Source organism: Sceloporus occidentalis, unplaced genomic scaffold, assembly GCF_023333645.1.
Source record: "Sceloporus occidentalis isolate IW3139 unplaced genomic scaffold, rSceOcc1.0.p SCAF_322, whole genome shotgun sequence".
NCBI classification, from domain to species: domain Eukaryota; kingdom Metazoa; phylum Chordata; class Lepidosauria; order Squamata; family Phrynosomatidae; genus Sceloporus; species Sceloporus occidentalis.
In genome coordinates this window covers 294372-437853 of record NW_028317302.1, presented here as the reverse complement: position 1 = coordinate 437853, position 143482 = coordinate 294372, and the positions used below count along the sequence as shown (strand labels likewise).

Genomic DNA, 143482 nt, shown 5'->3' with positions numbered 1-143482 from the left:
TACATGTGCCTTGCCTGAGGGCTGCCTGCCGTGTGCCTTGCCTGAGGGCTGCCTGCCGTGTGCCCTGCCTGAGGGCTGCCTTCTGTGTGCCCTGACAGCATTAGGGAAGGAATTAGGTCAACAAGGAGGGATGAGCAGGATTTGGGGGCAAAGAGGGACTGTCAGATCAAACAAGGCCACTTTGCAGGTGTACACTTCAGTGGTATTTGGAACTAGATTTCTGAAGCTGTGTGAGGATTCTGGGATCTCTGAATGGATTTAGTCCTCGTGGCCACGGTGGAGTAAAATCACGCCTGAGAACTTTCCTTGTTTTGCCATGGCGCTAAATCTCCGGGTCAGGGGAGAGGCATTAAGGCACGCCCACTGTGTGCCCACTTCCCCTCGTGCATTGGACCCGGCGCAGTGCCCGACGCAGACACGTTTCCCACGCTACTGAGGGCTAAAGGGCTTCCCGCTGCAGTGTGTGGCGTTTGATTCCCTTGTGTGATTTTTTACACCCCATGCAGTGCGAGGGGCAGCACTACGTGGACATTATATGTGCCTTGGAACTAAATGTAGTGGCCATGTGTGTGTGGCGCGTGTCACCTTCGTTTCACTGTAGATCTATGGCTGTAGGGTGGTACTGAAAATGTACCCACATCTCCATCCTATGAAAAAGAAACTTTATTCCCCTCATTCCATAGTAATGCCAAAGAACGCGTAGGGTGCGTCACCAGGGCTGGGTACGATGGGCTGGGTACGCCAGACGTCCCTCTACTGCGTGAGGTCAGCCACGTGATTGCTGACATCACAGCCTGTGTATTCCTGCTATATGTAGCCCGAGAGCTCCTGACCCTAGCCCACGTACAGACCGCATCCACTGCACCAAAAAGAGCCACATCCCTCTCTCGAGATGGAATACTTCAGGAGCTGTCCGGTTACCCAACCTGTCTTGGTGTTCGTGGAATCTGTACCTTCTTCTCACCGCCTGCTTGAACTGATTCAGCCTGCATCTTCCATGATTTGCTATTAGCCCTGACGCATTTTACTGCCGCATGCGCTTCACCATCTGTCTTTATGACTTTTAAAAGCATTGAAATGCCTTTTTCCTAGGCGCCAAACTGGAGGGGTCTTTGCCCCAGCTAAACAAGCAGTGTTTTTTTTAGACGCTCATTTAGTTGACTGGGAAAGATGGCGGGACGTCCCATGCTCAGCCATTGATGCCCAGTTCACACAAAACGGGGATTGAAGCTGCCTGTTGTTTATCCAGAACAACGGCACATCGGCTTGCTAATGTGGCTGACGAGCGGACGTGGGGCCGGTTCCTGGGCGCCTCCTCGGTGTCCCGCTGCGGGAGGTGAAGCCACTCGCTCCATGTCGGCACGCGCGTGCACACTGTGGCCCACACTACTCAGTGTGCCCGAGCCAGTGGGTTGGAGGGCATGGTGTGCACACTCCTCCCGACACGCACGTCAGGTGGGGACCAGGAGGGCACAGGTACGGATCACACTGCTGGGGCTGTGGAGACTCCTATAAAGCCCCAGAGTACCTGCAGCTCAATGCCAGGTTATTCTGCAGCCCAACTTCCAGAGACCTAGCACTTGCTTCTGCTTTCCTGTTCCTACACTCCTGTTCCCAGTTTTGGACGCCTGGCTTATTGGCCCTCGGCTTATTGTCTGGACCTCTGCTGCCTGCCCCGGACCAACTGTCTGACTACAGATTTTCTTGCTCCCTTTGGACTTGATGCTCTTGGACTTTTATTTGTTTTGTTTGTTGCTCCTTGCTATTGGGTTCCAGACCAACCTATCGGGTGAGGCTGTTTAAAGAAACCATGGGTCTTCCTTTAACTATCTAGTTCCGTGTAAGTTATTATGTTATAGGTTGGTTATTTTTTTTCTAAGTTTCAGACTGTATTTTGGCATTTAACAAAGTTTTTATTCCACAGCTGGAGGGCCACCACACATGGTCCATTAGTTTGAAATCTGTGGCAGAAATAGAATTTCTGATGGTCTCGCCTGTAAGTAATAATAATAAGTCTGCCGAATCCATCTAATGTTGGATCAGTAATGGGCGCCGAGGTGTTCCGCGGTCCGCTGCAGGATCTCCTTTTCATTGGCGTACAGCGGGATTTTACGGTCCAAGAGCTGCCACCGAAGTGAGATCTCAGAGTTTGATTCCTGGAGGTTCTAATGGAGAGAAGATTCCAGACACACTGATATTAATTGTTTGACTGTCTTGTTTTTTTTGTCCCCTGTCATGGTAACCCTTTAGGACTGATGACTCATGGGGGTTTGTTTGAGTTTGGGAGGGGGGGCACTGGTGGATTCCAAGGGGGGGAATCCTTACTTGCCTGCTCAGTCCCCTTTTATGTCTAAGTAACCCTGTGGGGGGGGCACAGGGTCAGCGGGAAACCCCGTCTGGTCTGCTGGAACCAGACTCCCATGAACTAGCTGGCTATATGGGCTCGATGCGCCTTACCGGGAACCGTGGCGATGCTCGCTGACAATTAGAACAGTGCCGCTAAAGACACCCTTTGCCCCACCACGTCGCTCTTTTGATGTTAAATTAAGCTTGTGATGGGCAACACTCAGCGGTGGTTACATTAACGGACCAGGGTTTACCCAGCTGCGGCTATGAAACTCTGGCCCGGCTACTGCGCGGACTGTTCCCGGGGAAGTTTCTGATGCTGCTACTCAGGGTCCAGATCTTGGATCATGTCGCTTTTTGGATCGTAACATCTTCGGACCCTGAGCTCTTATTATTATAAAGCCGCATCTACTATCCATACCTCTTGAAGTCTCTCCATGCTCTCTAGAGTTTCCAGGTGGACATTCACAGCTTGCGTCTCAATCCAGGAATTATCTGTATTCCTTGGGTCATCCAGATAGCCACAAAATACCTGCAGGATCTCACATTAATTATAGGAGAACACAAAGCGGACATTTACTGTATTTTTAAGGGACACTTTTAATGTGAGTCACATTAACTAACTCTGTGCCATCTCCCATATACCTGCTATGAATGCTGGTGACATGTATCACCTGCTCTATGCCTGACACAGACACGTATCAGAGCATCACCTGCCCTATGCCTGTCGGGGACACATGTCACAGCGTCACCTGCCCATGCCTGTCAGGGACACGTATGTGACGGAACCCTCCATCACTGGGGGGCCCTGGAGAGGCCTGACAGACAGCCTCCTCCCTATTGACTATGGGCCCTGAGTTTGTAGAGACTTCTGTGTCCCCCCAGCAGTATCATCTCATCACTGGCTGAGGGGATTATCTCCAGCAGACAGCCAGGATCTGCAACCAGGGAGTGACTGCCATTGTTTTAGCTTAATGTCGGACCCCCCCACCCCATGGTGCACTACTATGTTGTATAAGTCAGTCCCCCCCGATGGTGCACTACTATGTTGTATAAATGAGCCCCCCCCCATGGTGTACTAATATGTTGTATGTCAGTATCCCCCCCCCCAGTTCCTCCACTACAGACATTTACCCCGGCCAAACCTTGGGACTGATTTGGGCCAGTAATAGATAGTGGAGGTTGGGACTAGAGGATTGCATTGGGAGGCGCGACCCGCAAAAAAAAGTTGCGGGCGGTCTTGCGGGTCCCGGTAATTGCGCGCAGTCCCGCATGGCTGCCTTCTCGCTGCTCCCTTACAGTGTCTCCACTCTTGCTCCGCCCAGGAACAAAACGGAGTCACGTGATGCGACGTCACTTCCCGTGACTCCGCCTTGTTTCTGGGTGGAGCAAGAGAAGAGACGCTATGAGGGAGCAACTTGAGGGCAGCCTTGCGGGACTGCGCGGGAAATCTGCAGTTCAGGTAAGGAGGTGGGCCTGATTGGCCACAAATGTGGAGGGATTGGGGACAAATGTGGCGGGAGCGGGCAGGAGTGGAACACCCACGTTGCGGGAGCGGGCGGGATTGGGCAAAAAATCAGCGGGAGCGGGATCAAAAAAAGCAGTCCCGTGCAGGGCTCTAGTTGGGACCCTATTGTATTGTTAATCCCCTTACTGCCCCTGTTGTCTCTTGGTTTGTATCCCAATATCTTGTTTTATGTTAATGTGTGTTTTGCTGGATATATCCAGGCTTGTGTGTGAAAAATGAAGTAGTCTTCATTTTGGTTTTACCCTACACTGAGTCTCGGCTAGTGACTGGGAAACCGGGGAAAGAGTGTGTTGTCCCAGCGGAGTTAGTCGGTCCTGACCCTGGCAGAAGAGTGTAACCCTGGGGGTGGAGGTTGTGTTCCCCGTACTAACCACAGTACCCATCCCGGAGCGTCCTCTAGGTCCCTCCAGTGTCCCAGTAGAGGCCCCTCTTCCTACGTCTACACGTTTCTCAGGTTCGCCGAGTGCCCCCGGCCCGATGAGCAGGGCTCTTTTTCCCTGCAACTGCCCTGGCCTGGCAGCTGCCTCAGACCCAGTCCCTAAGTCCAAGACTAGGGAGCAGATGTCCTAGTTACCCCGGTGAGGGGTATAGCTATGGGTGTAACGGACGAATCAGCTTCCCATACTACTACCGGAGAGGATCCGCGTGCTGCCGAGCCAACAAAGATGGCCGACCGGCGTCCCGTATCCTGCAGCACCACATCAAAGATGGCAGACAAAGTAATCCACGGCCAACCGCACATGCGCGTGCCACACCAAAGATGGCCGACTGCTATGACCTGCGGCAGACTGCGCATGTGCCGCCCACAAATTAAAGGGACAGTATCCAATTTTCTACTTTTACCTGCAATTAGTAGGAGGCGGGGTTTTTCTGTTTGGGGTTATTTAAGGACCATTTAGCTGACTAGTCATTGCCTGTCAAAGAGATTATTTTCCTGTTTCTCTGGGCTCTATATGCGATTCAGTGTTTATCCAGTTCTGACTTCGTCTTGTCTCACGGTTATCCTGTCCTCTCCAATCCTTGGTCCCGGCTTCGCTTCACGGTTGTCCTGCTTGCTCCTGTTCTGACTTCGGCTTCTTCTGTGAGTTATCCAGACTTCTCCAATTCCTGACCTCGGCTACGTTTTTGGACTCTGCACCTGTGTTCTCTCGCCTGCTCTGGTTCGTGCCTAGGTTCTGCACAGTGGATCCTCAGCTTTCGTTCCTGACTGGTCCGTGCCCGTTACAATGTGCCCCTGTCTGAGCTGGGACCGTCCTCCAATTCACGGAGGACTGCTGACTATATTTTTGGGCAACCAGTGCCCCGGCCCAGCCTCTCTGGATGCTTCTGACAAAGAGGGCCCTGAACTAAGGCCTGCACCTTTGAACTTTGTCCACTCCGACAGCCTGCAGCAGACCTGTGTGGATCTGCCTGGTCGGCTGGGCCATTGGTCAAGGGGGAGAACTGTCACAGGGCCAGGTTAACTGTGCCAGGAGTTGTCTGGGTTGTCTGAGGGCAATTTAGGCAAAATATTTTGCTATGTGAAAATCTTTTGGAACTCTTTATTGAAGATTCATGTTAAAGGTAGCCGGGTCATTGAGCACTTTTGTGTCCCGTGTCTGATACCATGACCTGGTAAGATTCTATAATGTGTGTTAAGTAATAACCGGCCCTAGAGACTGAATGGAGCTGCAGCTCCCGACCTTCAAAGGGACAATCATGTAACCCGGCTGGGGCTCTTAATCAGCCAGCACAGCCCTGTCTACCCAGACGGCAGCCTCACTACAGGGTTGGGGGGGATAACAAAGGCGGGGGAAACCCATTGTATCCCTTAATCCCCTAACCTTATCCATTGCCTGTGTCCTCCCCGATCTGATGGGATTTGGGGTTGGGTTCTGTGCGTATTGAGAACATCTGATAAAGGAATATTAATAAAATCACGGCTCTGTATAAGTTCAATGTGTTTTTAAAGTTGTTCTTGTTTTACTACCCGGCTGGTGGTCTGACTGTTCCGTGAATAGCATGAGCTATCCTTATGATGGCGCTGACTGGTGATTCCTCAGCCCTCAAACAGGGGTACCCAGCCTTGGGTATGGTGACCCTGTAACAACGTATCACAGTGTTACCTGCCCTATGCCTGTCAGGGACACGTATCATAGTGTCAGCTCCCCATGCCTGTTAGGGACTCCTGTCACAGACAATGCAAATTGGACTCTTTTTACCTAAAAAAACCTAATCGCTGTCTGTGGCTTACAGTGTAGGGCACAGTCTGATATACGTGATGGCAATATTTACTCCATAGTTTCTAACCTCAGTTCCTCCTCTGAGCAGTGCTAGAAATTCACTTAGATATTCAGTCTTCAAAATGGACCGTAGTTTAGGTGGAATCTTCTCTCCGGGATCCAGGGTGCCCTGCAATGCAGAATAATCCATCATTGTGTAATGCTTCATGTTGCTGAGGTTTGTAGGAAACCTGGGACAATTCCTAAAGGACAATGTGACACTAATAGCTCCTGCAGGTCACGAGTGGGGTGTTCAAGGCTATAATCAGGCTAAAGCAAGCTGTTCAAGGCTATAATCAGGCTGAAGCAGCCAAGTGACACAGGAGACACAACGACCTGTGAAGGCCTGGTGGTGGCCAGGATCCTCATAAAAAACAATGCTTGGAAGGGAAATTTTCCATTACTTAAGTTCCTGACTCTTGGTGTGTGATCACTCAGTGTGTTAGTTTATTCTATTACATGACAGCTTTTGCATCCACACATGCATGTCCCACGATGGCATACACTTCCCCAGCTGTGCACGCACATTTATATTTCACAACTACGGTATATACAGGGTTGCGCAAGTCTTTCCAGAAATCCAAACATTGACTTATTGGATCCTCACCCCAGGCAGAGCCCACAGCTCGTTATTTTTGTGTTTTACAACCAGAACATCCAGCATCTTCCGGGACATCATCCTTGGAGAAAAGTCCATAAAGTTTAAACTCCAGCTGTGAGGAGGAAATATAGATAAATAAGATTATTGCCGGTGTCATCCGCATATAGACACTGTAGAAGCCCATTGACCATAAATTGGGATTATTATCAATTGGAACTTTTTCTATTCCACCAAGTCAACCAGACGGAATCTAATAATCACATCAACACACAGACGTGGTCATTTCCACAATGTCTTCTACAACCAGACTTACAATGATGTTCACTGAGTCATCTACACATGAGTAATCCATCAAAGCCTCACAGTGTCCCACCGACCAAAGGTTGGACCTCAGAGTTTCATCGAAGCATATGTGATTGTAAATCACACACAGACCTTGTGCATCATAAGAGTTACATTTGGGGTTCAGTGTTGAACCTGATGGACTTGTGTCCTTTTTCAACGTTACCGTGTTACTACAGTACACTCACCGGGTCAGCACCGGGTGCAGTGAATGGTTTGGGCCAAACCAACGAAGGCTTCCAACCCCTGTCAAGCCGGTGCGACCCATTGGGTTCCTGAGACAGAAACATCAAAATTATTTTTTCCAATTAATTAGTAGACAGTGACAGTGGCCCTTCGCAGCTTCGCATGAGTAATAATATTTATCAAAACCTCTTAATATTTATCAAAACCTCTCAAAACCTCATGCTTTTTATTTTGGTTGTTGAATGGAGATAAACCAAAGTAAGGGACGAATTAGGGATTTCAGTCGGACTGGATTGGGGCGCAGAAGAGAGAGAGGGGATGGGATAGAGACATTTAAATAATAAAGGGATTTAACAAATGACAGGGAGCAAATCTTTTTCCAAGGAGCAGAAAACTTACAACAAGCGACTGGAATCTATCACTATAGGGTCAGATGCTGCGATGGAATGGAAGGAAGTTTTTCCTTACTGAAAGGTTGGCAGATAAATGGAACAGCCTCCCAGCAGAAGGAGTGTATTAACAGGGACTAATCCAGTGAGGTAACATCCATGGGATAGGATAAGAAGAGACCAGCTCAAGGTAAGAGCGAGTCTGTTAGTGGGGGTTGGAGGGGCTTTTGACTTTACCTGCCTCATGGGCCAGAAGGTGCCAGCTCAATGTCATCTTATTTGATTTATATAGAAGGGGGAGGGTCAAGTAATTAAGTCAGGCTCAAAATTATAGCCCTACTGTCGGAGGCACCAATGAAAACCTGCCCCCCCCCTCCCGATGCTAATAACCCCAGGCTCATCCCTGCTGAGTCACAAAAAATTGACCTAATTTAACGGAACGGTATCAGATCCAATGTGTTTCTGCCGATGGGGCATTAAATACGTGCGGCCAGCAGGGCCTGAGACCTTCACTGGTGATTAAGCTAAAAAAAAACATTGGAACATCTACTGAGTAATTTTATCCCCAGAAACCATTTAACCGCCACTCATCGGAGGCAGATTTAAGCGTTGAGATGTCTTATGACGTGATGTCCATGTGTGGAGGAAACACTCACAGAGGAAGCCCATCCTTTACGACGTATATTCCACACGAGCTGCGGAAATCGTATATACCGTCCATCGCGTTGTACTTGCGGTTCTTCTGAGACATCCTAAACGAGAGGCCCAGAGACAGTTATTCATGAGAACTGCACCCAGGAGACATTTTATGTTGAAAGAGAGGAGGCGACACATAAAATGGATTTAAACAGACATTTCCTCCAAAACGTGATATTATAATCCACTGATTTATAACTATTTCAGGCAAAAGGCCCCGTCCCGAAGAACCCAATACGGCATTCGCAAACAGCCGGTGTGCACAACTCCGCAACAGGACCTCAGAAAGGCTAAGGACCCCCCATTGGAGTTTACAACGTACAACCGCAATACAAAATCAGTACACTCAACACACAACCGAAAAGGAAAATGGGTGAAAGGAAGCGTAAACTACAACTTTACTACGGGAAGCTGCGAACGTTCCTCATAGATTCCTCTAGATTGTAAGCTTGTGAGCAGGGCTCTCTCCACCAAATGTATCGGTTTGTCTTAGTCTGTCAATTCTTGTCTTGTCATATGCCTTGAATTTATGTATTGTATTAAGCGCTGCGTAAACTGTTGGCGCTATATAAATAAAGGATAATAATAATAATAAAAACTACAAAAACACCAATTTCTGCTGAAAAAGGGCGGACATGAAACAGAACCTCCAACCAAAGAGGATCACAACTGTGTTGTTATCTTCCCAACATACAAACCAAGCAGAGAGTCCAAGGGACTGCCATTCTGCCCCACAAAAGACATGGACAAAATAGAGCTCTGCAGGGACATGGAAAAATGTTCCACGACACCAAAAGAGAGCGCTCTTCACACTAACAGCACATCGATACAGGAATGTCACCTCGATTCACAATCTCTGGATCTCGCTGTGACTGTCTGTATCTTACTGTATAAATATATGAGCAATTTCTGCTTCAAATGTATGATATGCCTGAAGAAGACACCTACATAGTCCCGAAAGCTTGCAGTCCATTATACGTCATCTTTAGCAAACATTAGGCCTATGAAACAGCCCGGGCTCCCGAGAAATTAAGTCTAGACAAATAGTTAGGGTCCTTGACCCAGCTGCCGTGGTAGTCCATGCTTTTTCACGAGTTTCTTTGTGAATTTAGATGATAGTCATACAGTAGAGCCATAAGCGGTGATGAATATTCAGACAACAGGGTGTAGATTCACATCTGATGAGGCTGATGAGTAGAATATCCATGTTTCTCCGGATAAAAGCCTCTGCACTCCTCTTGCTCACTAAATGCCGATATGGCGATATACATTGTGTCGGTCGCACGCACGGGTGAATAACTCATTATTGGAGAATGCCCAGAAAGCCGGTCCTGTTGGGTTGAGGTAAAATGGTGAATGTTTGGACACTTACTCATAGTTGGGGTCATAAGACCCCCGGTCATTTCTGATTGCAATGTATAAGGGAGGATCGTAGCCGGGGAACTCCACCTGTAGAGGACACAAGACCACATTATTCACTATCTGTACCTATCCTGTCCACGGAAAACACCATCCATTGGTGTGACTGTCCAAACCCAACACATTCATCGTGGAGAAGAATATATGAGAAATGCTTACAGGTCTAATGCCGCTGCCATCCGGCACAACCAGTCCTTTTACACTAAAACACACCATATTATTATTTATAAATTAAAAAAAGATTCTCAGATTAGGAAATGTGTTTACTGTTTAGAAAAGACGTGGCGATGAAAGCATTCTCGGGGCCGCCTGGCGCTAGCGCTTGCAGATATACAAATAACAAATTTCACTGAAAATGTTGATTGAATGGAGAACCACTTGGAAAACAGGAAGGTTTTTATTGTTTTTTTATTATTCTTTTTCCTGTCTTTATTTCTCGTAGAATGACTCTTGCTGTATATATTTTTGTGGGCCAGTTTTGCAATCCGCTGTTAGGGCTGCAGTTTGAATTTTGGTGCGACGGGCAAAGAAAGGCATACAAGGTCTTTCCAAACTGAAGACAAGTAAATTCATTGGTTTTTGTTTATTTGTATTTTATTTCCCCATTTTCTAAAAATTCCTAAAAATGATTGTTTACGTGAATGGCAGGGATTTGAAAAGGAAGCGTTACTTGTACTTGGTGTGTCTGCATTCACTAAACGAGAGAGAGAGACATTGGGGGTTAAACAGAGACAGGGAAAGCACTGAAACTACTTACCTGTGTGTAAAAAAGCGGGGGTCCTTTAGGGGTTAAAGAGAGAAAGGAAGGAAGAACAGAAAAAATGGGAGAGTGAGAAAGGGGATGCAGAGGTCTTTCTAGTTATACGAGTCCTCACGCTTTCTCACAGCCATCGTGACCCATTATCTCATTACATTTCTCCCTGAAAAGGTCATTTTCCAGCAATGCATGAAATAAATAAATGCACGTAAAGTGACCGACGGGTTTGTGTACAGAAATATGTCTCTGGGTTCGCTAACTGCACTCCAGCTGGCCACTCACTCACCTCCCACGGGACCATCTCGTCCGGCACTGGGTAACGTGAGACCTTAGAGAGAGGGTACTGCATGATCCTGGCGTTCACGTGGTACAATGAAGCCCTCTCCCCTAGCGATTCTGCCCCTAGAACAGCTTTATCCTCGTTCTCCAGCGAACTGTTGTGAACTGTGGGGGATAGTTTACAGAAATAGCAGGGAAATGTAAGAGTTAACCCACTTCACGTTCTCCTACACCTCCCCACACAATCCGAATATCGTAATCTCTTCTCACCCCACACAATCCAAACATTTTAGTCCTCTCCGACCCCACACTATCTGAATATCAACAGTCCTTTCCCACCTCACAACATCCAAACGTAATAGTCCTTTCCCACCCAACACGAACCAAATATCATAATCCCTTCCCTCCCCACACAATCCAAACATTTTATTCCTCTCCCACCCCACACTATCTGAATATCCTAATCCCTTCCCATCCCAGACCATCAGAAGAGCGTAATCCTCCATTCTCCTTCCCACTTCATACCATCCAGACCTCATTCTCCTATCCCATCCCACACCATCTGAACAGCATAGTCCTTTCCCACACCATCAAAATACTTCCTCGCACCATTAGAACACCATAATCCCCCCAACCCCATCCAAATATCACAGCCCTTTCCCACCCCACACCATCTCAATATCATCAGACCTTTTCCACCCCACAACATCCAAACGTCATAGTCCCCTCCCACCCCACACAATCTGAACATCATAGTTCTTTCCTACCCCACACCAACTAAATATCTTAATCCTTTCCCACCCTACATAATCCTGACCTCATTCTCCAATCCCACCCAAAACAATCCTGCCCCATTCTCCTCTCCCACCCCACACCATCAGAATATCAAAATGCTTTCCCACACCATATTCCCTACAACCCCACCCAAACATCATGGCCCTTTCCCACCCACACCAACCGTATATCATAATCCTTTCCCACCCCACACAAACCTGGCCTCATTCTCCTCTCTCACCCCACACCATCAGAACACCATGCCCCCCCCACCCCATCCGAACATCATAGTACTTTCCCACCCCACACAGTCCTGAACTAATTCTCCTCTCTCACTCCAGACCATTAGAACACCATGGCCCCCCCCTACCCCATCCGAACATCATAGTACTTTCCCACCCCACACAATCCTGAACTCATTCTCCTCTCTCACCCCACACCATCAGAATACCATGCCCCCCCACCCCATCCGAACATCATAGTACTTTCCCACCCCACACAATCCTGACCTCATTCTCCTATGTTACCCCACACAATCTGTACACCATAGTCCTTTCCCACCCCACACCATCAGAATATAATAATCCTTTCCCACCCTACACCATCAGAATATCATAATCCTTTTTTCCACACCATCCTATCTCACTAAACACCATCCAGACCTCATTCTCCTTCCCACTTCATACTATCCAGACCTCATTCTCCTTCCCACTTCATACTATCCAGACCTCATTCTCCTTCCTACTTCATACTATCCAGACCTCATTCTCCCTCCCACTTCATACTATCCAGACCTCATTCTCATTCCCACTTCATACTCTCCAGACCTCATTCTCCGCCCCACTTCATACTATCCAGACCTCATTCTCCTTCCCACTTCATACTATCCAGACCTCATTCTCCTTCCCACTTCATACCATCCAGACCTCATTCTCCTTCCCACTTCATACCATCCAGAGCTCATTCTCCTTCCCACTTCATACTATCCAGACCTCATTCTCCTTCCCACTTCATACCATCCAGACCTCATTCTCCTTCCCACTTCATACCATCCAGACCTCATTCTCCTTCCCACTTCATACTATGCAGACCTGATTCTCCTTGCCACTTCATACTATCCAGACCTCATTCTCCTTCCCACGTCATACTATCCAGACCTCATTCCCCTTCCCACGTCATACTCTCCAGACCTCATTCTCCTTCCCACGTCATACTCTCCTGACCTCATTCTCCTTCCCACTTCATACTCTCCAGACCTCATTCTCCTTCCCACTTCATACTATCCAGACCTCATTCTCCTTCCCACTTCATACTCTCCAGACCTCATTCTCCTTCCCACTTCATACCATCCAGACCTCATTCTCCTTCCCACTTCATACTATCCAGACCTCATTCTTCAAACTATCCAGACCTCATTCTCCTTAGTCTTTTCCCACTAAAAACATCTAGAGCTCCTACCTCATATCATCCTGACCTCATTCTCTGTCCCACCACATCCTATCAAGACCTCATCACATCCATGTCTCCATCTCCTATCCCTCATCATGCATTCTCCTGTCACACATCAAAATATTTAGATGTATTTTTATGAACACATTTATACAGCTGCCCTCACCCCACTCACCCAATATTCGTGTTTTGCTGCTGAAACCCTTTTCTGTTAAAGCTGAAATAATCCATTTGAGATAATGAGAGGATTGCGCCACCTGAGAAAAACAATAGATTTCCGACTAAACAATTAATTAAGTATAATTAATACAGTAATTATATTAATGAACAACAGGCATGGCCGTGGCCTCTCACAAACAATGAAAATGAATCAAATGGAGAGAAACTTTTTTTCATTTGATTTTCAGATTTTTTAGTAGGAATCACTTTTGCATTTATGCCAGTTTAGTGCTGACTGTGTATAAACGTTACCTGCTCCTCCAGCACAGACAACCTTCCCTCCAACTGGTGTCCCGCACTCCCCCTCTCAATCTTTAGCAGGCGCAGAACCGCAGACACACTGAGGGGTGACAAGGAAACAATGGGGTCTAAAATACATTTACAGGACGTGATTTCCTTTCTCTGTCTCTCAGTTTCTAATAACATTTTTCTGGGAAATCTCACCCCGGGTCCCCAGAAATAACTGTATATAAGGCTCTGGAGCCACTGATATAAGGCTCTTTCTGGAACCTTGCATACAATGCCGTATGTGGAGCCCTCAATAGAATACTGTGTTTGGAATTCTGAATATAGACCTGGTCACAATACTAGAGCTCTGGATATAAGGCTCTATCTGGAGCTCTGGATATAAGGCTCTTCTTGGAGCTCTGGATATAAGGCCCTGCATATGTTGCTGTGATGATGTCCTGGCTATAGAGCTCTTACTGCTAAATGGACAGATCTCAGTGTAAATGTGGAGACTAAAGGCTCCTCTCTCGCCATTTGAAGTTTGTTACCTTTCCGCCGTGTCCTTCACAAGGTATTCCTGGCTTTGTTTGTTTAGCTGCTGCTGGCTTTCTTCATAATTATCACGCATGTAGGACTCCCAGGATAGCAGAGAGGCCTCAGCAGTCTCATCCAGCACCCATCCTGCGTGGAGAAGGAGGAGGGGAGGTGTATGTGCAACCTGTAACTTTTTCACCTACATTATTTTAATGTACCAAGGAACCAGAATTTACAGGTACCGAGGAATCAAAATGGCGGCTTTGCTTAGGTAGCCTAGACTTGCGTGTAGACTATTTTGCGAGTACATGCGACTGCGATAAATGTTGTGAGCTACAGGCGAGGTCATGTGAGTGGGATGAAAACCTGTCCTCATCTGCAATTCTTATAACCAAGTGTTAAAAATAATACCCCCTACAATATATTTCTTAAAATCTTGCATTTGCAGGTTAGGGTAGATGTACGGAGAAGTATAACCCCTGACCCAGCCAAGCTCCACTCACTTAGGACTTTGTGACTTCTCGTGGGGTGTTTGCAGAGGACATATTTACAGAGAATGTAGAAGTGACTGAAGAGGATGAAGGGCGGTGGTGCTGCTGGGCGCTCGTTATATTCCTTTATCAGTCCGAACCGGTAAAACTTCCACACTTGGTCTGTGTGAGACTCCACATCTCCAAATGTGTAACTGTGAGACAGAGATACGTTAATCAGAGAGGGACACGGGGCAGGGAGTCACTGAAACCGGTTTCATGGGACCTGATTCCTTGGGGAAAACACCGAAGTCTAAGGAATCTCAGGTGAAGGCAACTCATTCCCATAACTCTCAATTCCACTTGTTGGTCTGAGTCGTCCTCCTTCTGTGTTTAGGGAGCATCAAATCAAACTCTGGACCAACAATTCCAACCTACCTCCAGCCCTGCACCTTCACAAAAAACTGCCCCCCCCCTCCAATCTCAAATCAGTTCACTACAAAAAACGTGTTGCTGTTCTTGATCAATTAATCTATAACCTCCTTGCAGTCACTGAAACGTGGTTAATATCCTCCAACACTACGTCTCCTGCTGCTATCTCTAACGGTCGTCTTCACCGCAGCCACACACCTAGACCTGGAAGAGAGGGGGTGTTGGAATTCTCCTCTCCACCCGCTGCACCTTTCAATGTCTGCCACAAATTCCTTCTCTGTCCGTCTTATCTTTTGAAGTACACTCTGTCCGTCTCTTCTCACCAATTGCCATGCTTGTTGCTGAGACCTACCAGTCTCCTGGTCTTGCTTGCCAATTCTTTGATCCTTTTTTCCCTGCCTCTCACTTCTTTTCCGATTGATCACCCATCCTCACCTGCTGATTCTAACCGCTCTACCATCTCTCGACCTCGATGAATTGCATCATGGACGGCGTCCCATTACCTAAAGCTCAACATCTCCAAGAGCCCTCAACAACTCCACCCCCCCCATATCTCTACCCTCTTATCCAAGTAGCCCCCCAACCGCCCTCTCCATTCCTCTCACGACCTGCTTCTCTCTCCTACCGTCATCCCCTCTTCCCAACCCCGTATTCATGATTTGACCATGCTGCACCCCTTCTCTTCCCTGTTCCGTCAGACTGTCTCCTTCATATGTGACTTTCAAAACCTTTCCTCCAAACACTCTCAGCCAGAATCCTAATCAAGCCATCTGAACGAACAACCTCTACAGATCATCCTGACCGACCAATTCATCCCCTTCCGAGCCGTCCTCTCCTACTGCGTCACTTTCACTCAACCACCGAGAGCCCATCTAGAGTATCAGGACCCCCTCTCCAGAAGCTTATTGACATTCTAGAGAGCTCGGCGGAGGGCGACTAAAACGGGGAACGGTTTGTAGGAGAAAAACGTTCAGGAAAGACTGAGGGATCTCAATATGTCTGGCTTGGAGAGAGAGGAGGTGGGGGAGAGAAGAGAGGGACATTTTAGTACATAAAGGGATTTGTGTACAACCAGACACCAGCAACACTAGAGGGTCAGAGGCTGAGATTGAATGGAAGGAAGTTTTACTTTACTGAGAGGGTGGTAGATGCGCGGAACAGCCTCCCAGCAGAAGTGGTAGAGGGTAATAGAGTGAGGGGATTTAAACATGCATGGGATAGACATACGGCTCCTGAATCTAAGACGCGACCAACGACTGATTAAGGTTTGAGTCTTTACAGCAGGAGAAACGAGAGACTAGACGGGGGCCGAATGCATCAGAACACTGCAACATCATTTGGAAAGAAATGAATGTACACTTATTTATCCCCCCTGCTGTCAGATCCTCATGGGGTAGGTGGTCCACCTACCTGAACATTGCTATGAGCAGATTGAGTAAGAGGATGTTTGCGAGCAGGAGGTAAAGACACATTAAGATTATGGTCAGCCATTCGGGAAACAACGCATTCCCGGCTCCATCATTTAAAACGCATTTGGGCAGCATGGAGTTTGTAGCATTTTCAGTGCATTTGCTTGGATCAAAGTTCAACCCTGAATAGAAAGGATATGAAAGGGTTAACAGGTTGATCCAATGTAGTCCATGAGACCGGATACTCGCGTCGTCTTCTATGGAATGAAAATTAAGGGGGAAAACAATGCTGGATCAGCTGGGGTTGGATCCAGGTTCCGGTTCCTTTCCTGTTGGACCCGAAACCTGTGCCGTTACTTTGTAATAACCGCAGTCATGGCAGTGGTTAAATTGCTGATCGTTTAATAGATTGTCAGCTCCTGTACCGGTCTGCCAGAATGTGTGGTAATCTTATTTTCCGTTTCATTAATCATTTTGTATTCTTCTGGCAATATATAAATAGACATTAAAGAATAAAATGTATGGATTTTCCAAGAGAGGTTAACCTTTCCTTTGCTGCAGCCTGGGTGGCTTCTCCTGTAAGAAGGGCTGAGGACGAGCCTGTTTAATGAGACGCCCTGTACAATGTAAACTTAAATCAGTGAGATGCATGAAGACTCACCATCCACATCAGTAGCGATTTGCCCAAAGAGGGTAAGGTAGGGCTCATAGATGACGTTCCTGAAGATCCAATACAACCTGGGCTCGTTTGTTACAAGAATGGACTGCTTGGCCACGCCGTATGATATGATCCAGATGGCCAAAAGGAAGAGGAAGAAGAAGATGTCCTTCACCTGGAGATCAGACACATGAGAGCCTAAACCTTCACAGAAAGCATGGCTGATAATGCGAGGCTATCCCTATCGGGCGCCTGGGCTAGAATAAACTCAGTGGCTTTCTATGGAATTAGTACTCATCATGACAACTTTAGCCACAATAGCAGCAAATCCCACATTAAAACCGCAAAAGGAACATGCATCGCACAGAACTTCCATTAAATAGTTATTGAAACAATGTAACACTTACTACATAAGGACAAAAGAGTCAGTCGACTTCTTTAATTACAATAGAGGAAGCGTGGAGGGAGGAAAGGCCCTGTACAGGAAATCCTTGCCTCATGGGGTAGGGTGACCTTACCATGCGACGGAGAATGATGATCTTAGGTCCCAAAACTTTGCTGACCGTGAAGATGTGCATGAGGCGAACGCAGAAGATCATAAAGTCCAGGGACAGGAACACACGGCCCAGATACACGGTGTCTGTGCCAACCAACCTACATCATACAAAAGGCCAGGTTACATACCCCAAATGTCAGAATGCCAGCAGCCTCTATTACCATCCAGGCTACCCCTTGCCCCCATCCTGCTCCCACTCTTAGCTGCCATCAGACATAATTTGATTGTTTTTTGGAGTCATTAAATGACGTCATATTCCGGCGCTCAGCATGAAACGCCGGCCACCGCAAGGAAGACACTGAAGACAGAAGCCTCGCGGAGGAGAGTGAGCAGCGCCGAGCGGTTGCTCAAAACTTGAGCGACCTCTTGGTGCCCCTCTCTCTCCTCCACGTCTAGCACTTCCTCTGGGCTGCAAAAAAAAACAGGCTTTTCGATTGGGGGGGCACATGGTGGGGCACAGCATGATGTAGGGGGGGCATGGCCCCCTCTGCCCCCCCCCCTGCCGTCGCCACTGGCCTGCAAGCAACTCTTATAGTGATGAATTAGCCACTTTTTAGTTAACAGACCCCATTGCCAGCAAGCAGCCCCCATATGCTTCACCTGCAGATCAGTCCGACTGCAAACAGGCCGAGCGCCAGCGTGTCAACCTGATTCCAGAACTCGCTGATATATTGGATGGACTTTGTGATGAAACCAAGTTGGTCGGGGTCATAGAACAACTAAGAAAGAAGGAGACATACAGAAAGACAGGTTGCGGGTCAGCCATTGCATTTACCACCTCCTCACCAGCCTCCCAGAACTCAGATTTGGATCGCCTGGCATCCGAAGACCATTGAAAAGACGCAAGATGGAAGTGTAGTCCGACACCGAGCCAGAGAAAACGTTAGAGGGAACTGCTCACCTTTACTAATTAAATTATTCATGGAGGTAGGGAGAGGTGACATGATGGTGGGGGTTACGAGGAACATGGATGAGGGGGGGTGACGGAATACATGGAGGTAGGGAGAGGTGACATGGTGGTGGGGGTTACGAGGAACATGGATGAGGGGGGTGACGGAGTACATGGAGGTAGGGAGAGGTGACATGGTGGTGGGGGTTACGAGGAACATGGATGAGGGGGGTGACGGAGTACATGGAGGTAGGGAGAGGTGACATGGTGGTGGGGGTTGACAGAGAACATGGTGGTTGGGGCTGATGGTGAGCTTTGAATATTATATGGGTTGTGAGATGTTTAGACTGACGGAGGTGAAGCAATACATAGGCCCTGGCGTGGTACATGCCGGCACATTCCTGCGGATGGCCTACATTTTGGTCCTGCTTTTCCCGTGATCATTTCTTACACCGCAGATAATGACTTTTCATCATCCTCAGCTCATTTGGCAAATTCTGTGTTTGTGTACTAAGGTTTTATTAAACTTAATGTCTCAGTTCATCTGTTAACCCAACATTAACTTGTGTCTTCCAGAAATGACAAACAATACCCCTCAGGTGTCATTCCGGAAATACCTGTCGAAGTTCCTCACTCAAGATGGACAAAACCCACGCGTACAAGAGGTATTCTCTCCATGATGGATATGTCTGGAAATCAATCATCAGGACGTAAGCAAAGAGCCACAGGAACCCAACGTAAGAGACGACGTTATAATAAAATTTCACAACGGGGGCATTGAAGAAAACCAGGAACTTCCAGAAACAGCTGTATGGCCGAGGGCTGAAGGAGAGAAGACATGAGGGTGAAGCACTCAGCAGGTGGTCATTACGATGATCAGGGTACAATGTCTGCCCAATTATTGTAATCTGTAGTGATGCCACAGGGAGATGGTGATGCTGCAGATAACTTGGTGGTTTATTGTAATGAATCACATGTTGTAGCATTAGTCCAGATAAGGGTGAGGTGGTGTCTCATGATAACAATAGTGGACTGTGGCTTCATGAAGGCAAGAGGACAGATAATGATAATATTGAGGTTTTATAACATACAGACAGATTTTGGGCTCAGAGGTCGGGGTGAAATGATGTCATTCTCTCCTGAGGATGTTCAGGGATGCTGGTACTCATGATTAAAAAGCCTTCTCACCCTCTGATCGCCGGCGTCCTGGGAATTCCTTGGGCCCTGTGCTGGCTTTTAATGCTACTCTGTGTCCGTTGGCCGAAACCATTCATGCTGTTTTTAAATAGTGACTGAGGAGTCCGGGAGTCCATCCTAAAACAAGTGTTAAAATAAGGCAACCGATATGTTACAAAGTGAAGAAGGAGCACAGAATTGGGTATTTTTCACGTAAACTGAAGTGCTGACAGACCTGTACGTGATGAGACCGCTATAGATGAGAGGGAAGAAGAGCATGCACAGAATGATCTGTATGAAACCATTTTCCACCGACAGTTTTCCCCACCACGTCTTGGTGAGGAACATCTAAAGACACAAACAAAGGTCCATCAAAGACTGACCTGTATACAGACATTCTCCACAGACAAATCCAGGGACATCAACAGAATTTTGTCAAAGAAACAGACATTTTATGAAAACATCCTGCGTTCCCTTAATTATACATTTAGAAGTGGGGCCAAATCCATCCAGAGGACCAGCTCTCCCTTCCCAGAGCCTCGGCCATAACTCCAGGAGGGTCCCCGCACCCTAAATATACAGTCATGTGAAAAAGAAATTCTCTTTGAATTTTGTGGTTTTACATATCAGGACATAATATCAATCATCTGTTCTTTAGCAGGTCTAAAGGTGGGGAGGACATGTCTTTACACACCTGAACTCCTCCTTGAGACATGAAGAGCCGACCTTGTGACTCTTGGGCGAGCTCTAAGGATGTTGTTTTACCCCATTTGGGAGAAACGTGGATCAGAAGGAGCTCTGCGCGTCTTTCATCATTACGATAACACTCAGAAAACACCCCTGTTAATTGGGAGACAGGATCAGACAAGAGAGGAATTGTTCGTGCGACTGTAAGAAATGTGTTAACGCTTCATTCATTTAAAGCTGCCATTGCATCTACTTGAATCTAACACTTTTGTAACTAAAGGCAGCGTTATAAGCATCATTCCGAGTATTGTTGCCCTGTGGCGTCACAACCTGGGTGCAGGGGGTGCGGACCGCACCCGGGTGACACCTTACAGGGGGTGACACCACACCAGGCAGGGAACTCTATGTAGTCTACTTCCCTTTTCTCTTTTTTCGTCCTTTTGGTTCTTTTGCATTATACCGGCACATCCACCAGGGGGCACCGGTATAAAGTAGTTAGATGCTGAAATAAAGAATGCCGGTTGCCTGTGTATAAGGGAAGTAGGGGGTAAGTATTGGGGTGTGTATTAGGTAAGTAGGGGGTTGGGGAAAAGGGGGGCACATGGTGGGTTCCCAGAGGCGGTTGCGGTGCCCGGGGCCTGATATTGGGACAGAGAAACCCTAGTGACACCACTGTTGTTGCCCCCTATTAACCAAGAGAGGATGATAAATTCCCCCCCCCCCCTGAATGCCCACCATGTTTGCTCTGGTGGTAATAAAATAGCCTTAGAGCCCATCTATACCCCTTTTGTATTCATATGCTTTGTTATATGAAAACACCCTATGTGCGGCACAGAGTCTCATGCCTCCTCTTCATCCAAATCTTGTGGCCAGTGGGATAAGGGGGAATGGTTAAAAATAATATTGTCCTTTCAGATGTAGGGGTTTATGTGTCATTCACCCACGGAAATTAACTAGAAGTAATAAAGTTAATGTCACGATTAATGTCTGGCACAGTATATAGAGATGCCAGTTATGGGTACGGGTACCAAAGTTAATGTCTGTACCAAAGTCAATGTCTGGCTTAGTATATAGAGATGGCAATAATGCTGTAGCACCATCAATATCTGGATCAGTATATTGTGATGGCAGTTATGTTGTACCACAATTAATGTCTGGCACAGTATATAGTGATAGGTGTTATGCTGTACCACCATCAATTTCTGGCTCGGTATTGTCAGATATTTTATCATCGAAAACATGTATTCTATATCTTCTGTATTTTACATGAGCACAAAATGGAGTTAGAGCCATTTTATATAATTGTATAATGATTATTTCTTTCTGTCTTTGTTCCCTCTATAATTGAGAACAAAGGAGTATTTATGTATATAGATGTTTCAGTATATATGATCCAATTAACGTTATCTTCCATGAGAAAGTTAAGGAGTAGACAGTGACACTGCATATCCTTAGGAATGTAAATCGGCATGGGGGATACATGGGAAGACTACAAGACCTGAGTTACTATCTAGGAAGTAACATTTGGCGATTAGGGTGACCAAGGATAAATTCCAAACACATATGTAATGGTTTTAAGTTAATTCTTAGACAAGAGCGTCTCTCACAGGTAAATTAAGAAATTACAACGGTGTAAATATGAGTAGAAATTCTAATTATATGGGTAAAACCCACCGTTATGATTGGAGGATTCCAATCAAAAGGTGGAGGCTATGATAATAAGCCCTGTCTTTAAAAGCTGATGTCTTTAATAAAAAAAAAAAGATTGCACCCTGAAATGGACAGACCCTGACGGACTTATTCACCAAATTTACCCCAGAGAATTGGAATCTTAAGATCCTGGCACCATATTTCACTCTTAGAGTTACTTGGAGTCCTAACCTATATAATTTGTAGAAAGTTATATTCTTGCCCACTTAATTTCTTGACAATGAATCTGGATTAATTTCTACAAGGACCAGTTGGACAACAGCAACAAGTGGTGGTAAATATAATTGTTTTATTATTCTGAATAGAGATTAATTTTGTCTTCTTCGTATAGAATTCCCTGTTTCCAGGAAATAGTATATTGCATTATTGTATATGACGGCTTGTGAGACTGCAGCTTATAACCCGTGATAATAACAATAATGAAAAGGTATTTTTACCTATAGACGAAGTTTGACATTATTTGCATCTATTAGGAGCTTCACTAATACTCTTAGACACAATTAAATTATTTTAATTTGTTATATTAGTTGAACTAGTATTAGAGAAATAGTGATATTTTTATTACTGCCCTGATTATTATCAATTTTTGGTTGCTGAGTGGACTGGAAATTAATTGTGTGTTAGACTCATAAAATAACGATTCATATTGATAACTATCGATAATATACTGTATTTGAATTGATTCATTTTTGACATGTTTTAAGAATTTTGTGTTTTATATCATGCACTGTGTGACTCATATAGATATTTTATAAATTGTGTTTACAATAAATAATATTTTTATTGACTATCGTGGCGATATCTATCTAATTTGAATTATAATTTTCGGCGATCTGAAAGAATTTAGGATCGGAGATAAAATATAGGGTATCTCCTTAAATTAATATTGTGGATGTGGTACTACAATATTTGATAGCGTCGTTATTTTGCGTGTGTGTGACGAAATATTGGTTTTGCCTATTTTGTCTCATTAATATCCCTAACAGTATAAAGTGATGGCAGTTATGCTGTACCATTGTCAATTTCTGGCTCAGTACATAGTGATGGCAGTTATGCTGTACCACTGTTAATTTCTGGCTCAGTATAAAGTGATGGCAGTTATGCTGTACCACTGTCAATGTCTGGCTCAGTATATAGTAAAGGGTTAGGGTGCAGCACCACTGTCAGTGCCTGGTTCAGTATAAAGTGATGGCAGTTATGCTGTACCACTGTCAATGTCTGGCTAAATATAAAGTGATGGCTGTTATGCTGTACCACTGTCAATGTCTGGCTCAGTATATATTACACACATATTTAGTGTACAAATGTACATTATTTGTCAGGGGGGCATGGCTTCCTGTATGATATTCATATGTACCTGGTCCATCAAAATAACACAAACTGATATAACACTAATATAACACTAAATAAGTAGTAAATAAATTACATACGTAGTTTCTAAAAAAAACATTTATGTCAGGACTCGGGTGATCAGGTCAGGTAGGAGCCCATGCGCAGGGGATACTTGGGGTTCAGTATGTAACCCACGGTGCATGATTATGCAAACAAAGACACCACAAGCAGAAATCCAGGTAATGCAGTGTTTTTCATGTATATAACAGGACCAGCAAATAGGGGTGATATAGTCTAAGCAAGTAACCGGACGTATGGCAAAATAAATACCGGTAATAAGTCTTTTGACAGGGAGCACGCTTGGAAGGGCACGGAAAGGCACACAGCCCACTTGGAAGGACACAATAGCAGGGAGTCCACTTGGAAGGACACAATAGCAGGGAGTCCACAATAGCAGGGAGTCCACGTGGAAGGACACAATAGCAGGGAGTCCACGTGGAAGGACACAATAGCAGGGAGTCCACAATAGCAAGGAGTCCACGTGGAACGACACAATAGCAGGGAGTCCACGTGGAAGGACACAATAGCAGGGAGTCCACAATAGCAGGGAGTCCACTTGGAAGGACACAATAGCAGGGAGTCCACAATAGCAGGGAGTCCACGTGGAAGGACACAATAGCAGGGAGTCCACGTGGAAGGACACAATAGCAGGGAGTCCACGTGGAAGGACACAATAGCAGGGAGTCCACGTGGAAGGACACAATACAAAGACTGATTATGGTCTAAGTCATTATGTCAAGAAGAATGGGCGGGCTAGATGGGACTGACACCCATTTAGAGATTATGGGCAAACCGATGATGGAGAGATGGGAGACTCCATACATGCACAGCTTGGCAGGAGTGGCAGCCAGTAAAGGTGGCCGGGTTTTGGAGATTGGTTTTGGCATGGCCATTGCAGCTAGTAAACTGGAGGAGCATAATATCGAAGAACACTGGATTGTAGAGTGCAATGATGGTGTATTCCAGAGGCTACAAGAATGGGCAAAGAAGCAGCCACATAAGATTGTGCCTCTTAAGGGACTATGGGAAGATGTGATTCCAATATTACCAGATGGACACTTTGATGGGATCCTATATGACACATACCCCTTATCAGAGGAAACATGGCACACACCAGTTCAACTTCATCGAGGGTCATGCTCAAACCTGGAGGAGTCCTCACGTACTGTAACCTGACATCATGGGGAGAACTGTTGTGTCCTTCCACGTGGACTCCCTGCTATTGTGTCCTTCCACGTGGACTCCCTGCTATTGTGGACTCCCTGCTATTGTGTCCTTCCAAGTGGACTCCCTGCTATTGTGTCCTTCCAAGTGGGCTGTGTGCCTTTCCGTGCCCTTCCAAGCGGGCTCCCTGTCAAAAGACTTATTACCTGTATTTTATTTTGCCATACGTCCGGTTACTTGCTTAGACTATATCACCCCTATTTGCTGGTCCTGTTATATACATGAAAAACACTGCATTACCTGGATTTCTGTTTGTGGTGTCTTTGTTTGCATAATCATGCACCGTGGGTTACATACTGAACCCCAAGTATCCCCTGCGCATGGGCTCCTACCTGACCTGATCACCCGAGTCCTGACAGAATACAAAGGCCCAGCTGGATGTAGACTAGGGCTCAACCCAGGTAACAAGGCACACCTGAGTTCTGAGTGCTCCAGAGGGTGGAGGGTGGCCACTAGTGGTCGCAGGTGTAAACGCCACAGGTATAAAAAAGCCATGGTTCAGGCAGTGAAAAATTGGTTCCTTACAATTTATGTCCAATCTGCAAGTTTTTATTTGAGAAGACCTATTCTGTGTTTTCAATGAGCCTTTATACTTAGCTTTAGTTCTTGTTTACAGTGACACTAAATATATTTACTTTTATATTTTTCAGAGTTTCTTTGTAATTATGAATGAGAATTACTTGTATTTTTCAATGGCTGCCCATATATTTTAATAATAATTATATTTATGGGATGTGTGAAAATGACAAATTAAAATTTGCTTACACTGTTTTTTATTACTACAGGTGTGTGGAAGAGGTGTGGTCATGATAGGGTGTGGCTAAGGGAGTGGCATCACCCTGAGGGGCCCATGGCTTTTTGTCGCTCGGGGGCCTGGATGGTCTAAGTCCGCCCCTGAACCAACATGTGGGACACTGCGGATGTTTAAAACCCAGCATCCCAAGACATTTTGGACGATGCTCGGCTTCCAGCTTTGTGGAAACAGTTTGGGGAAACCCTTTTCTATCCCAGCGTGACTGACACCCAGCGCACAAAGCAAGCTCCATAAAAACATGGTTGGATGAGTTAGGCGTGGAAGAACGTGACCGGCAGCATAGAGTTCAGAAGCCCTGACTTCAACCCCACCAAACACCTTTCGGATGAACTGGAATGAGATTGCGAGCCAGACGTCTCATCCAACATCGGTGCCTGACCTTTACAAATGCTCTACTGGATGAATGGGTGAAAATTACCACAGAAACTCCCCAAAATCTTGTGGAAACCCTTCCCAGAAGAGCAGAAGCCATTATAGCTGCAAAGCCGACTTCATATTACCGTCTATATATTTAGAATTTGATGACCTCAAAGTCCCTCTTGATGTAATGGTCAGGTGTCCCCATATAGTGTATCTATACCCTAGATATCCAGATAGGTAGAGGCAATGCCACATTTTCCCCAATCTCTCCTTAGCGGAGGCTTAAGATTTTACTGTAGGAAGCCACGATGTAGCCATGGAGGAGATCAGTAGAGGTAAGTATGGCCCCAGTCAAGATAAGGCTACACTAAAATCATCTGTCACAGTGACCCCAGCAGTATGGATCATCACTCTGCTTACCCATAGCTCTCTCCTCATACACGTCCGCCAGAGCCATCATGTCCTGCTTGCTTTCTGTGTCCTCCTCCTCCTTGGACAGTGCTTTGAGGATCTTACTGCAGGCCAAAGCGGCCACCACACAGTCCGGAGTCTGAGGGACACAAATAAGGGTACAAGGGTATAAGGGTGCAATAGAGCTATGAGCATAGAGCTATGACATCACACAGTGTATGCATTGCATACTGGAGACAGCACATGGGGAAGGAGCTAAAAATCCATTACATTTAAGCCTTTAACAGTCTGGGCCCTGCGTGAAAATGAGAGATTGGGTATTCTAAAACGTGACCTGTGCAGTGAGGTGAGGCGTTGGGATAATATTGGGGGAGAGGCTCAGAGTTTGGTATTGTCAGAGATTTGTGTTGTTTTGTTTAAGTACCAAACTCCAGACAATGTCTGCCAGCTCAGCTCGGTTCTGTACGATGCACCAGATGAGTAAATCCCGCTCCGGGTGCTCCAGATGGTGGGACACCGGCTCCAAAGATTCCTTCCAGGAGGACACTTTCCCGTTCATCTGCAGGAATAATCAATACGTCTCCATTCTGCAGATTATAATCCTGTGGTACCCCGCTAGTAACAGCACCCAATAACCCTATACCCCCGCTAGTAACAGCACCCAATAACCCTGTACCCCGCTAGTAACAGCACCCAATAACCCTGTACCCCGCTAGTAACAGCACCCAATAACCCTGTACCCCGCTAGGAACAGCACCCAATAACCCTGTACCCCACTAGTAACAGCACCCAATAACCCTGTACCCCGCTAGTAACAGCACCCAATAACCCTGTACCCCGCTAGTGACACACAGACAATAATAGTACCCCAATAAGTACTCGTAAGTCATCAGAAATGCTTCCTAATATTCATCTGATGTGTTCACCTTAATGTTGACTTGCGCCAGTGCTCGCGCTCTCCGTGACCTTGTTTCTGGGTATAGTGGGTCTGTGAAATCCCCCAGCAGCTCTTGTAGGACACGTGATACGTGGTGTAACTGAATGGGCAATTCCCGAAAATCTCGGGACCCGTCCAAAGCCACCTGTCTGCCCAGCTTGCTGTGAATCAGACTGGGCTGCTCCGTGTTATTATATAAGTAACTCAGTGTTTCCCAGGACAGGAATTCAGCGAGAGTGATACCACGTTCCAGGAACAGGCGCACAAACGACGGTTTATTATCAATCAACGAGATCATCAAGGATGGGTGTAGATCAGCAGGCTGCAATATAGTCCACGAGACAAAGGTTAGAGGAGAAGACAGGCGGTAGGAGAAGGTCCATGAAATGCTGCTTACTAAGTCAGTGACATCAGAAATTAGACAGCCTATGAGACATTGACCAGCAAGGCAGGTTAGAAGTGTGCTTAGAAGGTAGTGAAGGAGGAACAATGAGACGACCATCATCCATTGGATCTTACCTTCCAGCTCCAGTCTTCCGTGAATATTTGTGTTTCGGCAATGTCGGGTCGGTTCCAGGACACGGCCAACTTTAACTGATGGTCCCAGTTCTCCTGCCCATAGTGATCGGTGCTGCGTGAGGCTGAGAGATACATCATCAGTTACATCAGAAAGAAATGGGCAGACAAATGGGGCCGAATGGTTCTTATTTTACACTTCTATACATCTCATAAACATTAACTGTATTAAAGAAAACAGTAGTAATCTATCCTACTGCAATGGGATGCGTGGGGCTTTGCATTTATTTAAAGCGTTTGGTAAAGTTGGATGTGCTATTTTGACAATAAATAGGTTCTCGTTACTAGGCCTGTGTTGGGTACAATCTCGTTAGCTGGGTGGCAATGTATACCAAGGAGACAACAATGCCGAGGAACTACGAGGAACTGACCTTCTCCTGGGGGTAAGTATCTAAATATCACAACAAAAGAAGGTAGAGAAAGAAATATATCTCAATACGTTGCCAGGCCGCTGCTTTGTCTTGGGTTTGTTGGATCACAACTCAAACCCTATGTCTGTCTGTGTGCAAAAGAGTGCATCTAACGCGCCACAAAGTAAATGATGTAAAGGGGCGAGGGGTGTAAGTGCATCCAATAACAAAGAAAAATAATAAACAATGGTCTGGGCAAATCTCATCCCATTCCTGGGTTCTGCTCCACTTGGAGGCAAAGAGACAATACATGGTATCGTGTCCAAAGAGGAAGCCATGGTAAGGGCTACAGTCAAACTGTCTTCATATACTATATGCATAAAAAGTGAGGGTTTCGCACTACAGCGCAGGTGGTGGGGCGTGGACATGTGACATGGACACTTTGATAGAGTCTATTTATTGGGGTGTGTGAGATGTTGGAGGCTGGAGACTCAGGGTACTAACCTGAAGGGCCTTCTATACAGACCCTGTCCTTGCGGAAGGTATCTGACGTCTGGTCTGGAATAAGATCCAGACCTTATCAGGTTCACTTTATGCATCAGGTTCTCCTAATCATACATTAGCTTTTACGTAGATTGTGTAAAAGGTTCCTCATATTCCAGCCTTGGCTGTCCTGATCTTCTCTGCCGCTTACTGACCTTTTAGCAAAGCTTGAAGGATTGCCACATCCATGCCCTGCTCTCCGGCCCTCTCTTCCCGCAGGACGGTGAGAAGAGACCCCATGCGTACTATGTCCTGAATCTGCAGATGAGATATTTTGTAGCAATACATGAATCCGCATCACTTGTGCCCTGTCCCCGACCACCACAGACCCCCGGTGCTTGCTTCTCCCCTTTCTAAATCCAGATCTGGCTCCCATTGACCTCTAGGACGCTGGAGTTAGACGCATGTCCAAGAATCTGGAATCAAAGGTGTTGTCACAACTGTTCTTACAAATCCTATAAACATATTCTGCGGACCCCCTGAATGCTTCACACACAGGTTTATGAAAAGAGACATCAGCCCAGTCAATGGGATGGAGACAGCTGCTAAGTCAAGGGTGGTCTGCAGCGTCCGTGGTCACTTCTTACTTTCTTGGTCCACATGATAATCTGCTGCTCGCTGAAGTTGCTGTACGTATCTCCAAAGAGGTTCTGCAGCTTCTCCTTTACCAGAGCCATGGTTATTTTGGAAGGGCTCAGATTTGACACCTGTGCAATGATGTCAGCGACACGGCCTGACCCTTCCACGATGACACAAGGTGTGTTATTGCACATGGAGTTGTAGATGGTCTGTGGAGCAGGGAGACAGCTGTAAACTAACATCTCCAAAAAAACATCACAAAAGAAATATAAAACAGGAACTTTTTACAGAAAACTCACATCAAGGGTCCCCGGACCTCCTTCCAGCACGACACAGACGATGGGGATCTTTATGGCTGCGCCTAGAAGAGACGGAGAGCGCATTAAAGCTGCCCTTTCCTAAATGCCTCAGATACCCCCTCTCCGTGTAATACTTGGTAAGTGGGGCTAGATACAAGCCCCTTTACTTCTGCCTTTTGAAGATGACCCAGAAATGGTACAATTACCCCCCTCCCCCATGGCCAAAGCACCCTTATGATATTCTACAGGAGCAAACGCTATCATTATTCGTGATTTACTGCTATGTAACAATCCATATTAATAGTTTTAAAATCTGTGCTTATTAATAGTTCTAATAACTATAAAAAAAAACGTGACTTGTCAGTGGGTAAAGATACTTTGAATGAAGTCACCTGTATTCAAGCAGGGGTTCCAGCTGTGATATAGCAGGGAGAAAAGCACCAAGCTCACGTATCGCTAAATCAGAGGAGAACATGAAGGAGTCGGCTGCAGGCTGCGTGACCCCGAGAATCTGCGCATTCACCCTGAAACCCCGAGACTGGGGTAAAAACCCTGAGAATCTGCGCATTCACCCTGAGATCCCGAGACTGGGGTAAAAACCCTGAGAATCTGCCCATTCATCCTGCAACCCTAAGACTGGGGTAAAAAAAACAAAAACTGAGAATCTGCCTATTCCCTTTGAGACCAGGGTAAGAACCCTAAGAATCTGCCCCTTCACACTGAGAACCTGATATTGGGATAAACCTCCTGACATGGGGCAAATTATGAGAGATCGTAGGTATGGAGGTAAAAACTCCAAGGTATGTTGATCATTCCTGCTCTCAGTCTTTTCATATCACACTAATGCCCCTTCCCGTCACCCATTCCCATCCCTCCTCTCACGCTCCTTACCGCCCTTTTCCATTGTTTGCTCTGAGATGAATTTTTCCAGCTTGGTTCTGAGTGGGATCTCCACTCCGTATCGGCCGTGTGACCCATCGTCCACCAAGATGAAATGTGTGTGGTTGTTATCCAGGCAGCACAGATCCCCTTGGGATCCCTCATCCATTGGGTAAAAAGATGGAGCTCCTCCCTGCAGGGGCCACAAATATAAATTGGGATTAAATGGAGGGGTCGGTATGACTACCCAGGGGACCTAGTGAGGTGACCAATGAAAAAGTGCAGAAAATCCACTTGGATCCGTCACACTGTCTGGTAAATGTCCAACCAATGTATTCCTTTTAAGCTTTCCTTCTGGATCACATGTCAACCTTTTCACAGAGTAAACCATCATTTTAAATGAAATCAAACTTTAATGACATAAATCATGTTCTGAAATCTGAGGGAAGTGAGTTCAGAACAAAACAACAAATACAGCTTTGAATTATTTTATAAGCTAAGGTAGAAAGTCTCCATGACTTTGGTGAGAATGAATGTCATGGAGCCAGCGTGAGTTGCTGTTGACCACTTCTGGATTTCACTCTCCAGAGGGTCACTTTCTAGCCCCTTTGATAACCCCTTCCGCCAAAAGACTCTTAAACAACACGTGGATCCAGAGTCTTCAACCTTTGTGCTCAAGAAGAACTCTGTTTATAAATGTTTAGTGGGCAGAATGTGAAGATATTGCAGTAATTCATTACCTGTCTGCTGGGGGTGATAGAATCAGCATTAAAAGGGTAATAGTATAACCGCTATTACCTCTATACTGAGCAGAGGATGATAATATAACCGCTATAACTCTATACTGAGCAGAGGATGATAGTATAACCGCTATTACCTCTATACTGCGCAGAGGATGATAATATAACCGCTATTACCTCTATACTGAGCAGAGGATGATAATATAACCGCTATTACCTCTATACTGAGCAGAGGATGATAATATAACTGCTATTACCTCTATACTGCGCAGAGGATGATAATATAACCGCTATTACCTCTATACTGAGCAGAGGATGATAATATAACCGCTATAACTCTATACTGAGCAGAGGATGATAGTATAACCGCTATAACTCTATACTGAGCAGAGGATGATAATATAACCGCTATTACCTCTATACTAAACAGAGGATGATAGAATAACCGATATTACTTCTATACTGAGCAGAGGATGATAATATAACCGCTATAACTCTATACTGAACAGAGGATGATAATATAACCGCTATTACCTCTATACTGAGCAGAGGATGATAATATAACTGCTATAACTCTATACTGAGCAGAGGATGATAATATAACCGCTATAACTCTATACTGAGCAGAGGATGATAATATAACCGCTATAACTCTATACTGAGCAGAGGATGATAATATAACCGCTATAACTCTATACTGAGCAGAGGATGATAGTATAACTGCTATTACCTCTATACTGAACAGAGGATGATAATATAACCGCTATTACCTCTATACTGAGCAGAGGATGATAATATAACCGCTATAACTCTATACTGAGCAGAGGATGATAATATAACCGCTATTACCTCTGTACTGAGCAGAGGATGATAATATAACCGCTATTACCTCTGTACCGAGCAGAGGATGATAATATAACCGCTATTACCTCTATACTGAGCAGAGGATGATAATATAACCGCTATTACCTCTATACTGAGCAGAGGATGATAGTATAACCGCTATAACTCTATACTGAGCAGAGGATGATAATATAACCGCTATTACCTCTATACTGAGCAGAGGATGATAGTATAACTGCTATTACCTCTATACTGAGCAGAGGATGATAATATAACCGCTATAACTCTATACTGAGCAGAGGATGATAATATAACCGCTATAACTCTATACTGAGCAGAGGATGATAGTATAACTGCTATTACCTCTATACTGAACAGAGGATGATAATATAACCGCTATTACCTCTATACTGAACAGAGGATGATAATATAACTGCTATAACTCTATACTGAGCAGAGGATGATAGTATAACTGCTATTACCTCTATACTGAGCAGAGGATGATAATATAACTGCTATAACTCTATACTGAGCAGAGGATGATAGTATAACTGCTATTACCTCTATACTGAACAGAGGATGATAATATAACCGCTATTACCTCTATACTGAGCAGAGGATGATAATATAACCGCTATAACTCTATACTGAGCAGAGGATGATAATATAACCGCTATTACCTCTGTACTGAGCAGAGGATGATAATATAACCGCTATTACCTCTATACTGAGCAGAGGATGATAGTATAACCGCTATAACTCTATACTGAGCAGAGGATGATAATATAACCGCTATTACCTCTATACTGAGCAGAGGATGATAATATAACTGCTATAACTCTATACTGAGCAGAGGATGATAGTATAACCGCTATTACCTATATACTGAGCAGAGGGGCCAACCCAGTTTTGCACAAATGTTCTTACCGCTTCACTGAGCAGGAATCGCCTGTTATGGACAATTCCCCAGGTGGCAATTCCTATCAGCACGATTTCCGAATCACTGAAGTCACGCACTGCCTCTCCCACATGCTTCATTACACCGGCGTGAGAACCTCCGGTGATTATCCAGGCTCCTGAAGAAAAATGTTAAGCAACATGCAACATTCGTGTTTAACAACGAAAATGCAACATTCGTGTTCGTTTTCATGTTCTCCCGAATACGGATGCACAAGTCTAGTGGAAACTCTAAAGCCCTTTGTCACCCATTACCTAATGCCCCTCTCACCCAACTCTTTCCAACATGTATTCTGATATTCTGGTGTCCATCTTGCCAACTACTCAACTAGCTCTCACCCAGCACCCCTCTCACCACTCATCCATTCCACCAATCACTCAATGTTCCCAATGTTCCACTCAATCACCGAACTCACACATAAACTGTGCCATCACCCCATTCCCACTCACCTGTGCTCTGTGCTGCTGTTACAAGACCGCGACTGAACTGGTTTTTGAGCCGAGGGTTAATGTTAAAGTTTTTGGCTCCTCCGGTAACCGATATAAGAAGGCTGGGGATGCTAAGACCCCACTGCTGGGTCATGAGTTCAAAGAGCAGACGTGGGTTAGTGTCTGACGAGGCTCGGACATACTGTGAAGAAACAAACTCTGTAAACACAAACTCACAGTAACAAATGGAATGAGAAGTCCCCGAAAATGGAGGACAAAAATAAACACAAACAGTCCTAGTCACCACATCTAGGTCTGATTCACCAAGTTACCTGGAAAGAGACCAATAGAATAGAAAGCACTCACCTTGGCCCATATCTTACTTGTCCCTGAGAAGGTGAGGTCTCCGTGAGCGTCACTGGGGAATTCTCGGACATGTTTTTGGGGATCCCAGATGGTTCCAGGTGTCACAGGAGACACTGATGGGTCCTGGAAGTGAAGATCCTTTGTGCGGCCACAGCAGCAGACGTCCCTGATTGAGGAAATAGGAGAACAGTCGGTACAGAAGAAAATTACCTGCCAACACCGGTCCATTCCAACATACTCACCCTGCGTTGGGGCTCCCTGGGTCCCGGAGAATGAAGGACACGCACTCTTTTTTCCGGATGTTCTGTGACACCCAGGAATTGAGAACACCCAGCTAAGGGGGAGAGAGAAGTGTGATTACACACGGACTAAAAACAAAGGTATCAGGTCCGAGGACGAGCTAACACACAGGGGCTGCCATCAGGTAGGAAACAAATCATAAGCCTATTGCAGGCACTAAATGCCCGGACCGACTCACACTACCACCATTCTCAGCCAGAACCCATTTTAAATAAAGCAAAAGGCCAAGAAAATTGGCGGGATGTCCTCTGCTTCATCGGGCCCCGGTGTCTGTCCGGGTTTCATGAAGGCTTTCCATGGAGGTCTTTAAGCAGCTGCTTGCACATGGTGGACACGTCCAAGGAGTGAGCTGCCCTGACCTCTGAGAGCTGCTGGGTGTTGCCAGGGGGTTACATGGCTCGGGTTCCATCAGCCGTTGAAAGTAGAATTTATTAGACATTTGGAGGAGGAGAGTGGGGGGTTTCTCACCGTCTCGCCATCCAGGAATTTCGGGGAGGTTTTTTTCTTCTTCTTGCCATCAGCAGTTCCAGGGCGGTGAGAAGAGCGAAGGTTCCTCGTATAAAGTTCAGAACTGTCCACTTGGTCCCGGCAACCGGGTTGGCTCTTTGCGTTGCCCATGGGTTCTCTATCACAAGAGGCTCAGCGACACATTAAACATGTTCCCTGAAACACAGACACGATTCATGGTAAAGAGAAAGACCTGGCGTGTGAGAGGGCACATGAGACCCGCAGCATGTAACAGCAATGTGTGCAAGCCGGGCAGCGACAGCAGCGTCTGACGGCTACCATCAGGAGACAGCCGTACATTTTAAAGGACAGGCTCAGGCAAGGCGAAGAATTACAGGGGAAATAAAATGAATGAAACCGGTTACTTTTACATAGTGTTATTTTATGCACCAAAAGGGGCAACGTTATTTAAAGGAAAGCAGCTTTCAGGCTTATTTACTGTGGAGTAGCGGAGTTCTAAAGTTTGGTGGAAATAAAGTTTGTATTCATTTGTTGTTTTTAGGCATTTCTTCGCAGAAGACGCATGGGGCCTGAGGAACCTAAGGCAGTTGCAGCTTAGTTGGGGTAACAATTGGGGTACTTTTTTTCATAAAGCTGGGTCTGTTATTGTTAATGTTCACTCTCCCCAACTGTAACAGCGATACGGCATCTGCTGGCACTATATATATAGACAATGTAATGTGCATTAGCGCTGCCAACCCCCAGGAGCCAGTGACCGGTTTTTGGGGGGTTTAACTCACCTGTGAGAAAACACAGCCAGCGGTTTCTTAGGATTCCGTTATACCCCCAGTGGAGACCCCAGAACCCCAACGCTGTAACGTGGAAATATACATTCGGAAATTCAACATCTCCCCCCGAAAATGATTCACGCCACTGGCCACTGACACAGAGCGCATTCCTACCTGCAGCTGTCTGCGTCGTGTGTCCGCCCGTGCTAGGGGTCGCAGATTGTGCCCAGTGTCAGGTGTGTGGCCAGCGTCACGGTGTATGAAGTCCTTTGGTGCCAGGTGTGATTGTGTCAGTGTGTGCCAGGTGTAAGCTGCGTGCCAGGTGTAAGCTATGTGCCAGGTGTAAGCAGTGTGGCGGTGGCAGCGTGTGCCAGGTGTCAGGTGTGTGCAGGTGGCAGCGTGTGCCAGGTGTAAGCTGTGTGGCGGTGGCAGTGTGTGCCAGGTGTCAGTGTGTGCCAGGTGTAAGATGTGTGCCAGGTGTAAGCTGTGTGCCAGGTGTAAGGTGTGTGGCGGTGGCAGTGTGTGCCAGGTGTAAGCCGTGTGGTGGTGGCAGTGTCTGCCAGGTGTCAGGTGTGTGCCGTGTCAGTCCCGCTGCTTGTATTTGACAGTTTGTATCAGTGAATGTCCGGAGTAACCAAGGAATCGAGTTACAATGGGAACAAAAGACCCTCAGGCAACACCCGTCACCTTCACACGACAACAGCAACCATTAGCTAAGAGACAGTCCCAAACTGACGCAGAAAGAGACTGCCTCCATTCCTGCAGATATAATTAGTAGAATCGTATACTATATATATAGTCAGTAAACTCAGAACGTGCTGGCAGATCGGCCCCCAGCGACCTCCGTCTAGTCTCCCGTTTCTCCTGCTGTAAAAACTCAGACCTTAATCAGTCGTTGGTCTCGTCTTAGATTCAGGAGCCGTATGTCTATCCCATGCATGTTTAATACCCTCACTGGATTAGCCTCCAGCACTTCTGCTGGGAGGCTGTTCCACTTAGCTACCATCCTCTCAGTAAAGTAAATCTTCCTTCCATTCTATCTCAGTCTCTGATCCTCTAGTGTTAGATTCCCGTCTCTTGTAACTTTTCTCCTCCCGTCCTTTATCCCTTTATGTATTTAAATGCCTCTCTCTCCTATCCCTCTCTCCCTTTTCTTTTCCTCATTTCTCTCCCATCCCTTTTTCCTGTCTCTCCCTCCCTCTCCCTTTTCCCTGTCTCTCTTCTTGCCAGACATATTGCGATCCTTTAGTTTTTCCTGATCATTTTTTGTCCCGCAAATTGTTTCCCATTTTAGTCGCCTCCACTGAACTCTCTCCACAATGTCAATATGCTTCTGGAGATGGGGTCTCCAGCACTGTACCCACTACTCTAGGTGAGGTCTAATCAGAGCAGAATCAATCACAGGGTCCACGTGGCGTCTACGTCCCCTAAGAAAGCAGAGCATCGGGACACACTGACCAGTGAGGAGGCCATGTGGGAGGAGCACGACATGTTTAATTTGTGTGACCCCGCCTCAAGCCACACCTCTCAACAAAAGTGTCAATTTTTGGACACCTGAAATGATGGGGGGTATGGGATCTCCTGTCTCTCTAGGGGTGTCACTCTGCGTAGAGCTGGAGAGGCCCAGATCTCTGCCCCCGCGGACAGCACATCCGGGCTGCCGGTCTCCCCTCCGAAAGTGCCACCCTGCATGTTATATCGGGAGCAGAGAGGCTGTGGACAGGGAAAGGTCCCCACCACATCTCTCCGGAGTGAAGCGGATAAGACCGGGCCCGACCTCCCAGGATTGTTCAGATAAACCTTTCTGAGCGGCTGCCTCCTGGCTTCTGAGAATGTCGCCATAAGAGGCCAGAGACGATCCCTCTGAAAGCGCCTGGAGCCGGCTGCACTTTGCGGCCCTTTAGAGCGACAGCCACATATTGTCTGTTTTAGAGGAACTAATGCTAATTGTTTTTCTGCTCAGATAAAACGTCTGTACTCTTTCTCTTCGTTTTCTATCTGGCTGTTGTTCTACAGCTTGGAGATTTCTGTCAGTGTTTGATGCGACTGTGCGTGTAAAAAGAAATACATGTGAATGTGCGTGTAAATATAAATGCGTGTGAGCGCAGAGTTACCATTATTTCTCTTAAAGGTGTGATGCTCTGGAGGCCATTTATCTGCGTGACTGTAGAAGGTGAGCATTGTGAGGCCAGTTTGTCCAGTTTCTGGACACTAACGGCCAGGACTCCATGCAAGCGGTTTCTATGACAAGAGAAGGACAAACAACTAAAAACACACAATGTACGATATCCATCATATGGTTCCACGCAACGGACCCGCATCTACCAACACATCATCCAGCCGCCACTGCTGAGAGGCAAAGCCAGTACATTCATAATCATTAAATTATATTCTAATAGATTCACTATGACTCATGGTGATGGGGGCAGTGAGTAACAATATTTTGTGACATCATTATTATATTGTGTGGTCATTGTACACAGCACTAACGGAACTCCATGCGCCATTACCAAAACTCTGCTTACCGTTACCAGACCTCCAGGAGCCATTACCAAAACTCTGCTTTCCGTTACCAGACCTCCAAGAGCCATCACCAAAACTCTGCTTTCCGTTACCAGACCTCCAAGACCCATTACCAAAACTCTGCTTACCGTTACCAGACCTCCAGGAGCCATTACCAAAACTCTGCTTTCCGTTACCAGACCTCTAAGAGCCATTACCAAAACTCTGCTTACCGTTACCAGACCTCCAGGAGCCATTACCAAAACTCTGCTTACCGTTACCAGACCTCTAAGAGCCATCACCAAAACTCTGCTTACCGTTACCAGACCTCCAAGACCCATTACCAAAACTCTGCTTACCGTTACCAGACCTCCAGGAGCCATTACCAAAACTCTGCTTTCCATTACCAGACCTCGAAGAGCCATTACCAAAACTCTGCTTACCGTTACCAGACCTCCAGGAGCCATTACCAAAACTCTGCTTTCCGTTACCAGACCTCCAAGAGCCATCACCAAAACTCTGCTTTCCGTTACCAGACCTCCAAGACCCATTACCAAAACTCTGCTTACCGTTACCAGACCTCCAGGAGCCATTACCAAAACTCTGCTTTCCGTTACCAGACCTCCAAGAGCCATCACCAAAACTCTGCTTTCCGTTACCAGACCTCCAAGACCCATTACCAAAACTCTGCTTACCGTTACCAGACCTCCAGGAGCCATTACCAAAACTCTGCTTTCCGTTACCAGACCTCCAAGACCCATTACCAAAACTCTGCTTACCGTTACCAGACCTCCAGGAGCCATTACCAAAACTCTGCTTTCCGTTACCAGACCTCTAAGAGCCATTACCAAAACTCTGCTTACCGTTACCAGACCTCTAAGAGCCATTACCAAAACTCTGCTTCTATCCCTGATTAAATAAAGAATTGAGGGAGGATAAAGAGGGAGAGAAGGAGAGGAAGGGGGAGAGGAGGGGGGGGATAGAGAATGGAGGGAGGGTAAAGAGGAAGAGAGGGGTAGAATAGAGAATTGAGGGAGAGTAAAGAAGGAGAGGGATAGAAGAAGGGGGGAGGGAAAGAGGAGGGGGAACGTGAGGAGAGAGAGGAGGGGACACGTAAGGTGAGAGAATGGAGAGGGCTAGTGTAAGGTGGTTGGAGAGCGAGTCGGAGCCCTAGCCTATTGCAAATATTCAAGATTGTGGGAGAAGATCCCGTAGTGTAGCGGATGATAGAAAGGACAGCCAGCACGCCCAGGTACCCGTGTATTTCTCCATCCTATCGGAAGACATATGGATGAGCTCCTCCATCACTCTTATCTTAACCTCAGTGCGTTTCCAGAACAACGGGATAAGACATCGGGCTGCTTTGAGAAGGTGACGCAGTACCGTATGTTCTACTAAGATCCAGGAGGAACCATTGTGAAGGAGAAGACCAAGGCCCGGGGAAGGCGAGAGTGATTGATCGACCAACTCCCCTATGCATCGAAAAACTCCTAGCCAGAATGGGTGGAGTCTATTGCAAATCTACCATAGATGTAGATAGGTACCAGGTTCTGGACCACATCTCCAGCAGTTAGGGTCACTTCTGGGGAAAAGCCTACCAATAGACACCGGGGTACCACATTGTCAACAGCTTGTATGCCGTTTCTTGTACCCTGGAGGCAATAGAACATTTATGCGCTAATTCACACACTCTGTCCCACTGTTGGTCAAAGTTTCACCCAAGGCCTCCTCCCAGGAACCCCAAAATGTCGGCGGTGAAGAAAGATCAGCCGCCATTAGCAAGCGGTATAAGATAGAAATTCCCCCCCTGGGCAACGATTTGCGCCACTGTGATGGTACCCAGTGAGATGTTTGTGTGTTGAGTCATTGTCCGATGTTTATTGTTTCAGGTTTTGGGGTGACAATGACTCTAATAAATAAAATTGGCTGTAGCCTTTTCTTATCCATATTCAGTGGTGTGCGGTGTCATTATTGGGGTTCATCGAGGGTTAAGCCTAGCCCGGAAAATCGAAGCTACAACAGTCAGGGCTCAATCACATCAGTACATAATTGAATTACATCACACAAGATTATGACTTAACCAGAACAATTGAAAAACTAACTTAAGGTGCAGGGAAACAATGACTAATGGCCTCCTATGGTGTGAGCAGATAGCCTTTTGTACATTTCAACCTGCATTTTTACAAGTGACCCCCACACTTCCCCCACAGGGGGAGCCACGGCCCAAATGCCCACGAGACTGCAACTCTCGAGGGGGGGGACTGTGTCTGGCCCAAAAATGTAGTTCTGTCACAATCAGTTGTTGGTCTCGTCTTAGATTCAGGAGCTTCATATGCCTTCGGGAGATTCATATGCCTATCCCATGCATGTTTACATTCCCTCACTACCTCTACCACTTCTGCTGGGAGACCGTTCCACTTATCTACAACTCTTAGTAAAGTAAAACTTCCTTCCATTCAATCTCAGCCTTTGACCCTTTAGTGTTTCCAGTAACTTTTCTCCTTCTTTGGAATACATTTCCCTCTTGTCATTTATCAAACCCCTTTATTTATTTAAAAGTCTCTCTCTCGTCCCCTCTCTTTTCTCTGCCCGTCTCTCTCTCCCATTCTCCCTCCTGACTCTCTCCCTGTCTCTCTCCTATTCACTCTTCTCTTTCTTTTATCCTCTATCACTTTCTCTCTTTCCTCTCTCCACCAAGCTGGACACATCGAGAAAACACTTTTTTCCTGCCCCGGTTCTTGCTTCCCCTCGCACAGTGCTGCGAGTCTGCATTAGGCTTCCGTCGGGCTGTGTAGACGTCTGCACGGGTCCCACTGATGCTCGGTCGGCTGCTGGACCAGTAAAATCTGCAAGAGAGGTAAGGAGCGTGGGAGAGTGAGTAGGTGAATGAATGAAGTGAGTGGGTGTTTTAGGGTAGGGACAGGCAGACTGTTTAGGGGGGCAGAGTTGGCACAGGCAGGCTGTTTTAGGGGCAGAGGCCTACCATGTCTGGCTTTGGTATAGTTATAGGGGTTATGCTGCACTACAGCTAATGTCTGGCTCAGTATATAGTGATGGGAGTTATGCTGTACCACAATCAATGTCTGACTCAGTATACAGTGAAAGGTGTTATGTTGCATATTTATTTAAATTGATTTAATTTGTTTATAAGTTAATATTTTTCCCAGTTGACATACAGATTACAAATTTGTGAAATAAATATTCTTGCCAACATTAATTTCTGTGTGTGTGGGGGGCCACATACAGGATCCCCCCAGGTGCCAAATACTCTAGGTATGTCCCTGCGGATCCTTCCTCCTGCCACATCTGTAAGCGTTCCTGCAGAATCAGTGTGATAAGGTGAATCTTCCATCTAATCTATCTGGCTACATTTTTGCTGGATGCTCTTAATTACACAATTTTGCATTTTCTGTGGTCATTTAGTGTAACACAGCGCCTGCGCCACCTCGTGGATTCCACCATAAGTGAATATCAACACCATTAACCCCTCTAGGTCTGGCCTGCTTCACTCCAAAGGAGACCCAACTTCATATCCACAAAGTTCACAATAAATAACCACCAACACAGTACAAAGCACTTTCACTCCTATCACCCCATCCCAGGGCAGAGAAAAACTCCTATCACCCCATTCCAGGGCAAAGAGAAACTCTTATCACCCCATCCCAGAGCAGAGAGAGACTCCTATCACCCCATCCCGGGGCAGAGAGAAACTCCTATCACCCCATTCCGAGGCAGAGAGAAACTCCTATCACCCCATCCCGGGGCAGAGAGAAACTCCTATCACCCCATTCCGAGGCAGAGAGAAACTCCTATCACCCCATCCCGGGGCAGAGAGAGACTCCTATCACCCCATTCCGAGGCAGAGAGAAACTCCTATCACCCCATCCCGGGGCAGAGAGAGACTCCTATCACCCCATCCCGGGGCAGAGAGAGACTCCTATCACCCCCCCCCCCGTGGCAGACGCGTAACATGACATGAGCTTGGCTTCAATTCCCGGGCCAAACTAAGGTGTTTTACGTTCCTACAGCAGGAGCTGCAGGTGAGATTCCCGGGCAGTTATAGACCACATTGTGCAGAATAACCCCGGGTCTGTAACTGTTACCCCTGTACAGGGTAATAACTGTGTGGATTAATGCAGAGCCGCTCACTGGTAATATCTCCATATGTAACGCTGCTTGGTCAGGGGCCCTGGTGAGACCGGTGACATTGTTATGAAAGGAGAGGCCTGTTCCTCGTGTCACCTTCACCGATACGTGGGGTGGGGGGTCAGGTGACCGTCTGCAAGTCACTGCAGGGTAACATCATGTGACCTTACAGCCACGCCATGTCACCGTCATGTGCTGCCAATAAAAGGAAGAGTCATATGCAGCACCCGGCTACGGGGGGTATATATATAATATATATGTACATATACATATATATATACTGTATATACAGAGAGAGGAGGGGGGGCGAGGGGGAGAGAGTAACACCGAGTATTTATACTCTACACAGTGTGTGTAAAAGGAGTAATGAAAGGAAGAGTCACATGCAGCACCCGGCTACGGGGGGGTATATATATAATATATATGCACATATACATATATACTGTATATACAGAGAGAGGAGGGGGGGCTAGGGGGAGAGAGTAACACCGAGTATTTATGCTCTACACAGTGTGTGTAAAAGGAGTAATGAAAGGAAGAGTCACATGCAGCACCCGGCTACGGGGTATATATATATATATATATATATATATATATATATATATATATATATATATATATATATATATATATATATATATATATATATATATATATATATATATATATATATATATATATATATATATATATATATATATATATATATATATATATATATATATATATATATATATATATATATATATATATATATATATATATATATATATATATATGCACATATACATATATACTGTATATACAGAGAGAGGAGGGGGGGCTAGGGGGAGAGAGTAACACCGAGTATTTATACTCTACACAGTGTGTGTAAAAGGAGTAATGAAAGGAAGAGTCACATGCAGCACCCGGCTACGGGGGTATATATATATATATATATATAATATATATGCACATATACATATATACTGTATATACAGAGAGAGGAGGGGGAGAGAGTAACACCGAGTATTTATACTCTACACAGTGTGTGTAAAAGGAGTAATGAAAGGAAGAGTCACATGCAGCACCCGGCTACGGGGGGGGCATACAGACACACACACTCAAACACAGATACACACACTCAAACACAGAGGCACACACTCAGAGACAGAAAGACACACACACACGCAGGCACACACGCACACACAATCTCTGTGCTGGGGTCAGCTGACAGTCACATGACTCAGATACCAAAAGCAGGAAAAAGACAGAGGGAGGTGCCTGCCAAATAAAGACAGGCAGAGAGAGGCTGCGAGAGACGGACAGGGCTGCGAGAGACAGACGGACAGAAGCTGAGAGTGACAGACAGACAGGGAAGCGGCAGCGACAGACAGTCATCATTCTGAGGAGGATCAGCATGGCTACACAGTAACAGTCTGACTCCCCGGCACAGTCATGGCTCCCAGGTAACGAGTTTATGGATCATGTTACAGGAGACCTCCCGGTATACCGCGTCTGTGAGAGGAGAGCGGACTCGGTACATAGAACTGGAGGGAGAGAGGAGACTCAGTACAGAGAACCGGAGGGAGAGAGGAGAGCGGACTCAGTTCACAGAACCGGAGGGAGAGAGGAGAGCGGACTCAGTACAGAGAACCGGAGGGAGAGAGGAGAGCGGACTCAGTACAGAGAACCGGAGGGAGAGAGCGGACTCAGTACAGAGAACCGGAGGGAGAGAGCGGACTCATTACACAGAACCGGAAGGAGAGAGCGGACTCAGTACATAGAACCGGAGGGAGAGAGGAGAGCGCACTCAGTACACAGAACCGGAGGGAGAGAGCGGACTCAGTACATAGAACCAGAGGGAGAGAGAAGAGCGCACTCCGTACACAGTACCGGAGGGAGAGAGCAGACTCAGTACATAGAACCGGAGGGAGAGAGGAGAGCGGACTCAGTACACAGAACCGGAGGGTGAGAGGAGTGCGGACTCAGTGCACAGAACCGAAGGGAGAGAGCAGATCCAGTACACAGAACCGGAGGGAGAGAGGAGTGCGGACTCAGTACATGAACCGGAGGGAGAGAGAAGAATGGACTCAGTACATAGAACCAGAGGGAGAGAGGAGAGCGGACTCAGTACATAGAACCAGAGGGAGAGAGGAGAGTGTACTGAGGAGAGATGGAGAGTGTGAGATTGGGACTAGAGTGTAACATAGTGAGGGGAGGCAGGAGATTTTAAGTAGAGTCATTAGATAGGGACTTTGTGGATGGATAGTTGATAATGAGTGAGTCCTTATTAGCTCGTTGTTGGTCCAGACGCGTTCTGATTCCTTTTTTTGCAGAATTCTATTCCTTGGCCTTCTCTGGATGTCCCTGGGGGGTCTGGCAGAAAGGGTCCACCTCGAGCCCGACCAGAGTGTGAGGTTAGATCCGGTTATACTCTGCCACGCTTTATGATGAGTGTGAGAAGGAGAAAGCTGTGTGTTATACGGGGACTGCCATGTCATTGGGTCACGTATGTCATAGCGGACTCTCTGTCTATGTATAAAACTTAAATAGGACCCAATTCAACCACCCAGTCTATTAAGAGAGCCGCACAATAGCCACACAATAGCCGCGCAATAGGCTTGACTGAATATACAAAGCGTGTTGTGACCTGCTGGCTGAACTTGTAATATTGTGATCCTCAGCAGAAATAAAAGAATTTGAGAATCCCAAAATATTTCCTTCAGTGTTTTATGGTTTTTTTTTTGTCGATAATTATTTAGTCAGAAAGGTGATCTCTCCGTGTATTTATTTTAATGGAGGATAACCTAGATGGAAGGGCAGGTGCGAGGGATCACAGGAAGCCTGAGGAGGAGAGAAATGCACAGAACCGAGCGTATCTCCCACTTCTCTCCCAGGGTCCCGGATGGCTGGAGCCACGTGGAGCGCGTGGACGGGAGTGAGGGTGTTATCCTGACTTTTGCACTAAAGCAGCAACGTGTGGACAAGCTGAAGAACCTGGTGGAACAGGTGTCAGACCCAAGGTCTCCGCAGTACGGTGAGCAAGGGGTTCCTTCTGTAATATGATTCATTTCTCCAGGAAGGACCCTTTCAACCAAAGCCGAAGTAATGGACACATTCTGGGGGAAGCGCTTTACAGCTACACAGGTCACATCCTGTAACAGTTCACAGTAGTGAATACCCCAGTGTGCGGGGGAAATGGTTGCCCCCTGCCCTGAACTGTAACTGGATAGAGATTAATAAAATGAAAGTGTGCTGAACACCCCATGGGGGGAGGGTCGGGGCTTTCTGTTCTGTTCTCTCTGAAAGATTGGGGGAAATCTCAAGAAAAAGCTGATATTAAAATTCCTACGCATGACCTGTGACCACCATCTGGCCTCTGCTCTCCAGGTCATTATCTGTCCCTGGCGGAGCTGAGTGATCTCGTGGGACCATCGGAGGAGACTCTCGGCACCGTTAGGAACTGGCTGGAGAAACATGGAATCTGGGACTGCCTCACTGTCCTGACCGGAGACTTCCTACAATGCTGGACACAGGCCAGGTCTGTGCGCCCCCTTGTATCAGTGTGCGCGCCCCCGTGTCTCGGTCTGCGCGCCCCCGTGTCTCGGTCTGCGCGCCCCCGTGTCTCGGTCTGTGCGCCCCCGTGTCTCGGTCTTCTCGGTCTGCACGCCCGTGTCTTCTCGGTCTGCGCGCCCGTGTCTTCTCGGTCTGAGCGCCCGTGTCTTCTCGGTCTGAGCGCCCGTGTCTTCTCGGTCTGTGCACCCGTGTCTTCTCGGTCTGTCCTCCCAGCATCTTCTCGGTCTGCGCGCCCGTGTCTTCTCGGTCTGCGCGCCCTGTGTCTTCCCATTCCAGGCCTATGTCTGATTTTCCATCGCAGTTAAGGTTAATTAGGGGGTTTATGGTGAAAGGTGGTATATCGGCAGCTCCATGTCCGTAACTGTCCACAATGCACGCTGAATGGGGTGAGATGAGATTTATTATCTCCAGTAGTAGAGAAGTAGCTCGCTGTTTAGTGAATGGAGCCCAGTGAGTGTTTTCTCTTGGTGCTTGAGTTCAGGTTACTGAGTTCGGGTTACTGGACACTGTGGAATAAGCCAATAGAACCATCACAATTATATAAAACGTATTTATTCGCCTCATGTTTAGGAGATTTTCTTCTGTTTGTCCATCATCTGCCCACTAATGAGGGTGGAATTTGGGTGGATTAGTCCTTGTCCTGTCTGGGTTAGTTGATCCCATTGAGTGTCCCTCTCCGGCCCTTGTCTTGTAGGAATGCAGAGAAATTACTTCCTGGAGCCCAGTTTCATCGCTATGTGAAGGGGGACCGGAGTGTGGTGAGATCAGGAACCCCCTATTCTGTCAGCCCACAGGTTGCACCACATATAGATTTTGGTAAGTACGGCATAGAATGAGGGTATGGATGGGGTCACATGGCAGGTGTCACTGTGCTTTACAGATAGGTGTCTCTGTGCTTGGTGGGGTGGGGCAGATAGGTGTCTCTGTGTTTGGTGGGGTAGGACAGATAGGTGTCCCTGTGCTTGGTGGGGTGGGGCAGATAGGTGTCCCTGTGCTTGGTGGGGTAGGACAGATAGGTGTCCCTGTGTTTGGTGGGGTGGGGCAGATAGGTGTCCCTGTGCTTGGTGGGGTGGGACAGATAGGTGTCCCTGTGTTGGGTGGGGTGGGACAGATAGGTGTCCATGTGTTTGGTGGGGTGGGGCAGATAGGTGTCCCTGTGCTTGGTGGGGTGGGACAGATAGGTGTCCCTGTGCTTGGTGGTGTGGGACAGATAGGTGTCCCTGTGTTTGGTGGGGTAGGACAGATAGGTGTCTCTGTGTTTGGTGGGGTAGGACAGATAAGTGTCCCTGTGCTTGGTGGGGTAGTACAGATAGGTGTCCCTGTGTTTGGTGGTAGGACAGATAGGTGTCCCTGTGTTTGGTGGGGTAGGACAGATAGGCTCAACGTGCTTGGTGGGGTAGTACAGATAGGTGTCCCTGTGTTTGGTGGGGTAGGACAGATAGGCTCAACGTGCTGGGTGGGGTAGGAAGGACAGGTGTCCCTGTTCAGTGTGGTTGAACATGGGAGTAGTTGTGCCCTGGTTGGACACACATTAGGGGTATTTCTGTACGGTGGTGGGTAGGCTGTGGGACGGGTGTTGCTTTTTCATGGAAGGGCAGAGTGGAGGTTGGGATGGAGCAGAAGTGGGCAGCCTCCATGTCAGGGAAGTGGGCAGCCTCCATGTCGGGGACGTGGGCAGCCTCCATGTCGGGGACGTGGGCAGCCTCCATGTCGGGGACGTGGGCAGCCTCCATGTCGGGGACGTGGGCAGCCTCCATGTCAGGGGCGTGGCTACAACATTTTGTTTTCCTTTCATAGTTGGAGGTCTGCATCGCTTTCCGTCACACAGAAAAGTCCTAAACAGCACGGCAGCCGCGGGGTTCCACCTGGGAGTCACCCCGACCGTCCTGCGTCAGAGATACAACCTGTCCGCCAGTGACATTGGAAGACACCCCAATAACAGCCAGGGGTGCGCGCAGGTCATTATCAGGGCTCCACCTTCACGCGTCTAACATGATTCCCATCTCTAAATGGTAGCATTTCAAATGTCTCAGATACTAACATACTGCCTCCCCAATTAAGGACAGAACCTGGGCGACCATTCTAGGAAAATAGAGCAGTAACACATCTTATAGTGTTTTCCCTGCCTCTCTATTGTGGAACAGAAACACTCTCTCCTACGGCACCAACACCTCCCGGGGAGAGCGGTAATACCTCCCTGGGAAGAGCGGTAACACCTCCCGGGGAGAGCGGTAACACCTCCCTGGGGAGAGCGGTAACACCTCCCTGGGGAGAGCGGTAACACCTCCCTGGGGAGAGCGGTAACACCTCCCTGGGGAGAGCGGTAACACCTCCCTGGGGAGAGCGGTAACACCTCCCTGGGGAGAGCGGTACCACCTTCCGGGGAGAGCGGTACCACCTCCCTGGGGGACAGTGTTATGGGGGAAGTGTTATATATATGTTAGTACCAGGATTTTACATTGAATCCTCCTCTGTCTCCGCAGTTTCTGGAGCAGTATTTCCACCCCGCAGATCTCTCGGAATTCATGTATCTTTTCGGGAGAGGTTTTTCGCATCAGGTGGAGGTGGATCATGTGGTTGGGGAGCAGGGAGGAGGCCGAGCTGGTCTGGAAGCCAGTCTGGATGTGGAGTATATCATGAGCACTGGAGCCAACATCTCTACGTGGGTCTTCAGCAACCCAGGTAGGGTCTGCAGACACCTAAAGAGCTGGGGGGCGGCTGGACATGTGAAGACATGATACACGCCAGCGTCATATCACACGCGCTGTTATACAAAGGGGATCAGCGGGCCTCCCGTGACTCACATCAGCCATCGCTGACCCCAAATACCCTGTTAAAGCTGCTGTTCCACTCAGACAAAACATGTGTAGGCTGGGGAGTCCTGTGAAGAAGGTAATTCAGCAGAGGACAGGACAGGGACAGCAGAGATCGGTCACTCGGGGTCACTGAATATGAAGTCCTGCAAACTGCGGGACACCGACTGTTCCCGCACAGACCTGAAGCACAACATTTAATACAACGAGAACGAATCAGAATATAAAGGGGCAGACGTGGGGGGGATTGTAAAGGGGGTAGACGCGTGCGGGGGGATTGTAAAGGGGGTAGACGCATGCGGGGGGACTGTAAAGGTGGCAGACGCGTGGGGGGATTGTAAAGGTGGCAGACGCGTGGTGGGATTACAAAGGTGGCAGATGCGTGGGGGGATTGTAAAGGTGGCAGACGCGTGGGGGAATTGTAAAGGTGGCAGACTCGTGGGGGGATTATAAAGGTGGCAGACGCGTGGGGGGATTGTAAAGGTGGCAGACGCGTGGGGGGATTGTAAAGGTGGCAGACGCGTGGGGGGATTGTAAAGGTGGCAGACTCGTGGGGGGATTATAAAGGTGGCAGACGCGTGGGGGGATTGTAAAGGTGGCAGACGCGTGGGGGGATTGTAAAGGTGGCAGACGCGTGGGGGGATTGTAAAGGTGGCAGATGCGTGGGCGGATTGTAAAGGTGGCAGACGCGTGGGGGATTGTAAAGGTGGCAGACGCGTGGGGGGATTGTAAAGGTGGCAGATGCGTGGGGGGGGAGATTGTCAAGGCGCAATCTCTTAGTCCTCAGAGACCGTTGCCCCATGGAGCGTCTCAGAACGACCAGCCTGTCTCTCTTGGCCTTTTTTTTTAGGACGCCATGAGTCTCAGGAGCCGTTCCTGCAGTGGATGATACTGCTGAGTAACATGTCCTCTGTGCCCTGGGTCCACACCATCAGTTATGGAGACGACGAGGACACTTTATCTGTGGCTTTCATGCAGAGGATCAACGTAGAGTTTCTGAAAGCTGCGAGTCGGGGACTCACAATCCTCTTCGCTTCAGGTACTGCAGGGGTCAATGGAGAGCTTTAATTACATATGAGCCTGGTGCAGGATAGAGCTGCAAACTAGACTCCTGAACATGTATGTTTTACTCTGTGCATCCTTTTGGGCTGTCGGCCCAAGAGCTTGCATTCCAAGGTAGCAATGCGTTGATGTTCTCCTCCTGTCCTGCTGCAGGTGATGATGGCGCAGGGTGCAGAGAAGTCGTAAAAGCTAAAAACGTATTTCGGCCGAGCTTTCCTGCCTCCAGGTGAGATTTGTGTAGAAATGTAATATTTAGATCTCATCCAGATGGTAGAGATTTCTGCCAGGTTCCTGATTGTGATGATGACATAATGGTGATGATGATGATGTCATATGCGCTCCTCTTCCAGCCTTGGCCTATGTTTAGCGAAGTCTTATGCCCGATAGGACAGCCAATTCTTATATTAGAGACTAAGCTCTCGGCTCCAGGAAAGTGATGATTTTCTGCACTGTTTTCGTGCCGTCTTTCCGCAGTCCTTATGTGACCACAGTGGGTGGAACTTCCTTTAAGAACCCGTTTCAGGTGACCCGCGAAGTGACTGATTACATCAGTGGTGGTGGATTCAGCAATGTCTTCCCCATGCCGCAGTATCAGGTAACCGGCCTCGCCTCTCCGGTACTCCGTGTCTGCTGCCTGGCTGTTTCTGCTCTGTATGATTGGGCCCCAAGCTGCCGGTACCTTCCGTCTCCTGCAAATGGAGCTGCAAGTGGTAGCTTTTCTTCTGTCCTGTGTCACGGTGACTTTGCGTGGTCTCTATCTCCTGGTGTCTGACGTCAGTCTCTGTATCGTTACTTACGTGGGACGTGAGGGCAGATCCACGAAAGGCAGGGAATGAACAGAACAGGCAGATGGCTGAGACTTTCGTAATGATGGCTGGTTTTTGGCTGCGTCTCTGTTCTCTTCCTCTTTATGTTCAGTTTTCTTCCCCTCTCTAGGTCTCTGCTGTGTCGAAATATCTACAGTCCACGGAGAAATTGCCACCAGAGAGTTATTATAATCGCAGCGGCCGAGCGTATCCGGATGTGGCTGCTCTCTCTGATAACTACTGGGTGGTGATAAACCGCGTACCCGTCCCGTGGGTCTCCGGCACATCGGTGAGAGCAGCTTTATCTTCCAAATATTTGCTGTGTGTCAACCCCTGACCCTATCTCTGCCACGGACGTGGAATGGCACCAAGCCTCTTCTCACTATTTCTCCAACGTTCTTGCGATAAGTCTGACTGGAGGGGGCTCAAACTTTTGTCATCGCCAAAAAGTAGGGTTATTGAATTTGTAACCATACTACAGAGTCTTTTTACTACAAAAAAATGCATAACTTTACATTTCTCAATCTTAAATACAATCCACCCTTTATCTGACCAGAACAATCCCTAACTCTACATTTCTCGATGTTAAATGTTTTTGTTGTGGTGACGCTTTCTATGAACCATTTTCAGGCCTCCACACCAGTGTTTGGGGGGATAATAGCCCTTATTAATGACCATCGGCTACAGAAAGGGCTCCCCACCTTGGGCTTCCTGAACCCAGCCCTGTACGCCTTGAAAGGAGACGGCCTTTCTGATGTGAGTACAAAGTCTCACTCTGTGTCATCCTTTCATTCTCACTCCGTGTCATCCTTTCATTCTCACTCCGTGTCATCCTTACATTCTCACTCCGTGTCATCCTTTCTTTCCCTGGGCCTCTCTGCCCTTTTTTAAAAAAATGTTACCATTTAATTCGCCCGTCATCTTCCCCTCAGCTATTTTCGGTCCCATAAGTTTAGTTATAGAGGGACGTCCAACAAATTGAACTGATCATCAGCGAATCCAAATGTTGGGTTGCTCTGTGCTGAGAGTTTGGCTTCTTCTCTTGTGGGTTCAAGTTGATTAAGTCAAGAAGGAGCTTTTCTGGCAACTTGCGTGTTTGTGAAGTTGACCAATGTGAGGTTCGGTTGGCTTTAGGGCATGCGCAAGTTACTCCATTAAGGCCGACTAGCTGGGATTGTCCTTAGCAGCTCGACTCAAGCTTTGGTGCTTGGTCCTCTATATCTTACACTGGACTAAGAGTCACAGATGAAAGAGGGGAAGGTGGTGAAAGGATATAGAGTAAAGGATAGCGTGAGGAAAATAGTATGTGATACACAGATGTTCTCAGGAAGCATGAATCCATTTATTATCTTTTTTTTGTTTTCTCCATTTCCTTGGCAGGTCACCGAAGGCTGTCACTTGTCCTGTATCGACGACATTGTTTTAGGGCAGGGCTTCTGTGCAACTCCAAGCTGGGACCCCGTGACCGGCTGGGGTACCCCAAACTTCCCCGAGCTGCTGAAAGCCCTGTTACGCTGATACTCAAAGATACCTTCTGTATCTGTTTGCCTTAAATGTCGTTATTCATGCTGATGATTTAATTACACCCCTGCTATCGAGAAGATACCCCTGTGGGACATCCGCCTCTCCAGTTAATAGCCAGTGACCCCTTTGTACAGCTGCCCTTAACACTTGGCTACCATCCTCCTGTGTGCACGTTTTGTAACGGCCACACTGGGTGATCATTCAGACCAAGGAAACCGCCTGTACATACATGTCTTCTACACGGCCTCGGCATGCGTGCAACGCTCTCTAATGTGATACAGCCTCCTTTATGTAGATCCAGGCTGCTGACCCTCTGAAGTTCTCTTCTCGATGGCAGCATCTCAGGAATTCCAGGCATAGGTTCTCATTTCAACCAACTTAGGCTCAAAAGGCAGAGTACATGCAGATCGCCCATGAAACATGACACTGACCCCCCCACACACACACAATGACATATTTTGCTGGACAGGGGTACTGCCCTGTACCCCAAACTATCCAACCCTGAATTTCATCATGTGGACCTTCAACGCCAGTCTTACAAAACCAAGTGAGCTGGAGATGGAAGAGCTTTTAGGGAGACCTAAAGGGAATGTCACGTAACAGGGGGGCCAATAAGAAGGAAGGACAGCAGATGGGGATTGAAGAAATGGGGAGAGAATGGGGCAAAAAAATCCAGGAGAGGAAATATCTGATCTCGGTGATCTCCACCTCGCCAGGTGGTTTCGGTTTGACGCTTTTTCCCGAGCTTCCGACACATTATCTGTAAGATGAGCATACCTCGAATTTTCTGATTTCAACAAAAATTGATAATAAATGATTTTGAACAATACTTTTGTACCAACGTATTATTCCACCATCCCGGATACCACCTATTCATTGTATAATGAAGGGTTAAACAGCCCCTGGCTCAGGTGCTAGGAGCAGATATGGCGAAAGAAGTTGTAATCTAGGCTAGGAAATCGAGGAGTGTGGGGGAGGGGGAGAAGGAAATGAGAGAGCACAGAGAGAGGAGTAAGGCAGAGAGAGAGGAGGGAGAGAGGGTCTGGGAATTTGCCAGACTTACCTGACGACATTAATCTATGATTTGAGTTTGGATGATGAGCGTCGAGGTTTTTTCTTGTGTGACCCCTCAGGGGATTTCAGTGATGGCTGCTGTGCCACTGACTCACCTGCAGTTCTTATGGAGTGACCAGCAGATGGAGAACTGCACAGCACACAGCCTGAGGTGTAAAAGGGGCAATTGGGCGTTCTGGGGAGAAGAGTTCAGAGTTGGATGCCAGAGCTGAAGGAACTTTTCTGGGAGATAGGGAGAGAGAGAGGCCTAGGAACGAGAAGAAGTCTGCTTGAAATCCACGGTCAGAGGAGAGCTGCAGCATCCTGGCAGAAGCTTCCGGCAGACAGTCCACGATACAGAGCTGTTTGCATCAGAGTTGGCAGCAGGCCCGGACTGGCCATCGGGCACACCGGGCGTTTGCCCGGTGGGCCGGGCCACGGCAGGGCCGCATTAACTTAGGGGCTGATGGAGCTGCAGCCCCTATCCTACCTACGGCCGCATTAACGCAGGGCATAAGGGGCACCTGCCCCTTAAGCCCGCCGCAACTGCGACCGGGTCCGCCATTCTAAGGGGCCGGGAAGTCCCCACCAAGGCCAGCCTTACGGGTCTGCGGCCGCACAGGGTTTAAATTACAACATCGGGGTTTTTTTAACTTTATTTAACATCCTCCATGTTAAATAAAGTTTTTTTTAACTTTATTTAACATGGAGGATGTTAAATAAAGTTGAAAAAAAACCCCGATGTTTTAATTTAAACCCTGTGCGGCCGCAAACCCCTAAGGCCGGCCCTGGTGGGGGCTTCCCGGCCCCTTAGAGCAGGACCGGCCTTTGGGGTGTGCGACCGCACAGGGCGTCACACTCTAGGGGGCGGTCCGCACCGGGTGCCGCTCATCAGCGGGTGCCAACTTGCGGCACCCGGCACCCCTCCAGAGACGGACAGTAATGTCCGCCGCTGGAGGAGCAGGCTCGCAAGGGAGCGGTATCGGAGGTCTTTAACAGACCTCCGGTTCCCTTGAGTGATTTTAAGCCGGGTTCAACTCGGCTTAAAATCACTCAAGGGAGCCGGAGGTCTGCTAAAGACCTCCGATACCGCTCCCTTGTGATCCGCGCGGCAACAGCTGCTGTGCGCCGGGGTTTGTTGTTAGATCCCCGTGCCCACCGCTGTCCGTGCCCTCTGAACCGGAAGAAGACAGAGAAGACAAAAGAACTGAAGAAGAAGAACGAAGAGGAGGAAAAGGAGCTGTAAGGAGAAAAGAGGAAAGGTAGGAAAATATTCAGTAAGAGTGGATTAGTATATATGTGTGGATTGGTATATATGTGTGGATTGGTATATAAGTGTGGATTGGTGTATACGTGTGGATTGGTGTATACGTGTGGATTGGTGTATACGTGTGGATTGGTATATACGTGTGGATTGGTATATACGTGTGGATTGGTATATACGTGTGGACTGGTATATACGTGTGGACTGGTATATACGTGTGGACTGGTATATACGTGTGGATTGGTATATACGTGTGGATTGGTATATAGGTGTGGATTGGTAAGTGTGTGAGAGTGATGGGTGTTATGCTGTACCATTTCCAATGTCTTTTTCATGATCTAATTATGCTCTAAAAGTACATCATAACTCCCATCACTCTATACTGTTCCATACAGTGGCAGAGCTGGGAGGCAGAGGCCTTGCACCCTCACCGCAGGACTCCTGAAAGGTAAGTGAACTTCAAAGAGGGAGAGGGTAGATAGTTAGGAGGGGGTAGATAGGGAGAAGGGCATGAGACGGGGGAAAGGGGGTAGATAGGGGGAAAGGGGGTAGATAGGGGAGAAGGGAGTGAGAAGGGGTAGATGGGGCAGAAGGGAGTGAGAAGGGGTAGATAGGGCAATCATACTCCTATCATGCCAAGTCTGCGAGTACATCCTGGAATCTGGGTATGCCTGGGCATGATAGGAATGTGATTGCTGTTAACAATCATATATATACATATAATATTGTTTTTTAATTGTTTTGTCCTATTTTGGTGTGTTACTTACTTTAAATAAAAGGGTTTTTTTTATAGTGTGGGGAGGTCATATTCGGTTTCGGACAGGTAAATGCTGCATTTTCGGTTTCAGTCCAGAATTCGTTTCGGTGCATCCCTACTACTAAGCCAGACAATGAAGTGGTAGGCCTACACCACAACAATGTTTGGCGTAGTATATAGTGATTGGGGTTATGCTGCACTATTGTCAATGTCTGGCTCAATGTATAGTGATAGGGATTACGCTGTACCACTGTCAATGTGTGCCTCAGTATATAGTGATAGGTGTTATGCTGTACCACCGTCATTGTCTGCCTCAGTATATAGTGGTAGGTGTTATGCTGTACCACCGTCAATTTCTGCCTCAGTATATAGTGATAAGTATTATGCTGTACCACCGTCAATGTCTGCCTCAGTATATAATGATAACAGTGAGAAGAGGCAGAGGTGGTAGATAGTGATACAGGGGGATAGATAGTGAGAAAGGGGAGTTTTGTTACAAGTTTTTATTCCTTTCTTTTTTTGGGATGGGGGGGCACTAGAGGAGTAGTCCGCACAGGGCGCCAGAACACCTAAGGCCGGCTCTGCCTTAGAGTGGCGGACCCGGTTGCAGTTGCGGCGGGCTTAAGGGGCTCTGCCTTAATGCGGCCATATAGGCCCAGTCAGTCCGGTCCTGACTGGGCCTATTTTAAGGTAGGAGCCTGGAGCTGCAGCTCCATCAGCCCCTAAGTCAATCCTGCCCTGCCACAGGCACGGTCGCAGTTGCTGCTTGCTCTGGCAACAAGGTAAATAGGGTGAGGGAAGGGGCTGCAGTGAGAAGGGGCAGAGGGGGGTTAGGTAGTGAGAAAGGGGGAGAGGGGATAGATAGAGGCGGTACATATTGAGAAGTGGGGAAGGGGGTTACATAGTGAAAAGGGGGAACATAGTGAGAAGGGGCAGATAAGATGATGAGAGGGGGTAGTGTGAATGCGTATGAGAATGAATGAATAAATGTGTGGATGAATTGTGTGAATGCGTATGACAATTAATGAATTCATGTGTGGATGAATTGCTTGAATGATTTGTGAGACTGCATTAATGAATGTGTTAATGATTTGTGTGAATGATTAAATGCAAAGATGGTACATGAAGGGTGGGCTTTAACAATAAATAAATAAATATGGGCTGCTCAGGCTTAAATGCCCGGGCCTATTTTTTGTCCCAGTCCGGGCCTCGTTGGCAATGAAGAGGTTAAAGGCTGAACTTATTGCAGACTGTGGAGTTATAAACCTAAAACCTCTCCCCGTCTCCACAACACGGCGCCCCGAACTTAGTCACACAAATAAAAGACTTTACTGACATACTGAAAGTTTCCATATAACTCAAGCCAATACTTATGGGCCCCAACTGTGTTATGCGCACCAACTAAAGGTACCCAGTGGCCGCTAGGGCGAATATCAGGGTGGGCCGCGGTGATTGTTCTGGGTGGGTGAAGCTCATATTGTATATTCTGAATATTTCATGTTTTCTGTGATATTTATGCAGAGTGTTTTGCTGTGCAGTACAAAGTTAAATTTAAGTTAGCCCTTTGTCAGTTTTATTAATCACTCGGCTGTTCCCAGCAGGACCCCCATCCATACCCCGGATGCTCCACTGGGTGGGGGGGCTGCCGCAGTTATGTACCCCAACTCCCAGGTAGCGGAGGCTCAGGATTGGCCTGCAGAGCCCAAAGAGGTAACTGGGGTAAGGGGCCACAGAGATATCGGCGGGCCTACCCAAAAACCCGTTGCACTTGAAACTCTTCCGAATAACTCTTCCATGGGGATGAAGGGGACGCTGGATTGTAGTTTTGGAGACTTTGTGACCTGAATATGCAACCAACGTCTGTGTGTTGACACGACACGGACACGACACGGACACGATACAGACACGATACAGACACGATACAGACACGATACAGACACGATACAGACACGATACAGACACGGACATGATACAGACACGATACGGACACGGACATGATACGGACACGGACATGATACAGACACGATACGGACACGGACATGATACAGACACGATACGGACACGGACATGATACAGACATGATAGACGTGATACGGACACGCATCCTCTTCTAGGTTCGTTCATTCATTACATTTCCAGTTGACGGGAACTCCTTAATTGTTGCCCTGATGGTGGAAACGGGCATTTTCTGTGCTTTTACTATTTTCTTACAGTCATTTTGTGAAGCTCAAGTACTTTTTGCATCTCATCCCGGCGATATTCCTGGGGTTTACCCCCTGCGATGAACAGCTAAGGTAAATTTGGTCTATGTGTTACCTAATATTTATTCCCCCGTGAAACAGGAAGTCACGGCCAAACAGTTTCCTGTTCCTAGTCACCCAGGTGTACTAAAAAGGTATAATCTCACTGGGAATATATTGCAAATAGATTTTTCTCATATGAATTTGTAAATATGGAATTTAAATGAACACAATTTTGTATTAAATATACATGTTGTTGTAGACACTTTTGCCAATGTAGACGAGTCTTGTTAATGATTTCTTTCTCATCCTTAAGTAACGAGATAACATATGTTTACTGTCCGTATGCTAGGACGATAGTTACTCTGTGTAAATAAGAACTTTTTACCTTAGTCTGTGTTTGATGTGGATTAGTTGTACCCGCTATATGCTGAGTGTTACATTATTTTTGTGAATGGTTTTGTAGCAGTGTCCCTGAAATAGTATTTAAACCGCTCGCAACAATGAATAAATTGAGAAGTGACTGAGAACGAACACCTTGTGTCTGAATGATTTACTTCTCCCAGATATCTGCGCTGCCGCTCTGAAGGGTCTGCAGATTTACTCAAGAGCTCCCGGGAGGCGTCCCCCATAAGAGGAGGGGCGAAACATTTTCAGAATTCATATATTCAACAATTTATATATTTCTTGGATAAACCTGCTTTGTGTTTGTAATCATGAGCGCAGAATATTTTTGTGTATTTTTTTAAAGTAAAGGCCACATTTATCATATTTATCAAGCGTGCCGATATACGTGGAGGGCCCTGTATAGATTTTGCGATCGCACTCGACTGCCGTCAGGGCCGGCCTTAGAGGTGTGCGACCCATGGTAGCAGGGGCGCCTGCCCACTCGGCGCCCCTTACTCTCCGTGACTCCGTTGCGGTGCCAGCATCTCATGTTGAGCGCCGGACTATTCCGGCGCTCAACATGAAATGCCGGCACCGCGGCAGAGCTAGAAGACGGATACCTCCCGCTCTCACCACAGGACTCCCGCAACAAGGTAAGTAGTTTGAAGGGGCAGGGGGGGGTGTAGTTTAAAGGGGCAGAGGGGGGGTGTAGTTTGAAGGGGCAGAGGGGGGGGTGTAGTTTGAAGGGGCAGATGGGGGGGTGTAGTTTGAAGGGGCAGATGGGGGGGTGTAGTTTGAAGGGGCAGATGGGGGGGTGTAGTTTGAAGGGGCAGATGGGGGGGTGTAGTTTGAAGGGGCAAGGGGGGGTGTAGTTTGAAGGGGCAGGGGGGGTAGTTTGAATGGGAAAGGGGGATAGTTTGAAGGGGCGGGGGGGATAGTTTGAAGGGGCAGGGGGGTAGTTTGAAGGGGCGGGGGGGTTAGTTTGAAGAGGCAGGGGGGGGTAGTTTGAAGGGGCAGAGAGGAGGGGTAGTTTGAGGGGCAGAGAGGGGGGGTAGTTTGAGGGGGCAGAGAGGGGGGGTAGTGAGGGGGGGGCGCCAGAGGAGTAGTCCGCAAGGGCGCCACAACGCCTAAGGCCGGCTCTGACTGCCGTTATATATAGAATTTCAATTATTGCACTTAACCCCAACCGCGTGTTATAAATATAATCATTTCTAAATTATAAAAAACTCATCGTGGCAAAGCGTTGGTTCAGACCCAATGGTGGAAGAGTTCATTTTCTGGATCAAAAAACCCTCTCTGGCATCATTTTTTAATAAACAAATATTCACACACACTATATATATATATATATATATATATATATACACATACATACATACACACACTGCTCAAAATAATAAAGGGAACACTAAGATTACACATCCTAGATCTGAATGAATGAACTAATCGTATGACATACGTCCGTCTTTGCATAGTTGAATGTGCTGACAAGAAAATCACCCAAAAATTCTCAATCAATTCTTTGATGTAATGTCCTTAAAACAAGTCACAATGAGGCTCAGTAGTGTGTGTGGCCTCCACGTGCCCGTATGACCTCCCTACAACGCCTGGGCATCCTCCTGATGAGCTTGTGGATGGTCTCATGAGGGATGTCCTCCCAGACCTGGACTAAAGCACCCGCACTCCTGGACAGTCTGGTGCAACGTGGCGTTGGAGGATGGAGCGAGACATGATGTCCCAGATGCGCTCAATCGGATTCAGGTCTGGGGAACGGGCGGGCCGGTCCATCGCATCAATGCCTTCCTCCTGCAGGAACTGCTGACACACTCCAGCCACATGAGGTCTAGCATTGTCTTGCATTAGGAGGAACCCAGGGCGAACCGCACCAGCATATGGTCTCGCAAGGGGTCTGAGGATCTCATCTCGGTACCTAATGGCAGTCAGGCTACCTCTGGCAAGCACATGGAGGGCTGTGCGGCCCCCCAAAGAAATGCCACCCCATACTATTACTGACCCGCCGCAAAACCGGTCACGCTGGAGGATGCTGCAGGCAGCAGAACGTTCTCTACGGCGTCTCCAGACTCTGTCACGTCCAGGGGCGGGCTGGGCCGGGGGGCAGGGGCAATTGCCCCCCAGGCCGCCCTGAATCCGGGCCGACGGACTGGCCGGGCGGCCGGCAGACGAACATTCATGGAAGCCGCAAAGTTAAAAACTAAGCGGCTGCCACCGGGACTGGCCGCCGTGCCGGTAGCGTACCTGGCGGGGGGGGCGGTCTGCCTGGAGTGCCGCTCGCTGAGGGGTGCCAGCACGCCTCCAAAAACGATGCGCGCGGCAACTGTGGCTGTGCGTCGGGACTTGATGTCAAATCCCGGCGCACCGTCTTCCGCGCTCTCTGCACCGGAAGGATGGCACAGAGAAGAGGAAAGAGAAGAGGAAGAACAAGAGGAAGAACGAAGAGGAGGAAAAGTGACAGTGCCAGAGGAAAGGTTGGAAAATATTAGTGAGTGTGTGAGAGTGATGGGTGTTATGCTGTAGTTTATGATGAATGTTTGTGAATGAGGGTTTCATATTGCATGGAAGTGTGGGGGGAATAGCATGGCATAGGGAGGCTGTCTAGGCATGATAGGAGTGTGATTGCTGTTATCAATTTTTTTTTTGTCCAACTGTGGTGTGTTAACAACACTTTTATTAAAAGTAAATTACATACCAAAATTGGACAGAAAAATTCAATAACAGTATTAAAGCTATATATGATTGCAAACAGCAATCACACGCCTATCATGCTAAGTCAGCCAGTACATGCTAGAACCTGGGCATGATAGGATTGTGATTGCTGTTAATTATATATATATTAATATTGTAATTGGTTTTTTGTCTAATTTTGGTGTTACTTTTAATAAAGTATTTTAAAAGGGTTTTTTTTCGGTTTTGGCCAAATGAATGCTGAATTTTCATTTCGGTGCATCCCTGCTATGTACTAAGCCAGTCACTGAAGTGTTAGGCCTATACCACATCAATGTTTGGCTTAGTATATAGTGATAGGGGTTGTAGTGCAGTATTGTCAGTGTCTGGCTCAATGTATAGTGATAGGCACGCATTGACGTCAATGTGTGCCTCAGTATATAATAGTTATGCTGTACCCCTGTCAATGTTTGCCTAACCATAGAAACTATGCAGTTTTAAAGTGTGTGTGTGTGGGGGGGGTGCCACATACAGGATCTGCCACAGGTGCCAAATACTCTCGGTACGTCCTTGCGTCGTGCGGCAGTCAGGCCCAATGGCCATTCCTCAGCTCTTTGTCCCACATCTTAAAAGGGGTGGGATAAAGAGCTGAGGCACGGCTATTGGGCGGCGCTGTGCGTGAACGCCGGGCGCTTTAATTTCATTAGGCGCCGGTGGAGTGACTGCCGCACGACGACCGCTTTCAAAGTGGCTCGCAGCCGCTTCGGTGGTGCAATGGGCCACCTGACTAGACTTGCCCCCCAGGCCTTATGCTGCCAGCCCTCCCCTGGTCACGTCTGTCACACGTGCTCAGTGTGAACCTGCTTTCATCTGTGAAGAGCACAGGGTGCCAGTGACGAATATGCCAATCCTGGTGTTCTCTGGCAAATGCCAAACGTCCTGCACGGTGTTGGGCTGTAAGCACAACCCCCACCTGTGGCCGTCGGGCCCTCATACCACCCTCATGGAGTCTGTTTCTGACCGTTTGAGTGGACACATTCACATTTGTGGCCTGCTGGAGGTCATTTTGCAGGGCTCTGGCAGTGCTCCTCCTGCTCCTCCTTGCACAAAGGCGGAGGTAGCGGTCCTGCTGCTGGGTTGTTGCCCTCCTACAGCCTCCTCCACGTCTCCTGATGTACCGGCCTGTCTCCTGGTAGCGCCTCCATGCTCTGGACACTACGCTGACAGACACAGCAAACCTTCTTGCCACAGCTCGCATTGATGTGCCATCCTGGATGAGCTGCACTACCTGAGCCACTTGTGTGGGTTGTAGACTCCGTCTCATGCGACCACGAGAGTGAAAGCACCGCCAGCGTTCAAAAGTGACCACAACATCAGCCAGGAAGCATAGGAACTGAGACGTGGTCTGTGGTCACCACCTGCAGAACCTCTCCTTTATTGGGGGGGTCTTGCTAATTGCCTATAATTTCCACCTGTTGTCTGTTCCGTTTGCACAGCAGCGTGTGAAATTGATTGTCCATCAGTGTTGCTTCCTGAGTGGACAGTGATTTCACAGAAGTGTGATTGACTTCGAGTTACATTGTGTTGTTTAAGTGTTCCCTTTATTATTTTGAGCAGTGTATATATACACACACATATATATATATATATATATATATATATATATATATATATATATATATATATATATATTCATACACACGCGCTACATACATTGTATAACAAGTTTGAGCTTTTAAAATAATATTTATTAGCATTCACAAGGTGCACAGGGTTAATTTATATTTATATATAAAAAAAATATCCAACCCCTTTCCGCTAACCCACGGCCAGCAGCCCAGGGTAGGCGTGGAGACCGAACGGCCCCCGACGTATAGAGAGATACACATTATCGTGATACACGCCGATATATATTTATACATACGAGGAACAGTCACTATATAGAGATGTGGCAGTACAGTATATATGGAAGGAGCATTATATGGGCAGGCGTGATGCCTACGCTGCTTCATCCAGAGCAAGCGATAATCTGCAGCCACAGGTACGCTGCTTCATCCAGAGCAAGCGATGCCCTGCAGACACAGGTACGCTGCTTCATCCAGAGCGAGCGATGCCCTGCAGACACAGGTACGCTGCTTCATCCAAAGCGAGCGATGCCCTGCAGACACAGGTAAGCTGCTTCATCCAGAGCGAGCGATGCTCTGCAGACACAGGTACGCTGCTTCATCCAGAGCGAGCGATGCCCAGCAGACACACGTACGCTGCTTCATCAGAGCAAGCGATGCCCTGCAGACACAGGTACGCTGCTTCATCAGAGCAAGCGATGCCCTGCAGACACAGGTACGCTGCTTCATCCAGAGCGAGCGATGCTCTGCAGACACAGGTACGCTGCTTCATCCAGAGCGAGCGATGCCCTGCAGACACAGGTACGCTGCTTCATCCAGAGCGAGCGATGCCCTGCAGACACAGGTACGCTGCTTCTTCAGAGCAAGCGATGCCCTGCAGACACAGGTACGCTGCTTCATCCAGAGCAAGCGATGCCCTGCAGACACAGGTACGCTGCTTCATCCAGAGCAAGCGATGCCCTGCAGACACAGGTACGCTGCTTCATCCAGAGCGAGCGATGCCCTGCAGACACAGGTACGCTGCTTCATCCAGAGCGAGCGATGCTCTGCAGACACCAGCACTTACCGAGCTGCAGAGACCACGATCCTCTGAAAACCAGCGCTGCCCAAAAAAATTCTTCCTTAAACTCATTAAAATAAAAAATTTCGGTCACAAAAAAAACAAAACAAAAAAAAAATGCTGGAACCAAAATAAAAACAAGCACGGCTTCTGTATGATGCGCTCCTGCGGTGGCAGGACGGCTGGTGGTGGCCCCACCAGGCAAGGCAGTCGATAAAGCACCAGAGAGAGAGCAGCGGCGGCACCGAGCCGAAGAGTCTTCCCTCCTGTGTAACAATACGAACTCTCGGGGCCGGCGCAGACATTTCACACGCTTATCACCGCTTAGTGAATCTCCCCCCCGAGTAGGAGGAGACTTCTGGAATTTTCAGCCACGCGTCACATGTACGTGTGTCGCGTGTATATGTAAATTTCACGTTAAGGCAGCGTGTGAGAGCGTGGGGTCTGTGCACATGCGCGAGTATCTCTCTTGGCTATAAAGACGTCCTCAGCTTCTAGAAGGCACTTGGTGGCTGTTAATGGCAAAGAGCTGAGCGTCGCACCTCGCTCGGCCGCTGCAGGGAATACGAAGCTGTGATCGGGAAAAAATGCTGCTATGGTCATGTGATTGCGTGGCACGTCACGTGATCGCGTGGCACGTGCGCGGAAACGGGTTACTTCTCCTGCATCTTCTCCAGGATAGGAGCAATCATGTCAAACTTGGGTCTCTTGGCCGGGTCCTCATTCATGCAGAGCTTCATCAGCTTGCAGATATGGGGGGAGATACCGGGGGGGATGGTGGGACGGAGACCTTCGAGGGACACCTAGAACGCATTACAACGTCACCACCAGGAAACCAAGCAGCCCTGAATCTGTGTACATTAATACCCAACCCTGTGCGTTCCAAGAGCAACCAAAGGCAGCCCCCGAACCGGCATTCATTTACCGCAAGCCTTCGGCTCCTACTCACCTTCATGCCGATCTCCATGTTTGAGAGGTCAGCGAAAGGAACCTCGCGGGTCACCAGCTCCCAAAGCAAAACAGCAAAGCTCCACATATCGGCGGAGCGGCGGTTAATGTCCTCCGGCCGTTTCTGGAGAGCTGGAGATCGGGAAATAAGATAACATCTTAAAAAACTACGCTTTGTCTTTACAGATTCCAGCACGGTTACATTCCCTCCACTGTATTACCCTCTACCACTCCCGCTGGGAGGCTGTTCCCCCTACCTACCACTTTCCCAGCTCAGTCTCCGACCTTCTAGTGTTAGATTCTGGCCTTTGAAATAAACTTCCCTCCTGGCCTTTGCTTAATCACTTTATGCATTTAACAGTCTCTCTCTTGTCCCCCATCTCTCTCCCTCTCCCCCATTCCCTCTCTCTACCCGTCTCCCTCTCCCATTCCATCTCTACCCCCATTCCATCTCTACCCCCCCAGTCTCTCTCCCTCTCCCATTCCATCTCTACCCCCCCAGTCTCTCTCCCTCTCCCATTCCATCTCTACCCCCCCAGTCTCTCTCCCTCTCCCATTCCATCTCTACCCCCCCAGTCTCTCTCCCTCTATCTCTTCCCCATCTCTCTCCCCCTCCCATTCCGTCTCTCTCCCTCCCTTTCCAACGTACTTATTCCACCAGAAACGTCAGCCACGCGTCCTCAGTCTGACCACGTATCTTATTTATTTGTGGAAGATGGATATTTACCTTCGGGTGCCACCCACGCTGGGCAGTACATCCGGCCCGGGCACTGGAAGGAAAACTTCACGTCGGCCATGCTGATGCGGGCGGTCATATCCTCATCGATCTACAGAAGGAAGGAAAGCGAGAGGCGTGGAGGGACTGCGTCACGGCAGACAGAAGCACGGACGCGGCCCCCGGGGAAAGCCCCCCAACACTCACCATGACGCTGCGGCTGTTCAGATAATGGCGCGAGATGAGGGGCTCCAGCGTGTGAAGGAACGCCATCCCACGGGCAATGTCCAGGGCAAACTTCACGGCCTGGCACTGGTCGACCACCAGATCTGGGGGCACAGAGACAGGAAGCGGGCGTCCCGCGTTATCATCCAGGAGTCTGACGCCGCGGACACTTCCCCGAGTATCCAACGCGTCACTTACTGAGATCCCGCTCCCAGACAATACTCACTATACCCCACGATACACCGTAAGCTCACAGGACCCTCATCTCCACGGTAACGATAATATAAATAATATATAACATCAAATGTCACTCCCACTCATCACCCACAGCCACTCACTGGTCCCCTCGTGCAGGACGTTGTATAGAGATCCGTAAGGCATCCAATGGGTAATCACCACGGGCTGTGGAGCGGGAGGCGATTGGCAGGCGCCCAGCACCGGGAGAACATTGGGGTGCGAGAAAATCCTACAGGAAGTGAAGAAGACAAAATGAACGGACATTGGTGGATCGGAGCGACGGGATTGGAGGGCGAAGTACAGGCGCGGGGGAGAGCGCAGCTGGCCACCGTGTCCTCACCTGAGTTTGGGGTATTCCTCATTGAAATCGCGACTCTTCCTTGTGCTCCAATCCCGTATTCTCAGACACTTGATGATGATGTCATTCCCCTGCCAACGCCCCTTCCACAGCTGACAGCCAAGAGGATATGAGGCAATTTGTAGAGAAGGAGTGGATGAGGTAGGAAATATACCGGTCACATAGGGGGGGTGTTCAGGGGTACAGTAATATACCGGTCACATAGGGGGGTGTTCAGGGGTACAGTAATATACCGGTCACATAGGGGGTGTTCAGGGGTACAGTAATATACCGGTCACATAGGGGGGTGTAGTAATATACCGGTCACATAGGGGGGGTGTTCAGGGGTACAGTAATATACCGGTCACATAGGGGGTGTTCAGGGCTACAGTAATATACCGGTCACATAGGGGGTGTTCAGGGCTACAGTAATATACCGGTCACAGAGGGGGTGTTCAGGGGTACAGGAATATACCGGTCACATAGGGGGGTGTAGTAATATACCGGTCACATAGGGGGTGTTCAGGGGTACAGTAATATACCGGTCACATAGGGGGTGTTCAGGGGTACAGTAATATACCGGTCACATAGGGGGTGTTCAGGGGTACAGTAATATACCGGTCACATAGGGGGTGTTCAGGGCTACAGTAATATACCGGTCACATAGGGGGTGTCCAGGGGTACAGTAATATACCGGTCACATAGGGGGGTGTAGTAATATACCGGTCACATAGGGGGTGTTCAGGGGTACAGTAATATACCGGTCACATAGGGGGTGTTCAGGGGTACAGCAATATACCGGTCACATAGGGGGGTGTTCAGGGGTACAGCAATATACCGGTCACATAGGGGGGTGTAGTAATATACCGGTCACATAGGGGGTGTTCAGGGGTACAGTAATATACCGGTCACATAGGGGGTGTTCAGGGGTACAGTAATATACCAGTCACATAGGGGGTGTTCAGGGGTACAGTCATATACCGGTCACATAGGGGGTGTTCAGGGGTACAGTAATATACCGGTCACATAGGTGGTGTTCAGGGGTACAGTCATATACCGGTCACATAGGGGGTAGCCTCTTACCTCTCCGGAGTGGTTGTCGTTAAGCTTGTGAATCCGCGTTAACTGAGTGTAGTCGATGCCGGCCTGTTTGTTCAGCGTACCGTTCCCTGTGAGGAGGAAGAGGAGGGATGAGAGAGGAGAGAGGACCCTTGCTACCGCCTCACCTCCTAATAGATTGTAAGCTCCTAGAAGCAGGGCCCTCTCTACTGCTCTGCCTCAACGTGTGTTACTCTTATTGTGACAGCGCTATGGAATCTGCTGGCGCTATACAAAGAAATGTCATGCGGGCTCTCCGGGGTATTCATTAACGGGGCAGAAGGAAGCTGATGAAGGGCCGACCCCAGTGAGGATCAGCTGAGTAGATCTCAGTAACCCTTAACCCTTTCCTCCCCCACTGTCTCGGGGTAGGACGCAGTGACGCTGCTGAATGTGACCGAGGAGGTTGGGGCAGATGGGGTGGGAGAGGTCCTCACGTGGCCGAGTGCGAGTTGTCCCCTTCCAGAAGGTGTCTTTATAGGGGACTCTGTTCATGTTCTGACCCGACTTCTCCGCACGATCTGATGGAAGAAAACGATCAACACAATGGGTTACTCAGCGCCAACCCCCCCCCCCCCCCAAACATACAGCCGTTAACGGATCACCACCGTGCCCGGCGTCAGCGCAATACACACACAATATACCGCGGTCACGACAGCCGGCGTCAGCGCAATACACACACAATATACCGCGGTCACGACAGCCGGCGTCAGCGCAATACACACACAATATACCGCGGTCACGACAGCCGGCGTCAGCGCAATACACACACAATATACCGCGGTCACGACAGCCGGCGTCAGCGCAATACACACACAATATACCGCGGTCACGACAGCCGGCGTCAGCGCAATACACACACAATATACCGCGGTCACGACAGCCGGCGTCAGCGCAATACACACACAATATACCGCGGTCACGACAGCCGGCGTCAGCGCAATACACACACAATATACCGCGGTCACGACAGCCGGCGTCAGCGCAATACACACACAATATACCGCGGTCACGACAGCCGGCGTCAGCGCAATACACACACAATATACCGCGGTCACGACAGCCGGCGTCAGCGCAATACACACACAATATACCGCGGTCACGACAGCCGGCGTCAGCGCAATACACACAATATACCGCGGTGCACACTGAGTGATCTGCCACACCGGGCCACGTAGCTCAAAGGTGCTCAACCCAGTAAAGGAGTCACGAACCTCTCAGAATCTCCCGCAGGTGGTTTTTACTTTTGTCGAGCGGGGTCTCGCCGTACTTATTACAGATGTACACCAGGGCAGAGTTATTCACCAGATCCTAAGGAAACATGGAAATTGTTAGCTCACTGGCCAAGAGGGTCAATAAGACATTCAGCGGTTTGTAGGGGGGATTTCTGGAAGGCAGGAGAGTGGTGGGGGTAGGAGAGAGAGATGGGAAGAGGCGAAGCGGGAGGGCAGTGGGGGTAGGAGAGAGAAATGGGAAGAGGCGAAGCGGGAGGGCGGTGGGGGTAGGAGAGAGATGGGAAGAGGCGATGGGGGTAGGTGATGGGGGTAGGGAAGAGGCGAGGCGGGGGTAAGGAAGAGGCGAGGCGGGAGGGCGGCGGGGGTAAGGAAGAGGCGAGGCGGGAGCGCAATGGGGGTAAGGAAGAGGCGAGGCGGGAGCGCAATGGGGGTAAGGAAGAGGCGAGGCGGGAGCGCAATGGGGGTAAGGAAGAGGCGAGGCGGGAGGGCGGCCGGGGTAAGGAAGAGGCGAGGCGGGGGTAAGGAAGAGGCGAGGCGGGAGGGCGGCGGGGGTAAGGAAGAGGCGAGGCGGGAGGGCGGCGGGTTCATGAGACGTCCTGGAAGTGGAGGAGCGGGAGAGACGAATCAGAAGGTCGCAACAGGAAGGGGGAGCGATCACCTCGGCCACGTCGTCGTGCCCCCAGAAGCAGGCGTAGTGCAGAGGGGAGTTCCCGTGCTCGTTCACCGCGTTCACATCCGCCTTGTACTGAATCAGCTGTAAGAGAGGAACAGGACACAAAGCGTGAGCTAAAGTAACGACGATGCCGCGTTACCCTGTGCGGCGGCTCAGCGTGATGTGAGGAGTCGCCGTGGCTCGTTACGCCCCGCTTACCTTCTGCACGATGTCTCTGTGGCCGTGGCTCGCAGCGAGGTGGAGAGGGGTGTCATCTCCGCGGTTCATTACATTGATCCGGGCCCCTCGCATTATTAACATGTCGACGACGTTACTGCGGCCTTCGCGACACGCCCAGTGCAAGGGACTGAACCCGTGGTCATCGCTGACACAAACCAGGAGAGAAGAGAACGGAGTGAGGAGGGCAGAGAGGGGGCAGAAAGAGCAGACCGTGGCAGGTCAGACAGGAGGAGTATCTGTGTCAGGGTAGAGGGGAGGAAGCGGGATATCCACGGCAGGATGGAGAGAGGTATCTGTGGAGGGCAGATAGATGGAAGAGGGGTATCCACGGCGGGATGGATGGGGCATCTGTGGCAGGGTAGAGAGGAGGAAGTAGGGTACCCGCAGGAGGAAGTAGGGTACCCACAGTGGGATGGAGAGAGGTATCTGTGGCAGGGTAGAGGGGAGGAAGCGGGGTACCCACGGCGGGATGGAGAGGAGTGTGGCAGGGCCAGGTTAACTGGAGTTTCATCCCCGGACCTCCTGTCCCGATCGGGGTGTCTGGGGGCGATTTGCACAAAGTGTTTTGTTGGGTGAGGGTGTTTTTGGGGTCTGTGTTGGGGATTGGTGTGCGGTTTAGCCGGGTCATGGAGCGTCTGTGTCCGGTTCAGTATCCCGTGACCCGGTAATATATTATATTATAATATTATATTGTGTTTATTGTGTAACCGGCCCAGAGACTGAATGTGGCTGCAGCTCTGGCCTTCAAAGAGACAATCAGGTAACCCGGCTGGGGCTCTTAATCAGCCAGCACAGCCCTGTCTGCCCCGCCGGCCCCCGCACTACAGGGGGGATAACACAGCTGGGGGAACCCATTGTATCCCTTATCCCCGTACCGGATCCATTCCCTGTGTCCTCCCCAAGCTGATGGTGTGACGGAACCCTCCATCCCTATTGACGATGGGCCCTGGGTTTTTAGAGACTTCTGTGTCCCCCCAGCAGTATCATCTCATCACTGGCTGAGGGGATTATCTCCGGCAGGGAGTGACCGCCATTTTTTCTGTTTAATATCAGACCCCCCACCCCATGGTGCATTATTATGTTGCCCCCCCCCACTTCCCACCACTACAGACATTTACCCCGGCCATCCCTGGAACTGGTTTGGGCCGGTAATAGTGGAGGCTGGGACCCCTATTGTATTGCTAATCCCGTTACTGCCCCTGCTGTCTCTGGGAGGCAGATTAAGGGGGCGGTTTGTACCCCAATATCTTGTTTTATGTTAATGTGTGTTGTGCTGGATATATCCAGCCCTGTGTGTGTGTGTGTGTGTATATATATATACCGTATTGGCTCGAATATAGGCCGCACTTTTTCCCCCCCACTTTAAGTCTTTAAAGTGGGGGTGCGGCCTATATTCGGGGTCTAGCGCCCGACGCCGGGACATGCAGCCTACTCTCCACGGGGGGGGGGGGGGGGGGGGGGTAGGGGGGTGCCGGCACGGGAGGTTGTCTAAGCGCATCGTGCGGACGGTGACCGGCTGCGGAGGTTGTTTACCCGCATCACCGTAGCCGGTGACCGTCCGCACGATGCGCTTTACCTCTGCCCCCAAGACTTACCAGAGGAGACTCCCGGGTGTCATCTACGCAATACGCGTATACAACTTCCGGTGCCGGCACATCCGCTGAGTGCTGGCACCGGAAGTTGTATACGCGTATTGCCCCCCGCCGGCCCCGCAAGACACCCGGGAGTCTCCTCTGGTAAGTCGGGGGGGGGGCAGAGTGGCAGCATATCTCGGGGGGGGGGGGGAAGCACAGTGGCAGCATATCTCGGGGGGGGGACAGTGGCAGCATATCTCGGGGGGGGGGGGAGACAGAGTGGCAGCATGTTTTTTTGGTGCTTTTTTTAAAGAAAAAAACTTTTTCTTTAAAAAAAGCACCAAACTTTTAGGGTGCGGCCTATATACGGGGGCGGCCTATATCCGAGCCAATACAGTATATATATATATATATATAATGTGTGTGTGTATATATATATATATATATATATATATATATATATATATGTTTTGCTGGTATGTTTTGAGGTAGTCGCTCGGACTAGCCAGATCCGTATGAGGGACTGACCGGTGATTCCTCAGCCCTCCAGCAGGGGTCCCCAGCCGTGGGTATGGTGACCCTGTAACAAGGAGTATCTGCGGAGGGCAGATAGATGGAAGAGAAGTATCCACAAGGGCATGGAGAGGGGCATCTGTGGAGGGTAGAGAGGTCTGCCAGAAGCCACCAGCGCAAACTCACCCTTGGTTCAAGTCGTTCTCCGTGTTATCCAGCCACAGGCGGACGGCCACCGCGTTGCCCTCGCGGCACTGCGTGAAGATATCGTCCATGGTGCGCTGGGTGACAGTCCAGGGTATCTACACACGGAAAACACACATGAAATGGGCGACCTCTGTGACACGTAACATGGAAACGCAGGAAAATACGTGATATCCAAACATATACCCAGAGGCCATACACGATTTTATATATATAATATATATATATATATATATATATATATATATATATATATATATATATATATATATATATATATTCACGGCGTATACCCAGAGGCCATGCGCGATATATATATTCACGGCGTATACCCACAGGCCATGCACGATATATATTCACGGCGTATACCCAGAGGCCATATGCGATATATATATTCACGCGTATACCCAGAGGCCATACGCGATATATATTTTCACGGCGTATACCCAGAGGCCATGCGCGATATATATATTCACGGCGTATACCCAGAGGCCATGCGCGATATATATATTCACGGCGTATACCCAGAGGCCATACGCGATATATATATTCATGGCGTATACCCAGAGGCCATACGCTATATATATATATATATATTCACGGCGTATACCCAGAGGCCATACACGATATGTATATTCACGGCGTATACCCAGAGGCCATGAGCGATATATATATATTCAAGGCGTATACCCAGAGGCCATATGCGATATATATATATTCACAGCGTATACCCACAGGCCATGCGCGATATATATATATTCAAGGCGTATACCCACAGGCCATGCGCGATATATATATATATTCACGGCGTATACCCAGAGGCCATACGCGACATATATATACACGGCGTATACCCAGAGGCCATACGCGATATATATATATTCACAGCGTATACCCAGAGGCCATACGCGATATATATATTCACGGCGTATACCCAGAGGCCATGCGCGATATATATATATTCACGGCGTATACCCACAGACCATGCGCGATATATATATATTCACGGCGTATACCCACAGGCCATACGCGACATATATATACACAGCGTATACCCAGAGGCCATACGCGATATATATATTCACGGCGTATACCCAGAGGCCATGCGCGATATATATATTCACGGCGTATACCCAGAGGCCATGCGCGATATTATATTCACGGCGTATATCCAGAGGCCATAAGTATATGTGGGCTGTACAGGAGCCCATACCGTATATAACACTCATTGTATCTTGTATAGTAGACGCGGCCCATATATAACACACAGCACATGCTATATAGTAGCCCAGCCCATATATAAGACAGTGTATGATGTACAAGAGCCCAGACCGTATATATATATATATATATATATATATATATAAACACACAGTGTATGATGTAGAGCCTAGCCTGTATATATAACACACACAGCACATGCTGTATAGGAGCCCAGCCTGTATAGAACGCACAGTGCATGATGCCTAGGAGCCCAGCCTGTATATGTAACACACAGTGCATGATGCCTAGGAGCCGAACCCATATATAACACACAGTGTATGATGTATAGGAGCCCAGCCCAGATATAACACACAGTGTACGATGCCTAGGAGCCCAGCCTGTATATAACACACAGTGCATGATGTCTAGGAGCCCAGCCTGTATATAACACACAGTGCATGATGTCTAGGAGCCCAGCCTGTATATAACACACAGTGCATGATGCCTAGGAGCTGAACCCATATATAACACACAGTGTATGATGTATAGGAGCCCAGCCCAGATATAACACACAGTGTACGATGCCTAGGAGCCCAGCCTGTATATAACACACAGTGTATGATGCCTAGGAGCCCAGCCCATATATAACACACAGTGTACGATGCCTAGGAGCCCAGCCTGTATATAACACACAGTACATGATGCCTAGGAGCCGAACCCATATATAACACACAGTGTATAATGTATAGGAGCCCAGCCCATATATAACACACAGTGTACGATGCCTAGGAGCCCAGCCCGTATATAACACACAGTGCATGATGCCTAGGAGCCCAGCCCAGATATAACACACAGTGTATGATGCCTAGGAGCCCAGCCCATATATAACACACAGTGTATGATGCCTAGGAGCCCAGCCCGTATATAACACACAGTGTATGATGCCTAGGAGCCCAGCCTGTATATAACACACACTATCTAGGAGCCCAGCCCATATATAACACACAGTGTAGGATGTATATGAGCCCAACCGGTACACAACACAAAGCGCCCACTGTATATCGTAAGCATCTCCTGTATAAGGAATATTCTATAAGGGACAGACCGTATATTGATAACAGACAGTTACAGTTATATACACACCTCAACGCGCGCTCCCGCCGGCCCGTTACGTGCTCGCCCACACACACGTCACATTCCGAAGCTGGGTGGAGGCCGGTATCTCTTAGCCAACGGGATGGGAGTATACATAGCGTTCCCAGTCCGCCAGCCAATGGGAAGAGCAGAGTCTCCGTATCGCGGGTGCGGTTAGGATGAATGAGCGGGTGTGTCTGCCGTCCATACAGACCAATCGAAACAAAGAGTACTCATTAAGCTCCACCCCCACACAGAATGCGCTCAGTGACCATATATAGGGAGGTGGTGAGAGACTGGACGATACCATCTAGCACTCCAGAGGGAAATACACGGGGAAGGTACCATTATCTATCTGCTCTAGCGTGCGTCCCAGGATCCTGCCCGCCCACCAGTAGGGGGCGCGCGCCCTGTGTGTGGGCTGTCTGTCCGCCCGCTTCTCCCTCTCTATGGTCTAGACACGTGGGCTGCAGGAGAGAGCGGAGGCACGGTGAGGAGAACGCAGCACGACAACACAACACAACTACAGTACACACACACACAGCACAAGCAACACAACTACAGGCTACAGTACACAGCAACAGCATACACCTTACAGTACACAACACCACACACAGCACAAGCAACACAACTACAGTACACAGCAACAGCATACACCTTATAGTACACAACACCACACACACAGCAACAGCATACACCTTACAGTACACCACACATACATACAGCACAAGCAACACAACTACAGGCTACAGTACACAACATTAACAAAACACCACAACAGTAACAGAGTACACTTTACGGTACACAACTACAGTACACGCTACAGTACACTGGTGTAGTCTGTTGCTGTGTACTGTTGCGTGTAATCAGTAGTTGTGGTGTTGCTGTGTACTGTAGCGTGTAATCTGTAGTTGTGGTGTTTTGTTGCTGTTGTGTACTGTACACAACACAACTACATACGTCGCACTCAGTCCCATGTAAAGGCATTTAGGAATTGCCCCCTAATTATAAATACCCCGATACAGATACAGCATCTGTGCCCCACGCTGTATATCCTCTGACCAGTGGATACCAGCACCTGGACCCCGTGCCCTGTCTGCACTACTCTCACGTTATATATAAGAATGATTAAAAGGTTTTGTACCGTGTTAGCCGTGTAGTTTCATGTTTGTTTCTGGTTCATGGTCTGGCTGTGGGAATTTAACCGTTCGTGGGACGCTTGGCCCGTTTCCCCCACGTACGTCAGATGATTTGCACGGAAAGCAGCCATTGATTTTATATCTAAGGAAATGTTTCCAGCGGAAGGACTTTTCCGGTTCGCAGATAACGGGCAGAGCTGAGGAATTTTCCCCAAAAGAATAACGAGCGGAATTTCGTTTTTATAGGTAGAGGCGGAGGAGAGAGCGCGGGCCGGCGGAGGAGAGAGCGCGGTCGCGATGTTTGACGTCAGCGACTGGAATGACGGTTCGGAGGCTCAGTCTTTGCCGGATTCAATCGGAGATCAGACAAAACACACCGCGGCAGCAAAACAGACGGTGAGAAACAGGCGGGGAGGCCACTCCCCCGGTTGGGGTGGAGAGGGCGGCGGGCTTGGGGCCCCTGCTGGGGGTAAGTCACGCAGTGGGCAGGCCACTCCCCCGGTTGGGGTGGAGAGGGCGGCAGGGCTGGGGCCCCCGCTGGGGGTAAATCGTGAAGCGGGGGGGGGGCTCCCCCGGTTGGTGTGGAGAGGGCGGCGGGGTTGGGAGCCCTGCTTGGGGGTAAATCATGCGGCGGGGAGGCCGCTCCCCAGGTTGGTGTGGAGAGGGTGGCGGGGTTGGGGCCCCGTGATTTACTCTCCGTTGGTTCTCAGACAGTGACGAGTAGGAAGAAACGTCTAAAGAGAACTCAGCAGCTTCTGGAGATCCTGCGCACGTTGGAGACGCCCAGTAACCGCGAAACCATCCATCAGCTGGAACCACAAACCCCCCCTGGGGCAGAAATCAAGGGCACAAAGAAAGAGCCAGGTGAGGGCTGTTAAACAGGGGCCGCGTCACGCGGGGCTCTACCACGTCAGATAAACTGTAGGGTCACGCGGAGATCTACCACGTCAGATAAACTGTAGGGTCACGCGGAGATCTACCACGTCAGATAAACTGTAGGGTCACGCGGGGATCTACCACGTCAGATAAACTGTAGGGTCACGCGGGGATCTACCACGTCAGATAAACTGTAGGGTCACGCGGGGATCTACCACGTCAGATAAACTGTAGGGTCACGCGGAGATCTACCACGTCAGATAAACTGTAGGGTCACGCGGAGATCTACCACGTCAGATAAACTGTAGGGTCACGCGGGGATCTACCACGTCAGATAAACTGTAGGGTCACGCGGGGATCTACCACGTCAGATAAACTGTAGGGTCACGCGGGGATCTACCACGTCAGATAAACTGTAGGGTCATGCGGGGATCTACCACGTCAGATAAACTGTAGGGTCACGCGGGGATCTACCACGTCAGATAAACTGTAGGGTCATGCGGGGATCTACCACGTCAGATAAACTGTAGGGTCACGCGGGGATCTAGCGAGCTGCCGGCGTCTCACAGGTCTGTTCTTCAGTTAGAAAAAGAGAGTCGGACTTCCCATATTTCTTTTCCTCTCCCGGATCGGACGATGAGGCCTCCGGCCTGTGACTTTCTCTTCTAATCTGTGACTTTTCCCTTGTAGACCCCGTCGTCTCACACGGCACAGAAAGCGAGGACTCGGGAGTCCCTGCATCAGACGCGGCGTCGCGGCTCAGCCGCAAGCAATGGAGGAACAAGAGAAAAAACAAGAGAAGAAGTAAAAACAAGTTCAAGGCCGCACCAGGAGCTGGGCCGGCAGGAGAGCAACATGGCACAGATCAGGAGTCAGGGGCCCCTGCCGGAGCTGGCGGGCAGGGAGGAACTCGGGAGCCGAGGGCCCCTGCTGGAGCTGGCGAGCAGGGAGGAACTCGGGAGCCGGGAGCCCCTGCTGGAGCTGGCGGGCAGGGAAGGACTCTGGAGCCGAGGGCCCCTGCTGGAGCTGGCGGGCAGGGAGGAACTCGGGAGCCGAGGGCCGGTAAGACGAGTGACGGTCTGGATGCAGGGACTCCAAACCAAACTGGAAAAAAGAGGAAGCGTTCGGCGCAGAAGGAACCCGTTACTGCGGAAACCGACGAGGCGTCTGAGAAACAGAGAGAAGGCAGGAATCGCGTTACAGGGGATGATGGAGCCTATAAAGGCCATGCGAAAATCCCTGCTGCACCGCACAGAGCTCCAGCGGTCACCGCCCTGGAGAAGCAGAGGATGCAGAAGCTGAGGAAGATCATGCAGGAATGTAAGAGAAGCAAAGCGGAGAACGGCGCTCCCTCCGTCACAGCCGGGGAGGAAAAAGAGGAAGCCGAGGCTAGTCCCAGCAAGGAAGAACTTCCCGCGGATCGCTCTGCCGCTCTGCGCGCTCGCATGGAGCAGCGTCTCTCCTCGGCTCGCTTCCGCTACATCAACCAGCAGCTGTACACGTCCGACAGCCAGGAAGCGCGCCGGCTGTTCCGGGGAGACGCCGAGGCCTTCTCTGTCTATCACAGCGGCTTCTCGCAGCAGGTGCAGCGCTGGCCAGTGAACCCCGTCACCGAGATCATCAAGTACATCAAGAACAGGTGTGTGACCGGTGCTCCGCGCCATCGTAATACACAGCGCTGTACGCTGGCCAAATGGTGGGACGTCCCAGAACAATCTAGACTTAAAAGGATGAGGGCCCTGTCCAAAGGAGCTTACGATCTAGCAGGGGGGGGGGTATTACACACAAGGTGTGTAATGTGATATATGACCGGGCGTAGGGAGCGAGGGGTAAGAGGGCTCGGGACACCCGAGTGGGAAAGGTGAGGTGGCCGGAGGGTAGTTGTCCGGTGGGTCTTTAGGGACTTTTTCTGAGGACTGGGGAAGAGATTTATGAGCCGGGCAGGGAATCTCTAGGATGAATCTGGGATTGTATTTCAGGGCAGCGATCTGTGGCCCTGGGGTGACAGGGGCCCCTGCAGTAGACCCCACGTGGCCCCTGCACAATGTGTTGTGACCGATGTGTTAAAAGATTCTGGGAACAGCACAGTCCAACAAGCCTATCCGCTGGAACTGTGGCCCCTGTTATTTCCCCCCTGTGTTGATTTAGTGGCCGTTTTGGGCTCCTTTATTCCTCCTCACCCAGCCTGTTTGATGAGGAAGCCGCATCGTTTTGCCTGCGACCCTCGTGTTGTATTTGGGGGTCTGGCGGTGTCACGATACCTCACTTTATAATGTAAATGCTGACCGGTCCTTCGCTTGGGTTCCACCGGCGCAGGACTCGGCCCTCGTGTCTTCTGCGGTCTCCGGGGCCCGTTTGCTCACTGATCGGATGTCTTTCTCTCTCAGGCCCCCCTCGCTCGTGGTGGCAGACTTCGGATGCGGCGACGCTCTGCTGGCTCGCAGCGTGCGGAATGAAGTTCATTCCTTCGATCTGGTGGCCATGAATGAACGCGTCACCGTGTGCGACATCTCCGAGGTAGGCTCCGTGCCGCTCCGAGGTACGCGCCGCTCAGAGGCCTCCGGCCATTAACTCTTCCTCCGCCTTTCCGTTAGGACGGGGCGGTTTCTAGCGCAGCCCTTGTTCTTAGAGTGCAGGATCTCCTCGGACGAGTGTGGCTTGGCTTCGGGGTTAAAGGGACAGCCTGGTGCTTTATTTATTTTTTTGTGATGAATTTTATCGCGCGGGGGATTGTTGGTCATCAGAATCTCGTTTATCTCGTATTCCTGGAATGATTTATAACGAGGGGTTATCACGTCGTCCCCTCTTCATACAGGATCATCCGCAGATCCTCGCCCAATCAGCAGCCATTTATCGGCAGGCCGGGCTTTCTTGTCCGTTTCGTGCTGCTGAGGGCGTGCAGAGCAGACCCCTGCGGTAGAGACGCGGGACGGCGTCTGCGCGCGATGACCGCTAAATGTCCGCTGCGCCGGAGGAGACTCGAGGGCATCCTGAGAAACCGAGTGTCCATCTTCTCTCTGATGGGCCGAGCGCCCCCTCAGCCTTAAGAAGGCCAGGGAGACAAACGCTGACTTTCTTGACTGTCTCTCTTCTCTCTAGGTCCCTCTTGCGGATGAGACTGTTGATGTTGCTGTGTTCTGTTTGTCTCTCATGGGAACCAATTTTGTTGAATTTTTACAAGAAGCAAATCGAGTCTTGAAAATGGGGTATGTGCCTGTAATTCTGAGTGTGTTGGATAAATGGAACAGCCTCCCAGCAGAAGTGGTAGAGGGTAATACAGTGAGGGTATTAAACATGCATGGGATAGACATACGGCTCCTGAATCTGACGAGACCAACGACCGATTAAGGTTTGAGTCTTTACAGACTAGACAGGGGCCGGATGGGGGCCGATCTGCCGGCAGGTTCTGTATTTTCATGAAACAGTGATAACCCTCACCTCTCCCTTCATAGCACCCCCTCCTCTCTTCCTTGTCCAGCCCACCCAAGGTACTCTCCCTCACCTTTCACTCTTCCTTTCACTCAGGGGAGTGCTGCTGGTGGCTGAAGTGAGCAGTCGCTTTGATGATGTCAGACACTTTCTCAACGGGATGTCTCAGCTGGGGTTCAAGAACGTGGAGAAGGTAATGTTTGTGGCGCGCAAACCCTTTCACATTCCTCACTTGGTAGGAAGTCAGTGAGTGTATTGGGGGCTGTTTGGGGTATAAAGGGTATTATAGTAACGGTGTATATAGGGCAGCCTGGAGAATTGTCAGCGTTGGGGGGACAAGAGCTTGGTGGAGGGATTGGGTAACGATATGGGGGCAGAATGTAGGGCTATAGAAGGGGAGATGATTTGTCTGGAGGGTTGTGTGTGGGGGCCCCTGGGCCCGCTTAGTGTCTTGGTGGTCCCCCCATATATAATGAGTTGGGTGTCTATTCACGTTTGTTTTTTGTCTTCAGAGCACGGAGAGCAGTCACTTCTTCATGTTTGAGTTTGTTAAGAATGGTTCCCCGCGGGGCGGCGCCGGACATCCAGGATTCTCGTTAAAACCTTGTCTGTACAAAAAGCGATGAGCGGCACTCGGCAAATCTACGAGCCTGCGCAGAACCCCAAGAGACAATCCGGGTTATTTTGCTGTCCTGGGCACTGAGACCCCCAGAGCCCAACGCCATAGCGTGGGCAATGACCTCGGTCTGGACTCTCAAATAAATGTTTTAACGATCCGCCACCTGCAGGAATTTGTTTCCGCCTCCCCCCATTCACTCGCCTCACACTCCTGATACCAGCACCAGAGACACACAGAGGAGTCCCGTATTTTATTGAGAAATCATTCTTTGTACAGAAGAGCCGTGTCCGTGGGCTATTGTCACAGGAGGCTGACCGCACAGACCTTGTGCAGACTCCACGCGGTAGGGGTAGTACGGGTGGGAAGGGACAGGAAGGCCAGAGCCTTTGTTCTTGGTTGAGCAGGACCGTCGGATGGGTCGTTTGCATAGAGGGGACACAGGTACTGGGCCGAGGAGGATGCTGTAGAGTCTTGCGCAGCAGAGACGTGCACCACAGGCAGTGCGCAGAGTTTTGACGAGAATGTGTCCTGCAGGAGCCCCCGTCGCGTGTCCCATAACGCGTGCTTCAAATGTACACCGACCAGCGTCGCCCCCTCGCTGCCCGCAGCGGGCTGCTTCCTGTGTGATACCTGCAAAAAATAAAATAAACTCTGAGATAGATAGGGAGGTGGGGACGGCTAACGTCACCGGTACATCCTGATTCCAGCCTCGTACGCCTGGCAGTTCTTGTTACAGGGGGTGATACTCGTTACGCGTGAATAATGTGGCTCTGTACCTTTAGGCGCAGGGTGTAGAGCTCGAGCGAGGCCTGTTCTTCCTCGGCTCGTTCCCGCAGGAGGCTCTGGAAAAGTCTTGTCGGCTGCTGGAAGACACTCAGGTTGTAGGATATGTGGGGCGGGGAAGGGGCAGACAAGTAGCTGAATAGGAGATTCAAACGGATGTGGAGCCTGCGGATCCAGTCCCGAAGGTGATGTGAATCTGAGGGGTACACGTCCCATTCCTTGGGCACGAGGTCCCCAGACACGGCTTCTCGCACCTTCTGACATGTCCGGCAGCGGCAGGCAGATGCAGCAAGCGTCAGTTCCTGCACAGCCCTTCCCAGCAACTGGCCAAGGAATTCCCATTCTTCAAAGAGAAACCTCAACACGAGATGCCCCTTCCTCCTCCTCGTCAGTGACTCCTTTATATCCTGGTCACTGTCCAAATTCTTCCTCTCATTGCAATTGAACCCCTTTCTCTCTGGATTCACCCTGTGGCCGTCCTGCTCTATATCCTGCTCCACTTCTTCCCTCTGTGGCTCTAGATCCCAAACCTTCTGGTCTATGTCCTGCTCCACCTCTTCCCTCTGTGGCTCTAGATCCTGAACCTTCTGGTCTATGTGCTGCTCCACCTCTTCCCTCTGTGGCTCTAGATCCTGAACCTTCTGGTCTATGTCCTGCTCCACTTCTTCCCTCTGTGGCTCTAGATCCCCAACCTTCTGGCCTATGTCCTGCTCCACTTCTTCCCTCTGTGGCTCTAGATCCCCAACCTTCTGGCCTATGTCCTGCTCCACTTCTTCCCTCTGTGGTTCTAGACTGTGAGCCTTCCGCTCTATGTCCTGCTTTGCTGCCTCTGTCTGTGACTCTAGAACGTGATCTTCCTCGGCGACACACAGAGTATCCAGGTCTCTCTTTTTGGCCACATATAGAGACTGGATGTCGCTCAGCAGCTCCAGATACTGTTGAATCAAGAGCTGCTGAGGAGGTCTAGGACTCTGGCTGCCTGTTCCCTCAGGGGGTTCCTGTGGTCCTGGCGTGCGAGAACTCACACTCTCGCGGTGGGATGAAGTTTTCCGTGTCCACACATCTTGGGTGATGAGGAGATTTGACAGAGCTTGGTGTCCATTTGCCAATGCAGTACTTTGCAGACCCTCACTCAACCCAAGACTTGATGGTTCCCGCAGGGAGGAGACATTTTGTATCGACCTCCAGAAACGACACATCCAGGACCCTGTAAAACATGACATTTCACGTAAATGCGTCACAAACAACGCTCCGTTAGAAGAACTTGCTCCGTTTTATCGTGACCTGGGATGGTGCGATGTTCCCAGCTGCGATTGTGGCAATCTAAATGTCTAAGTAAGGAGGGGTTTGTGGCAGCAGATCCCTGGTGGGGATCTCCCTGGTGTTTGTATCCATAGTGGGGGTCTCCCTGGCGGGTGTATCCCTAGTGGAGGTCTCCCTGGTGGGTGTATCCTTAGTGGGGGTCTAATATCTGCACCGTCCTCTCGGCTGACTTCCCAGTGACCGAAATCGTTGGGGAAATAAAGCGTTCTGCAAACGGAGGTCCCTCGGCGCACAGCACAGGATTATACATATACAGGTGCAGGGGCTCAGCCTGGGGCAATAACTTAAAGTGATACCTGAGCTGAGATGCGTCTGGAAGACAGAGAGAAGGTTCGCGATCCCCCGGCTGGTGAGACGATTGTCGCATAGACAGAGCCGGGCCAGTTCCGTGACACACTCTGCGTCGCCCTCATCGACCACGTGACCTCCATAAATAACAGCTCCTGAGAGACATCCCTCTCGATTAACTGAGGACCGCTTACCCCCCTGCTGGGTCCCCACACATTGCCCCCCCATATTCTGCTGAGTTCTCACACATTGCCCCCCCATATTCTGCTGGGTCCTCACACATTGCCCCCCCATTCTGCTGGGTCCTCACACATTGCCCCCCCCATTCTGCAGGGTTCTCACACATTGCCCCCCCACTCTGCTGGGTTCTCACACATTGCCCCCCCACACACTCTGCTGGGTTCTCACACATTGCCCCCCCACACACTCTGCTGGGTTCTCACACATTGCCCCCCCCACTCTGCTGGGTTCTCACACATTGCCCCCCCCATTCTGCAGGGTTCTCACACATTGCCCCCCCCCCACTCTGCTGGGTTCTTACACCCCGCTCCACACGTACCTGTAAGGAAATGCAGAGCTTCCTCCCAGTCGGTGCAGAGCGATCTCAGTCTCTTCAGAACACGTAGAGCGAGGCTCAGCTCTTCCTGGCCCCTGTTAAAATGCTCCTCATTACAGACACTCTGTAGCGGCGGGGGATGAGGGTGAGTGGGCGATGTTACCTGTGACACACGTGACCCGGGGGACACGCAATGTGATCTAGAACACTACTACTCCGGCAGCGCACACAGAGGAACAACAGAGGAGCTGGAAGCTCTGTGCCACAATATGGACATGGGGCCACTAGATGAGCCACGGGGCCACTGCTGCCTCTGTGTACATGGGCCAGCCTGTGTGAGTGTGCGCCAGCCTGTGTGAGTGTGCCCTAGCTTTTGTACGTGTCTAGATGTGAGAAAGGGCAGTAGATACATGGAGTAGAATTGCAGTGCAAGTGGTAGAGGCAGACACAGTAAAAGAGTTCAAGAAAGCTGGGCATGCGCATGAAGCTCTCCCAAAGAATGAAAATGGCACTCAAACGGAGCAGGCAAGATGGCCAGCGGGCTTCTTTCTTCCCTCACTAGCCATGTTTATGGATACTAACCAGGAGCAGGTCTCGGCCTGCGCGGAGGGGCTGTATTCCTGCCTGCGCCGCAGGATGCTGTGCAGGATCACAAGCTGCAGAGCCTCCCGGCCTAGGGGTTCCTCTTCCAGAAGCTCAGCTGAATCCTTGCAGCTCTGCAGCAGGACAGAGCGGAGGTCGGTGGGGACGGTGCAGAGTACAGGCCAACACGCTAACCTCACGCATGCTGTAGGAGAAACAGGCAGTGCTGTGCGTGAGTGTACTCGGTGCTGTGCTTCTGTGCATTACGGGTTAATTGGAAGAGGACTGGCAAGGGTGGTTGTCCCCTGGACAGAGGTGCCTGCGGTGTGTCCCGTGGTGTAGCAGTGATGAGCACCGCCTTTGGCCTGACCCGAGGTGGAGCACCGGCCACCTCAGGACTTACCTTTGTGGCTGACATCATTTATACGGCGTACTGAAATATGACATCATATCCCATCGCTCTGCATGGCAAGGATGCCCAGCGCTAGGTAATATTGCTGTGGAGGCTCTGCTGGGCAAACACAGACCTCTAGCATGCAACTGGGCTGGTAACAAGGGAGACCTCCCCAAGCGGGCCACGGGGGGCCAGATCCTCAGCCATTTCAGGTAGACGGCTCACCTGGAAGGGACCCGGCCGCCTCTTCCTGGATTACAACCCAGAGGCGGAAATCAGGATTCTGCGTCATCACGTCTGCAAAAATAAAGACGAGGAACAGCGTGAAGCTCGTGAATTCTACTTACTGCTAACTCATCTTGTCGAACGTCTGCAGGACCAGTGGGCTTTACCACGGTGCCCCCCGGAGGCCGGAGACGAAAGACAGAAAACCCTAACTGCCCCTTCCCGTATGTAAACCTATAGAATTAAAAAAATGGAAGAAAAAAAAAAAAAAACACCCCTAAAAATGGCTCGCTGAGGTGCCCATTGGCTGGTTGGGGATATCTTCCGATCTCCCCTGAATGACCAGCACAAGGCCATCGATGGAGGTCTGTCAACCACAGCTCCCACATGGCCACCTTGTGATATGACGTCATAACCCGACATTCTGCTTCTGAATGGCCGCTAGTCTCACGTATGACCACGCTCCCAACCGAGGTATCCCACTTTGGGCACCCAAAGTCTTGGAGGTATGGAAATCCTGGAGAACTGGGGACTTTTTTTTGTAGTTCTTGCCCTCCCGATCTGACCCAGGACATGACCCACTCATCCTGCATTGACCACAGGCCACGAGGGAAAGAGAACATATGATCTTCTCGTTACATCATTATTCAAAGCCATGTAGAACGTGAAGGATATTATACAAGGTGGGCAAGGAGTTGTGAAGCAGGGTCACAAAGTCAAAGAGATGGGGCAGGAAGCTAGAGGAGGGGCAGGAAGCTAGAGGAGGGGCAGGAAGCTAGAGGAGGGGCAGGACGTGGTGTAAGGTGAGAGACGGGGAGGGCAATCATTATATATATTACTACTACACAGCGCAGAACGTTATCTACATGCAGGTAACATACAGGAGAGACAGGACTCAGGAGAGATTAGCATGTTCTTCTCTCACCGGCTCTCAGCATGTCTGTAAGCGCGTGGGTCAGACTGAGGTCCCACTCCCGTGAATCTCCGCCATACACCAGAAGCCAGTGTCCTTCTCTCTGACATGCGGAGATCGTGGCTCTTGTGTTGAATTCGGGGGGTGGGTGAGCCCACCAGATGATCTTCACCTGAAAGAGATGGTCTGTCAGCCACGAAGCACGGAGTGATGGGTAACCCTGCTCAGTGGGCCGTCTTACCTACCTCTTTGCCTCTTTTCTTGGCTAGCTGCCATATTTGAGACAACGGGTGGAAATGAGGTCCAGGTAATCCCACTCGTGGGAGTAGATACACAATAGGTGTCCGTGGATCGGTCAGGCTGAGGAGATCTGCCTGCTCTTCCCAGCAATCACCAGACGTAGATCCCAGGATGCATGAACTCAGGTGAGTGAGCACCAGCGCCAGCTTCTCAGGACATAGGATGCGCCACAGGATGGCTGTCTGGACCAAATTAAGGTGGGCAAAGTGGAGGCAGCGTGCTGGGCCGATTACAGTGGAATTAAGGCGAAAATACTCTTGCCACTGGCTGGCCTGTACACTCAATGAGGAACGGATGCCCCGGAACGGAGGCAGATTCTCCAAGTGCCCCAGCTCTTCCCAGGCCTTGTCTTCCACCCACGAGGGTCTCTGGATGCAGGAGGACATCGGTCCTTTAACCGAAGTGTGTGCCAGTCCCAGGAAGGCGAGCCACTCCACGGCTTGAGGCTGCCCTACCGCTAGAAGGACCTTCAGGACCTGCCTGTGCTCCGGGGTCAGAGTTGGGAGCATGCGGGTGAGAACCCCCTGAGTCACCAGCGTTTCGGTTTTAACACCTTCTTTGGCAGCTTGAATTGCCTCCTTACTGTTCAGAACATTTTGGGCCCAGCGCAGGACCAGCTCTGCGGGGAAGCGATAACACAAAGAGAGCCGGGAAACCTCCTGCAGCCTCGAACACAACCTACGGACGGAACCAGCCGCTGAAACATACGGGCCGAGACCTTCATCGAGCTGCCTCTGCAAGGACTCCAAATCCTCCAGCCTCCTCTGCAAAGTGCGCTGGGTCTCCACGCCTTCGGACATCTGCCGGAGGAAGTCTGTATTCTGAAGCAGAGGGCACGGGCTGCAGGCAGAGATACTGAGTAACGAGTCCTGATGAGGAGAGAAGGGGGTATCAGAATCCAAAAGAGCGACAATCACATGGGGCAGGGCCATTTCGAGGAAGTGAGCCCTTTGCTACTGCCCCCATTGGACACTCCTGGACTCCATGTCACTACAGCCTGGTATTCACTATCCCCTCGCTTCTTTCCCTATCCCCCATTATCTTTTTATTGTCTCGCTGACTCCTGCCCAGTCCCCTCTCCTTGTCCCTCTCGCCTCTCTCCCCCTCCCCGCACCTCCGCCTGCCGTAGTTCCTCCTGTATCCGCAGGGAGTTTAGGCGGAGAGCGGTCCTCTTCTCCTGCAGCCGCGGCTCCTCAAACAGCAGGACCTCCCTGAGCACCTCCTCTTCCAGTCCTGAGGGACTCAGACTCATGTCGATGACGTTCACGTCCTTGATGAGGTCAGAGCCCAGTTCTGGGAAGCCAGATGTTAGATGGTCAGCGTATCCCCGACCGACAGCACCGGGGCTACTATGCCTCGTCAGTTCAGACACCCCCGAGTGGTGTTTTGGTGTGAGACGGCGGTCAGTTATTTACCTCCTGATGGTTAATCGCTGACCTCCGTCCGTCACAACTAAAGAAACACAAAACAGGCTAATGCTCCCACTAAATACCCCTCTGCACAGATTTCCTTCCTGCCCCGCTTACCCTCCGTCAGGCAGCTCAGGGGTAGGTATGTGCTGAGAAAGACATGAAAGGACACTGGTGTCTCTCCACTTAGGGCTGCAGTGCCATCTCTGCCCAGGGCTATGACATCATATTCATCCCGGGTGGTGATGTCATCACCAGTTTCCGTCTTGCTCTTCTTTTCTCCATCTTGGTACCTCAGTCCACGTATCAGACGCCCAATAGACTTGTTCCTTTCTACATGAGTAATAAGTACCCACATGCCTGAAAGGAGAACACTTGTTTATAGACATTATAGGGAAAGGAGTCTAGTATGAGAGATACAGACTGTCTATCAGAGCACTCCTTACTCTCTCACTCTCAGAGCACTCTGTCTTTCTCTCTCTTTCAGATCTCTTTCTCTGACGATTCTCTCACTCTCAGAGCACTCTGTCTTTCTCTCGCTCAGATCTCTTTCTCTGACGATTCTCTCTCTCTCAGAGCACTCTTTCTCTCTCTTTCTCTGACGATTCTCTCTCTCAGAGCACTCTCTCAGATCTCTTTCTCTGACGATTCTCTCTCTCAGTGCACTCTCTCTCTTTCTCTGTCGATTCTCTCTCTCAGAGCACTCGCTTTCTTTCGCTCAGATCTTTTCCGTCACCTTTATCGTGGGCCGCGTGCAGTCTGTGGCTCAGTGTGCTGTCTGAGGAGTTCACCACGCAGAGTTGAGGTTTACGGCATGCAGAATTTTGCCTGTTTGTGGCAGAATTGGTGTCAGGGGTCCCCGGCTCGGTGGAAATGTCTGCAGGCAGATAAAGACACAGCAAAGGAATCCTACGCCATGTGCTGGACACACGAGACCCGCAGGACACTCCATATTCTGTGCATATTCACATCTCTTACCGGTGTCCTGTTCCACTTCCCCGAGGAGAGCTCTCAGCCACTTCTCTGCACGGTGGTCAGGGTCCAGGATAAGTGTTGGCCTGCAGGATGCGTATCGGGCACCGGCTCGGAGCAGAACGGCTCTGGTCTGAGCCTCCGCACCCATTAACAGTCCATGTCTCTGCCAGTTTAGACGCTCTGCAGAGGAACTCAGCATGTCCAGCACAAGGAGAGCTGCACCCGTTGGATTTGAAGGCTCCAGGGCCTCCCTCACATCATCGGGATCCAACGACACCTCAACACCTCGGCATAAATCCCACCACTTATCCAAAAGCTTGGAGAAACGTGGCCAAGGCAGCGACCCGAGGTAAGATATGGCAGCAGCGACCAGCAGAGCGGCAGCAGGAGCCGAGATTGCGCGTCTGTGCTGCGCCTGAGAAAGGAAAAAAGGGCAACGGTTGGCCACAAGCCTTCGGTTGTCCCACTCGACGATGCTACATTGTTAACGCCTCTACTTACCTGAGCACTGGTTCATGCCCTGTCGACAATGGCTCCCCCCTACACCCTGTGGCAGTGCCAGGCTCTCCCACACCCAGTGAAGATGCCATGATCCCCCACACCATGTGGCAGTGCCAGGCTCCTCCCACACCCAGTGAAGGTGCCATGATCCCCCACACCATGTGGCAGTGCCAGGCTCCTCCCACACCCAGTGAAGGTGCCATGATCCCCCACACCATGTGGCAGTGCAGGCTCCTCCCACACCCAGTGGCAGTGACAGGCTCCCCCCACACCCAATGGCAGCGACAGGCTCCCCCCACACCCAGTGGCAGTGACAAGGTCCTCCCACACCCAGTGGCAGTGACAGGGTCCTCCCACACCCAGTGGCAGTGACAGGGTCCTCCCACACCCAGTGGCAGTGCCAGACTCCCCCCACACCCAGTGCCCAGCTTACCTCCAGGGCATCCTTCCATTTTGTTTCATGGGGCTCCAGGTGACGCTCATGCTCCCGCACCCCCTCAGATCTCTGCTGTAACACGCTGAGCTGTTGGCGAAGTTCCTCTTCTCTTCTCCTGGCCTCCTCCAGATTCTGCAAACTCTCAGCCTCCGTCTCCTGCAGCTTTTGTGCCGTCAGCCTCTTGTCTGCAATTTTTTCGGCTACCTCGATGTCTTGAGCCTCCAGTCCAGCCAGCAAAGCCTCGCCAGCACCAAGCCTCCGCAGAATGGTGGCATGCTGAAGTAGGCCTAGGAGCCACTGACACAGGGAGACAGCTGCTTGGCTTGACTGCTGTACAGAGCTTACATTACCCATGGATCCGCTCACCGCGCGTGTCAGAGACGAGAAGGCGCCATCCGACATCTTGGAGACATCAAAAAACTGCAACATCTGTGACCAGAGAAGAGCACAACATGAATATCGGAGGCTCACAGGGTCTACACAACCCCCGTCCTAATTTACTGACCAAAGGTGGTCAACCAGCCAGGCCTGTGGACAATCCACAGATTAAAATATGGGCGTTTCCCACCCAATCAACATGGCCTAACCAGTCCTGTCTACTGCACATTTACAGAGAGCGAATGCATAGAAATCAAATAAAAGGAGCTCATACAGGATCCAGGCAGGATGAAAATGCTGCCCAAAGTCCCTGTTAGTCTGGCTATATGTGTAAAGCACACAAAGCAGCTTCAGATAGTGGCCCGTGGGGCTTCAATCAGAGCAGCCCCAGCAATTGCCCTCCAACCATCTGTCCCGATAAAACGTGCCAGGGAGCCGGTGGACAGATCCATTCCTTACAGGCCGAACCGGAACGGAGACGGGGCGGCAGAGCAGAAGAGATTTCATGTGGATAAACGTCAAGTTACGCATTTGGGGATCTAAGTGCGTAAATCGCTGCTTGTGAGGTAAATATCCTCCCTTCTCGTACGTTCTGATTTATGTGGGGTGAATAAACAACCCCCCCAAAACGATAACGGGCCAAATGACGGAAGGATATTTAAAGGAGAAGAACGAGGCGAGGAGAACGTTATCCCTGGACACTCGCCTGATAAAAGTCATCCCGTCCAATCAGCTGCTTGGCGCTGTCCCAGCCCGATTCCTTTCCAAATATGGCGCACACAGCATCCGTTACCATGACAACTTGTGGCGGTGGGACACGATATCGCCGGATTTCTTCAATGTCCGATGGTTTAAGCTGGTCCTGCACGGCAGCCCACCGCAGCTGAGCCTGGAAAGGGAGGCCAGGGTCTCAGAGATGCGGGGGTGGAGGGGGCAGGAGTAGTACGTACCGCTGCCGCGTCTCCTCACCTCTTCAAGCTCTTGCAGTCTCCGACTCCTCGTAGCGGTCACCTGCGCGGCCGTGTACCCCTTAATCTTGTCCAGCGCCTTGCACTGCTCCCTAATCCGATCCCGGGAGCTTCTCACCTCCGCCAGCCGCTGCCTCCACTGCTGCACGTTCTGTGGGAGGTAATGGGGAGGAATTACACCCAACCCTACCGAGCTTAGGTTACAGAGGCAGTTCCTCCTGTCACTGCCACGGGGTCATTCCAGTTCATGGCACTGGGGGAGGTAAAAGGGACCATCGAGGGACCACACCTGGGGCAGGGGCTTCCAGGGCACCTTCCGGGAGGATGGAGGCAGTTAGCAGAGGAGAGGTAACCATCGCATTTAAATTGTCCTGCGCTGCGATACGTTATAACGATATAAAAGTATTGGCTCACCTTCTCTGCCTCGTGGAGATGCCGGGCTACAACTCCCAGATCCCCTGCGCACTTTCTCCCCTCCTCGCGCACCTCGTGGACCCGGCTCAGAGCAGCCTGGAGCCTGGAGTTACAGAGAAGGCAGAGATCTGGCGGCTTAATGGTTAACACCCTGACTGTGATCACCGTGAACTAATAGCGGATACGATTAGATTGTCAGCTCTGAGGGACAGTTTGCATATAAGAAGCAGACGTGTAAAGGACTCACGGACGTGGAGAAGCAGACATGTAACGGACTCACGGACACGGAGCCTGAGAAGCAGACATGTAACGGACTCACGGACGTGGAGCCTGAGAAGCAGACATGTAACGGACTCACGGACGTGGAGCCTGAGAAGCAGACATGTAACGGACTCACGGACGCGGAGCCTGAGAAGCAGACGTGTAACGGACTCACGGACGTGGAGAAGCAGACATGTAACGGACTCACGGACACGGAGCCTGAGAAGCAGACGTGTAACGGACTCACGGACGTGGAGAAGCAGACATGTAACGGACTCACGGACACGGAGCCTGAGAAGCAGACGTGTAACGGACTCACGGACGTGGAGAAGCAGACGTGTAACGGACTCACGGACTTGGAGAAGCAGACGTGTAACGGACTCACGGACACGGAGCCTGAGAAGCAGACGTGTAACGGACTCACGGACACGGAGCCTGAGAAGCAGACGTGTAACGGACTCACGGACGTGGAGAAGCAGACGTGTAACGGACTCACGGACGCGGAGCCTGAGAAGCAGACGTGTAACGGACTCACGGACGTGGAGCCTGAGAAGCAGACTTGTAACGGACTCACGGACGTGGAGAAGCAGACGTGTAACTGACTTACGGACGTGGAGAAGCAGACGTGTAACGGACTCACGGACGTGGAGCCTGAGAAGCAGACGTGTAACGGACTCACGGACGCGGAGCCTGAGAAGCAGACGTGTAACGGACTCACGGACGTGGAGAAGCAGACGTGTAACGGACTCACGGACGTGGAGAAGCAGACGTGTAACGGACTCACGGACACGGAGCCTGAGAAGCAGACGTGTAACGGACTCACGGACGTGGACAGACTCCCTCCACCCTTTGCTCTTCTCTCTCACCTCTGTTGTTCTCTCTCTATGCCCGCGCTCAGACACGCCAGGTATCTCACATACGTGTCTACGAAGCCGATGAACGCTCTCTTGGAGGCGAGCGCGATGCGAGGGCAGAACCTCGAACAGTAACTCTGGGCAGAAAGATGGATGAGAGACATCACCTCTGGCAAAGGCCTGCGAGACACAGGGGAGCCTGGAGGAAAAGAGACAGGCGCGGAACTGTAAGAGAACATGAGTGAGAACCATGGGGCAAAGACAAGGGCCCTCACAGCGCCTCTCACGACCACCCTCCAGTGATGGGGAAGTGTCAGCACGGAAGGGAAGCTTCACGTTCTGGGTTATTTTGCTGCCCAGGGGCAATATGAGACCCGTTACTGATCTGCACCAGGGGGCTGCACATTCTCCCTGACTGGATCCTTTGTCTTCTTAAAGCTGGGCTCAGCGTGTGTTTATGTAATGTGAGAGTCTGCGTGGCCGGTGTGTGGCTGCTGTGCTTCTCATCGGTGCAGCCGGCTGGGTTTAACCCCCTGGCAGTCACTGACCCGGGACAGTTAGACCCGGCACAGTTAAACCCGGCAGTTCTGGAGTAACATGCGCTGGGATCCTCTTGATCCTCCTAGACTTACCCTGAGACCCTCCTAGAAGCTGCTCGGCAACGTTCTCCAGAGAGCAGAGACTCCATGGCTGGTAGTGATCTGGATACATGTGGTTTGGAGGCTTGTGCATAGCGCTCTGCAGCTGCAGAACATGGAGATTGCTCTGCACACGGCGCCAGAACCTGGAAGAGAGATGAGCGGAGAAACGGGGTGTCGTTAATAATCCTGGGGGCACGTCCTTGTGTTTGCCCCCACCCTGGATCCTCGGTCCTAGAAGCCCGGGCCCCCATATCTCTGAATCGCTCTGATTGCGGACTCTTCTCTCTGCCTCCCTCTCTTACCTCTCTTGCAGCTCTTTTTTGCTGCAGTTTTTTTTGCCGCCCCTCTCGTTCTGCTGCAGAGCATGCAGAGCTCGTTTCTCTTCCTCCGCGCTGTGCAACCCCACAAAGGTTCCTTCACGAACCAGACACGAAAGCTCCTGCCGAGCCCGTTCCGATACTCCTTCATACACCAGAATGGCCGTTCCCATCCCCAGGACTCCAGCCTTCCAGGAGGCCTCCCTAAGAAGATTGTGCCGTTCCTCCTGTGTCTCTTTGCCGCAGAGCTCCAGCAGCAGGCATCGGGTGAGCTGTGCTGCCAGTCCGGCTAAGGTCCTCCTTCCCGTGGCCGGGTATTGAGAGAGCAGAGCTAAGTGACCCTGGGGAAGCAGCAGAGCCCGGGTGAGACGGGCAATATGGTTGAGGTCCTCTGGTGGGAGAATCAAGCCTCCCATCTGTGCGGTGTAGGAGATGACGTCTTGCTGCTCTTTATAAACGTGGACCTCTGTTCCTTCTCTCGTCCCGTGGATCACCGCATGACAGAAGGTCATGTCCCGAAGGGGTCCATCGTTTAGCAGCAGATGAGAGGGCAGAAGATACTCCTCGGGGGCTGGAGAGGAATGGCTTGAGATTCTTGACGTACATGTTGTGCCACGTTTTATCTCCTGGCCACTGCTTGGCTCGGTTTCTCCAGCGCCTTGTAGGGTTCCGGTACCTGGTTGGTCCTCCTCTGGAGTCGTATCCTGGGGTCCAATACAGAATGTTTGCCGGGCACATCTCAAGAGGATGTCTCTGAACGCCTCTCTCTCTTCTTCAGTCTCCACCACGTCACTGAAGCTTAAAAGAGCCTCGTGCATCCAGAGACGGGCAATTACCCGTGTGGTGTGGAGCCGAGCAGGGAGGGCAATGTCGGCCTTTAAGGAGAGAGAAGGCCCTGGAGATGGGCACAGTTGGGTCACACTGTGGTGTAATCTGTGAAGGTGACGTAGGGAGAAGAGGTAACGTGGAGGGAGAGTTTGTATCAGCTCATTATACAGAGTAACTGTGGCTTTTGCCAACGCTGTGCCGAGAACCACAGCCTGGGGCAGAGGCAACGTCTTCTTCAGCCATGCAGTCAGCCTGGGGGTAAATAAACTCAGCAGGGATTCCGAGCTGCATGGAGGCAGAACGAGGACACAGAAGAGACGGATGAGTCTTGGACACAACCCACCACCTACATCCTCTGGTGGGCACAAGGTGCCCAGGAAGCTTGTCCCTGGTACACAAGCTGTGCTCTGATTGGCCGAGACAATATCACGTAAAGCCTCCAGAGTGGGATACGTCTTACTGTCCGTGTCTGTTAGGAGAGAGAAGAACAGCAAACGTGGCGGTGAAATCAGTGATACTATATATCACATAATCACATAATCTGTAATATCTTTAGATTTTATAAAGAAATGAGTGTGCTGGCATGGCCACAGACCTGTCCATCATACAGCAGAGGCCCACATGGCCACAGACCTGTCCATCATACAGCAGAGGCCCACATGGCCACAGACCTGTCCATCATACAGCAGAGGCACACATGGCCACAGACCCGTCCATCATACAGCAGAGGTCCACATGGCCACAGACCTGTCGATCATACAGCAGAGGCCCACATGGCCACAGACCTCCATCATACAGCGGCGGCCCACATGGCCACAGACCTGTCCATCATACAGCAGAGGCCTACATGGCCACAGACCTGTCCATCATACAGCGGAGGTCCACATGGCCACAGACCTTTCCATCATACAGCAGAGGTCCACATGGCCACAGACCTGTCGATCATACAGCAGAGGCCCACATGGCCACAGACCTCCATCATACAGCGGAGGCCCACATGGCCACAGACCTGTCCATCATACAGCAGAGGCACACATGGCCACAGACCTGTCCATCATACAGCAGAGGTCCACATGGCCACAGACCTCCATCATACAGCGGAGGCCCACATGGCCACAGACCTGTCCATCATACAGCAGAGGCCTACATGGCCACAGACCTGTCCATCATACAGCAGAGGCCTACATGGCCACAGACCTGTCCATCATACAGCGGAGGTCCACATGGCCACAGACCTTTCCATCATACAGCAGAGGTCCACATGGCCACAGACCTGTCGATCATACAGCAGAGGCCCACATGGCCACAGACCTCCATCATACAGCGGAGGCCCACATGGCCACAGACCTGTCCATCATACAGCAGAGGCACACATGGCCACAGACCTGTCCATCATACAGCAGAGGCCCACATGGCCACAGACCTCCATCATACAGCGGAGGCCCACATGGCCACAGACCTGTCCATCATACAGCAGAGGCCTACATGGCCACAGACCTGTCCATCATACAGCGGAGGTCCACATGGCCACAGACCTGTCCATCATACAGCAGAGGCCTACATGGCCACAGACCTGTCCATCATACAGCAGAGGCCTACATGGCCACAGACCTGTCCATCATACAGCAGAGGCCTACATGGCCACAGACCTGTCCATCATACAGCAGAGGCCTACATGGCCACAGACCTGTCCATCATACAGCAGAGGTCCACATGGCCACAGACCTGTCCATCATACAGCAGAGGCATACACAGCCACAGACCTGTCCATCATACAGCAGAGGTCCACATGGCCACAGACCTGTCTGTTAGAAAAATGCTTATGTAATCATAAATATTATTGCTGACAAAGACAGTAGAAATTGTCTAGTCTATGATGTATCACGAGTTGCGCCAACATATCTATTAAGAGGCATAACCTGCTTAAAAAGTAACCAATCAGAATGATGCATGCTATTAGAAGCAGATAAGAAGTATAAGAAGTTATATAAACCATGTAATCCAAATATGTAATTAGACAACGATTCGACTTTTGTGTGTTGTGTGCCTTGTCTCGATTATGCGCATAATCTATTAAAGGAAATAACTTTTTCTGAGGAGAATTCGACCATTAATTCAACCAACACTGTCCACCATACAGCAGAGGTCCACATGGCCACAGACCTGTCCATCATACAGCGGAGGCCCACATGGCCACAGACCTGTCCATCATACAGCAGAGGTCCACATGGCCACAGATATGTCTATCATACAGCAGAGGCCCACATGGCCACAGACCTGTCCATCATACAGCAGAGGTCCACATGGCCACAGACCTGTCCATCATACAGCAGAGGCCTACATGGCCACAGACTTGTCCATCATACAGAAGAGGTCTACATGGCCACAGACCTGTCCATCATACAGCAGAGGTCCACATGGCCACAGACCTGTCCATCATACATCAGAGGCCTACATGGCCACACACCTGTCCATCATACAGCAGAGGTTCACATGGCCACAGACCTGTCCCTCATACATCAGAGGCCTACATGGCCACAAACCTGTCCATCACACAGCAGAGGCCTACATGGCCACAGACCTGTCCATCATACATCAGAGGCCCACGTGGCTATAAATCTAACCATGAATGACTACGTGGTATGACCAGCATTAGGTGGCGCTGATGTTGCGTAATGTGGTTATTTAAACAGAACGTTACATTTATATATCGCCAGCAGACATCACACCAAATGACAAACTGGTAGAGAAGCAGAAGCAGCTGCGGGTGATGTGTGGAGGCTGTTGGTTGTTCAGGTTGTTTTGATTGGGATGCTGGCTGAGAGTGTTAGGAGGAAAGATGGTTTTCAGAGAGCTTTTGAAATTTGCATAAAAGAGATGTCAGGAGCAGTGAAGGAGACACTAAAAGTACGGCCAGAGAGGAAGGATTTGGGTCGGGAGAGAGCCGTGTCATGGACGCCATGAGCGTGGTGGGTTTGTAAGAAGGAGAAGATGGTCACCTGTGTGAAAAGGCTGCGGAGAGCTCCTTGGGAATAACCAGTGAGAAGCGGCCATTTGTTTATAACGTGTACTAATTAACTACCCCACGTCTCACTGGTGGCTGCCAGCACCATAACGTCATAATAACCCACCTGCAGCTTCACCAGTACCCCCAATCTCCCCAGTACCCCTAGTAACCCCAATATCCCCAGTACTCCCAGTACCCCCAATATCCCCAGTACTCCCAGTAACCCCAATATCCCCAGTACTCCCAGTAACCCCAGTACTCCCAGTAACCCCAGTACTCCCAGTAACCCCAGTATCTCCAGTTTCCTCAGTACCCCCAGTATCTATGTTACGTAATCTGGATAGGGGTAGTTTGTAAAATGTGACACAAGGTCACCGCGTAACCCACCAAACGAAGCTTCATGCAGGTCATCCAGGAAGAGGAGACGGCGGACGCGACGTCCGTGGGGGGTTTGTTGTCCTGACGTGGGCGACATTTCTTGTTGACCACCCAGGAACCTGCGCAGCTGAGCAGCATCCAACAAGGGACTGACGGGGACCCGGTGAGAAACCACTCCATGGGGCGTCACGGACTCCACCAGGCCTGTCTTCCCACATCCACGAGGTCCAACTAACAGGACAGGCCGGCCAGAGCGAGCGAGAGATCTTACAGCGGCAAGAACGGCCTGAAACTGAAAGAAAACAGTCATCTCCGGGAACTGCTATATGGAGCATATATCTATACATTATACAGGGGCCAGTCACTGATTTAGCTATACATTATACAGGGGGGCGGTCACTGATTTAGCTATACATTATACAGGGGGGCGGTCACTGATTTATCTATACATTATACAGGGGGGCGGTCACTGATTTATCTATACATTATACAGGGGGGCGGTCACTGATTTATCTATACATTATACAGGGGCCGGTCACTGATTTATCTATACATTATACAGGGGGGCGGTCACTGATATATCTATACATTATACAGGGGCCGGTCACTGATTTAGCTATACATTATACAGGGGACCGGTCACTGATTTAGCTATACATTATACAGGGGACCGGTCACTGATTTATCTATACATTATACAGGGGCCGGTCCCTGATTTATCTATACATTATACAGGGGACCGGTCACTGATTTATCTATACATTATACAGGGGGCCGGCTCACTGATTTATCTATACATTATACAGGGGGCCGGTCACTGATTTATCTATACATTATACAGGGGCCGGTCATTGATTTAACTATACATTATACAGGGGGCTGGCTCACTGATTTATCTATACATTATACAGGGGGCCGGTCACTGATTTATCTATACATTATACAGGGGGACGGTCACTGATTTATCTATACATTATACAGGGGGCCGGTCACTGATTTATCTATACATTATACAGGGGGCCGGTCACTGATTTATCTATACATTATACAGGGGGCCGGTCACTGATTTATCTATACATTATACAGGGGCCGGTCATTGATTTATCTATACATTATACAGGGGGCTGGTGCAGCCCTTTAAGCAGAAAAGCTCCAGGGGTCTGTCGGTCACAATGCGCAGGGGAGATGGGGGGGCGCAGGGGAGATGGGGGGGCGCAGGGGAGATGGGGGGGCGCAGGGGAGATGGGGGGGTAGTTAATTCTCCTGCAGAGACCTGTCGGGGTGACTACAAAATAACAACAAATGCTGAGAAATGCATGGGATACCTGAGGAAGGACGATCTCTTTCCTGATTGGCTGCGTCTCCGGAACGGGCACAAGAGCTTCCTCTTCAGGGCTGGGGTGCATTTCGAAGAGAGACGCGGCTTGGGGGATGACGACTTGTAATGGACTGTCTGCGAGGATACCCCGCAAAAAGGCATCAAACGGGGGGCGGTGCCTGCGATGGGGCACATGGCCAGAGTTAAACGTGATGGGGCACATGGCCAGAGTTACACGCGATGGGGCACATGGCCAGCGGTACACGCGATGGGGCACATGGCCAGCGGTACACGCGATGGGGCACATGGCCAGCGGTACACGCGATGGGGCACATGGCCAGCGGTACACGCGATGGGGCACATGGCCAGCGGTACACGCGATGGGGCACATGGCCAGCGGTACACGCGATGGGGCACATGGCCAGCGGTACACGCGATGGGGCACATGGCCAGCGGTACACGCGATGGGGCACATGGCCAGCGGTACACGCGATGGGGCACATGGCCAGCGGTACACGCGATGGGGCACATGGCCAGCGGTACACGCGATGGGGCACATGGCCAGCGGTACACGGGATGGGGCACATGGCCAGAGTTAAAACGCGAGGACGACAGACGCCAAGGAAGGAAATGCTGGAGAATGGGGAGGAAAGATATGGGAATAAGCCAGAGAGGGAGGGAAACAGAGCAGATAGAGCAGAGAAGGAGGTGGACGGCTGGGAGAGAAGGAGAGAGAGGTTGCTGTTTAGTATCTGCAGTAACAGGGACCGTTTGTGCGCATGTAACCCGGTGCTCCCAGTGGATCCAGTTCGGTGATCTTGCCAGAGTCTATGGCTTCTGCTCATTGACGGCGGACATCTTGGATCTACTCACCTAGGATTTAAGTGTCCAGCGAACCCCCAAACAAAGGAGTAGAGGAAGCAGGACTGAGCCAGACTGTGGTTGCGATGTGGAATCAACAGGTCCAAAGAGGAGAGTCCCAAACCTCTTTCCATCATTTTCTCAGGATTTTCTGTAAAAGAGGTAAAGAGGTTAAATTGGACACTTAAATGCCCCCCTCCCTGGTCTCCCGGACATCGGTGGGTTAGCGGACCTGCAGCCTGTTGGGTTTCCTTTGGGATTTCAGCAGCTTTTGGCTCCTGTGGTTTTCCTCGCCGCCGTAACGACGGACTTGGTATGTTCTCGCGAGGCAGGTACTGATCCATCAGAGCCTGTAGGATGTTACAGAACGAGGAGACCTCACGTATGCCCCGAGCTGAGGGTGCAGTGTGGGGGTGCAGTGCGGAGGAGCAGGACTGCTCCAAAAATCTTAGAGTCCTGGGTATGAAGCTCTCGCTCAGGATTTGAAGCAAGCGCGCGGTATCCAAAGTTATTTCATATCTCACATACAGCTTGGACATAAAGGCTCCCAGCGCTGCCCTCCACGTGTCCACCCCACCACAGTGCACAAAAGCACAGGCAGTGGATATGGCAGGAGTAATGTCCGACGTGTCCGTCATCTCAAACACGAATTTGGTGGATTCTGACCGGCAGAGACCTTCACCGTTGGGCAATGTCAATCCTGAATACGGGCCGAACAGACAGGAAATGGGTTCTGTCCAGTGTGGGCTGGCTGACCCATCTATAATTACCCACTTTAAGGCTGCAGATCCTTCAGCATTTCTATGCAGAAGATGGGAGAGGATTCCATCCTTCTGGTTTCCATCATGCATTCCTCCAACAAGCTCTTGTGTAGTCAGACTATTGGGGAAGAGGTGGATGGTGTGCACTGACTGGAATGTGTTTCTGACAGGCTCTTCCTTGGCTGCTGGTTGCTCTGTGGCACTTGCCAGGCAGTTCATGGCCCGGGACAGGACTCTCCAACATGTGGTTTTCCCGCTTCCCGGGCTGCCGGTGAGCAGAACTCCCGGGCTTTGCTGAAGAGCTTGAAAAAGTTCCAGAACTTTGCGACTAAGCTCAGGGTGAGCTTCAAGTCCTGCCATCTGCAGATCTAAATGAACATAATTGAGGAGCTCAGAGTTTGCACGAGGCTCCAGGGATGGCAACATTGGAAAGACACCTTGGAGGATGTCCTTCAAGTGACTGCACTGAGAAGATGGAAGCCCAGACCAGAATGAAGACGCATATATTGCTCTGAGTAGCATCCCTTCCTCAACGTTGCTAGGGGTGAGTGAAGATGGCTCTATGGAAGCCCCGGAGTCTCCTACAAACCCAAATGTATCGGTTCTGTTGTGCGAGGCACTCGTTTTCAGGAAGGAAGAAGCCTTGTGAATTGCGTCTTTCATATGTGAACAGCAGGTGGTTGGAGATACTGACGATGACTCCTGTGCAAACTTGAAAAAGCTTGAGATCTTTCTGGCCAAGCATTTATGGTCCTGAAATCCCGCAGCCAGCAAGGCTAGTTCAGCAGTTACTCGCACGTCTGGAGACAGGAGGGACACTGGTCTGAGGACCAGGCGAAGATTTGAAGGAAGATCACAGGAGGAGTTGAGATGAGGTAGAGTCATGAAGCAGCCATAGCTCTGGTTGACTGAAACTGCCTTTGCTCCAAACTGGATCTCTCCTATCACTCTCGACTGGAGACATTCATTCTCAGGTCCCTGGCCACAGGGGACCAAAGCTTGGCAGGAAGACTGTATACTCCAGAGAAGCTGCCCGAGTGATGAGTGGACCTCCTTTGACAATCTGTGTGCACTGTCTAGAACCAGCCATGCCCCTCCACGCAGCGCCCCCTGTAGGTGCTGACTCAGTCTGCCCAGCTGTATACCAGCCCAACATTTCAACAGCACGACCTGACGCCCCAAGGCACGGCCGAGAGCCATCACTGTGTCAGTTCTGCTGCTCTCGTCTTGTCCAATGACCCCACCACAGTGGAACCGCTTCAGAGCAAGAATCAGACCCAACGTGGTTCTGTCAGACAGAGAGCTCTGTATGAAGCTGCCACCTAAACCAATATATTCATAGTCATACGTCAGATGGTAGCCTAGAACATCCACAGAATAAAGAGTGGATATGGTGGTCTTAGGGGGTATTTCAACCTGACCATCTTCTCTTCCATCTTCCGGATCCAATTTCTCAGCGTATCTTGGACCCGAGACTACTCTGTATTTCAAGATCTTGGCCCATGCAAAAGAGTCCATTCTCTGAATCCCCTCATCCAGCAAACTGCAGACACGGTCCCTCTGAAGTGCTGCAAGTGTGACCCAGGCAGACATAGCGGCTCGGGTCCTGCAGGTGACCGTGGAATTGTAGACATCTTGTAGACGCTGAGCCAGGAATTCAAGCTTCTGATTGTGTTTCTCTCTGAGAGAGCTCTTGTGTTGGATGGACAGATGATCTTCCATCTCCTCACACCACAGGACCTCCTCGCTCAGGGCCAGACACTGCCAGGGGTAGCTTGTAACCCACTGTTTGCAGGACTCAAGATGAGTGACGTTCAGGAAGCCCGCTTCCCTCCGCTCACTCAGACACAGATCCAGCTGAGTTCTCACACTCTCCCTCATTTTCTCCTCCAGTTCACACAGCCATGAAATGATCTGTAGGTTGTCAGAGATGGGGGAGTTTAAATGAAGTCTTTCATTATGAAGTTCCTCTACCCCTGTGGTTAGTATTTGGCGGCTGTTTAGGGTGGCATTTATAGGGGACAGCATTTCAAGGGGCTGAATCTTATATAGAACATTTTTAAGGTTGGGAAAGCAGAGCAGGGCACAGCGAGTGCGCTCGGCAGGCTCCGCCGAGGCAGTCAGTACGTGCAGCAGGTCCCTGTCGCCCAGAAAGAAGAGTCGAGGACAGAGAGATCTGGAAGAGTCCAGTGCGGGGCTCATGTCTGCCATGATGTCCTCCATGATGCCGATCCCTTTGCAGAAAGCAGAACCAAGAGCTTCTCCATAGAAGGCTCGATGGCGTCCATTCTGAGGCTGGGTCACGACGGACATAACAAGCGGGTCCTGCGCTGTTACCGCCAAGAAGGAGCGGTAATTCTGGTCAACCGCCTGGAACCGGACCACCTGTTGGGGAAGAGAGGGAGATTCTGAAGCAGGGGTAACAGCCTAGAGCAGGACGGAGGCAAAAACACTGGCATCAAACGAGTGATGACAGTCAGTGTCAAGGGAATGTACCATATAACTCAAGTGATGCGTAAGGGGGGTAATTCAAGGGTGTTGTGGGGTAAATGATATGACGGGTAATACGAAGCCTGACCTTTTCTGCATCAAGCGGGAAAAACCCCATCTCTTGGGTGGCTTTGGTTATAAAGACCCATTTCTCCTGGAAGTGAATCCAGAGGTCCAGGTGGCGGCCTGAGAGAGAGAGAGAGAGAGAGAGAGAGAGAGAGAGAGAGAGAGAGAGAGAGAGAGAGAGAGAGAGAAAGTCAGCACGACAGAATACGTGTGACAGAGAGACAGTCAGCACGACAGAATACGTGTGACAGAGAGACAGTCGGCGCGACAGAATACGTGTGACAGAGAGACAGTCGGCGCGACAGAATACGTGTGACAGAGAGACAGTCGGCGCGACAGAATACGTGTGACAGAGAGACAGTCGGCGCGATAGAATACGTGTGACAGAGAGACAGTCAGCGCGGTAGAATACGTGTGACAGAGAGACAGTCAGCGCGACAGAGAGACAGTCAGCGCGACAGAATACGTGTGACAGAGAGACAGTCAGCGCGGTAGAATACGTGTGACAGAGAGACAGTCAGCACGACAGAATATGCGTGACAGAGAGACAGTCAGCACGACAGAATACGTGTGACAGAGAGACAGTCAGCACGACAGAATACGTGTGACAGAGAGACAGCGCGATAGAATACGCGTGACAGAGAGACAGCGCGATAGAATACGTGTGACAGAGAGACAGTCAGCACGACAGAATACGTGTGACAGAGAGACAGTCAGCACGACAGAATACGTGTGACAGAGAGACAGCGCGATAGAATACGTGTGACAGAGAGACAGCGCGATAGAATACGTGTGACAGAGAGACAGTCAGCACGACAGAATACGTGTGACAGAGAGACAGTCAGCACGACAGAATACGTGTGACAGAGAGACAGTCAGCACGACAGAATACGTGTGACAGAGAGACAGTCAGCACGACAGAATACGTGTGACAGAGAGACAGTCAGCACGACAGAATACGTGTGACAGAGAGACAGTCAACGTGGTAGAATACGTGTGACAGAGAGACAGTCAGCGCGGTAGAATACGTGTGACAGAGAGACAGTCAGCGCGGTAGAATACGTGTGACAGAGAGACAGTCAGCGCGGTAGAATACGTGTGACAGAGAGACAGTCAGCACGACAGAATACGTGTGACAGAGAGACAGTCAGCACGACAGAATACGTGTGACAGAGAGACAGTCAGCACGACAGAATACGTGTGACAGAGAGACAGTCAGCGCGGTAGAATACGTGTGACAGAGAGACAGTCAGCGCGGTAGAATACGTGTGACAGAGAGACAGTCAGCACGACAGAATACGTGTGACAGAGAGACAGTCAACGTGGTAGAATACGTGTGACAGAGAGACAGTCAGCGCGGTAGAATACGTGTGACAGAGAGACAGTCAGCGCAGTAAAATACAAGTGACAGAAAGACAGTCAGCGCAGTAGAATACGTGTGACAGAGAGACAGTCAGCGCAGTAGAATACGTGTGACAGAGAGACAGTCAGCGCGATAGAATACGTGTGACAGAGAGACAGTCAGCGCGGTAGAATACGTGTGACAGAGAGACAGTCAGGGCGGTAGAATACGTGTGACAGAGAGACAGTCAGCGCGGTAGAATACGTGTGACAGAGAGACAGTCAGGGTGGTAGAATACATGTGACAGAGAGACAGTGTGAAGAGAGCGCGGGAGTTAGTGTATATTTGACACAGGCGTTGCCCCTTAGAGGCCAATATACTTGTAGAGTAAAGTGATGACCTCAGAGGTCTCTTCTTCAGGGAGGGACCTCTGAGGTCTGGTGGCACCGGCCATCATGCTTTATGTGGCGCTCGGCATGAGAGAGATAACACACCAAGTGCCTGAAAATGTCCATAAATTCTCAAACACATGCGCGCACACCAACCGAATGCCTCCAGTTTCTGCATCCAATCAGACACCTCGTGCTGCATGTCGGAGGCGAGAGGAGACGCGTTCATCATGCGCAGAGTCACCCGGCTGTCATCCAGCAGACTGTGGAGAGACTCCACATCTGAAACAAACAGGTTGATGCAGGGGGTGCGGGTAAATACAGGCAGAGGGCGGAGGGGGTGCGAGTAAATACAGGCAGAGGGCGGAGGGGGTGCGGGTAAATACAGGCAGAGGGCGGAGGGGGTGCGGGTAAATACAGGCAGAGGGCGGAGGGGGTGCGAGTAAATACAGGCAGAGGGCGGAGGGGGTGCGGGTAAATACAGGCAGAGGGCGGAGGGAGTGCGGGTAAATACAGGCAGAGGGCGGAGGGGGTGCGGGTAAATACAGGCAGAGGGCGGAGGGGGTGTGGGTAAATACAGGCAGAGGGCGGAGGGGGTGCGGAAAAATACAGGCAGAGGACGGAGGGGGTGCGGGTAAATACAGGCAGAGGACGGAGGGGGTGCGGGTAAATACAGGCAGAGGAAGGAGGGGGTGCGGGTAAATACAGGTAGAGGACGGAGGGGGTGCGGGTAAATACGGGCAGAGGGTGCGGGTAAATACAGGCAGAGGACGGAGGGGGTGCGGGTAAATACAGGCAGAGGATGAGGGGTGCAGGTAAATACAGGCAGAGGATGGGGGGTGCAGGTAAATACAGGCAGAGGATGGGGGGGTGCGGGTAAATACAGGCAGAGGATGGGGGGTGCGGGTAAATGCCCGGGATCATTGGCAGATTGCTTGTTAATTCTGGACCCTGCGTTGGGGAGAAAGTCTCACCCGTCAGTAAGAAGGCACCGCTGTCCTTTCTGTGAGCTCCCTCCTCAGATTCCCATAATCTCACACTTGCAGGTGAGTGTGAGCTCCCTGGGGTGGGCTCTGAGACCCCCACATGGAGGAAAAATTTCACCAGGTGGAATCGCGCCTCTCGCCAAACTCTTTGTAGCTTCTGGAATCTCTGGAACAACATCAGCTCTGCCCGGGCCCCGCGAGCAACCTATCACAGGCAAACACGCGCATGAGTACAACACAACTCCGGGAGACAGCTCCATTAATGAGTGTGACACACAACTGGCAGGAGACCTTCTCAATTTCATCCTGATGCTGGAGAAGTGGAAACGTCAACAGGTCACCGATGGCCATTGTCTCCAGACCATGAAATGTTTCCCCCATCCCTGCCACAAGAGACAAGCATTAAATAACGGCAATGGAGACATGCGTTAGAACGACAGAGCAGCTCCTGAGCTGGGAAAACTGGTAATCAGGGTATTAAGAGTCATAAGGACTTCTACCACGTCCACCACCTACCACCATAAGGCTACCAACCCAACAGGAAGCAACACAAACCACATGGATCCAGCTACCTTCCTGAACAGCCGGCTACCAACTTTCCCAGTCCCTATTTACTACCAACCCAAATGCCATCTAAGTGACCACCACCCACCCAGTGACCATCAAGCCAACTGATTCTATGGTGATCTACCCCAAATCCTGTCTACCCCTCCAAGACCCTACAGCCCACCTTCATCTCTTTCCTTCCACCCTAATATTCTGGTACCAAGCAGGCACATATTCTTCCCAAGCCCCTCATTCTCATTCAGAGGCCACATATGGTGGCCCATTTGCTGTACTTACCAGTAAACATGGCTTCCCAGTGCTTGCGCTTCAGTGCAGGGCTTCCCAGTGTCTGGAGAAGAGGTAGGGTCCGCGCCTCATCATCCAAGACTTGTCTCACCTTCTGGATCACCGGATCTTCTTCAGGGAGAATGGCGGCCAGTTCCTGTAGGGTTCCGGCGCAGATCGCTAGCTTCTCCTTCATCCGCTCGGTGTTCAGCTGTCAGGGGCAGGTAGATGGGGCAGGTTAGGTATCTGAGGAGTGCTAGAGACATGAACCCCCCCACGTGAAACCACGTAAAGCGCAAGAATTACAGAAGACCAAGCCAAGGCTCTGGAATTGGGAGAAACATTAAGTATCCTACGTTTAATGTGTTAACGATGGATCGTGGCGCATGTAAGGGTAGAACCAGGCTGGCTGCTCGGGGGACGTATTGGGGGGACGTTTAACTCCATGTCAGATACCCCAGCATTCATTGGAGGGGTGGGCTCGAAGTAAAATGCAGATTTGAGGGTGGAGGAGCAGATAATCGGAGGAAAGGGTAGATTCTCAGGTTGAAGGGCAGATTTGCTATTTAAATATATATATAAATAATAACACACATTGTGCAGCCCCCCCCTCGTGGTTTTTCCACGCTGTCCCGTCTCGTGGAATTTTTACCTTCACGAACGGCGTGCATTTCCAGCCGGCGACATCTGCCATGCTCCTGTCCAGCAGTTTCCACGCCGCTGCCCGCGCCTGGACCTGTTTCTCTCCTCTGATGATCCCCGATACGTCAAATGTCTTTCCTAGAGGCAGGGTAAACAAAGGGTTAATGGCCCAAAAGCGAGGCGGCTACGTCAACAAGCACAGAAATAAAGAGAATAGAAGTGATAAATAGAAGCTCTGGAGTAGTACAGACCACATCTGCCGGACGCGATTCAGCTTCGGGCTCACCTTGTAAGGCTTGTCTGGAGCGGCTGAGTTCGTGGAGCTGAGCCATCAGGAGGTGAAGTCTCCGGCGCACGTCTCCCAGCTCTCGCAGCACCCGCCCCACATTCTGAGACGGGTCCAGGTAGACGGGAGAAGAGGCGGCTGCCACGAGGCTCTCAGCCTCCCTGTAAAGTGACCAGAAGGGGAGCTCCAGACTCGCCGACATGGAGAAGCGGTTACTGCTCAGGAAGTCAGAGGCGTCCTTCAGGTGCAGGTGGAAATGATCCCAAGTGTCCATCAGCTGAGGAGCCATACAAACAAAAGCAGAGGGACTTTAACAAAGGCCTAGGAGAGGCCAAGGGCCCCCATCACACAAAACTAGACCAAGACCTTTTCATAATCGATTAGTTGGCCGATTAACCGGATACAAAAATAAACGTACATTTTTCATTTATTTAAAATAATTTAATAAACAAACAGGGTGTTGGCAACGATTTTCATTATCGATTATTATCGATTTTATCGATTAGTAGTTGCAGCCCTAGTTACCTCGCAGTGCAGACTTTCTTCTTCTGAGGTAGGCTGCCGGTAATTCATTCGCACCACGGCAGCGAGGGAACCGATGTAATCCAAGCGAGTCTGAAGGTTATCAACACTCTTTGTATACATTTCCACCTAGAGAGAAGGCAGCGCAATGAATGACGCAATGAATGATGCAATGAATCACACAGTGAATGAAGCAATGAATAACGCAGTGAATGATGCAAAGAATCACACAGTTCCTCCCAGGCTCACCTTGTTAGCGAATTCAGTAAAAGCTGGGATCTCAGTACTGGGTGATTGAAAAACCTTCAGAGCCAGAGACAGCTCCTGCAGGAGAAGCCGAGAGCAATGAGAGATCTCCGATGTCAGCAGATGGAGAATGTCCTGAATTACAGCAGCCAGGGGAGGAACTACGAGACAGCAGGGAGACCGTTTAATGTGTCAAGCTCAGTGTGACAGCTGAGTGACAGGGCATCTACCCCTTAGGCTGCGCGCCCTCCCCATGTACCTATCTGCCTCTTGATGGGAGTGCAGGAAAGGGTAAGCGCTTGGCTTCTGACTGTCTCTTTCACACAGAGCAGCCGTTCCTCCCAGGCTTTCAGTTTTAGGATGAGATCTTCGTACTCCTGGACCGAGTTTCCACGGAGCTTCTCGAGGACCCCTGACTTCCAACCGCGAAGAGACCCCCGGACCTCAGACACCCAGGAGATCTCGTCACAGAACCGCTGCAGCTCACCGAGAGAAGCCTGGAGACGATACAGAGGGACAGAAGCTGCAGCCCACCACTGTCCAGGCCTGGACCCCACACACCGTGTCTCTCACTCTCTCTGCTCCATGTCACCTCTCTCACTCTCTCTGCTCCATGTCACTCGCCTCTCTCACTCTCTCTGCTCCATGTCACCTCTCTCATTCTGCCTGCTCCATGTCACTCGCCTCTCTCACTCTCTCTGCTCCAGGTCACTCACCACTCTCTCTGCTCCATGTCACTCACCTCTCTCACTCTCTCTGCTCCATGTCACTCACCTCTCTCACTCTCTCTCTGCTCCATGTCACTCGCCTCTCTCACTCTCTCTGCTCCATGTCACTCGCCTCTCTCACTCTCTCTGCTCCATGTCACTCGCCTCCTTCACTCTCTCTGCTCCATGTCACTCACCTCCCTCACTCTCTCTGCTCCATGTCACTCACCTCCCTCACTCTCTCTGCTCCATGTCACTCACCTCCCTCACTCTCTCTGCTCCATGTCACTCGCCTCTCTCACTCTCTCTGCTCCATGTCACTCGCCTCTCTCACTCTCTCTGCTCCATGTCACTCGCCTCTCTCACTCTCTCTGCTCCATGTCACTCGCCTCCTTCACTCTCTCTGCTCCATGTCACTCGCCTCCCTCACTCTCTCTGCTCCATGTCACTCGCCTCCCTCACTCTCTCTGCTCCATGTCACTCACCTCTCTCACTCTCCCTGCTCCATGTCACTCACCTCTCTCACTCTCTCTGCTCCATGTCACTCGCCTCTCTCACTCTCTCTGCTCCATGTCACTCGCCTCTCTCACTCTCTCTGCTCCATGTCACTCACCTCTCTCACTCTCTCTGCTCCATTTCACTCACCTCTCTCACTGCTCCATGTCACTCACCTCTCTCACTCTCCCTGCTCCATGTCACTCACCTCTCTCACTCTCCCTGCTCCATGTCACTCACCTCTCTCACTCTCTCTGCTCCATGTCACTCACCTCTCTCACTCTCCCTGCTCCATGTCACTCACCTCTTTCACTCTCTCTGCTCCATGTCACTCACCTCTCTCACTCTCCCTGCTCCATGTCACTCGCCTCTCTCACTCTCTCTGCTCCATGTCACTCACCTCTCTCACTCTCTCTGCTCCATGTCACTCACCTCCCTCACTCTCTCTGCTCCATGTCACTCACCTCTCTCACTCTCTCTGCTCCATTTCACTCACCTCCCTCACTCTCCCTGCTCCATTTCACTCACCTCTCTCACTCTCTCTGCTCCATGTCACTCACCTCTCTCACTCTCTCTGCTCCATGTCACTCACCTCTCTCACTCTCTCTGCTCCATTTCACTCACCTCCCTCACTCTCCCTGCTCCATTTCACTCACCTCTCTCACTCTCTCTGCTCCATGTCACTCACCTCTCTCTGTTCCATGTCACTCGCCTCTCTCACTCTCTCTGCTCCATGTCACTCACCTCTCTCACTCTCTCTGCTCCATGTCACTCACCTCTCTCACTCTCCCTGCTCCATGTCACTCACCTGTCTCACTCTCTCTGTTCCATGTCACTCACCTCTCTCACTCTCTCTGCTCCATGTCACTCACCTCTCTCACTCTCCCTGCTCCATGTCACTCACCTGTCTCACTCTCTCTGTTCCATGTCACTCACCTCTCTCACTCTCTCTGCTCCATGTCACTCACCTCTCTCACTCTCCCTGCTCCATGTCACTCACCTGTCTCACTCTCTCTGTTCCATGTCACTCACCTCCAATGTTCTCTGCAGACTTTCTTTGGCCTGACAGATGAGGTCGTTGTTATAGAGAAGACTTTGCAGAGGCTTTAGATGCAGAGGGAGGTTCTCACCCTTCTCCATGTGCCCCTCGATCTTCAGACCCCCCGCCCTGGCGCACCTCACCAGGGGTAGCTCGGGTTTCGGAAGAACCATCCTAAGCTTCTTCTCATTGAGCGTTGGCAGAGGGGGCAATACTGAAAAGAGAGGCTCAGTCACACCAGATCAGAACCATCACCCAGACACCGGACCCGGCGCACAGACCCAGCAGTACCCTGCGCTCTGGGGGGTTCCTGGACACACGCAGTGGGTGACTCCTCGCTGGTTTCCCGATCAAACATCCCAGTCACCTGCGGATCCAACAGACATCAATCATCAGCGAGTGACAGCTTTAATAAAGAAGAGACAGTCTAATGCCCCACGAAGCCCCACCAGCGAGCGTCTCACCTCCAAGACAGAGTCCAGAACTGAGCCAATCGCTCGCTGGAAGCTCTCCTGCGTAGACTCTCCACTAGGGTTCAGAGACAGCCTGTCCTGCTCTCCAAACTCCAGACTGACCTGCAGGAAGGAGCTGCCGACCTTGGCCCCGGACTGTGAAAGAGACAGACATACATCCTGAGAGACCCGCAGGAAGGAGCTGCCGGCCTTGGCCCCGGACTGTGAAAGAGACAGACATAAATCCTGAGAGACCCGCAGGAAGGCTTGGCCCCAGATTGTGAAAGAGACAGACATACATCCTGAGAGACCCTCGAACACAGGATTTGGACTGGACTGCAGCCGTTTCCCTGAGCCGCCGATCTGTCGGGACGGGGCAAACACCCTCCGCATGGCAGACGGGGAGGAGAGGTTATTGGGAGAGACAGGAGCGGCTCTCTTAATACATTCTGGTACCGGAGAAAGCGTCATGGGGATTGCATTTTCATAAAGGTTAGAGAACAGGACGTGAGGTAAGAAGTCTAAGGAAGCATTATGCAGTAGTGGTTACAGAGATCGGCAGCACTGCATAGAAGGTAAGAGTTGACACAAAAAAAAATGCAATAAATATATTGGTTTAAATATAACCTCCAGCATCATTTTGTCCAAATAACACAGACACAGAGACAAGGGGCCTGAGAACAAATCTATAGGTGGTGTTATTATCCATCATCATCATCATCACTAATAATAATAATTATTATTATTTACTATTATCATTATTATTACCATCAATACTATTATTGTTATTATCATTATTATTACCATCAATACTATTATTATTATTATTATTATTATTATTACTAGTACTACTTGTATTATTATTATCATCATTATAACTATCAATAATATTATTATTATCATCATCATTATTATAACCATCAAAACGATTATTATTATTATTACTAGTACTATTACTACTTTTATTATTACCATTATTATTATCATTGCTATTTACTATTATCATCATCATTATTATTATTGCTCTTTATTATCATAATTATTATTGCTATTTACTATTATCATCACTATTATTTTTTTTTTACTATTATCATCATCATTATTAAAGACCTCACGTCTCACCTGGATGACATCATTCACAAAGCTGCAGATGTCCCTCTGAAGGAACGACCGCAGGTTCTGACAGATGAGATTTCCCACCAATGCCGTTAGAACCCCCAGCCTGCTCGCCCAGGACTCGGCCTGGCGCATGCGCGCATCTGCCTCCTTCCTGTCGGCCCGGCGATCGGAAACCATCAGCTCCTTATCTCTCTGCAGGGTCTGCACCATGATGTACGTGTCGTCCCTCACCTGCAACCAAGCATTTCAGGAGGCCAGTCAGTCACTTTCGCTGTCCTCCATAACGTTAGGAAACCCTTCAGGCGCTGCAATCATCCAGGAATCGAGGGCAGTTGGCAATGTTACCCAAAGTCTACGGGGCCAAATTAATAAAGAGAAACGATGCCCTAATGGCCAAGAAATCAGGAGAAAAGGTCAATAACACTGCCCAAAATAATAACCCTTTCATTAAATAAATTACTTAGATCATATTTACACTGAGAATATACAGGGATATAACGGCTAATACAGACGGGATTAGTTATACGGCCGGAGAGTATATAATATGAGGAATATGCAGGGATATAACGGGTTATAAGGACAGGATTAGTTATACGGCCGGAGAGTATATGATATATAATATGAGGAATATGCAGGGATATAACGGGTTATAAGGACGGGATTAGTTATACGGCCGGAGAGTATATAATATATAATATGAGGAATATGCAGGGATATAACGGGTTATAAGGACGGGATTAGTTATACGGCCGGAGAGTATATAATATAAGGAATATACAGGATATAACGGGATATAAGGACGGGATTAGTTATACGGCCGGAGAGTATATAATATGAGGAATATACAGGGATATAACGGGTTATAAGGACAGGATTAGTTATACAGCCGGAGAGTATATAATATGAGGAATATACAGGATATAACGGGTTATAAGGACGGGATTAGTTATACGGCCGGAGAGTATATAATATATAATATGAGGAATATACAGGGATATAACGGGTTATAAGGACGGGATTAGTTATACGGCCGGAGAGTATATAATATATAATATGAGGAATATACAGGGATATAACTGGTTATAAGGACGGGATTAGTTATACGGCCGGAGAGTATATAATATATAATATGAGGAATATACAGGGATATAACGGGATATAAGGACGGGATTAGTTATACGGCCGGAGAGTATATAATATACAATATGAGGAATATACAGGGATATAATGGGTTATAAGGACAGGATCAGTTATACGGCCGGAGAGTATATAATATATAATATGAGGAATATACAGGATATAACGGGTTATGAGGGCGGGATTAGTTATACGGCCGGAGAGTATATAATATATAATATGAGGAATATACAGGATATAACGGGTTATAAGGACGGGATTAGTTATACGGCCGGAGAGTATATAATATATAATATGAGGAATATACAGGATATAACGGGTTATAAGGACGGGATTAGTTATACGGCCGGAGAGTATATAATATGTAATATGAAGAATATACAGGATATAACGCGTTATAAGGATGGGATTAGTTATACGGCCGGAGAGTATATAATATATAATGTGAAGAATATACAGGATATATAATGGGTTATAAGGACGGGATAAATTATACGGCCGGAGAGTATATAATATATAATATGAGGAATATACAGAATATAACGGGTTATAAGGACGGGATTAGTTATACGGCCGGAAAGTATATAAAATATATAATACGAGGAATATACAGGGATATAACGGGTTATAAGGACGGGATTAGTTATACGGCCGGAGAGTATATAATATATAATATGAGGAATATACAGGGATATAACGGGTTATAAGGACAGGATTAGTTATACAGGGGGAGAGTATATAATATATAATATGAGGAATATACAGGATATAACGGGTTATAAGGACGGGATTAGTTATACGGCTGGAGAGTATATAATATATAATATGAGGAATATACAGGATATAACGGGTTATAAGGACGGGATTAGTTATACGGCCGGAGAGTATATAATATATAATATGAGGAATATACAGGATATAACGGTTTATAAGGACGGGATTAATTATACGGCCGGAGAGTATATGATATATAATATGAGGAATATACAGGGATATAACGGGTTATAAGGACGGGATTAGTTATACAGCCAGAGAGTATATAATATATAATATGAGGAATATACAGGGATATAACGGGTTATAAGGATGGGATTAGTTATACGGCCGGAGAGTATATAATATGAGGAATATACAGGATATAACGGGTTATAAGGACGGGATTAGTTATACGGCCGGAGAGTATATAATATATAATATGAGGAATATACAGGGATATAACAGGTTATAAGGACGGGATTAGTTATACGGCCGGAGAGTATATAATATATAATATGAGGAATAGACAGGGATATAACGGGTTATAAGCAGAGGACTGGACATCACTTCTATGTGAGGTTTTTGTCTTCTGGACCAGCAGTGGAGTTGAGCCTGTTGGCATGTATGCAACATTGTGGTGTCAGGCTGCACAGTTAACGATGCACAAAAGTGTTAGAAAAGTCCCTAGGCGCCTGGTCTGGGAATAGACCGATTCAAGGACATGACAAGGAAGATGCCGACGACCTGCGTGCAGAAGATAAGACCCTGACACGTGGCGGCTGGATACGAGACATATTGTATAACACAATCACTTATCTCTTCTTACCAGCCGCAGGATTTGGGACACCAGAGTCAGGAACTTGTGTAACCGGCTCCTGGCTTCACATCTCGTCTGCCGCAGAGCATTCTGCAGGTCGTGAAAAGAGTAGCCAGATGGCTGAGTCTGTGGCAGCCACGGTACCCGGGACAGCTCCATCAACAGTCTGAAAGAGAGACAGCCATAGGGAACAGTCAGCAGCGGACTCCTGCAGGCGGGAATCTCACCGAAAAATGGGAAATGCTTCGCAAACTCAGAACCTCCCAAAATATTTCCTCCTGAATGATGGAAACCATGTTTAAGCCAAGGTTCACATTTAGCCGCCTGTATGTGCCGCGTGTTAGCCGCCTGTATGTGCCGCGTGTTACACACCTGTGTATATGCTGCAGGGCCGCTGTAAAATGAGGGGCCGCCTGTATCAGTCTGCTGCTCAGATATTCGCGCTTTCTGAGAAAACGAATCCTTTTTACATTTTGTTTCCATCTGCAAGAAAAAAACAAACAGAATAAAGAAAGTCAGCGAGGCCGAGAGGGACCGGCTCGGTTACCGGCAGAGGGGCATTCATCGGGTTTAAGTAGGAGAGAGGGGCGCCCTGCTAGGAGGGTCCCTCGTTCTCTCCCGAGTGCCTGCTCTCACCGAGTGAGCGTCTGTCTCCTCCGGAAATTCCGAAAGAAGGGGATGTTTCTGATGGCTCGGCACAGGACGGCTTCCCGGTGCCATTCTCCGAGCTCGAGGGCTTCGGCGCCGCTCCGGGGGGTGACGTGCAGGACCCCGAAGGGAGAAAACACATAATGCTCGGGACGCACACTGGATGAAGACGTCACAATCAGGTCATAGAAGCTGCGTTAGAAGAAGAAGTTTCCACATAAGACTTCCAGCAGACGCCCGACGCCTTCCTACACCCCAACACCCACGCTGACACCCGACGCCTTCCTACACCCCAACACCCACGCTGACACCCGACGCCTTCCTACACCCCAACACCCACGCTGACACCCGACGCCTTCCTACACCCCAACACCCACGCTGACACCCGACGCCTTCCTACACCCCAACACCTACCCTGACACCCGACGCCTTCCTACACCCCAACACCTACCCTGACACCCGACGCCTTCCTACACCCCAACACCTACCCTGACACCCGACGCCTTCCTACACCCCAACACCTACGCTGACACCCGACGCCTTCCTACACTCCAACACCCACGCTGACACCCGACGCCTTCCTACACCCCAACACCTACGCTGACACCCGACGCCTTCCTGCACCCCAACACCTACGCTGACACCCGACGCCTTCCTGCACCCCAACACCTACGCTGATACCCGACGCCTTCCTACACCCCAACACCTACGCTGACACCCGACGCCTTCCTGCACCCCAACACCTACGCTGACACCCGACGCCTTCCTGCACCCCAACACCTACGCTGACACCCGACGCCTTCCTACACCCCAACACCTACGCTGACACCCGACGCCTTCCTACACCCCAACACCTACCCTGACACCCAACGCCTTCCTACACCCCAACACCTACGCTGACACCCAACGCCTTTCTACACCCCAACACCTACGCTGACACCCAACGCCTTCCTACACCGCAACATCTACCCTGACACCCGATACCTTCCTACACCCCAACACCTACGCTGACACCCGACGCCTTCCTACACTCCAACACCTTCCTACACCCTAACACCTACGCTGACACCCGATGCCTTCCTACACCCCAACACCCACGCTGACACCCGACGCCTTCCTACACCCCAACACCTACGCTGACACCCGACGCCTTCCTGCACCCCAACACCTACGCTGACACCCGACGCCTTCCTGCACCCCAACACCTACGCTGATAGCCGACGCCTTCCTACACCCCAACACCTACGCTGACACCCGACGCCTTCCTGCACCCCAACACCTACGCTGACACCCGACGCCTTCCTGCACCCCAACACCTACGCTGACACCCGACGCCTTCCTACACCCCAACACCTACGCTGACACCCGACGCCTTCCTACACCCCAACACCTACCCTGACACCCAACGCCTTCCTACACCCCAACACCTACGCTGACACCCAACGCCTTTCTACACCCCAACACCTACGCTGACACCCGACGCCTTCCTACACCCCAACACCTACGCTGACACCCAACGCCTTCCTACACCGCAACATCTACCCTGACACCCGATACCTTCCTACACCCCAACACCTATGCTGACGCCCGACGCCTTCCTACACCCCAACACCTACGCTGACGCCCAACGCCTTCCTACACCCCAACACCTACGCTGACACCCGACGCCTTCCTACACCCCAACGCCTTCCTACACCCCAACACCTACGCTGACACCCGACGCCTTCCTACACTCCAACACCTACCCTGACACCCGACGCCTTGCTACACCTCAACACCTACGCTGACACCCAACGCCTTCCTACGCCCCAACACCTACATTGACACCCGACGCCTTCCTACACCCCATCACCTACACTGACACCCGACGCCTCCCTACACCCCAACACCTACACTGACACCCAATGCCTTCCTACACCCCAACACCTACGCTGACACCCGACGCCTTCCTACACCCCAACACCTACGCTGACACCCGACGCCTTCCTACACCCCAACACCTATGCTGACACCTAACGACTGCCAGGCTGACACCCCATGACTCCCTACACCCGAGATCCAGGATGATGCTCGACAACTTCCTACACCCGAGATCCAGGCTAACCCCAGATGACTTCCTACACCCAGGATCCAGGCTGACACCCCATGACTCCCTATGCCCCAACACTTAGGCTGACACCCCATGACTCCCTATACCCTGAGACCCAGGTTGACACCCCAGGAATCTCCAATCTCTGAGACCCATATTGACCAAATAAAAGGGTGCTCTTAGAATTCAGGGGCCGGTAGAGGGCTCCCCTAACGTGTACGGCACACACAGCAGCCATACATGGGGAACGTGCTCACCAGCAGTCCACGGCCTCCACTCTGTTCAGATAGAAGAAGACAACTTGTCCCAGGTGTCTGTATCTGGCCAGGAGCTCTGCCGCGTCCAGTCCGGTAAGCCCGATGTCTCTCCCTCCCCCCACTGGCTCCTCTGCAGAGTGATGGGGAGGAAACGTAGACACCGACCTGAGGGAAAAGACAGCGACAAGGCTCACTGCCAGACTGTACAGCACTGTGACCAGCGCCGGACCCGCTGATCGCCGGGCAGCTGCGATGCTTTCCCGCAGAACGTACCTGCGCGGTTGATCTTTTGCGTCACCAGGCACCAGCTCCATAGGCAGACGGGTTCTCAGTGCCAGGGCAGTGCCGCCCCGGCTGTGGGACCACATTGACTCCGCGACCGCCAATTCCGCTCCTATATACCCCAGGCAATGCGGCAGATCACGCAAATAGACCGGGGGCAGCTGGAGCCGGCAGACGTCTTCTCCGCCCCGGGGCAGCCTAAACAGGGCAGACTGATCAAATGGGAAGGCAGCCCGCAGAGCGTGGGGTATCTCCAGCTCCTCCAGCAGTACCCGGTGCCGCTCGTACGCCCTGTGCAGTTGCCCCAAAGCTGGCAAGAGGACTCTTCTCTCGCTGGTCAGATGGTCTCTGAACGGGCGCAGAAGCCTCAGAACATTGAGTAACTCCAACCACCAGCGCTGGTCAAATCCTGCAACGGCACCTGACAGAAACTGCGCCACTTCTGCCGCCAGGAGCGCCACGTCCCGAGGGGCAGCCCTGCCTGAACACGCCAGCTGCTCCAAAACACGGCAGCGCAAAGGGTGTGCCCAACGCTGCGCATGCGGGGATGACACGGGGGTGACACCATCCTTACCAGCTGTCACAGAGAAACACAATCAGCAACATGTCCCGGAGACAACCATATCGCCATCCTAGCGGTGTCGGGGGGGGGGGGGGCGGCTATGCTGCCCGGGACAGGTAGAATTTCCACATCCCGTACACCGGGGCAGGTGAGCGGGAAGCTGGGTGTACAGCGGGGGCATAAGGGGCAGGAAGAAGGAGGTGGATCCACACCCTTACAGGTGAATGGTCCGACCTCAGGGGGGAGAGAAGAGAAACGAGGAGAAAAAGAGAGACGGGGGGGGGGGGATAAGGAATAGAAGAGAGAGGGGATGGGAGAGAGCTGTGGGGGGAGAAGAGGGAGAGACGGGGGAGAGACGATTAAAGCCATAAAGATATTTATAAAGGGATAAAGAGATGGGAATCTAACACTGAGAGGGTGGTGGATAAGTGGAACAGCCTCCCAATAGAAGTGGTAGAGGGTAATACAGTGAGGGGTATTAAACATGCATGGGATAGACATACGGCTCCTGAATCTAAGTTAAGGTCTGAGTCTTTACAGCAGGAGAAACGGGCCGGGGGCCGGATGGGTCTGATTAGCACAGATTCTGCCCTCTGCAGGGTGTGGGGGAAATAAACACAGAATAGAATCAGTCACGCAGTTATACACCCCACGCCCTGCAATATGTGTAAATTATTCACGTGGAAACATGGTTGATGGGGCCTAGAGCTGCGTCACTTACCTGATTTTACTCTACAGACGGGATGGGGGAGGGGCGGAAGCCGCGGGTTCACTTTTGCCGGTTTTGGTGCCGAATGCATAATTTCAGTCAAAAAAACTGAAATCAGAGAATCACTGATTTATCTATACATTATACAGGAGCCGGTCACTGATTTATCTATACATTATACAGGGGGCCGATCACTGATTTATCTATACATTATACAGGGGGCCGATCACTGATTTATCTATACATTATACAGGGGGCCGGTCACTGATTTATCTATACATTGTACAGGGGCCCAGGGAAAGCTGGGGTATATCACGTGTGCGTCCAGTGCATGTAATGCACCCCGTCCAGCTCAAGTGCCCCCGGTGTGTAGAAGCCCCATCTAGTGTGTATCGCGTGCCCCTAGTGTATATAATGCTACACCCCCTCATATATATCACAATAAGGGACCCCCTGTATATAATGCCCCATCTTCTTTACACAATAAGCCCCCCGGTATATAATGTGCCCAGGATGTAACTGACTTGGTTGCTATGGAAGCTAAATGGTAAATGAGGGGGGGGGGGGTTGAGGGAGGGGCCTGGAATTAAATCCCAGTAAAAGTGACTAAAATCTTCACCCAGCAGCTGAGTCACTGAGTGAATGACTTGGTCTAAGTGACCTGGTGGTCACCTTAACACATACAGCCACAGACCCCTAAAGTGTGACCTCCATGGACAAAGACCCGGGGCAGAGACCCCCGGAGTCCGCCATGCCCCGGAGTCCACGGGATAAGTGGAACAGCCTCCCAGCAGAAGTGGTAGAGGGTAATACAGTGAGGGGTATTAAACATGCATGGGATAGGCACACGGCTCCTGAATCTTTACAGCAGACGGGTGGCATACAGACTCTGCAGCCCCATGCTCCGGCATTTAAGGGTTAATGCCCAGAACCTCTGGCACCCCTTAGCAATCCTTGCCCCTAAAATAATGAAAGCCTGAAGTTAGGGGCCACAAATTAGAGGCCTTACCGGCTTCCCCTCGTGCAGGAATCCTAAAACCAGCAGCCACCCGGCCTGACCGGAGCCCAAACACCACTACTAGTCAAACCGGGCCGGCTGCTGGGAGCAAACAAGCCGTTCCCATAGCGAAGTGGCCACGTGAGGTACTGCAAGTAAAATAATTATTCGCAACAATGTAACGAATCAACCAAATAAACAAACAGAACGAGTCCACGGGAGCCAGTCCTGATAACGCAGTCACCCCCCCACATTACATACAGACCCGCCGCTGTCTGACCAGTCCTGATAACGCAGTCACATCCCCTACATTACATACAGACCCGCTGCTGTCTGACCAGTCCTGATAACGCAGTCACCTCCCCACATTACATACAGACCCGCCGCTGTCTGACCAGTCCTGATAACGCAGTCACCTCCCCACATTACATACAGACCCGCGCTGTCTGACCAGTCCTGATAACGCAGTCACATCCCCACATTACATACAGACCCGCACTGTCTGACCAGTCCTGATAACGCAGTTGTTACAGGGTCACCGTACCCAAGGCTGGGTCCCCCTGTTTGAGGGCTGAGGAATCACCAGTCAGTCCCTCATACGGATAGCACTCAGCTATCCACGGATCATCCAGACCACCATTCGTAGTAAACCAAGAAGAACTCTCTTTATTACAAACACACAGAATTTATATACAATCTCAATGCAATCTGTACCGAACCCAACCCCCAATCCCATCACTCACATCCCATCACAAATCCCATCAGTATACAGGGGATGTATCAGGTGAGGGGATTACAGAATACAATGGGTTCCCCCACCTGTGTTATCCCCCCTGTAGTAAGGGGGCCGTCTGGGCAGACAGGGCTGTGTTGGCTGATTAAGAGCCCCAGCCAGATTATAGGATCGTCTCTTTGAAGGCTGGAGCTGAAGCCACATCAGTCTCTGGGCCGGTTACACAATAAACACAATATAATATATTACCGGGTCACAGTATACAGAACCGGACACAAAAGTGCTCCGTGACCCGGCTAAACTTCATATGACACATGAGCCAGCTAGCCTGGCCCCGTCACAGATCTCCCCCTTGACCAACGGTCCGGCAGACCAGGCAGATCCTCACGGGTCTGCTGCAGGTTGTCCGAGTGGACAAAGTTCAAAGGTGCAGGCCTTAGTTCATGGCCCCCTTTGTCAGAATCATCCATTGAAGGTGGGCCAGGGCCCTGGTTGCCCAAAAGGATAGTCAGTAGTCCTCTGTGAATTGGAGGACGGTCCCAGCTCAGCCGGGGGCACATGGCTATCCCCCTCACCGGGGTAACAGGGGCACGTGGAGACTCTTGCTCCCTAGTCTTGGGAACTGAGTCTGGGGCAGCTGCCAGGCCAGGGTGGTTGCATGGAAGGAAAACCCTGCTGATCGGGCCGGGGGCACTCGGGGAACCAGGGAAACACGTAGAGGTAGTAAGCGAGGCCTCTACCGGGACACTGGAGTGACCTAGGGGACACTCTGGGACAGGAACAGGTGCCCTTACAGGGTTATTGGGCGAGCTAAGCAGCTCTGCGGGGTACTCAGGGGACCCAGGGGAATACTCCGGGGCAGGGACAGGTGCCAATACTGGACCACCGGGAGGGTTAAGCAGACCCTCGATCTTCCTCCCTGGGACAGGTGCCTCTGCCTGGGCAAGGAGAGAGTCAGAGGAACACTCTGGGACAGTGACCTGGGCTTCTACCAGGACACTTGGGGAATCAGGGATCACTTTGGAAAACACAGGGATAGGAACCAGGGCCTGCGCCAGGCTACTGAGAGGACCCAGGGAACTCGGCAGCCCCTCTGGCGTCCTCGCTAGGTTAGGGAACGGTGCCTCTACCGGGTCACCGGGGACTTCATAGGGAACCTCTGGGGCAGTGACCCGGGCTTTTTCCAGGACACTCGGGAAATCAGGGGGACAGTCTGGGGCACTGGCTTCTACGGGAATAGCTAGGGGTTTGGTGAGGGGGATTGTGCCACTTACTCGGGCGGTGGGGACAGTCATCTCTTCTGCCGGGGTAGAGCAGCCAGGGTTGTTGGTGGGGACATGGGTCGGAGCTTTTGGCTTCCTCCTCCGCTTCTTCTTGCCAGGACAGGGGCAAAGGAGTAGGTGAAGAGGACCTCGGTCCCACTCCCGCAAGTTGTAGTACCATGCTCCCAGTCTCCTTGTAACTCCTGAAGCTCTACTCTCCGCAGCAATTCTTTATAGCCCCTCTTGAGCTGCCATTCCTCTTGGACCAGGCAATCCATAACAGCCTCCAGCTCGGGGGGAATAGCATAAACCAGGACTTCTGCACGGTTGTCCCAGATTGTATCCCTGCGGTACTGGCAGAGGCTTCCGAAGGACGAGTCAAATTGGAAGGCATCATATATCAGTCCTGGGTCGACGGGGCTATACAGCATCAGAGGGTCGCTGTGGTCTTCACCTGCTAACTGCTGGGAGAATCCCTGGTAGCGGCTCTGGAGGTCGAGCTCTGCATATATGAGACCCCTCAATTCGTCTTCCCACTCCGGCAACGGGTTCTCCCCCAGGAGCGGAACTTGTATATCCCACATTATCCAGTATTGTGCCCAGTACGTTTCAAAGTGGGGATGGGAGAAATCATCCCTCCAGTCTGCAGGCGCAGACTCTAACTGCCATTGCTGGTGTTCCAGCTCACACACCTCGGCTGTAACCCGGTCTGTCTCATCCTCTGGTTCTCGGAAGGGTTGGATGTCCTGGTATGATATTTTGGTGTTCTGTTCCCCTAGTCTGGGAGATACAGACCCACTCTGGCTCAGTTCCTGGTGACACATTTTAATCACCGCCGTCACTTGCTCCGATGTAGCCCCTCCTGGGTACAGGGATAGGTGCCATAGAATGTTCTTTTGTAGAGCACTCAGTCCGAGGCTCTCCTCTGGGGCATCCTGGTGCCGGTCCATCTCTCTGCAGTCCGCAATCAGAGTAGCCTTTCCTTTGCTACAAACCTCCAGGAGCTCTCTCGGTGTCTCTCGTCTGCAATCCCAGTTGGTGGTTTGGATTTCACCCAAGTCGTGGGATTCATCCCACCGCTGCCAACCAATGTTACAGGGTCACCGTACCCAAGGCTGGGTACCCCTGTTTGAGGGCTGAGGAATCACCAGTCAGTCCCTCGTACGGATAGCACTCAGCTATCCACGGATCATCCAGACCACCATTCGTAGCAAACCAAGAAGAACTCTCTTTATTACAAACACACAGAACTTTATACAATCTCAATGCAATGTGTACCGAACCCAACCCCCAATCCCATCAGCCACATCCCATCACAAATCCCATCAGTATACAGGGGATGTATCAGGTGAGGGGATTACAGAATACAATGGGTTCCCCCACCTGTGTTATCCCCCCTGTAGTGCGGGTGCCGTCTGGGCAGACAGGGCTGTGCTGGCTGATTAAGAGCCCCAGCCAGATTATAGGATCGTCTCTTTGAAGGCTGGGGCTGAATCCACATCAGTCTCTGGGCCGGTTACACAATAAACACAATATAATATATTACCGGGTCACAGTATACAGAACCGGACACAAAAGTGCTCCGTGACCCGGCTAAACTTCATATGACACATGAGCCAGCTAGCCTGGCCCTGTCACAGCAGTCACATCCCCTACATTACATACAGACTGTTAGAATATTCTTTGTCTTGAATATCTAAGCTTCTCCAGTGATCAAACAGCAATCAAGACCACAGCTTCTATGTCTTATTAATCAGGTTTATTAGATAACAAATTATCAATTCATACAATACCAATGCTGGAACAAATGTTGATAAAAGGTACTGTAGGCTAAGTATCTTGGTGAGATGAAGATGAGAGCGTGGAAAGAGCGTGGAAAAAGACCTTGTCCTTGTAGTCATGCCAATTTATACCCCTTTACATTTGGTTAGGGTATACGTAAAGGAATCCTATTGGAACAGTAATAGGATACACCGGCATTCCACAGAAGACCCTCTAAACTACGTCACTTAATTGATACCATATGTTCCTAGCACTCAAGTTGCATTCAGGCCTAAAATGTGCAGAACAAAATAAAAGTATAAAAATGATTTCTTACACTTCCCCCTGTTTATGGTTATGTACCATAAATAAATGTTTGCTGTCCATTCATACAACATTCGTATCACATTCGTATCACATTCAGTGAGTGCAGGAAGATATGTAAACGATATTATAAAAAAGAATCTGTGGAAGACTGATGCATCCTACGTCTTAAAGTTTCCCTTAATATCATCTCTCCTTGCTTTATCTTTTCTCGAATAGTTAAATATGATTTTCTTATTCTACATAATAAACATATTTGAAAAATAATACATATAAAAGACACAAATAAAACAATAATAAATGGATGTAACAAAACATTGGTGATAGCGGAGCCAACAGATGATTTTGCCATAATTTCTGTTGACTTAGCAAAGTTTTTCCACCAAGATGTACCTGAGACTATTGACCATTCATGTTCTATGTTTTTGAGTTTACCTTGCTCATGTTGAAATACAATCTGTGCTTCTTTTAATTGTTTTTGCAAGACATTTAAAAATCCTACATCTTTCCTTATCTCATTTGCCCACTTTTGCCATGGAAATTCACTTACTTGTGATAAATTAAACTGTAGTGGCAAAACATTTAATTTTTGAGAATTAATTTGAGAAACATTAATCTGAGTTCCATATATATAGATTGCTATTGGATCGCCATCAATACAATACAGACCTTTCGATAATATTTCTGTATGCGTACATTTAGGAAACATTGCTTTAATCAATTCCCCATTAGACATTACCTGTACACATACTCTACCTTTCTCTATAGGCGTTACAAGATCGTTAGATGTTTTCACACTTTGAATTGTACCTGAACATGAGCTCTGGTTATGAAAACATGAATGATATATAGTCTCAGCTTGATGAGACAAACAAATAATTTTGGACACAAAATGTAAACATGCAGACAAGTCTAACTGTTCCGGTTCTGACATATCTGTGGAAAAAACAAAATCAGGATACTCTAATTTATAAAATAATAATTGTGTACTACTGACAGGTACTCCCAATACTCTCATAGGAAACAATGTTTCTTCTTTATCTGCCATAGGTATTAAACATGTACCTTCACATACATTATTACTGCATCCTATTACTATACTCAATAAAGCTACTTTGTTTATGATATGTTCCCAAAACCCAAATTTATCATCTTGTGTGTAGGTCCCTTTAGTCCAACTAAATAAATGTTTAGGCCCTATCGTAACATTTAACCTCACATTACTTTGTCTAGTGACGTTAATTCTAATGTTACAAACTAATAAGTACCCTTTCCTTACACCAAAACACACATGACCATTGAAATCATCAATTTCTCTTTTCTTCTTAATTATGTCTGGGAACCCTTGAGTATTGTTAAATTGTCTATAAATTGGTTGTCAAATCTGTATATCTTCTTGACTCTGTAGATCTTTCTTAGAACCATCAATCATCAGTATGGTCGCCGTCAGAACTGCGAGAAACAAAAAGGGTTGTCTCTTGTTGAATGTCAGATGTCTTTGCCATGATAGACTTTTTAATAATTTGCATTGTCCATTCGATTCTTACATACAACCTAAAAAACACAACAGATATGCAGCATCAAAATCTTAGCTGATACAAAACCTTTATTATTGTAGCACCTCACTATAAAACATGATGTAATGTTCTAATATGATTCTTAAGAAATTGTTTAAAATGATTAACATTAAAGACCGCATCATGTTATCAAATAACCAAATAGCAAATTATAACACATGAATTTGGATCATGAGATGAATTTAAGAATATGGACAATAGTAAATAATTAATACTTCAATTGATTACGGAAAAACATATTTGATCAATACAATACAATACATAGTAATCCTTTTTAGTCATGACGCAAAACCCTGTTCTCATGAACTAAATTAAGGTTTTGAATCAACCTGAGAAGCAAGAAAGGAAATATCCCTAACTTGTACTTCTGCAAATGATGGACACTATGTAGTTGCAGTTTAACATATACAACATATAACATTACAGGATCTTAACTTACAGAATAAAACAAAACACAAAACTTTAACATATAACACATCTGATGTTCATATAGTTTTTCTTATAAATAAATTAACTTATTCAAAACATCTTCATAGAAGACAGAGTGCAGGGATACAGTACGAATTAGAGTTAATTGCTATACTAGCTCCCTATATACTGAATCAACATAGATCTACGTATTATAGCTCTCGCGACACTTACAACAAACATACTCCTGTGTAGTTCCTGTATTAGGTAAATCTTCTTTATTAACTTCAATCTCCCTGATTTGCCTAATCATTGGAGTGTAAAGTAAATCTCTTTGAGGTGTTACAGCCCTGTTAGTATATACATTTGGATCTGAACTGTAAACAAATCCATTTGATTTTCTTTGCTCTTTTAATTTTTTATTATAGAGAAATTTGCGACATTGTCTTTTAAAATGTCCCAGTTTCTTGCAATAGAAACAGTGAAAAGACTCTTTATTCCAAAACCTGTGTCCCCTGGGATTCTGCATCTGGGTATGTTTAAATTCCTGAGGGGGAGAAGGGGGGTGAATTAAATGTGATCTGTCCTTTCTACCTATATCCTTGCTATTAACCATGTTAACTACAGACACATTCATTTTAACCCCTTCATGTCTGCATTCTCTCCTGATTTTATCAATAAATGCAGCAGCATCCTCAAGTGTTTGCATATCAGAAGCAATTGCTATGCTAGTAGGATCCAGGTAGTTAAACTTTTTAACAAACACCTGTATCATAGAAACAGGACATTCATCATCAGAAATGTTAAAAACTAATCTGTAAGCCTGCTCAAATCTTAACAAAAAAGAAAATGGATCCTCTGAAATTGTAGGTTTCAGGTTTTCTAGTATGTCAAGTGTTGGATTTTCATTTCCAGTTGTAAACTTAATCAACTGTTGGAGTCTATCCTTATCTGTTCCATGGATGATTTCATCATCCTCCACTATAGGAGTACTTATTGGAGCTACTAATCTTCTACTCATGTATGTAGGCAACCAAATTTTAAATAATCTGTTTCGTTGTTCATTAGCCAAATTATGCTTCTCTGTATTCGATTCAAATACATGTGCATTACCAAATGCATCCAAATTAGAATTATACGGCGGTATTTCTTTAAGTAATTTCATTAATTCACTTTGTATTTGTAATTTTAATTTTGCTGCTTTATTTCTAAGCTTCTTCCTTTGCAGTTCCTGTTCTGAACTGACCTCTGGTTCATCCTCTACATTTTCTGGAATTAAGCTGTGTCTTTGTCTATCTCCCCTTGTAATTACACAAACTTGTTTCAAATCTTTCTGCAATTTTGTAATTAACAAATTCTTAATTTCTAAGCAATCCGACAAATCAGAAATCTCTTCAGTTAATAAATCACATTTAGGACATTCCTTTTCTATTGCACACACATTGTGCATCTCATTTTTAACCATGTCACTACTCTGTGAATTACTTTGACTAACATCATTATTAGTCAGATTAACACCACCATCAAGTAATGTATTAAAAATCTTAATCATTTTCATTACGTTTCTCAACTTTTGTTTCTCCTTATTCACAGAAAATATCTTTTTGTCTATCTTCTTATTTGCATCTTCACATTGACGCCATAAATCATGCCACAAAGCTGAATCACTAGCCGTATAAGGAACAAACGTAAATTCAAGTTTACTTCCGGAAGACAAAGTATTAATAAAATCCATACTTACCGTAGATCAGTTGCTTGCTCAATCTGCTCTCACTACGATACACGGTTCTGGAATGCTCTTGCTTCTCACCACGTGGTCTGGTAATGGTCTGGTAGTGTCGAATTACACTTTCTTCTGATCACACTGCTAGGTTTTGTTTTTTTTTAGTCAGAGGATCTCTTTGATCTCTTCAGACAACTGCACACTATCCCCCCTTTGTCGGAAGAGGAAAAGTAAAAAACAAACGTGCAGTAAAGGCTCGCCGTAGAAAACTGACTAAAGACTGGCTGGCTCGTCAATTTGTTAGAATATTCTTTGTCTTGAATATCTAAGCTTCTCCAGTGATCAAACAGCAATCAAGACCACAGCTTCTATGTCTTATTAATCAGGTTTATTAGATAAATTATCAATTCATACAATACCAATGCTGGAACAAATGTTGATAAAAGGTACTGTAGGCTAAGTATCTTGGTGAGATGAAGATGAGAGCGTGGAAAGAGCGTGGAAAAAGACCTTGTCCTTGTAGTCATGCCAATTTATACCCCTTTACATTTGGTTAGGGTATACGTAAAGGAATCCTATTGGAACAGTAATAGGATACACCGGCATTCCACAGAAGACCCTCTAAACTACGTCACTTAATTGATACCATATGTTCCTAGCACTCAAGTTGCATTCAGGCCTAAAATGTGCAGAACAAAATAAAAGTATAAAAATGATTTCTTACACAGACCCTGCGCTGTCTGAGCAGTCCTGATAACGCAGTCACATCCCCTACATTACATACAGACCCGCCGCTGTCTGACCAGTCCTGATAACGCAGTCACATCCTTTATTTAAAGCGTCTGACACAGCTCAGCTGGATAATCGTTGCGTTTTAATTCTTTGCACAGAGAGTCTCAGGAACCACACAATGGATTAATGTTTTTATTGAGGTCCTATGTGGGGCCGCTGTGGGTGTCTGCGTGGTGGGGGGCACGCTGTGGATGCCCGTACGGGGGGGGGGGGGCGCTGTGGATGCCCGTACGGGTGGGGGGGGGACACGCTGTGGATGCCCTGGGGGGGCGCTGTGGATGCCCGTACGGGGGGGGGGACACACGCTGTGGATGCCCTACGGGGGGGGGGGACGCTGTGGATGCCCGTACGGGGGGGAGACGCTGTGGATGCCCGTACGGGGGGGGGGGGGGGGGGACGCTGTGGATGCCCGTACGGGGGGGGGGAGGGGACGCTGTGGATGCCCGTACGGGGGGGGGCACGCTGTGGATGCCCGTACGGGGGGGGCACGCTGTGGATGCCCTACGGGGGGGGGGCACGCTGTGGATGCCCGTACGGGGGGGGGGCACGCTGTGGATGCCCGTACGGGGGGGGGGGCACGCTGTGGATGCCCGTACGGGGGGGGCACGCTGTGGATGCCCGTACGGGGGGGCACGCTGTGGACGCCCATTTGGTCCCCCTGCCACTCTGGGATCTTGCTGCATTTGGCGTAAGACATCTGTGAAGGATGATAAAGCCGGACATGAGTTCTGTCATAGTTCAGACGGGGGTCCCGTCCTGATCAGGGGTCACTGCCCACAGAGGGGGTCCCGTCCTGATCAGGGGTCACTGCCCACAGAGGGGGTCACTGCTTCTGCGGACAAACTGTCAGGGTTAACCTTGGCTGCTAGATCTACAGGGGGAGCGGCGACCTGTGCGGCCCAGGGGCTGGAGGTATCTGAAGGGGCCAGGAGTGCCTCCTGGGGGCCACTGGGGGCCACTTCCTTGCTTTGATTTTCAAGTTCAGCCATCCTGCGCTGCACCACGCTGGGCATTAACCCCACATATGCTGCCATCAGCCGGTGGTTGGAGCGAATGAGTTTGGAGGCGCAGTTATCCAGACATCGTTCCTGTAAAATCCAGAGAGAAGAGTGAACACAGCACAGATAGGGCCCCACGGGAAGAACCCAGGGCCCCCGAAGGGGCCGAATGATGTCATACCTCGTCCATCGTCATCACGCGGTAGTTCAGGTTCCGCGCGCACCGGGCGAAGCAGATCTCCGTCATCTTATTATAAACCAGCAGGAAATCCCGCAGCTGGAGGAGAGACACAAAATAGTCAAGCAGAGGAGAAGGGCGTTCGGGGCCCAGGGTCGGGGGGAGGGGGGGCGAGGGGCCCAGGGGAGGGGGGAGGGGCGGGCGAGGGGCCCAGGGAAAAGGGGCCCAGGGGCAGGGGGGCCGGGGTATTGCACGGTCTGTCGGCAGAAGGGGCAGGTTGTGCTCACATTGCGCAGCTGATCGGCCTCCATGTCGCTATAATGCCAGCTGCGTCACAATTAACCGGCTTCAGTCTGTCGTCCGCCGCTCCTGTGGTCACGTTCAGCTGCTGGGCGCCGCCATGTTTAGCTATCGCGCCTGACGTCACGAAGACTCTACGTTCTGATTGGCGAAGAGTTGAAATCCCTAGATTTTAGAATCCTACTTGCGGCAGCCGCTACGGGGATTCGGAGAGACCATGTAATTATGTGTCTGGTGTTTAGCGCTTCCTCTGACGCATGTCCGCCAGCCACAAGATGGCGTCCACAACGTCCTCTTTTCAGACATCATTTCCGGTTATTTTGGACAGCTGTCACAGAAACCCCTCCCCCAGAGACCTCAGATTAGACATACAGAGGCTGTGAGATCTGCAGATTAAGAAAATAGACTGCTGCATCATGCATGGGGAGACTGCCCTGGACTAGAGGCATCCAGAGAGAGACTGCACCACCATGCATGGAGAGACTGTCCAAAAATAGAGACATCCAGAGAGAGAAAGAGCGAGAGAGACCTTATGTGTGCATCTCCATTAGCGTGACATCCCTGAAACCTTATTAACAGAGAGAGCGCGTCTAAAGCAGAGAGACCTCACAAACCGTGTCATACCACATTTGGTATCTGAAAGAGAAGAGTCTCCAGCAGTCCCCAGCTGTGCGAGACACCCTATTACCAGACGCTACCCCTGCGGGAGAGTCTCTTATATCTCGAGAGTTTTAGAGCAGAAAAAGACTGTTTGAGAGACCGCTCTATATGACCTGCGAGGGACCGCCTCAACAACTCTGGCCACCTAATGAAAAAGTGTGACATCTGATCTGAAGAGACAGACCCTTAGGTGAGTCCCACAGACAAGTGCAACCCAGATAATGGTACAGTATCCGAGCACCATGGGCGCTCACAGCTACACCGTACCCGGGCGCTCACAGCTACACCGTACCCGGGCGCTCACAGCTACACCGTACCCGGGCGCTCACAGCTACACCGTACCCGGGCGCTCACAGCTACACCGTACCCGGGCGCTCACAGCTACACCGTACCCGGGCGCTCACAGCTACACCGTACCCGGGCGCTCACAGCTACACCGTACCCGGGCGCTCACAGCTACACCGTACCCGGGCGCTCACAGCTACACCGTACCCGGGCGCTCACAGCTACACCGTACCCGGGCGCTACACCATACCCGGGCGCTCACAGCTACACCGTACCTTGGTATTACACCATACCTGGGCGCTCACAGCTACACCGTACCCAGGCACTCACAGCTACACCGTAACTCGGGTATTACACCGTACCCGGGCGCTCGCAGCTACACCGTACCCGGGCGCTCGCAGCTACACCGTACCCGGGCGCTCGCAGCTACACCGTACCCGGGCGCTCGCAGCTACACCGTACCCGGGCGCTCGCAGCTACACCGTACCCTGGCGCTCGCAGCTACACCGTACCCTGGTATTACACACCATACCTGGGCACTCACAGCTACACCGTAACTCGGGTATTACACAGTGCCTGGGCGCTCACAGATACACTGTACCCCGGTATTACGCAGTACCCAGGTATTACACCGTCACCCGAGCACTCACAGGTACACTTTAACTCAGCTATTACACCATACCCAGGGACTCACAGATACACCGTAACGCGGGTATTACACCATACCGGGCCACTCACAGGTACACCGTAACCCAGGTATTACACCGTACCCGGGCACTCACAGGTACACCGTAACGCAGGTATTACACCATACTGGGGCACTCACAGGTACACCGTACCCGGGTATTACACTGTAATGCGGGTATTACACCGTACCTGGGGACTCATATATATGATATATATACTGTAACCCGGGTATTACACCGTACCTGGGGCACTCACAGGTACACCGTAACCCGGGTATTACACCGTACCCGGGCACTCACAGGTACACCGTAACTCGGGTATTACACCATACCGGGCCACTCACAGGTACACCGTAACCCGGGTATTACACTGTACCCGGGGATTCATATATATACCGTAACCCGGGTATTACACCGTACCTGGGCACTCACAGGTACACCGTACCCAGGTATTACACTACCCGGGCATGCCTGGCACTCACAGATACAGACCGGTGTATTACACCGTACCCAGGCGCTCACAGATACATCACAGATACACAGTATTACATGCAGGTATAAAAGGGTGGGTCCTGTTCCATAGAGTAGAGGGGTGGACAGGTCCTGTTCCATAGAGTAGGGGGGTGGACAGGTCCTGTTCCATAGAGTGGGGGGGGTGGACAGGTCCTGTTCCATAGAGTGGGGGGGGGGTGGACAGGTCCTGTTCCATAGAGTGGGGGGGGGGTGGACAGGTCCTGTTCCATAGAGTGGGGGGGGGGGTGGACAGGTCCTGTTCCATAGAGTGGGGGGGGGGGTGGACAGGTCCTGTTCCATAGAGTGGGGGGGGGGGTGGACAGGTCCTGTTCCATAGAGTGGGGGGGGGGGTGGACAGGTCCTGTTCCATAGAGTGGGGGGGGGGGTGGACAGGTCCTGTTCCATAGAGTGGGGGGGGGGGGGTGGACAGGTCCTGTTCCATAGAGTGGGGGGGGGGGTGGACAGGTCCTGTTCCATAGAGTGGGGGGGGGTGGACAGGTCCTGTTCCATAGAGTGGGGGGGGGGGGGTGGACAGGTCCTGTTCCATAGAGTGGGGGGGGTGGACAGGTCCTGTTCCATAGAGTGGGGTGGGGGGTGGACAGGTCCTGTTCCATAGAGTAGGAGTGGACGGGCCCTTTGTTGTAAGACAGGTATGAGTGGGCAGGTCTTTAGGGCAGGTGGGGCGGAGCTTGTGCTGACACAAGCTCAGTTGTTACTCCTGGTCCTGGGAGTCTCTTCCTGAGATGATCCTGCGGCAGGTAACAGCATTTACTTCTTACGAGAGTTCAACCAGATTCTCTCTGTCTGTCTCTCACACTCCTTTCTCTCTCTCTGACTGTCTCTTACACTCCTTTCTCTCTCTCTCTCTCTCTCTCTCTTTGGCTGTCTCTCACACACCTTTCTCTCTCTCTCTCTCTCTCTCTGACTGTCTCTTACACTCCTTTCTCTCTCCCTCTCTCTCTGGCTGTCTCTCACACTCCTTTCTCTCTCTCTCTCTCTCTGGCTGTCTCTTACACACCTTTCTCTGTCTGTCTCTCTCTCTCTCTCTGGCTGTCTCTTACACTCCTTTCTCTCTCTCTCTCTCTCTCTCTCTCTCTCTCTCTCTCTCTCTCTCTCTCTCTCTCTCTCTGGCTGTCTCTCACACTCCTTTCTCTCTCTCTCTCTCTCTCTGGCTGTCTCTTACACACCTTTCTCTGTCTGTCTGTCTCTCTCTCTCTCTCTCTGGCTGTCTCTCACACTCCTCTCTCTTCTTTCTTGGGCACTTTGTATGAACTTCTTTCCAGCACTGTCACTTGACCCCAGCAGTCCCCGTGATGATGAGAAGGTTCAGGTTGGAGGGAGCAGTCGGCCCCAGCCGGCCCCAGTCGCAGATTGTGTGTGGGGCAGTTAATGACAGACCAGGAGAACAGGGAGAACGGTCCAGTTGCAGATTGACCGGGGATCGGGGGCAGTTAATGACAGACCGGGAGAACGATTAAGCGGGGGGGGGGGCTGGATGGGGTCGGGAGGCTGCTGGTTAGTGATTGCAGCGGCCGCCGTCTTCACCGACTCCACACAGAACCGGCCGAGTGTCCTGTTCTAAGTTAATAAGTCATGCGCTGCCAGGCGTGTGTGGGGCACCGCTACATACCGACACCGACGGACAGGTACACGTGGGCAAATACACGCCTATAACACGCAGGCTCACCTGTACCACATGTGCAAATACACGCAGACTGTAACACGCAGTTAGGTACCCGGTCATATGTACACGGGCTCGTGCGTGTAATCCAGCTGCACGGGAACACGGATTAAGGCTTCACGCTCATAAAATATCATGTAACCCCCTCTTGCTCTCTCTCTCTCTCTCTCTCTCTCTCTCTGTGTAACCCCCTCTCGCGCTCTCTCTCTCTCTCTCTGTAACCCCCTCTCGCTCTCTCTCTCTCTCTCTGTAACCCCCTCTCGCTCTCTCTCTCTCTCTCTCTGTAACCTTCTCTCTCACCCCCCTCTCTCTCTCACACCCCCCTCTCTCTCTCTCTCTCACCCCCCTCTCTCTCTCTCTCACCCCCCTCTCTCTCTCTCTCACCCCCCTCTCTCTCTCTCTCTCTCTCTCACCCCCCCTCTCTCTCTCTCTCACCCCCCTCTCTCTCTCTCTCTCTCACCCCCCTCTCTCTCTCTCTCTCTCACCCCCCTCTCTCTCTCTCTCTCTCTCTCTCTCTCTCTCTCTCTGTAGCCCCCTCTCTCGCTCTCTCTTTGTAGCCCCCCTCTCTCTCTTTGTAACCCCCCCCCCTCTCTCTCTCTTTGTAACCCCCTCCTGTCTCTTACTCACTCTACCTCTCAATGTTTGCTATAAAACCAGTTCTTCTTCTACTGGATCCTGGAAACTCTCTCCCTGCCTCCCTGATGCCAAAAAAACGCCCTGTGACCCACCCCCCCCCACCCCCGCACACAGGACATGGCAGGCTCCCGGTGAATGGCATTTCCCTGCAGAGTCCTGGCAGGAGGAATTCTGTTAAAGTGGCTGTCGGGAGGCCGCGCCGGGACCCGTGGACGTCCCCAATATCTCCAGTCAGAATCTAATTCTCGGGGTATCTTTATAGAGAGCGGGGGGGGAGATGTAATCTGAATTCATACGGAATATTTATTCAAAGGGTCCGGCAGAGCCAGGACCAACAGACTAAGACGCGGCGTTGGGTAAAGAGTCTAGAAAGAGTGGGGGATAGAGAGCTCCGTGGATAGATTGGGGGATAGAGAGCTCCGTGGATAGTGTGGGGGATAGAGAGCTCCGTGGATAGTGTGGGGGATAGAGAGCTCCGTGGATAGAGTGGGGGATAGAGAGCTCCGTGGATAGAGTGGGGGATAGAGAGCTCCGTGGATAGAGTGGGGGATAGAGAGCTCCGTGGATAGAGTGGGGGATAGAGAGCTCCGTGGATAGAGTGGGGGATAGAGAGCTCCGTGGATAGAGTGGGGGATAGAGAGCTCCGTGGATAGAGTGGGGGATAGAGAGCTCCGTGGATAGAGTGGGGGATAGAGAGCTCCGTGGATAGAGTGGGGGATAGAGAGCTCCGTGGATAGAGTGGGGGATAGAGAGCTCCGTGGATAGTGTGGGGGATAGAGAGCTCCGTGGATAGTGTGGGGGATAGAGAGCTCCGTGGATAGAGTGGGGGATAGAGAGCTCCGTGGATAGAGTGGGGGATAGAGAGCTCCGTGGATAGAGTGGGGGATAGCGAGCTCCGTGGATAGAGTGGGGGATAGAGAGCTCCGTGGATAGAGTGGGGGATAGAGAGCTCCGTGGATAGAGTGGGGGATAGAGAGCTCCGTGGATAGCGTGGGGGATAGAGAGCTCCGTGGATAGCGTGGGGGATAGAGAGCTCCGTGGATAGCGTGGGGGATAGAGAGCTCCGTGGATAGAGTGGGGGATAGAGAGCTCCGTGGATAGAGTGGGGGATAGAGAGCTCCGTGGATAGAGTGGGGGATAGAGAGCTCCGTGGATAGATTGGGGGATAGAGAGCTCCGTGGATAGAGGAGGGAACAGAGAGAGAAGCGCGGGGGGGGGCAGGATTAGGCGAGGGGGAGAAAGATTTGGACTCAGCGGGGTGTGAAGGGTTAACAAAGGTCAGTGCCCTCTACTGGGTGAGAGGTTAAAGTATAAACGGGTCAGGGGAAGGGGAAGGGGTTATATATTTTGACAGCACAGGGGCAGGTGGGAGAGGGGCAGGGACGGACGGACGGACAGAGGGAGGGCAGAATTGTGGGAAGATGGCGGAATGTGCTGTAGGGGGCAGTATGAGGGCAAATAGAGGAGAAAAAAAAAAGAAAACAGACCAGAGAAGAGAAGGGCCAAAAAAGAGCACCCAGTAAGCGAATGCCCCGCGCAGCGCCAGGTACACTGCTGCTCAAGACGCGTCTGGAGATACCTGTTTGCTAGGGGTTTCTAGGGGTTCAATTGTTGTGGGGCAATCGCCATGGAAACCAACAGTATGATCCGCTCCCCCTCGTTTCCTTTCCTAATAACAATTGTTTATCAGATAATTATCGAGCGTGCCGATTGGCTTCCTCTCTCCTCCAGTTAGTGCCAACGTCCTCCTCGCTCTCCTCCCTCCACTTAACGCTGCCCACCACTCTCTCCTCTATCCTCAATGCTTTGCTCTTTCCTCTAGTTGGCGCTCTTCCCTCCTCCGGTTAGCACCGTCCTCATCTCTCGCCCCCCGTCCGGTTAGCACCGTCATCTCTCGCCCTCCTCCGGTTAGCACCGTCCTCATCTCTCGCCCTCCTCCGGTTAGCACCGTCCTCATCTCTCGCCCTCCTCCGGTTAGCACCGTCCTCATCTCTCGCCCCCCTCCGGTTAGCACCGTCCTCATCTCTCGCCCCCCGTCCCGTTAGCACCGTCCTCATCTCTCGCCCCCCGTCCACTTAGCACCGTCCTCATCTCTCGCCCCCCGTCCACTTAGCACCGTCCTCATCTCTCGCCCCCCGTCCACTTAGCACCGTCCTCATCTCTCGCCCTCCTCCGGTTAGCACCGTCCTCATCTCTCGCCCCCCTCCGGTTAGCACCGTCCTCATCTCTCGCCCCCCTCCGGTTAGCACCGTCCTCATCTCTCGCCCCCCTCCGGTTAGCACCGTCCTCATCTCTCGCCCCCCTCCGGTTAGCACCGTCCTCATCTCTCGCCCTCCTCCCTCCAGTTAGCACCGTCCTCATCTCTCGGCCTCCTCCGGTTAGCACCGTCCTCATCTCTCGGCCTCCTCCAGTTAGCACCGTCCTCATCTCTCGCCCGTCCTCCGGTTAGCACCGTCCTCATCTCTCGCCCACCTCCGGTTAGCACCGTCCTCATCTCTCGCCGCCCTCCTCCGGTTAGCACCGTCCTCATCTCTCGCCCTCCTCCGGTTAGCACCGTCCTCAACTCTCGCCCCCCTCCGGTCAGCACCGTCCTCGTCTCTCGCCCTCCTCCGGTTAGCACCGTCCTCATCTCTCGCCCCCCGTCCCGTTAGCACCGTCCTCATCTCTCGCCCCCCGTCCACTTAGCACCGTCCTCATCTCTTGCCCCCCGTCCACTTAGCACCGTCCTCATCTATCGCCCCCCTCCGGTTAGCACCGTCCTCATCTCTCGCCCCCCTCCGGTTAGCACCGTCCTCATCTCTCGCCCTCCTCCCTCCGGTTAGCACCGTCCTCATCTCTCGCCCGTCCTCCGGTTAGCACCGTCCTCGTCTCTCGCCCGTCCTCCGGTTAGCACCGTCCTCATCTCTCGCCACCCTCCGGTTAGCACCGTCCTCATCTCTCGCCCTCCTCCGGTCAGCACCGTCCTCAACTCTCGCCCCCCTCCGGTCAGCACCGTCCTCGTCTCTTGCCCCCCCGTCCGGTCAGCACCGTCCTCGTCTCTTGCCCCCCCGTCCGGTCAGCACCGTCCTCATCTCTCGCCCCCCTCCGGTTAGCACCGTCCTCATCTCTCGCCCCCCTCCGGTTAGCACCGTCCTCATCTCTCGCCCCCCTCCGGTTAGCACCGTCCTCATCTCTCGCCCCCCTCCGGTTAGCACCGTCCTCATCTCTCGTCCTCCTCACCAGCCTTTTCTGTTTCCAGGATCACGATGTCTGAAGGAATTATGAGCAAAGCTGCGACGATGGAGATTCCAATCAGCAGCAACGGGGTCTCCGGGGCCCTCAACGAGGACGAGAGTTTGGAGCAGGTGATGGCACAGAGCGGGCGACACTTCTGAGTTCCTCCAACCCCGGTGGCTTCTATCATACATTCCCTCACATCCACCAACCGCTCCACGACACCTCTGCACCCTGACCCCACCGCTCCACTACACCTCTGCACCCTGACCCCACCGCTCCACGACACCTCTGCACCCTGACCCCACCGCTCCACGACACCTCTACACCCTGACCCCACCGCTCCACGACACCTCTACACCCTGACCCCACCGCTCCACGACACCTCTGCACCCTGACCCCACCGCTCCACGACACCTCTGCACCCTGACCCCACCGCTCCACGACACCTCTGCACCCTGACCCCACCGCTCCACGACACCTCTTCACCCTGACCCCACCGCTCAACAACACCTCTGCACCCTTACCCCACCGCTCCACGACACCTCTGCACCCTGACCCCACCGCTCCACGACACCTCTACACGCTGACCCCACCGCTCCACGACACCTCTACACGCTGACCCCACCGCTCCACGACACCTCTACACGCTGACCCCACCGCTCCACGACACCTCTACACCCTGACCCAACCGCTCCACGACACCTCTACACCCTGACCCAACCGCTCCACGACACCTCTACACCCTGACCTGCTCCATGACCCGACAGCTTAAGACAATTATCACTGATTTAACTATACACTATACAGGGCACTTCACTGATTTAACTATATATTATACATGGTCCTCCATATTCCCCATACTATCCCCTACCACCCCACTATCCCCTGGCCTCCAATTCCTTGTCTCTCCCAAGCCTCCAGTTCTTCTGCCCCGGAGCGTCCGCTCTATTTGCCCCGTCACCCGATATCTGATTTCTCACTTTTCTTTTAACCCTTTCTCCTCCAGGATCTGCAGCAAGTGATGGTCTCCGGACCCAACCTGAACGAGACGAGTATAGTGTCGGGCGGATATGGAGGGACCACTGAAGGGATCATTCCGACTGGGAGCTTAAAAGGTAACTAACGGAGGCGCAGGCGCGGGGTGCTCCGTGTCTGTGGCACGCCGTCCGTTCTTATCACTTATCACGCAGTATTTCCCCGACTTGACTTTAGGGCTTCCGCTCCCGCGGCTGGTTTTTGAGGCGTTTTCATTGGCTTGTGTTTGAAATGTTTGGAATTGACTCCTTTTAATGAAAGGCTGTCCGTTTGGGCCGTAAGGACGTTACTTTTTCTGCCTCTTGGGGAAAAAAAGGCTTCATCTTGGTGAATATTTTGAGACAAAGGTCTCTTTTCCTGCAACAGCTGTAAAAATGGGTTAATTCCTCCAAAATTAAGAGATGCTGGAGTAGATGATCTCATAGCAGCAGATGTTGTGAGGGTAGTGGATAAGTGGAGCAGCCTACCAGCGTAAGTACTAGCGGTTATTGCAGTGACACGGACAGGATAGGCAAATGGCTCATTAATAGAAGACAAGGCACTCTTACGCTGCAGGAGTTACTGAAGGGACGGAAACCGCTTCTAAAAGGGTTTGGTTAGGAATATTCTTTATTATTATTTATAAATGACTGCGTTCCGTGGCCCCCGTCTCTCTGTGAGCCCCCTTTATAGGCTCCTGTTACACTACCGTGAAGCCGGATATAATAAACAGATAACAGAGGCTGATGTATGAGGAACGGGTCCCCCAAAACTTAGCCCAATTAGCCGCGTACATGAAACGCGAATGAAGCCGGCTCAGCGCGTTTCTCGCCGTCAGGTGCAGGTCTGAGTAAGCGGAGGCTTAGCGTGGAGCGCGCCGGGCTCGGTTTATTCACGCGTCGTGTAGGCTGTAAGCGGAGGTTTAGCGTGGAGCGCGCCGGGCTCGGTTTATTCACGCGTCGTGTAGGCTGTAAGCGGAGGTTTAGCGTGGAGCGCGCCGGGCTCGGTTTATTCACGCGTCGTGTAGGCTGTAAGCGGAGGTATAGCGTGGAGCGCGCCGGGCTCGGTTTATTCACGCGTCGTGTAGGCTGTAAGCGGAGGTTTAGCGTGGAGCGCGCCGGGCTCGGTTTATTCACGCGTCGTGTAGGCTGTAAGCGGAGGTTTAGCGTGGAGCGCGCCGGGCTCGGTTTATTCACGCGTCGTGTAGGCTGTAAGCGGAGGTTTAGCGTGGAGCGCGCCGGGCTCGGTTTATTCACGCGTCGTGTAGGCTGTAAGCGGAGGTATAGCGTGGAGCGCGCCGGGCTCGGTTTATTCACGCGTCGTGTAGGCTGTAAGCGGAGGTTTAGCGTGGAGCGTGCCGGGCTCGGTTTATTCACGCGTCGTGTAGGCTGTAAGCGGAGGTTTAGCGTGGAGCGAGCCGGGCTCGGTTTATTCACGCGTCGTGTAGGCTGTAAGCGGAGGTGGAGCGCGCCGGGCTCGGTTTATTCACGCGTCGTGTAGGCTGTAAGCGGAGGTTTAGGGTGGAGCGCGCCGGGCTCGGTTTATTCACGCGTCGTGTAGGCTGTAAGCGGAGGTTTAGCGTGGAGCGCGCCGGGCTCGGTTTATTCACGCGTCGTGTAGGCTGTAAGCGGAGGTTTAGCGTGGAGCGAGCCGGGCTCGGTTTATTCACGCGTCGTGTAGGCTGTAAGCGGAGGTTTAGGGTGGAGCGTGCCGGGCTCGGTTTATTCACGCGTCGTGTAGGCTGTAAGCGGAGGTTTAGCCTGGAGCGCGCCGGGCTCGGTTTATTCACGCGTCGTGTAGGCTGTAAGCGGAGGTTTAGCGTGGAGCGAGCCGGGCTCGGTTTATTCACGCGTCGTGTAGGCTGTAAGCGGAGGTGGGGCGTGCCGGGCTCAGTTTATTCACGCGTCGTGTAGGCTGTAAGCGGAGGTTTAGCGTGGAGCGCGCCGGGCTCGGTTTATTCACGCATCGGGTAGGCTGTAAGCGGAGGTTTAGCGTGGAGCGAGCCGGGCTCGGTTTATTCACGCGTCGTGTAGGCTGTAAGCGGAGGTGGAGCGTGCCGGGCTCAGTTTATTCACGCGTCGTGTAGGCTGTAAGCGGAGGTTTAGCGTGGAGCGCGCCGGGCTCGGTTTATTCACGCGTCGTGTAGGCTGTAAGCGGAGGTTTAGCGTGGAGCGCGCCGGGCTCGGTTTATTCACGCGTCGTGTAGGCTGTAAACGGAGGTTTAGCGTGGAGCGCGCCGGGCTCGGTTTATTCACGCGTCGTGTAGGCTGTAAGCGGAGGTTTAGCGTGGAGCGCGCCGGGCTCGGTTTATTCACGCGTCGTGTAGGCTGTAAGCGGAGGTTTAGCGTGGAGCGAGCCGGGCTCGGTTTATTCACGCGTCGTGTAGGCTGTAAGCGGAGGTTTAGGGTGGAGCGTGCCGGGCTCGGTTTATTCACGCGTCGTGTAGGCTGTAAGCGGAGGTTTAGCCTGGAGCGCGCCGGGCTCGGTTTATTCACGCGTCGTGTAGGCTGTAAGCGGAGGTTTAGCGTGGAGCGAGCCGGGCTCGGTTTATTCACGCGTCGTGTAGGCTGTAAGCGGAGGTTTAGCGTGGAGCGCGCCGGGCTCAGTTTATTCACGCGTCGTGTAGGCTGTAAGCGGAGGTTTAGCGTGGAGCGCGCCGGGCTCGGTTTATTCACGCGTCGTGTAGGCTGTAAGCGGAGGTTTAGCGTGGCGCGCGCCGGGCTCGGTTTATTCACGCGTCGTGTAGGCTGTAAGCGGAGGTTTAGCGTGGAGCGCGCCGGGCTCGGTTTATTCACGCGTCGTGTAGGCTGTAAGCGGAGGTTTAGCGTGGAGCGCGCCGGGCTCGGTTTATTCACGCATCGTGTAGGCTGTAAACGGAGGTTTAGCGTGGAGCGCGCCGGGCTCGGTTTATTCACGCGTCGTGTAGGCTGTAAGCGGAGGTTTAGCGTGGAGCGCGCCGGGCTCGGTTTATTCACGCGTCGTGTAGGCTGTAAGCGGAGGTTTAGCGTGGAGCGAGCCGGGCTCGGTTTATTCACGCGTCGTGTAGGCTGTAAGCGGAGGTTTAGCGTGGAGCGAGCCGGGCTCGGTTTATTCACGCGTCGTGTAGGCTGTAAGCGGAGGTGGAGCGTGCCGGGCTCAGTTTATTCACGCGTCGTGTAGGCTGTAAGCGGAGGTTTAGCGTGGAGCGCGCCGGGCTCGGTTTATTCACGCATCGGGTAGGCTGTAAGCGGAGGTTTAGCGTGGAGCGCGCCGGGCTCAGTTTATTCACGCGTCGTGTAGGCAGTAAGCGGAGGTTTAGCGTGGAGCGCGCCGGGCTCGGTTTATTCACGCGTCGTGTAGGCTGTAAGCGGAGGTGGAGCGCGCCGGGCTCGGTTTATTCACGCGTCGTGTAGGCTGTAAGCGGAGGTTTAGCGTGGGGCGCGCCGGGCTCGGTTTATTCACGCATCGTGTAGGCTGTAAGCGGAGGTTTAGCCTGGAGCGCGCCGGGCTCGGTTTATTCACGCGTCGTGTAGGCTGTAAGCGGAGGTTTAGCGTGGAGCGTGCCGGGCACGGTTTATTCACGCGTCGTGTAGGCTGTAAGCGGAGGTTTAGCGTGGAGCGTGCCGGGCTCGGTTTATTCACGCGTCGTGTAGGCTGTAAGCGGAGGTTTAGCCTGGAGCGCGCCGGGCTCGGTTTATTCACGCGTCGTGTAGGCTGTAAGCGGAGGTTTAGCGTGGAGCGTGCCGGGCTCGGTTTATTCACGCGTCGTGTAGGCTGTAAGCGGAGGTTTAGCGTGGAGCGAGCCGGGCTCGGTTTATTCACGCGTCGTGTAGGCTGTAAGCGGAGGTTTAGGGTGGAGCGTGCTGGACTTGGTTTATTCGCGCGTCGTGTAGGCTGTGGCGTTAAATCTTTGCAATACAAGGCGATAGACTGGGCCGGTGCATAATGGGACTTGTTGTCTGAAGCTCCGGCGGTAAGAGGATGATAGCCGATCCTGAAAGTTTTCCGGTTAGGCTGTAACCCCCGATACGAGCCCTGCCATCATTGTCCAAAATGATCGTCTGAGGAGGATCAGCTAATGGATCCAATGCCGGTAAAAGGTTGAATTAGGCATGGGACGTCCATGGTCGATTCCAGAAGAATTGAAGAAAGGTGGAAAGCAACTCTGTCACCTCTGGATCCGAACACCAGCTGAAAAACTTCAGCAATTGGTGATTTCAACTTGAAGTAAAAAGATCCTGTAGAGGGGTCCTCGCAAAAGAAGTCCGTGAGGGGTCTGCAATTCCTATCCACAACGGTGCGGAAAGACCTGGAATGTATTCTGCTCGGCTCGAGATATAGCGAGACAAAATGCCAAAAGTCTTGTGCCAAGTCCGCCAGAGCATTGCATCTCATGGCACCCGAGTGATTTATTATCTCTGCGGAAATGTCCGTCCTCCGGCCTGTCCGCCGTAAAGCATTTCAAGGCAGAGGAACCCAGACCGTTAATATGAAGTCTGTCCCCAGTGGTTAGAGAACCGCAACGGGCTCCCCAACCGTAGAGACTCGCATTTGACTCTTATCAGGTCTGGCGTTGGGCCGAGCATCTCTCTCCTGTCCCGTGCTGTCACCACCATAGAGCTCCTCTCTTGTGTCCATCGATAGCGGAGCGTCGTCTGGGTAAAGCTTTTCAGAGGTGTTTGGACTTGGAAGGGGCCTGGAAAAAATATTTGAAGTGATGCTGATAACAACCCAACTATTCCGGCCAAAAGATGGATTTATTCCAATTAATGAGAAAACCCGAGTCAGATAGAAGATGAATCGTCCATCGGTGCGCAGCTTTATTCGCACTAAACTTTGAGAGATGAGAAGAACGTTGTCCAGATAAATGTTATAATAAAAGGACCAAAGGAGAGTCGAGGAGACTGAAGTGTCTGGAGAATTGGTCCATGTAGTGAAGTCCCTGGAGCCGTCAAACCATCCGATCCCTGGGAAAAACGAGGTCTCTCATCAATGGATTCCCCCATTCTGGAATCTTAGCAAACCATCAGACTCAGAAGTCTGGTAACTGCTCCGGAAACCTTCTTCCTTTACCGGTAAACAATTGTGTTGGAAATTCTGAGATTGCTCCTTTGAGCTTGAATTTGTCTACAGGATTGAATACTGAGGGGTGAGGGGTAATTACCTGTATCGGGGGGGTAAAGGTTTACCTTATATGAGTTAATCATTTGATTGTAAGTGAGACAAAGGGAAGGAAGAATCGGCCCGTCTGTCACCCGTTTTTCCCGGAAGGAAAGAGGAGAAAATACACTTGCCTGAGGAGGTCCTTAAATGGTGCGGTCCTCTGCTGCCTCTTGGTCTCCATGTTCCTCTACGAGGAAAGAAAAGAGCTGATTGTCTGTCGTTAGGAAATGTTGTTTTTTTGAGAACTTGTAGAGGAGCCTATGGAGGTCTGAGAGACTAAGGTGTGATGGATTCACAGCTTCCCTCCCATGTAATGTCTTAAAAAGAGGTTATTCTCCACCCTAGGTGATAAATTACCAAATCTCATTTTATACATGTGGATTCGTCTCACATTCAATAAATGAAATCGTGAGCACAATTATAAGAAAGGACTGAGAATTCAATATAGTAATTACTTATTTATTAAAAATAATAAAAATTACAGAAATCCAAAATTAAACAGAGTATAACATAGAATGGCTATTAAAGCTTATATGCATGAAAAATAAAAATAAACATACCAGTCTCGATATGAAGTCTCGCTTCAGTCTCCCGGTCTGCCCCAGATTATAAACAAAGGTCTGCATATATATATAAAAGGTTTTGTAACTAGACCTGCGTATCGCTACCTCAAAAATAGTACTAACGGTCATAAAAAAATCAGGAGAGGAAAATCACCAAGGCCAAGCTGCTGATCATTTTTACTGAATACAAAAACATTCTAATCTTAAAACATAAAAAAATCTTATGTAACAGAAGCTACTAGTTCTGCGTAGTTCAGTCCTTAACCTTAACTTCTACTGAGGCCTGTAACAAAGGGATATCCCACAGAAAAGTGACCCCGTCCTTTGTCGGCCTCAACAAAAATCTTCATTAAAAACCTTTTGGACGTTTGGCCCCCGGTTTATTCCTAGCTGCTCTATCCGTGGGT

The 143482-nt window shown here is 50.3% G+C and overlaps 6 protein-coding genes and 1 pseudogene across 12 annotated transcripts in view; 4 read left to right on the top strand and 3 right to left on the bottom strand.

Annotated features, from left to right (window-relative positions):
- Positions 1 to 2039: 2039 nt before the first annotated feature.
- LOC149274593 (transient receptor potential cation channel subfamily M member 2-like) lies at positions 2040 to 34612 on the bottom strand. Its single transcript, XM_089505300.1, has 30 exons — positions 34463 to 34612; positions 33937 to 34028; positions 33695 to 33860; positions 33350 to 33530; positions 32870 to 33018; positions 30372 to 30552; positions 29481 to 29542; positions 29190 to 29390; positions 28758 to 28860; positions 27653 to 27774; positions 27123 to 27455; positions 26621 to 26755; positions 26206 to 26335; positions 20293 to 20438; positions 19834 to 19946; positions 19040 to 19244; positions 18134 to 18252; positions 17496 to 17631; positions 16981 to 17152; positions 16321 to 16501; positions 14512 to 14693; positions 14023 to 14155; positions 13499 to 13586; positions 13203 to 13284; positions 10812 to 10969; positions 9722 to 9798; positions 8310 to 8405; positions 4449 to 4662; positions 2768 to 2878; positions 2040 to 2165 (listed from the first exon to the last, which is right to left on the bottom strand). The coding sequence occupies exons 1-30, from the start codon at positions 34610 to 34612 to the stop codon at positions 2040 to 2042; spliced, it is 4344 nt and encodes a 1447-aa protein (XP_089361426.1).
- Positions 24132 to 25421, top strand: LOC149274594 (guanidinoacetate N-methyltransferase pseudogene; annotated as a pseudogene).
- Positions 34613 to 43343: 8731 nt separating the features above from the next.
- On the top strand, positions 43344 to 51634 carry LOC149274592 (tripeptidyl-peptidase 1-like). Its single transcript, XM_089505299.1, has 13 exons — positions 43344 to 43396; positions 44196 to 44276; positions 44757 to 44896; positions 45250 to 45400; positions 46130 to 46251; positions 47233 to 47393; positions 47919 to 48117; positions 49099 to 49287; positions 49464 to 49536; positions 49785 to 49905; positions 50247 to 50405; positions 50747 to 50872; positions 51497 to 51634. Exons 1-13 carry the CDS (start codon positions 43344 to 43346, stop codon positions 51632 to 51634), a joined length of 1713 nt encoding a protein of 570 aa, XP_089361425.1.
- Positions 51635 to 63361: 11727 nt separating this feature from the next.
- On the bottom strand, positions 63362 to 70757 carry LOC149274591 (scaffold protein ILK-like). 2 transcript variants are annotated; one of them, XM_089505311.1, is made up of 12 exons: positions 70669 to 70757; positions 68375 to 68540; positions 68134 to 68257; positions 67483 to 67581; positions 66706 to 66789; positions 66254 to 66339; positions 65174 to 65283; positions 64935 to 65062; positions 64579 to 64700; positions 64384 to 64483; positions 63658 to 63788; positions 63362 to 63511 (listed from the first exon to the last, which is right to left on the bottom strand). In XM_089505311.1, the coding sequence occupies exons 1-12, from the start codon at positions 70755 to 70757 to the stop codon at positions 63362 to 63364; spliced, it is 1389 nt and encodes a 462-aa protein (XP_089361437.1). The 2 variants fall into 2 exon arrangements, with proteins under 2 accessions (XP_089361437.1, XP_089361438.1); XM_089505312.1 differs by having other exon boundaries at positions 67483 to 67579; positions 68162 to 68257.
- Positions 70758 to 74459: 3702 nt separating this feature from the next.
- On the top strand, positions 74460 to 79093 carry RRP8 (ribosomal RNA processing 8). The gene is made up of 8 exons (XM_089505298.1): positions 74460 to 74558; positions 74873 to 75026; positions 75729 to 75859; positions 76364 to 76677; positions 77426 to 77555; positions 78138 to 78244; positions 78564 to 78660; positions 78980 to 79093. Exons 1-8 carry the CDS (start codon positions 74460 to 74462, stop codon positions 79091 to 79093), a joined length of 1146 nt encoding a protein of 381 aa, XP_089361424.1.
- Positions 79094 to 79386: 293 nt separating this feature from the next.
- On the bottom strand, positions 79387 to 108971 carry LOC149274589 (dynein heavy chain domain-containing protein 1-like). The gene is made up of 31 exons (XM_089505297.1): positions 108792 to 108971; positions 106817 to 107054; positions 106561 to 106718; positions 106315 to 106440; positions 105790 to 106066; positions 105514 to 105641; positions 104874 to 105072; positions 103201 to 103326; positions 101336 to 101433; positions 98229 to 101142; positions 98009 to 98147; positions 97143 to 97314; positions 95827 to 96109; positions 91590 to 92901; positions 91279 to 91430; positions 90659 to 90845; positions 89532 to 89634; positions 89119 to 89268; positions 88856 to 89038; positions 87769 to 88200; positions 86838 to 87249; positions 86596 to 86736; positions 85977 to 86219; positions 85565 to 85743; positions 84396 to 85319; positions 84163 to 84322; positions 83238 to 83309; positions 82615 to 82823; positions 82040 to 82199; positions 79863 to 81076; positions 79387 to 79716 (listed from the first exon to the last, which is right to left on the bottom strand). The coding sequence occupies exons 1-31, from the start codon at positions 108969 to 108971 to the stop codon at positions 79387 to 79389; spliced, it is 11601 nt and encodes a 3866-aa protein (XP_089361423.1).
- Positions 108972 to 136385: 27414 nt separating this feature from the next.
- Positions 136386 to 143482, top strand: part of LOC149274588 (arfaptin-2-like) — a 12962-nt gene continuing 5865 nt past the window's right edge. For 4 of the 6 annotated variants that reach the window (XM_089505307.1, XM_089505309.1, XM_089505308.1 and 1 more), the window contains exons 1-2: positions 136386 to 136484; positions 137363 to 137471. In XM_089505307.1, coding sequence (XP_089361433.1) covers positions 136386 to 136484; positions 137363 to 137471 — 208 coding nt within the window. Of the gene's footprint in view, positions 136515 to 137362; positions 137472 to 143482 lie in introns of all 6 variants that reach the window. The other 2 variants (XM_089505310.1, XM_089505305.1) reach the window with 2 other exon arrangements.

Bases quoted from the DNA above. Each gene is read 5' to 3' on its own strand.
- LOC149274593 (XM_089505300.1), bottom strand. From the start codon at position 34,612: ATGGGCAACGCAAAGAGCCAACCCGGTTGCCGGGACCAAGTGGACAGT. The intron at 34,029-34,462 runs GTGAGAAACCCC...TCTCCCCCTTAG, and splicing joins AATTCCTGGATGGCGAGACG to CTGGGTGTTCTCAATTCCTG. The intron at 10,970-13,202 runs GTGAGTGGGGTG...TATCCCCCACAG, and splicing joins CAGCAAAACACGAATATTGG to TTCACAACAGTTCGCTGGAG.
- LOC149274591 (XM_089505311.1), bottom strand. From the start codon at position 70,757: ATGGACGATATCTTCACGCAGTGCCGCGAGGGCAACGCGGTGGCCGTC. The intron at 67,582-68,133 runs TTCTGATTCGTC...CCATGTTTCCTT, and splicing joins TCCCCCTTCCTGTTGCGACC to AGGATCTGGTGAATAACTCT. The intron at 65,284-66,253 runs GTAAGAGGCTAC...CTTGGCTGTCAG, and splicing joins ACGACAACCACTCCGGAGAG to CTGTGGAAGGGGCGTTGGCA.
- LOC149274592 (XM_089505299.1), top strand. From the start codon at position 43,344: ATGTTACAGGAGACCTCCCGGTATACCGCGTCTGTGAGAGGAGAGCGG. The intron at 44,897-45,249 runs GTGAGCAAGGGG...TCTGCTCTCCAG, and splicing joins CCCAAGGTCTCCGCAGTACG to GTCATTATCTGTCCCTGGCG. The intron at 50,406-50,746 runs GTGAGAGCAGCT...AACCATTTTCAG, and splicing joins CGTGGGTCTCCGGCACATCG to GCCTCCACACCAGTGTTTGG.
- LOC149274589 (XM_089505297.1), bottom strand. From the start codon at position 108,971: ATGGTTCTTCCGAAACCCGAGCTACCCCTGGTGAGGTGCGCCAGGGCG. The intron at 106,441-106,560 runs GTGAGCCTGGGA...CCTTCTCTCTAG, and splicing joins TTACTGAATTCGCTAACAAG to GTGGAAATGTATACAAAGAG. The intron at 98,148-98,228 runs GTCCGCTAACCC...CCTCTTTTACAG, and splicing joins GGAAACCCAACAGGCTGCAG to AAAATCCTGAGAAAATGATG.
- RRP8 (XM_089505298.1), top strand. From the start codon at position 74,460: ATGTTTGACGTCAGCGACTGGAATGACGGTTCGGAGGCTCAGTCTTTG. The intron at 74,559-74,872 runs GTGAGAAACAGG...GTTGGTTCTCAG, and splicing joins CCGCGGCAGCAAAACAGACG to ACAGTGACGAGTAGGAAGAA. The intron at 78,245-78,563 runs GTATGTGCCTGT...CCTTTCACTCAG, and splicing joins AATCGAGTCTTGAAAATGGG to GGGAGTGCTGCTGGTGGCTG.